Here is a 137248-nt window from a genome sequence, read left to right as displayed (position 1 = left end):
ACTACATAGACAACGCCTGTGTCAAAATGTTCGTCTTGGTCTTGTGAGAAAGGAACCAGGTGGCAAAGGGGTGGTGGAGGGTCGCGCACTTGATAGCATGGACAAACTACGCAGGTAGAGAATCATATTTAAAGGCACGGATCATGTGACACCATTAATTGATAGCGAGAGCGCTAATCGACCTGAACCCTAGTGACCGCCCGACCAGGGAACAGGGGAAGGTAAGGCGTTCTTAGCAGAGGGAGTGAGTAGTGTACACTACGATTAAGCCCGAGTGCAGAGATCGGTCATTTTTATTTTTTCTGTTTTTTCTGATCCACCCCGTAACTCTGACTAGGATGGCCCCACATGCACCAAACTTGGTCTGGTCACTCATACCAGTCCCCTCAACGTGCAGTAAGAATCATTTGATGCTGGGATCATTTATTTTCAGTTTTTTTGTCCGTCTACCTTTGTTCACAAAAAACGGCCAGGTATAATCTGTATCCCCTCTGTAACTGTTGCTATAAAAGAGCAGACATCTCCATATTATCTCAGGTTGTTCATTGTGACCAGAAGAACACATAAAATAACACAGGATGGCAGGACAGACCCTTTGCATGTTAGGGGAGGGGGTACACATTATATCAGGTGAAAAAACGGCCTGATATAATCTGTATCCCCTCTGTAACTTTTGCTAGAAAAGACTAGGAAGGTGCCACATGCATGGAAATTGATCTGGTTACTCATACTAGAATTGGAGTGGATTGGAAGCCTCACCACTTGATATGTTGGCCCCCAGGGGCCTAGCAATCAGGGAGGGTAACCTGGAATTGTGTTTTCTGTTTGTTTATGCACATTCACAGGTGACTTGATCACAAACACAATTCTAATGCATATACTTTATTAAGAATGAGAATACAGAGAAGAAACATTTCAAAAGTAATTGTACACAAGGAAATGGGCTGGGTTTATTACAGAAACGTATCAAATTTGACACTCAGTAAGACGTTGTGTCGAAGACTAAATCTGTTGCCATCCACTGACTTCATCTCCATCATCACACTACCAGCACCCACCCTACATCCAAATGTCCTGTATGACACAATTCAACTGTCCAGGTCTAAATAACAGACTAGAATATGAAGACACATAAATGTCATCAAACAGAGTTGTAAATTATTACTGGTGTGTTGTGTTTCCGTCATATTCTAGAAAACATCCAAGACTAAATCCAACATATTTTAGGAAAGAGAAAGAAGAGAAGAGAGGGGAAGAGAGGGGAGGAGAGGAGGAGAGGGGAGGAGAGGGGAAGAGAGGGGAGGAGAGGGGAGGAGGAGAGGGGAGGAGAGGGGAGGAGAGAACCATGTTTTCCAACAGCTTTTCCAACAAAATATAAAACAGTTTAACCAACTGACCTAAGTGAAAAAATAAAAAACCTGTCTGCCATAATCAATAAACTTGAACGAAGTTATAATTTGTAAGGAAATTATATCAGAAATGAAGAATAAAATCAATAGTACGCTATAATTGCAAATACATAAAATATATGAGATTCCAAAAATAATCACATTTAACAAGACCTAAACTTTGGTTTAAAGTTTAAAATTATCTTTACGTTAATCATATCAGTTTGAGCTACTAACGCAATAATTTGTACCAGAAATATATTTTAAATCAGTGACATCAAAGAAGAGTCAAATCAATTAGGAACATTACAGCGTAATCTTAGTTTGCAACATCTATATTATGCTTGTATCATTAACTGATTCAGGAGAAACTGAGCCCATCTTGCCAGGAAACACATGAAACTGATGCAGGAATCGGAGCATTTAAACCCGATAATGACGGTGGAGATAAGGACAGGTTAAACTGATCTTCGATTCTTCCATCCCCTCCAGGTCTGTTCACGGGGTGATGACATCACTGCCACATGTCACCGTTATCCCCATTCTCATGGAAACGGTGCAGGTGATCGGAGTACCTGGGAGACAGGGAGAGGTGAGAAAAGGAGAGAGAGGTGAGACAGGGAGAGAAGGGTGAGACCGGGAGAGAAAAATGAGACAGAGAGAGGGGTGAGACAAGGAGAGAGGGTGAGACAGGGATAAACAGGGAGAGAAGGGTGAGACAGGGAGAGGGGTGAGACAAGGAGAGATGGATGAGACAAAGAGAGGTAAAACAGGGAGAGAGGAGAAAGACAGGGGGGAAGGTCAGGACTGTCTTCATATCCTATGTGTGAGAGTTTGCAAGGAAGCATACCTCCCTACAAAGGCAAAATAGCCTTGTGCTGCCTTCGGGTCACAATGACCCGAAGGTTCACAACGACCCATCGTTGTGCTGCGACAACTTTACCCAATACAAAAACAAATAAAAAGCACTTTCTTTTAACCTTCGCGCTGAGGTGGGGTGAGGGGTTGTGACACAGCCCGACAGTTAAAGGAAAATGCTTCACTTTATTTTGGTATGAGGGTAAGTGGTCGCAACACGTGGGGGGGTCACAATGACTGAAGGGTCACAATGACCCGAAGATAACACAAGGGTTAACTCACCAGTGTAAAACTGAGAGAAAATATTTTTTTTTTAGTTTTACAGTTGTCCAGCCAAAAGTATTATAGGTAGGACACTGGAAATCTGGCAATTAGATGTTTTAGTAATCACATTTATCTACGTAAAAAAAAAATGTCCTCAAACTTGACTTTTGACCTTTATTTTGGAAGTTACTGAACTCTGCCTCTTAGTGATGAGCATTCCGGCTCTTTTTCGTGAGCCGGCTCGTTTGACTAAGCTCACTGAAAAGAGCCGGCTCTTTTGGCTCCCAAATTACTCTTTTAAAAATATTTGTTTTAACTATGACTTTGACTATGATAGGTGTGAAAACAATTCTAATTAAATTATTAAAGGAAAACATCACAATGTCTTTAAAATGCATTGATTTGTTATGGCTCTCCTCCGAGTTTCGACTACTCGTCTGACTGTGTGTGTGTGAGTTGGCTCGGCCCTCCCTCATGCAGTATAATTGGTTGACACTGCATGTATGATTGACAGGAACAGAATGTGAGGCTGATCAGACAGTCGAAACGAATGTGTGTGCAAAATAATAATGGGTCATAACTTTCATTTCATCGCTTGGTTGCTGATCACTATATGAAATAAGTAAAGGATCATAATAATTATAACATCATGGCACCATTAGGTTTAATATTATATAAACAAATATATTATGAAGAAAAGAAAAATTATAGACGTGCATAGGAAATTAATATTGTATAAGCTTATGTAACACATAAGCTTATACAGTGACTGTCACAAGACTCGTGTTTTTGATTGAATTTGATGAATGCCAGGGTAGAATACTCACGAACGACTCATGTTAGGGATTTTAAGTGTTGAACACCAGCGAGTAGGCTAATGTTCACACATCAAGCTGTGGATTTAACTTCTCAGGATTCTTGCAGTTGATTTTTTTTTTTACACTACAGAGTAGCGTAACTCAATTTGAATGTTCTTGAGTGCAGCAAAACAAAGGCAAAGAACCGTAACTGATGTTACTGGATTCTGCCTCGGCTTATCCTCCTCTCCCTCTCTCCCTCTGTCTGTCTCTCTCTCTGTCTGTCTCTCTCTCTCTGTCTGTCTCTCTCCGTCTCTCTCTCTCTCAGGGCTTTTGGAAGTTACGGTGAAGACAACCACCTATCTTCTCCAAAAAACATCAACATTAATTCAAGATATTTGTCCACATGATAAAGCAGACCTTAAATGATCCAAAAATGACAAACAAATGTTCTACCTAATTTAAGTTACGGTCTTTGCATGGTAGCATAGGGATATGCAAGTCAGTTTAGGAGAATAAGGGTTGCGGTTAGCTCCTACACCATACTCACTTCTTAGCACAGAAAGCATTGCAGTCTCGACCAATACTTTCACTCCAGGCAGTCTTGTACAGCACCTGATCACACACACACACTTTACAATCATGGAAACATTTGGTGAAAGATTTCAAGTTGTTTTTCACTTCTACTGACAGATGGCTTTATTGGGTAGGCACTGACCCCTCCAACAGGTCCTGACCCCCCAAAACCTTCCCCCACAGGCCCTGACCCCCCTAACCTCAGTTCCTATTGGTTGATCAAAGGTGAAAGGTCACATACCAGGAAGACCAGGCAGTGCAGGAAGAGGGTGTAGAAGAAGGCTATGGTTCTAGCCATCTTGTTAGACAGGATACCCCGACCCTGGAACACCAACACTAGGTTAGGAGCAATAACAACAGTGTGTGTGTGCATGTACATATATATGTGTATATATGTATGTGTGTATATTAGGGGTGTATCAGTATACAAAAGTATACAGAAGTCACGGTGCGGTAAGTACAGCGGTCTTGGAGACACGGTTCTATACGAGTTTGGTTCAAATGCTAGGTTTCCTTTCACATTACTTCCATGTCACTTTCTAAACGTTGTCAATCTGTTTACAAACATCTTGTCTATACAACTGTGAAACTATTACAATTTTCCATTTGGGACTTTTGAGCTGAAGTCCGATGAGTGACCCTGTTTTACATACATTCACTTAGATAATTTATGTATCACTAGTGCAAATTTAGCAGTGTTGAGTGATAAAACAGACACAGTAGTTGAATCAGCTTGTTTGAAAGTGTTTTCTTTATGGATGAAATGTTGGCTAGTTAACTAGCAGCAATACAATATAAAATGGGTACTTTAGTTTCAGTACAGATGCAGTGAGTTCTATTTCATGCGGTTTGAGGAAAAGAGACTGGCTCAGATAGCTAACCAACTTTGAATATTTTATGTATATTTTTTTTATAGGATAGGCTTAATTATAATTTAAACTGGGGGGCAGAAAATACAGCTGAGGGGACAAAGCCCCATCTGGCCCCGCGTGACGTGTAAGGGTGTGTAAGGGTGTGTATATTGTATGCGTGCGTGTGTACAGTATGAGTGTGTGTAAGTGTGTACAGTTTGAGTGTGTGTAAGGGTATGTATATTAAGAGTGTGTCTATATTGTATGTGTGCGTGTGTATATTATGAGTGTGTGCGTGTGTACAGTATGAGTATGTGTATATTGTATGAGTGTGTGTAGTGTATGAGTGAGTGTGGCGCTGGGCCTGCTCTATCTAGCTAGCTGGCAGCAACCATTTCTCAAACTCCCGGCAAAAAAATGTGGACGGATGAGGGAAGATTGAGTTTTCATTCATCTGATTAACCTCATAATCTGTGTCCATAGAAACGCCTGACTCAAGTGTGTTCTTCGTCTGACTGCATGCACCAAACAGTGACGTCCATACTGTGAATTTGCGGTATTTGCTACAAATACATGCACTGTTACACCCCTAGTGTGTGGATATGTGTACGTATATATATATTAGTGCCGTTAACGGCGTTAACGCAAACCCATTTTATCGCAAGATTAACGTTCTTTTTGGCCTATCAGATTCAAGACCCTGGTATTGACCTTCCGAGCAGTGAACGGGACTGCACCTGTCTACATCAAGTCTCTCCTGCAGCCTTACACCCCCACCCGTCACCTACGGTCTTCTTCAGACAACCGCCTGGTGGTCCCACCGCTCAAGACCGCCCGGTCCCAACACAAGCTCTTCTCCTGTCTGGCCCCCCAGTGGTGGAATCAACTCCCCACCTCCATCAGAGATACTGACTGTCTCTCCACCTTCAAGAAAAGGCTCAAGACGCACTTGTTCCGGGAGTACAACGGTACTTAGGAATGGTTCGCTTGACCCGATGTTAGTTTCCTCAAGGATCACAATGACTCTTGCTTAGAGACTTGTTGCTCTTGTGGTTAGTGGTAACTGTTTTAAATTTTTGTTCTCGCTGTGATATATTGTTTTTATTACTGTTGCTTGCTTTTTTCCACAGGTACACTTGCACTTATAGCGGTTCATGTTGTTTAATTGTAACTTGTTTAACTACATGCTCTTATGGTTCTTCCCTTTGGCACTTACTTTGGTTGTTCACAATGTGTGCTTCATGTTTTGGCTACTCGCGATGTTTTTTTCTATCTTGTTGTTATGATCAGTGACCTATGCACTTTGTAAAGCTCTCTCTTGGAAGTCGCTTTGGATAAAAGCGTCTGCTAAATGAATAAATGTAAATGTAGCAAATTTTTAGTTTTATTCCACATGCTGTTGCAACAACTAGTAATGTTAGAAAACCTACAACACCGGATCTAGCTAGACCGGAAACAAAACAACAAGCACGCCGCACACACTTGTTTGGGCTTGCGAGCCGGCCAGAGTAGTAGGCTAACGTTGCGTTTTGAGTGGATGGCGAGCGCGAGACACCAAAATGGATGCCAATAAGATTCTGAATGGAAAGTTTATTTTTAAAAAGTTGCCAAATTGTTCCATTGACAATACCAAAGTGATCTGTGTGTTTTGTCGTAGTGAACTGAGCTATCATCGCAGCATGTCCAATCTGAAATACCACTTGATGGCCAAGCACACAGCTGATGCGAATTCTCCGCCCCCTCGTCAAAGCCAGGCGACAATGGACAGAAGCACATGGATACCACAACTAAGAACAAACTTACTGCAGCCATAGCTAAATGGGTGGCTATTGCATGTAGGCCTGTTAACGTTGTGGAGGACGAAAAATAATGGGACAAAAAGAAATCAAGGGACATTTAGAATAGTTAAAAATGTGCGATTAATTGCGAGTTAACTAGGACATTAACGCGATTAATCGCGAATAAATATTTTAATCGTTTGACAGCACTAATATGTATATATATATATACAGTATATATATATATATATATGTATGTGTGTGTATATTTATGTATGTATATATATACCGGTATGTGTGTATATGTGTGTCTGTCTCACCAGGCTGAGCGTAGCTTTATCCCAGGGTTAGGGTATGTATGTATATACCAGTATGTGTGTATATGTGTGTCTGTCTCACCAGGCTGAGCGTAGCTTTATCCCAGGGGCTCAGACTCAGGTATCTGCGTTGGCGTTCCTGTGGACGTACTCACACACATCACACACACACACCCCAAATCATACACACACCTCAAACCCTAACGTCAAGGTTTCTATGGCAATCATCAATGTTTTCACTTGAGGGTGGGCAGGGCTACTTATGTCTCCTAAATAAGCAACTGACTACATAGACAATACTTACATTTAGAAAAATTGCAGATGGGATAGGCTACATTTACATTTAGTCATTCAGCAGAAGCTCTTATCCAGAGTCACTTACAGTAAGTACAGGGACAATCTAGGGCTACCTAAGTAAAACATATATATTTTGAGTGCGTGAGAATATAGTGTGTGTGTATGTGTATATAATGAGTGTGTGTACATGTGTGTGTGGTGTATGATTGTGAGTGTCTAGTATAAGTGTGTGTAGTGTATGAGCGTGTTGTATAAGTGTGTGTAGTGTATGAGTCTGTGTGTGTGTGTGTGTGTGTGTGTGTGTGGTGTTGCTGGGCGGTCCTCCTCACCCTCTTGCTGAAGGAGGTGAAGGGGTCTAGTCTCTCTTCATACTGGCTGGAGTAACGCAACACTGTGTCATCATTGCCACCACCCTGGAGAGAGGGGGGAAGAGAGACAGGGGAGGCAGAGACAGAGCGAAGGACAGAGAGACAGGGGTCCATGTTATAGCTTAGTGGTAGAGTATATGACTCCAGATCTAGAGGTCACAGGTTTGATTCCACCCCTGCTTGCGATGAAAGTGCCTGCTAAATTAAAACATTATTATTTTCATCCTGGTATTCTCAAAGCTTCAGGGTTTGTGTGACGACAAGAGAGCAAAGAAACAGGAGAGGAGGAGGAGGTAGAGAAAGGGAGGAGAGGAGGTAGAGAAAGGGAGGACAGGAGGTATAGAGAAAGGGAGGAGAGGAGGTAGAGAAAGGGAGGAGAGGAGGTATAGAGAAAGGGAGGAGAGGAGGTAGAGAGAGGGAGGAGAGGAGGTAGAGAAAGGGAGGAGAGGAGGTAGAGAGAAAGGGAGGAGAGAAGGTAGAGAAAGGGAGTAGAGGAGGTAGAGAAAGGGAGGAGAGGAGGTAGAGAAAGGGAGGAGAGGAGGTAGAGAGAAAGGGAGGAGAGGAGGTAGAGAGAAAGGGAGGAGAGGAGGAAGAGAGAAAGGGAGGAGACTCACCCTCCCCGGGTAGCCCTGCAGGAACTTGATCTTCTCATACAGCTTGATGTTGTCTGCTCTCATGCTGTCCAGCTCTGTCTGCAGGGCCAGCATGGTCTGCTGCATGGAACGACCCTCCTGGAGGGAGAGAGAGAGTTGTGTGTGTGTAAAAGAGAGAGGGAGTCATGTATGTGTGTAGTGTGTGTGTATGTGTGTAGTGTATGTGGGACTCACAGCCTCCAGCTCCTGGTTGCGTGTGCGGAACCTCTCCCTCTGGCTGGAGATGATGGAGAGCAGGGAGTCCATCTGGCCCTGACCTGGGGGTTAGGGTTATAGGGTTACTGCATACATTCATACTGGGTTAGGGTTACTGCATACATTCATACTGGGTTAGGGTTATAGGGTTACTGCATACATTCATACTGGGGGACCAAGCCTGCACCTGGGTTAGGGTTAGGGTTACTGCATACATTCATACTGGGGGACCAAGCCTGCACCTGGGGGTTAGGGTTAGGGTTACTGCATACATTCATACTGGGGGACCAAGCCTGCACCTGGGTTAGGGTTAGGGTTACTGCATACATTCATACTGGGGGACCAAGCCTGCACCTGGGTTAGGGTTAGGGTTACTGCATACATTCATACTGGGGGACCAAGCCTGCACCTGGGTTAGGGTTAGGGTTACTGCATACATTCATACTGGGGGACCAAGCCTGCACCTGGGGGTTAGGGTTAGGGTTACTGCATACATTCATACTGGGGGACCAAGCCTGCACCTGGGTTAGGGTTAGGGTTACTGCATACATTCATACTGGGGGACCAAGCCTGCACCTGGGTTAGGGTTACTGCATACATTCATACTGGGGGACCAAGCCTGCACCTGGGGGTTAGGGTTAGGGTTACTGCATACATTCATACTGGGGGACCAAGCCTGCACCTGGGTTAGGGTTAGGGTTACTGCATACATTCATACTGGGGGACCAAGCCTGCACCTGGGGGTTAGGGTTAGGGTTACTGCATACATTCATACTGGGGGACCAAGCCTGCACCTGGGTTAGGGTTAGGGTTACTGCATACATTCATACTGGGGGACCAAGCCTGCACCTGGGGGTTAGGGTTAGGGTTACTGCATACATTCATACTGGGGGACCAAGCCTGCACCTGGGGGTTAGGGTTAGGGTTACTGCATACATTCATACTGGGGGACCAAGCCTGCACCTGGGTTAGGGTTAGGGTTACTGCATACATTCATACTGGGGGACCAAGCCTGCACCTGGGTTAGGGTTAGGGTTACTGCATACATTCATACTGGGGGACCAAGCCTGCACCTGGGTTAGGGTTAGGGTTACTGCATACATTCATACTGGGGGACCAAGCCTGCACCTGGGTTAGGGTTAGGGTTACTGCATACATTCATACTGGGGGACCAAGCCTGCACCTGGGGGTTAGGGTTAGGGTTACTGCATACATTCATACTGGGGGACCAAGCCTGCACCTGGGGGTTAGGGTTAGGGTTACTGCATACATTCATACTGGGGGACCAAGCCTGCACCTGGGGGTTAGGGTTAGGGTTACTGCATACATTCATACTGGGGGACCAAGCCTGCACCTGGGGGGGGGGCACGGTTATATACTGTACACATACATTCTGTCTCTCTCTCATGCACACACACAACAGGACCCTCTCTCTCTCACAGACACGCAACAGGACACTCTCTCACACACACACAACAGGACCCTCTCTCTCTCACCTCTCACACACACGCAACAGGACCCTCTCTCACACACACACACAACAGGACCCTCTTTTTCTCTCTCTCTCACACACACACACAACAAGCCCTCTCTCTCACACACATACACACAACAGGACCCTCTCTCACACACACACCCGGTGTACCAGTGAAGGTGGCACTGGCCTCCTTGACAGGCTCTGGGATGGAGTAGCTGAGGTCGCAGCCCTCTGCGTCCGGCCGGGCGGAGGAGGCCAGGGATTGGATGGCCGGACGGACGGAGGAGGCCAGGGATTGGACGGTGCTCAGGTCCTGCTCCAGCTTCAGTATCAGCTGTTTCTGCTCCGCACCACAACACACTGCCGCCGAGAACTCCAGCTGCAGCTCTGCATAGCGGCCTGAGGACCACACACACACGCATGCAGATATACACAGAGATACACACACACACACATATATATAAACATACTGACATATCTACGCACACATGTATGCACATATACATGCATGAACACACACATGTACAGTCAAAATGAAACCACAGACAGCCAGGGCAACAGAAGCAGCAGTAGTGAAACATACCTTGTGTTGACAGCCAAGGGTCTATAGCTCCAGAACTATACCTAAAATGTGACCCTGTTACTATGAACACTTCACTGTGTTGATGTTAGACTTTACTGACTCACTATGGGATTCAGCCTTCTTCTGATTGACACCCACACCCTGCTACGGCCAATTAAAGAGCTACAGAGGTCATAGCTACATTTTTAACTATCAGATTAAAGTACACAGGAATAAAGAACATACTTCTAGTGTTTGTATAAAATAAATTTACTTCAATGATCACAACAAGGGTGCTAGTGAATGATTATGTAGAATCAATAATACCAATAACAAATCCATATTGTTTACACCTGTGATATTGCTTCTGAGAGTAGAGAGGAAGAGAGGAAAATTGCTAAATGAACATTATTATTACTAAGCAGACCCATGTCACAAAAAGCGTCTCAGCTTTCATGGGAGGGTTAAGAGCATGTGGGGCAACAGATAACTTCTACTTGCCGTCAGCATACAGCCACCCTGGGACTCCTAATCCCAACTACCCCATACAGCCACCCTGGGACTCCTAATCCCAACTACCCCATACAGCCGCCCTGGGACTCCTAATCCCAACTACCCCATACAGCCACCCTGGGACTCCTAATCCCAACTACCCCATACAGCCGCCCTGGGACTCCTAATCCCAACTACCCCATACAGCCGCCCTGGGACTCCTAATCCCAACTACCCCATACAGCCACCCTGGGACTCCTAATCCCAACTACCCCATACAGCCATCCTTCTCCGTAATTGGCTTTGTCTGCTACACATACAAACTGAAGTACAAGTGTGTGATGAGTGAAAACACTACCCTGCAAAGAACACACACACATGTAGTTACCCTCTCTCTCCATCCATCTCTCTCTCCTTCCATCTCTCTCTCCTTCCATCCATCTCCCTCTCTTCATCCATCTCTACCTCCATCTCCCTCTCTCTTCATCCATCTCTACCTCCATGTCCCTCTCTCTCCCTTGCTAGTGCAGTAACACTACCTCACAAAGAACACACAGACCAGTAAGGATGATGTAGGAGTGAATTGTTTGTGTGTGTGATCTGCATATCAGTGATTCTTGATGTATGTCCCTACAAACCCCTAATACCTTCATAACTCATTCAACATTACAAGGCAAGTCTTCATCTGGATAAGGTGCTGCTGGCTGTGTCTGTTAAAACACAGATGACGGTAACAGCAGAACAGACTCAGCTACTACGTGTGTTGACCCTGTCCAACAGTACATAGCGTCTATAATCTGATTCTTCTTAATGGAAACAGTAGTCTCAACTGTACATAGCATCTATAATCTGATTTAGCTTCATAGAAATAATAGTGTCAACAGTACATAGCGTCTATAATCTGATTAAGCTTCATAGAAAAATATGTATAGCTGAAAAAGTACTGAATCTTCCCACCCCCAACCCACAAAAATCAATCAAACGCAATGGATAATGTATCTGATGAGGGGTCAATGTCCTAGGTAGGTAATTGTTGGCATTGCTAGTTTATTGAATCCCCCTTAACCTGAAAATATTAAAGAAAAACAAGGACGGACTCAACGAGCTGAGGTGGATTCCCTCCAGAAGAGCAGGAAACCGTCTCCCGTGAAAACAGGAAACTGTCTCTTGTGAAAGCAGGAAACCGTCTCCCATGAAAGAAGGAAAATGTGTCCAGAAGAGCAGGAAACTGTCTCCCTCTTGAAAGCAGGAAACCGTCTCTTGTGAAAGCAGAAAACCGTATCCCGTGAGAGCAGGAAACTGTCTCCCGTGAAAGCAGGAAACCGTCTCCCGTGAAAGCAGGAAACCGTCTCTTTTGAAAGCAAGAAACTGTGTCCAGAAGAACAGGAAACCGTCTCCCGTGAGAGCAGGAAACCGTCTCCCGTAAAAGCCGAAAACCGTCTCCCGTGAAAGCAGGAAACTGTATCCAGAAGAGCAGGAAACCGTCTCCCTGACACTGCCGTGAAAGCAGGAAACCGTCTCCCGTGAAAGCAGGAAACCGTCTCCTGTGAAAGCAGGAAACTGTCTCCCTTGAGAGCAGGAAACCGTCTCCCGTGAGAGCAGGAAACAGTCTCCCGTGAGAGCAGGAAACCGTCTCCCTGACACTCCCGTGAAAGCAGGAAACTGTCTCCCGTGAAAGCAGGAAACCGTCTACCGTGAGAGCAGGAAACTGTCTCCCTCTTGAAAGCAGGAAACCGTCTCTTGTGAAAGCAGAAAACCGTATCCCGTGAGAGCAGGAAACTGTCTCCCGTGAAAGCAGGAAACCGTCTCCCGTGAAAGCAGGAAACCGTCTCTTTTGAAAGCAAGAAACTGTGTCCAGAAGAACAGGAAACCGTCTCCCGTGAGAGCAGGAAACCGTCTCCCGTAAAAGCCGAAAACCGTCTCCCGTGAAAGCAGGAAACTGTATCCAGAAGAGCAGGAAACCGTCTCCCTGACACTGCCGTGAAAGCAGGAAACCGTCTCCCGTGAAAGCAGGAAACCGTCTCCTGTGAAAGCAGGAAACTGTCTCCCTTGAGAGCAGGAAACCGTCTCCCGTGAGAGCAGGAAACAGTCTCCCGTGAGAGCAGGAAACCGTCTCCCTGACACTCCCGTGAAAGCAGGAAACTGTCTCCCGTGAAAGCAGGAAACCGTCTACCGTGAGAGCAGGAAACCGTCTCCCGTGAGAGCAGGAAACCGTCTCCCGTGAAAGCAGGAAACCGTCTACCGTGAGAGCAGGAAACCGTCTCCCGTGAGAGCAGGAAACCGTCTCCCGTGAGAGCAGGAAACCGTCTCCCGTGAGAGCAGGAAACCGTCTCCCGTGAAAGCAGGAAACTGTGTCCAGAAGAGCAGGAAACCGTCTCCCTGACACTCCCGTGAAAGCAGGAAACCGTCTCCCGTGAAAGCAGGAAACCGTCTCCCGTGAGAGCAGGAAACCGTCTCCCGTGAAAGCAGGAAAGCCATGTTCTCACTCCTTGACATTGTACAATTTCAAAATGGCCATGGACGTTTATTTCTGTCAGTAATTATACACAAAATTGAGAAAAGCTTTGTTTTTGAGTATGTACTGAAGCATGAGACGTGTTTTAAAACTCCTGAATTGGTGTAGGGGCACGAGGTGTGGATAGAAGCAGCTGTTCTGTGGGGCAGCATGGTGGGTTAGCCCTAACCCATGCTGGGGGGGCAGAGGCTGTGCTTGGTTTGAAACCACATTTGCCAGAGTTCCTAGGAAAAGAAGGGGCAGGGCTGTTCAGCCCCTGTCCTGGGGGAGCCTAAGGAAACTGTATTAAGTGCTTGGTTGTAGACATCTTGAACAAACGTATACGCTTTGCAATCTCTGTTCAGTGAATGATGTAGTGCTTTGAAACTGAGTTTTTACAGAGATGATGGTCAGACAGACCTGCCAGACCTGTTGATAACACAAAGATTAATGACTGTCATACTGTGATGCTTCACAGAATTCTTTACTAATCTCAATTTGGCAAAGATTATTCCCTTCTGGGCATGCGCGTCATCTGATTATCGTTAGTTTACAACCGTGAACTTTGACCCCATCTGACAGATGACATTGTGCCATCCAACTTCCTGTCATCCCATCTGGTTCATGTCCTCTGAAGGAATGGTTTAAGAGCACCAATGTCATCAATAGACACTCCTGCTTCTGTAACCATGCAGCAAACATCTCGCGAAACAATAAAAATGACTAACAGTAACTTAAGTAAACAAATAGAATGAAAACTAGGTTGTCTTGTAAATAGGGTTAGGGTCATTGCGCCATTACTGCTGGCAGTTTGTCAGTCTAAAACTTGGTTCTTTTCCTCAGGTAATACCCTCACACAAAAATTACTATCTCAAAAGATTAGATGTACAATGAAAAAATACAGCACCTATAAATAAGCAGAATAAAATTGTCACACACTATGCAATATATATAGGGATGAAACAATATATAGGGATGAAACAAAACTACAATAAGTCAGAATACTCAACATCGAAACCCTACTGATAACTGACAACCAATAATCCTACAGAGCACCCTTGTGCACTGGAGTACAACACAACTAGAAACCATCAATTCTTCCTCTTACACACACGCATACACACACACACACACTTAAAGCCCAGTCTTAAACCTATGACAGTGATGTTGACATCGCTGTGTATATTCAGTGAAATGTTCCTGATCTGGCCAGTAAAACTGGATTTGTTCTGTGAGAACATTTAGTCGTCACACACACACATACACCTGGTAGGTCCAACCATTGTTAAAGCTGTGATGCAGGTCATTACCAAACTACTATATAAGCTACATAGATTCAACATTTCATGTTTCAACAACACAACTTCTTTTTTTCTTTTTTTTACAGTAACTCCTCTTTTTAGGTCATATAAAAATCCCTTATTTCCCAAACTTGTACTCTTTAGAGTTAATAGACAATCTCTTAGTGGCAATCCCAACTGCAGTGTGTACACTGCAGTTGAAGGTGGGGTCTGGAGGGGGAGTTCAACAGAAAGTTACGCTGCCCATATGCTGCACACACACTCACACACACTTAGTAGAAATAAAGGCAAAGGGTTTGTAACAGTCACTCTACAGTGTGTGTGTTAGGGCCGGGGCTGAGGCCAGGTATATGGGTGAGGTTGGGGCTTTGGTGAGGATGGGGGTGAGGCTGGGGGTGAGGCTGGGGGTGTTGGTGTGGCTGGAGGAGAGGCTGGGGGTGAGGCTGGGGGTGTTGGTGAGGCTGGGGGTGAGGCTGGGGGTGAGGCTGGGGGTTAGGGTTAGGGAGGCAGTGACTTCCAGGACGGGCAAGTGCTTTTCTCAGTATAAAAAAATAATTAATTTCCTTGCATCTACTTTTGATCCTTCTATCTTCACCCCTCTCTCTGGGATAAGTTTGTGTAACAAAATGGCCGATGAGCTTCAGTTTGGCTGTCCCCCCTCTTTCTCTGTCCTGTCGGAGCAGAGAAGGAGAGTGGAGGTTGAGGGGTCGTAGGTCAGAGTTCACAAGGAGGCATCAAGCTTCAGAACTCCCACTCCGACGGCTCCTCCTTGCCGGCAGCCTTCTCCAGTCTATGGATGATGTTGTTGAGGTTGGCTGCTTTCTTCCTGCGCAGGTTGTTGTCCCGGGGGTTCTTGGCAGGGGCTGGGGAGACCCCACCGGGAGCTGAGGCCTCTGGGAAGCTGAAGAGCCCTCCTCCTCCTCCTCCCTGCCCAGACTGGCTGCTGCAGCCCCAGGTAGTGCAGTCTGTTGGGGCAGGGGAATAACCCGTGGCCCCTGCCTGGACCTCCCTGTCCTCCGGGGGCTTGTGAGGGCCGTGTGACTCGGTCATGTCCCTGCCTGGCCGGGACAACCGCAGGGAGCCCCCGCCCCCCCCCGCCGCCTGAATCTCCTCTATGAACAGCTCTCTCCTGATACGAGACCTGGAAGGACACAAACAGGAAGTAGGAATACTGGGAGGACACAAACAGGAAAAATGAGTACTGGGGAGGACACAAACAGGAAGAAGGAGTATTGGGGAGGACACAAACAGGAAGGAGGACTACTGGAGAGGACACAAACAGGAAGGAGGACTACTGGGGAATCATCTCACTATCATCTACTACTATCATCTCACACATACATTGAATAGTAATAATTCATTGTTTGTTGCAAAACATCCATGCACACAGAAACGAATCTTCCTTTTCAATATGACGGCTCACCTGTAGTTGTGGAACCAGTTAATAACGGTGCTGGTCTTGAGGCTGAGCTGGCCAGCCAGCTGCTCGATGGTCTTGGGGGAGGGGTAGGGCTTCTGCTGGTACGCCCTCTTCAGCACCTCCTTCTCCTCAGGGCCCAGAACCACCCGGACCTTTTTCTGCTGCTGCTGGGGGCTGTGTCTCTGCAGAGGCTCTGACCCCGCCAAGCCCTCCCCCGCCACGCCCTCCACCGCCACGCCCTCACTCAGAGAGCTGAGACGCCTCTTCATGTAGGCTGAACACACACACACACATAGGCAAAACAGGGTAAGGCGCAGATATAATTTACTTACTGAACAGATGCCTTTATAAAAGGGTGTATAGGTGTGTGTGTGGGAGTTGTGTGTGTGGGAGGTGTGTGGGTGTGTAGGCAAGTGTGTTTGAGGTTTGTGAAGTGTGTGTGTACCTTTCTTCTCCATGCGCTTCATATCAGCTAGCTTCTCTACGCAGTGCGCGTCCTGCAGCCAGAGCTGCATGCGGACAAATGGCTCGCGGCCCTTCAGGCTTAGCTTGTTCCAGGGTTTGGGCCGGGCCAGCAGGTCAGACACGGAGCCCTGCGTCAGGCCCAGCACACTCTCCCCAAACAGACGCTGGCCTGGGAGCACACAGGAACAAGGTAGACTGAGAAGGAGAGGAGGGAGAGTGAGGGGGACAGAGAAAGAGAGTGAAAGAGAGGAGGGAGAGAGAGAGTGAGGGGGAGAGAGACCCTCACCTAGGTTGTTGTCTGTGAGGACCTCCTTCACCCTCTTGGTGATGGCGTAGGTGTCCAGCTCTGGAGACATGGACACCGTCTCCTGGATGCTGTGGCCAGTGGAAGGGGCGGGGGGGAGCAGGGGCGTGCCGGGCTGGGAGCCCCGCCCAGAGGCATCCCCAGAAGGGGGCTCCAGGGAGGAGCTTGGGGGGACCAGGGGGTCTGACTCCTCTGCAGAGCTGAGGGGGGATTCTGAAGGGCTGCCGCTGGCTGAGGTCCTGGGACTGCCCTCTGGTGGACAGGGGAGGAATACAGGCAGGTTAGACATCACTTCATCCAGCAGAAGCCTTCATCCAAGGGGACGTACACAATATACAAAGCATATTGTCGGAGTATATATATTGTCTGAGTATATGCAATTGTCTGAATACTTCATCTGCTCTATAAAGTATACATTTAGTGTAGTTCTCTATAAAAAAACAGTGTGTGGGATATCCATTAAGATGTCATCTCACCTCCTGTAGACCTTCTAATCAATGTCCACCCATACTGTCATGGCTACCCTAAGCCTCTCTTCTCCTTCCTTCACTCTCTCTCCCTCCTTTCTCATTCCTCCTTCTCTCCAGCGCAGGGTTGCTCTGCTGTAGCAACAAGCTGGTAGAGAGCATCTATAAGGAGCTGTTACTAAAGGGTACCTCCTTAGATCTCTGGAGTCACACACACAACACACAAACACCACACACGTGTGTAACCTTGCTGGGTGTGTGTGTGTGTGTGTAACCTTGCTGGGTGTGTGTGTGTGTGTGTGTGTTACCTTGCTGGGTGTGTGTGTGTGTGTGTGTTACCTTGCTGGGTGTGTGTGTGTGTTACCTTGCTGGGTGTGTGTGTGTGTTACCTTGCTGGGTGTGTGTGTGTGTGTTACCTTGCTGGGTGTGTGTGTGTGTGTTACCTTGCTGGGTGTTTGTGTGTGTTACCTTGCTGGGTGTGTGTGTTACCTTTCTGTGTGTGTGTGTGTGTGTGTGTGTGTTACCTTGCTGGGTGTGTGTGTGTTACCTTGCTGGGTGTGTGTGTGTGTGTGTTACCTTGCTGGGTGTGTGTGTTACCATGCTGGGTCTGTGTCTGTGTGTTACCTTTCTGGGTATGTGTGTTGTGTCTGTGTTCTTCATTGAGCCACAGCTGCATGCGGAGGCCTCTCTGTTTGATCTTGTAGAGACACCTGGCTTCCTCACTCTGGAACACACACACACACACAGGTAATCAGCTCCAACACTCAACAACAACTACATATTCAGAATACAATTTAATGACTCACTACAGATGCACAAACAGAGATCATTCTAGTCACTATCTATCACATCTGTGACAGCACTGACGCTATTCTAGTCTACTGTACTACAGACTACATCCCATTGTGTGTGCATCGGTAGGATTCTATTTATTTCACTTTTCACAAACCATAACTTAATGTTTAGTTTTTAATAGTGATCATGTGCAGACCACAGTTGGGCTGGGCAATAAAACAATCCTGATATTTTCCACAATAAAATCTTCCACAATCACGATAACACATAGATTCAATGTATTTTTGTTAGTTTTTTTTCTCTACCTAAAAAAACACACACAGCTAGCTAACTCATACTACTGGAACACACACAGGTAGCTAGCTAACTCATACTACTGAAACACACACAGGTAGCTAGCTAACTCATACTACTGGAACACACACAGGTAGCTAGCTAACTCATACTACTGGAACACACACAGGTAGCTAGCTAACTCATACTACTGGACCACACACAGGTAGCTAGCTAACTCATACTACAGGAACATACACAGGTAGCTAGCTAACTCATACTACTGGAACACACAAAGGTAGCTACCTAACTCATACTACTGGAACACACAAAGGTAGCTAGCTAACTCATACTACTGGAACACACACAGGTAGCTACCTAACTCACACTACTGGAACACACAGCCAGCTGGTTAACCTCTATGTTCCTAAAGACTCGATAGTTGTTTTCTGACATTTAACAATGTCAAAGCTGGAGATTCCAGAAGAGCACCTGTGCTTATGGTGTTGTCAGGACTAGGCGATGTGTGAACATGGCTATAGCTGCAGCAGTGGCTAGCAAGCTAGCATGCTGGTGGTAGCCTAATTATTCATTTTCTTCTATTAATAATTAATAATATAAAAACCACAAAACAACTGCAATGCAATCGTGACCAAGACACACATCGTGACACCTTTCATGTGTGGTGTGACCAGATTTCAGTTTGTGAAAAAGAAGAGACTTCATCGCGTCGACGGGGACGGGATGCTGGTCGTGTATTGCATGCCGCACTATCTGATCAAAATGACAGTTCTCTCTACAGTCAGAGCTTGCGCAAGAAGGTGGAACGTAAGGGAGATACCCTTTGCAAAACTTGTAAGGGCGTAATAGTTTGTGAAAGACCCAGAGAAACACAAATATCCGACGAGGCAAAATCCCGGAAAATTTTGGAATCCCTGCCGGATGCATTTTTTAGGTCTCAAAAAGAGGACATGTCCGGGTAAAGAGGACGTCTTGTCACCCTATTCATGTGTATACGTAGGCTACTGACACAGATGGTGTTCGGGCATAAGGTGGGTATAATAGTGTCATGTGATGTCATAAGGATAATAATCGACATTGATAAAAAACTAAAAAGTGGCTATATGGCCCAGCCCTAGATTACAGGACTCAAGACAGAGAAGGACTGTCAGTCTATATACAGAAATAAGCTTAGCTAGACCTTCTGACCTCTCATGACCTCTAACCCAGGAAGTGAAACCCAGTGTCTTCACCTCTCTCGGGTCCTCCTGTGATTGTCTGTCATCTCCCCCTGGAGTTGTATCTGGGTGGGTGCTGTTCCACAACTGCTCCCTCCAGCAGTCTCCCCCTCGGACCTCACCTCCCCCGGCTGGACACTCCGCCCTGCCCCTGGCCCCGCCCCTGGCCTCACGCTTGGCGCTGGAGCTGAAGTCCAGGAGGGGGGAGGGGGGCCTCTTCAGAGAGAGCCCCAGGGGGGGGTTGGGGAGAGGTGAGGAGGGAGGGGGTCTAAAGAGGGGGTCCAGGGCTTGTTGAGACTCCATCTCTCTGCGAGCCTGTTCCAGGATGGTGTGGATCGCATTGTCTGACCCACCATCTCTTTTCAGAGCCCTGCCGGGGGAGGGGGGGAGGGACAGGTCTGCAGGAGGGAGAGGAACAACAGGTGGTCAGACACACACACAACTTCACCAGGTAGGAAACTCTCAAACTCAAGCTGAACAGACACAGATACACACACATGTGCACACCCTCTCTATCACACATGCTCTCTCCTCTGCCCCTGCAGCTCTCTCTGACACCCAGTCTCACCCATCCTCTGCCCCTGCAGCTCTCTCTGACACCCAGTCTCACCCATCCTCTGCCCCTGCAGCTCTCTCTGACACCCAGTCTCACCCATCCTCTGCCCCTGCAGCTCTCTCTGACACCCAGTCTCACCCATCCTCTGCCCCTGCAGCTATCTGACACCCAGTCTCACCCATCCCCTGCCCCTGCAGCTCTCTCTGACACCCAGTCTCACCCATCCCCTGCCCCTGCAGCTCTCTCTGACACCCAGTCTCACCCATCCTCTGCCCCTGCAGCTCTCTCTGACACCCAGTCTCACCCATCCTCTGCCCTTGCAGCTCTCTCTGACACCCAGTCTCACCCATCCTCTGCCCCTGCAGCTCTCTCTGACACCCAGTCTCACCCATCCTCTGCCCCTGCAGCTCCAGGATGAACTTGATGGCCTCGTCTGAGCTGTCTGCAGAGTTGCCATGTGAGCAGTTGCCATGTGAGCAGCCTAGAGAGAGGTCAAGGTCATCTTTAATTATCCCCGTGGGGCAATTTGTTCCACAGCCATCAGTAAATACAGTCATAATAAAACGAATCAACACACAAACAATTCATAAAAAAACATGATTATGTGATGCTAATCTGACACACCTGTCTGAGAAGAGGAACCAGAGGTGGATTTCTGCTTTGACACATCCTGAAACACTCTGCTGATGGTCTGCCCGGGGCCTTCTGTCAACAACAACATCCTCAGTAACAACAACAACATCCTCAGTAACAACAACAACATCCTCAGTAACAATAACAACATCCTCAGTAACAATAACAACATAATTAGTAGCAACAGTATGCTGATGTTACTACACTTCCTGGATCAGCACTACATTGAATATGTCTCACCTCTCAGTCTTCCCTGAATGCTCCTCAGAGCCAGGATGTTGTGCGTGTCGGACAGGAAGTGCCTCATCTTGTGAAAGGGCTCCTTCCCTCGCAGGGTGAGCTTGCTCCAGGGTTTGGGCCGAGCCAGGATTTCACTGACAGAGCCCTGAGACAGGCCCAGCACGTGGTGACCAAACACACGCTGGCCAACGTTGTGCTTGACCAGCAGCTCCTTCACCTGCCGCGCAATCTCCGCTGTCTCCAGGGCCTCTCCTTCAGAGACCCCCTCCGGCTGGCCAGCTGTCTCCAGGGCCTCTGCCTTAGAGACCCCCTCCAGCTGTCCAGCTGTCTCCAGGGCCTCTCCTTCAGAGATCCCCTCTGTCTGGCTAGCTGTCTCCAGGGCCTCTCCTTCAGAGACCCCCTCCGGCTGGCCAGCTGTCTCCAGGGCCTCTGCCTTAGAGACCCCCTCCAGCTGTCCAGCTGTCTCCAGGGCCTCTCCTTCAGAGATCCCCTCTGTCTGGCTAGCTGTCTCCAGGGCCTCTGCTTCAGAGACCCCCTCCAGCTGTCCAGCTGTCTCCAGGGCCTCTCCTTCAGAGATCCCCTCTGTCTGGCCAGCTGTCTCCAGGGCCTCTGCCTCAGACACCCCCTCCGGCTGGCCAGCTGTCTCCAGGGCCTCTGCCTCAGACACCCCCTCCGGCTGGCCGGGAGAGGGAGACTGGAGGCCAGAGTTTCTGTTAACGTCTGGGCTGGGGGGCGGATGGGGGCTGGCGGGCACGGGGGCTGAGGGGGGGGTGTAGAGAAGTGCCCCCCCAGAAAGACAGCACTCGTGGAGGGTGTTGGAGTAGAAGGTGTGGAGCAACTGGCGCTGTAAGTGGGGGCTGAGTGCCACTTTGCCCTCCCCCAGGGGGAACGGGGGGTAGACGTCTTGGCCGTTGCCCGTGGGGGCGAAGGCGTGTGTTCCGTTGGCGGTGTGGGGGTCTGGGGGGTCTATGACAGTGCGTGGCAAGGGGGTTAGGGGGGGAGGGGGGGGTGAGGAGGAGGGGGGGTTGGTAGGAAGGATTGGGGGGGGAGGTGGAGGGGAGGAGGAGTGGGGTATGGTAAGACCCGTCTCCTCCAGAGGGACAGGCACCTCTTTTTTGGCTTTTCGTCTCGCTGACCCTACAAGAAAGGTCAAACACAATGCATTATGGGGGAGTCAACAAAAAAAAAAGGGTTCCGAAGAGACAAAAAAGAGACAAAAAAGCGTCTTTTATCAAGTAGTTTTTTTTCTCTTTTTTCCAAAATGTCTATAACTCCTCCCCCTTGTGCACCCACCTCCCCCTAGCCCAGGGGCCATGCATTGCTCATTTGAACCTTTCTTGTAGGTGACACCTGGAAGGTGCCAGCCAGGGAAGGGAAGGCTGAGGTCTGGCACAGATAGTGCCATCTCTCCCAGACAGGGTGCAGTCTAGCCCTAGTTTGGCACAGTTTATCCCGGTAAAACCAGTTTAGCCTGGCTAGGACTCGTTTTGCCTCAGTTAGTTCCAGTTTAGCATGGGTTAGACCAGGCAGTGACAGGAAGTGATCCAGGAAGCCATCTTTAACGAGCACATCCTCCTTTGTTGTTGCAGGCGAGGGTTAGCATCATTCTGCTCCAGCAGGAGTGATCGTTTAGGAATATTTAATAGTCCAGGTTCATCCTCATAACAATGGTTGAATGTGTGGTTGTTTAGAGATTGCACAGCTATAACACTACAGCTAAACCAAGAGTACATAAACTAAACAAACTCTGAACCCGGGATGTTTCATTCAGAATATTCTCTAGAGCACACTGCTCACAGCGGGTCACATTACTACCACACTAACCCTAACCCTACCACTACATTAGACAACATACAGACAGAATGACAGTTTAGAACAGTGTGTCTGTGTGTGTATATGGGTGGCAGCTTATCATCCATCTCTCTCCCTAGTAAAAGCCACTCTATTAGCCCTCTATTTTCCTCCAAAGATTAGCTCTGGTTTTTGAAGCGGTCCCATTCAGGGTTGTTGGAACCTCGTTGCTATCTAGAGAACCAGCCTGAATTTCCACCAGTTTTGAGCGAAACCATTGTAATCAAGGACATGTCATAATTTGGCTGAGAGGTTAGGAAATCGGGCTAGTAATCTGAAGGTTGCCAGTTCGATTCCCGGCTGTGCAAAATGACGTTGTGTCCTTGGGCAAGGCACTTCACCCTACTTGCCTCGGGGGGAATGTCCCTGTACTTACTGTAAGTCGCTCTGGTTAAGAGCGTCTGCTAAATGACTAAATGTAAATGATTATTTGATTTTGCATTTGAGTGAACCAAGCTTTAGCCAACTCTTTGACTAGTTGGGTATCTTATGGGTAGCTTATTCTTTTTCATGCTACTTTCTTGTAGGGTATAAATAAACAGAATAGAAATATACTGGTATGAATTTGCCCTACAGTACGGACTTAGGCTATACCATCCTAACTGCGCTACAGCCTTCCGGAAATAAGATTCGTCTCAGCCCCATTCACACCAGGCATGGCAAAAAATTACCGGTATTGCACAGATGGAGGAGAGCCTTATTTTAGGACTTTATCGTTCGGTTTTCACATATGACAATACTGCAGATGTTTACAGACAAACGTCAAAAATGCAGCATGGAATAGTGTAACCATGCAAGCAAGGATGTCAGGTTGGTTAGAATTGTAAAATGTAGGCCAACAGAATTGAGTATTCAGCCATGTAATCATTTATTATAGCTAGCTTACTACAAATATTGAATATTGTTTTGATGTGATCCCATAAACGTACTGTTGAAAGCTACATAGTATTAGCTCTTCTTCCGTGGCAAAGACCCCACGGACTCCAAATCTGTCCGAGTACGGTATAATAGCCTCAGTGGTGCGGATTGCATTCTATTAAAACAAATGGACTTGAAATTTGAATGAGATATACCTTTCCCGTCCGTACTTCAAATTATACCGTGATATACATTTTAGGCCATACCGCCCAGCCCTACTTTCTAGCTTTCCCTGAAACTCAGGAATGACCAAATCAATACCAAGCATTGAGGAGGTGGCACCACAGGTCCAAAAGTGGTGGGGCAAAATATAGGAACCATCTGCACTGACTCGTTTTTTAACACAGTCTATGCTCGATAGCGTTAGCAGTAATGAGTTGTTGAGGGGGGGGGCGAGGTCGATGCTCTGACCCTGGGCCCGGGTTGGCTGTAGCTAGGAGATCACTGTGACTGACAGGTGCATCATTTGTTGCAGTCAGCGTTTGAAGTAATGCGTTATAGTCAACAGAGTAAACGGGCTGAAATTTGGAGAAGTATTTTATCGACTCAGCTCAAAACTCAGCTGAGTCGAAAGTGGTGGGGCGGGGCCCTACCACTTTGAAAAGGAGTGGGGCGGGGCCCTACCACTTTGAAAAGGAGTGGGGCGGGGCCCTACCACTTTGAAAAGGAGTGGGGCGGGGCCCTACCACTTTGAAAAGGAGTGGGGCAAATGCACGCCCGCCACACGTGTGCCGGCGGCTCTGAAGCACTGGGTTGTCAGTAAACCACTGCACACTCGTCATTCAGATTATTTTCACTTGACTTCCACTGCCCCTCTCTGATCTGTAGACAGGGTTAGAGTGATAGTTGTGATTTCCAACACTTACTGACAGATTTATCTCTACTGTCTCTTTTCCTGATAAGGCAACAGTACAGGAAAGGTCTGCACCATAGTCTGTGTTGGCGGGCTGTCAAGGTGAGGGTTTAAGGCAAGCCCAGTGATGTTGTCTACAGCCCCTCTCTGACCTGTAAAGCCCAGTGATGTTGTCTACAGCCCCTCTCTGACCTGTAAAGCCCAGTGATGTTGTCTACAGCCCCTCTCTGACCTGTAAAGCCCAATGATGTTGGCACAGTGCTCACCTCAGGGCAAGGTAAACCGGTAACCCTAAACCTGCTATTTTTTGGTTCCAGATGGGATTAAAAAATATATTTTTTTGTATTTTTTGCATTGATTTATTTATTGGTCGCAATGCTCCGAATGGTACAAGATTTGGTGCGCAAATCGGAATAGAAGGAATCTCTTCTAGTGACCACGATAACAGCCTCAAAAACACAATAACCCTTATTGCCCGTGTGCACAATCAGGTCGGATCCTGTACCTGCAGAACCCAAAACCTAGAATCAGCTCCAGTACCCATACCCAGAACCAGGTCCAGGTCCACGTCCAGTACCTGGTACAGGTCCGGTATCCAGTACCAGTACCCAGAACCAGTTCCAAGCACCAGAACCAGGTCCAGTAGCCGACTCACCGTTCAGCTCCGTGTTGGTGATGCGCAGGGAGGAGCTCTCTGACTGGAGGCTCCTGTTCCTTTCAAGCAACAACACCTCCAGAGGCTTGGAGTCCTGGGAGACAAGGACAGAGGGGAGAAGAGAAAGCAGGAAGAGATAAGAAAAAAGGAGACAGAATCATCTCCTCCCATGGCTTCTCCTACCACTGCTATGCTGACAACACGCAGCTGTACCTGTCGTTCCCCCCGACCGATCCGGGGATCTCAGCTAGGATTGAGGCCTGCCTCACAGACATCTCCGCCTGGATGACCGAGCACCACCTCCAGCTGAACCTCGCCAAAACAGAACTTCTCATAATCCCGGCTAAACCCTCCATTTCCCACAATCTCTCAATCACCCTGGGATCTGCGACGGTGACCCCTTCATCCTCTGCCAGGAACCTTGGGGTTACCATGGACGACGAGCTCTCACTCACGGCCCACATTGCTGCGGTCTCCCGGTCGTGTAGATTCACCCTCTACAACATCCGGAAGATCAGGAGATACCTGTCTGAGCACTCCACCCAGCTGCTAGTCCAAGCACTTGTCCTCTCCAAGTTGGACTATTGCAACTCGCTGCTCGCTGGTCTCCCAGCATGTGCAACCCGCCCTCTTCAGAGGATTCAGAACGCAGCGGCCCGCCTGGTCTACAATCTACCCAGACTCTCCCATGTTACCCCGCTCCTCATCTCTCTCCACTGGCTACCTATCATGGCCCGTATCAGATTCAAGACCCTGGTATTGACCTTCCGAGCAGTGAACGGGACTGCACCCGTCTACATCAAGTCTCTCCTGCAGCTTTACACCCCCACCCGTCACCTACGGTCTTCTTCAGACAACCGCCTGGTGGTCCCACCGCTCAAGACCGCCCGGTCCCAACACAAGCTCTTCTCCTGTCTGGCCCCCCAGTGGTGGAATCAACTCCCCACCTCCATCAGAGACACTGACTGTCTCTCCACCTTCAAGAAAAGGCTCAAGACGCACTTGTTCCGGGAGTACAACGGTACTTAGGAATGGTTTGCTTGACCCGATGTTAGTTCCCTCAAGGATCACAATGACTCTTGCTCAGAGACTTGTTGCTCTTGTGGTTAGTGGTAACTGATTTAAAATTGTTTGTACTCGCTGTGATATATTGTTTTTTATTATTGTTGCTTGTCTTTTTTTTTTCCACAGGTACACTTGCACTTATAGCATTTCATGTTGTTTAATTGTAACTTGTTTAACTACATGCTCTTATGGTTCTTCCCTTTGGCACTTACTTTGGTTGTTCACAATGTGTGCTTCATGTTTTAGCTACTCGCAATGTTTTGTGGCTATCTCGTTATGATCAGTGACCTATGCACTTTGTAAAGCTCTCTCTTGGAAGTCGCTTTGGATAAAAGCGTCTGCTAAATGAATAAATGTAAATGTAAGAGAGAGAGAGGAGAGGGAGGGGAAAAATACAGGGAGACGAAAGAAGGTGAGAGAAGAGAGAGAAGGAGAAGAGATAGATAGGAGTAACAGGGAGAAAAGAAAGATCAGAGGAAGAGGGAGAAGAGAGAGGGAGAAGGAAGAGGAGAAGGGAGAGGGAGAAGGAAGAGGGAGAAGAGAGATAGCAGGAAGAGGGAGAAGAGAGACATAAGAGGAAGAGAGAGGGATAAGGAAGAGGTAGAAGAGAGAGATGGGAGGAAGAGGGAGAAGAGAGATAGTAGGAAGAGGGAGAAGAGAGAGATGGGAGGAAGAGAGGGAGAAGAGAGAGATGGGAGGAAGAGAGGGAGAAGGAGATGGAGAAGAGAGATAGGAAGAAGAAGGAGAAGAGAGAGATAGGAGGAAGAGGGAGAAGAGAGAAATGGGAGGAAGAGAAAGAGAAGGAAAAGGAGAAGAGAGAGATGGGAGGAAGAGAGGGAGAAGGAGATGGAGAAGAGATAGTAGGAAGAGGGAGAAGAGAGAGATGGGAGGAAGAGAGGGAGAAGAGAGAGATGGGAGGAAGAGAGGGAGAAGGAGATGGAGAAGAGAGATAGGAAGAAGGAGAAGAGAGAGATAGGGGGAAGAGGGAGAAGAGAGAGATGGGAGGAAGAGAAAGAGAAGGAAAAGGAGAAGAGAGAGATGGGAGGAAGAGAAGGAGAAGGAAAAGGAGAAGAGAGAGATAGGAGGAAGAGGGAGAAGAGAGTGTAATGTCCAAGGTGTACAAGGCAGACAGGTGTAAAAGGAGGTGGAGAGATATGACAGTTTACCTGCTGAGAGCTGTCAGCAGGTCCAAACTCCATAGACTTGAGGATGCTGTGGATATCAACACAAACGTTTAATACCGACACTAGCAGCCAAGCAAACATTGACAACTGCTCAACAATCATACACACACACTCTTCACCTCAGCTCCTTCTTCACTTCCTCATAGTCAGCCTGCTCCTGCAGCTTCTCCTCCAGCTCCTGGGAGAGATGGAGAGATGGCGAGAGAGAGAGAGAAGGAGACAGAGAGAGAGATGGAGAGAGAGAGAAAGAGCGAGAGAAGGATAGAGCGAGAGAGAGATGGAGAGAGAGAGATGGCAAGAGAGAGATGGAGAGAGAGATGGAGAGAAATGAACAATTGTTGTTTTCATGCAGATAAAGCCCTTTGAACTGAACTGAGAGAGAGAGAAATGGAGAGATGGCAAGAGAGAGAGAGAGAGAGAGAGAGAGAGAGAGAGAGAGAGAGAGAGAGAGAGAGAGAGAGAGAGAGAGAGAGAGAGAAACTAGGAGATGGATACAGGAGAGATGGCACTGGTGTCCTGGTGTTTGTGTGTGTGTGTGTATATGACTGTGTATGTGTGTGCACGCCTTGTGGCAGGGTATAAGATGGGAATGTTTCATATTCCCTTCTCGGAAGTAACTTTAATGATAACACTTTAGTGGCACGGCGGCAATGCACATGGTGGTGACTGAAAGGGCAGTGGGACTACGCCCTGTGTCCTGATTGGGGCCCAGGTAATCATGGGGAGGGGTTTAGCCCTTCTGAACTCCAGGATGACAGAAAGGTGGTGGCATCAGTTTGTTTTGGAGGTGTAACCCTTGGTGCCGACCAGTTGTTTACTGGTTTTCTTTTCCCCTCTGCGGTTGTTTCCCCTCTGCTGCCTGTTCCCCTTTCCTTTGTGTGACGCCGTGCTTAATGTATATATTAAACTGATCGATTATACCAACCGCTAACGAGCTGTTCGCCAAATGGAGCGATGGCTTGAGCTGTCCCTGAGGCCGGGGTGGGAGTCTACCTGGCTGGGGTGAGTTTTCCTGCTTCTCCTTCCCAGTATCACCTGTCCATGCCCGCCGCTGGTAGCCATAGTATCGGTGACAGTCTAATGGTATCCCCCTAGACAACGAAGACCGTAACATGTGTCAGCCAACGAGGGATTCAGCTAAGCCTCGTTGGCTGATTAGGAAGCAACCCTGGATAAAGGCGGCCCTGCCCAAGACCAGGGAGAGGAAAGAAAGAGTAGAGGAAACACCATGTAGGTGAGCCCCAGCCACTGTCTGAGCCTGCTGTTCTCAGGCCTAGAGCCAACCCCAAACCTCGGTGTGCCGAGAAAGCCCTCATCGGAGGGAAGTTGTTGTTTTGATAGTGGTTTTTATGCAGTACGTTTTGGTTGAATAAATGCCCTTTCACGGGCTTACCTTTCAAGGGTCGTGTGTTCCCCTGAGTAGTGACAGGTCAAACCCTCCTTGGTTGCCACAGTGTTTGTGTATATGTGTGTATATGTGTTTGTGTATATATAAAAGTGTATGTTTGTATATATGAGTGTGTATATATGAATGTGTATAAGTGAGTGGGTACCCTGAGCGTGGTGGTCGTGCTGAGTAACTGGGTCTTCAGAGTAGTGATCTGAGAGACGGAGCTCTCTCTGAGCATGCTCAGGCTGGTCTGTAACTTCTGTAAATCCTCCAGAAGCTGGCCCACCTCCCTCTCCTTCGCGCCCAGCTCCGCCTGCAGGCTGCAGCCATCCACACCCTCCACACCCACCGCCTGGGGGAGAGGAGGGTGGGAGGGGTGCGGGGAGAGAAGGAGAGGGGAGTGGGGAGAGAAGGAGAGGGGAGGGAGCGGGAGAGAAGGAGAGGGGAGGGAGTGGGGAGAGAAGGAGAGGGGAGGGGAGCGGGGAGAGAAGGAGAGGGGAGGGGAGCGGGGAGAGAAGGAGAAGGGAGGGAGAGGGGAGAGGAGATGAAAGGAGTCCTAATCCTACTACTACACTCAATCTAAGTATGAAATCAAAGCTATCGATGGATCAGTGGACAGGTGATGATAAAGGGTTTGATAAAGGGTTGGTACCTTGTCCAGGTGGGCCTGGTTGTAGGAGGCCTGGAGGAGGACATGCTTGGTGGAGCTCAGCTGTTCTCTCAGAGCCTCCATCTCCCTCTGGGCTGCCTCTGCTCTCTGGGGGGGCACCAAATGTTAATCTGACCCTTCACATTAGCACATGAAACAGTAGTTATCTTCTGAGTAGGGATGGGGATCGATGCCCGGTTCTGTAAGGACCCGGTTCCAAATTTCTCAAAACCCGAAGATCAATAAGGTCCGAGCTTATCGATACCGCTATCGAGACTAGGTAATATAATGTAACTTATGTCTCGAGATAAGTCAGGTCATCAAATCACTGGTGCACAAACATACATCGATTGTCTAATAAAATTACTAAATTCAATTGAATGGCCTGCCAACCGCCTTTAAACTAAAAGAAGAAGAATTTAATTGGCTTACGCCCTTCTTCGCTACATTTCTCATTTTGTTACTAGCTACGATGGCTAAACGTACTAAGCGGTCAAAGGCTTGGCTACATTTTAACAAAGCCAAAGATAAGGATGAAGTGACGTGTAATATATGTTCGAAGATAATTTCTTGTAAGGAACACTGTTGCAATGAATAAGCACCAACGTTGTGCATCAGCTAAAGGTAAAATGCAGTACATTCCACTGTCTTCGAGAAGCAACGGTGCCAACTCCAGCTGCCGTTGCAGGACAACCCTCCTCCTCCCACGGTATGCATGGTGAGCGCAGTCAGCGCACCCCAACTTCGTAGCATCGTTGACAATAACAGACATCCCAACCTCATTTCCGGGAGGTGGCTAACCCTAACCCTAACCCACAGGCCTGCAGTGACAGGGATGCTAGTGGTGTTATCTTGCTAACCCACAGGCCTGCAGTGACAGGGATGCTAGTGGTGTTATCTTGCTAACCCACAGGCCTGCAGTGACAGGGATGCTAGTGGTGTTATCTTGCTAACCCACAGGCCTGCAGTGACAGGGATGCTAGTGGTGTTATCTTGCTAACCCACAGGCCTGCAGTGACAGGGATGCTAGTGGTGTTATCTTGCTAGCCCACAGGCCTGCAGTGACAGGGATGCTAGTGGTGTTATCTTGCTAACCCACAGGCCTGCAGTGACAGGGATGCTAGTGGTGTTATCTTGCTAACCCACAGGCCTGCAGTGACAGGGATGCTAGTGGTGTTATCTTGCTAACCCACAGGCCTGCAGTGACAGGGATGCTAGTGGTGTTATCTTGCTAACCCACAGGCCTGCAGTGACAGGGATGCTAGTGGTGTTATCTTGCTAACCCACAGGCCTGCAGTGACAGGGATGCTAGTGGTGTTATCTTGCTAACCCACAGGCCTGCAGTGACAGGGATGCTAGTGGTGTTATCTTGCTAACCCACAGGCCTGCAGTGACAGGGATGCTAGTGGTGTTATCTTGCTAACCCACAGGCCTGCAGTGACAGGGATGCTAGTGGTGTTATCTTGCTAACCCACAGGCCTGCAGTGACAGGGATGCTAGTGGTGTTATCTTACTAATCCACAGGCCTGCAGTGACCTACAAAGATAAGATCACGTCTGGGGGGTTAAATGTTTTTAAATTTGTATTTTTCAATTACAAAATGGGGAGGGGGGGTCTCACCTGATTGGCTCTCTCCAGGTCTGTCATCACCATCTCAATCTCATCGGCCCTGAGGAGGAATAGGAAGTGTTACCATGGGAACATCAGTTGCAAGCAAAGTGAAGCACGCAAATTCAAAGTGATCCTGGTAATCATCCTGGAGAGAGTCAGTGCTGCTCAGGTTACTCTCTGGGCCTCATCTACTAACGCTTTTGCGCCCATTTCAGGCGTATTTGTTTCGCAACGTGCGCGTAAAAGCATGGCGAGGTATGTACAAACATGCCGTACTGAGTTAAAAGCGCAGACTGCCTGTCGCGGGAACTGAAAATGTCAAATTGCGCTTTTTGGTGTCATGCATATGCATTCACGGAAGGGTCAAGGGGAAAGAGGGAGTTTCCCATAAAGAGATGGGAGGGGATGCGTAAAGTGCGCCTGATTATGTAATCCGCGGTATGTACAAAAACCGCCCTTGAAAGCGCGCCTCTATATTGTGTGGAAAATTCTGCGCCTCTTAAAAGCAGGTGTAAACCATAATGCGGGGTTCCTCGCATATGCCTCCTGGTGAAATGGCAGCAGTAATCCGAGCCAGACGCGACATAGGCCAAGGAGACGAGCTGCCGTTTCCCACAAGGATCACACTTTTTCAGTTGAGTGAACACAGAATCATTAGGCGTTACAGATTAAGGGCCCTATTTTAACGATCTGAAACGCAAGTATCAAAACGCAAAGCGCAAGTAACTTTGTTGGCGGGACCCCGGCTCGGTTGCAATTTTGCCGGCGGGATAAATGACTTTGCGCCTGGCGCAAATCTAAAATGGGTTGGTCCGAAGTAGCTACATTACTAATGGGTGTGGTTTGGGCGTAACGTGCAATAAACCAATCAGAGCGTCATCTCACATTCCCTTTAAGAGCAGCGCTTGTTCCATGGCGGATTGCTATTATAACGGCGGATTTGCCAGGCGCACGCCAGGAGCGGTTCACAGCCGAGGAGACCGACGTTCTAGTCAGGGCCGTAACAGATAGAGAAGTGACATTGTATGGGAAAGGCAGAGCAGTTTTCTCATTACACTAAATTGCCCGCTCATGTTGCTCATTCAAATTCAAATTCTTATTTTTATATATATTTAATATATATTTTAATTGTTTAGTTCTTAGAATTAGTTTAACTATTGTACTTTTTTACTTAATTTAAGACCCGTATATGTTTATTTTTTGCACCTTCCTGCCAGAGTATATTCCGTGTTTGTGTAACATAGGCTACATGGCGAATAAACCGAATTCTGATTGAGATTCTGATGGAGATGGGAGAAGAAACCCACCCAAATTAGCTTTGATTAAACAGGCGTGGGAGGAAATTGCCACAATTGTTACAAATCAAGGCTACATAGAGATTTCTCATGAAAATCTTTTTATAATAATTGAAGAAATGTAACACGCCATAAATCAAAACAATGTAACGTAGCTTCTCAGAAAGAAGACCCTGGCCTCGCCAGCAGTGTGCACGGACCAAGCTTGCGCCCTTAAAATAGCCTCTGAATAACGCGCCATTGACTTTAGACTACTTTTTTCCTGGTCAGTGGCGGAATTGTTTTTCTGAAACTGCAAAATAGCACCAGGGAACGTTTGCGCCGGAACATGCCTCCTTTTTTCACTGAACCGCCCCCGGGAATTTACCGACGTGCGTCTGTGGAGGGAAAGGTCTGCTTTGCGTCGAGTGCAAACTAGGAATGATACTTGCATCGTTGACAAAGTCAATTGCACTGGGTGCAAGATAGGGCCCCAAGCATCCATGCAATATTACAGTTTTTGTGTCAGTGTGGAATTCCGGCCATGTATAATATTTAAATTCGCTGTTACCTCATGAACAAGCACATCAACTTCGTTATCACTAAATCTTTGTTTTTGCTGTTTTGACTTTGGTGGCTGATCCATGATAGAAATAGAGAAGAAGGCCCATTCAATTGCACGTTTAAATGCTCGCAATGTACGGTATAGTGGGCGGAAAAAGGCGCTGATTACCCAAGAACTGCAGGGTTGGTAAATACGACGTAAGCTGAAGTATCACAGCGTGCTTTGTCTGTGGGTTGGCCATGGCGCTGATAACGCTACGTTTGCAAATGTACGTACATGAGGTCCCAGTATGGGGTCCAGGGCTGAGGTGTATGGGGCCCAGGGCTGAGGTGTATGGGGCCCAGGGCTGAGGTGTATGGGGCCCAGGGCTGAGGTGTATGGGGCCCAGGGCTAAGGTGTATGGGGCCCAGGGCTGAGGTGTATGGGGCCCAGGGCTGAGGTGTATGGGGCCCATGGCTGAGGTGTATGGGGCCCAGGGCTGAGGTGTATGGGGCCCAGGGCTGAGGTGTATGGGGCCCAGGGCTGAGGTGTATGGGGCCCAGGGCTGAGGTGTATGGGGCCCAGGGCTGAGGTGTATGGGGCCCAGGGCTGAGGTGTATGGGGCCCAGGGCTGAGGTGTATGGGGCCAAGGGCTGAGGTGTATGGGGCCCAGGGCTGAGGTGTATGGGGCCCAGGGCTGAGGTGTATGGGGCCCAGGGCTGAGGTGTATGGGGTCCAGGGCTGAGGTGTATGGGGCCCAGGGCTGAGGTGTATGGGGCCCAGGGCTGAGGTGTATGGGGCCCAGGGCTGAGGTGTATGGGGCCAAGGGCTGAGGTGTATGGGGCCCAGGGCTGAGGTGTATGGGGCCCAGGGCTGAGGTGTATGGGGCCCAGGGCTGAGGTGTATGGGGTCCAGGGCTGAGGTGTATGGGGCCCAGGGCTGAGGTGTATGGGGCCCAGGGCTGAGGTGTATGGGGCCAAGGGGTGAGCAGTGCCGGTCCTAGCACATTTGGTGCCCTAAGCAAGGTTTACCTAAATTAGAGCAGTGTGTGTGTGTGTGTGTGTGTGTGTGTGTGTATGTGTGTGTGTGTGTGTGTATGTCCAGACGTACTTAGCTGTGGACTCCTCATCATACTTGGTCTTCAGATCGAAGAGTTCTGCCTGAGTTGTTTCAAGTGCTGAAAACACCAGAGCATGCTGGGATGTTATATTGGGATACAGATGTTATACTGGGATACAGATGTCATACTATGCACTGGTTTAACATGACTAGTTTGTACTGGTCAAAATTTACTAGTGTGTACTGGTGTGTACTGGCGTGTACTGGCGTGTACTGGCGTGTACTGGCCTGTACTGGTGTGTACTGGCCTGTACTGGCGTGTACTGGCGTGTACTGGCGTGTACTGGCCTGTACTGGTGTGTACTGGCGTGTACTGGCCTGTACTGGCGTGTACTGGCGTGTACTGGCCTGTACTGGTGTGTACTGGCGTGTACTGGCCTGTACTGGTGTGTACTGGCCTGTACTGGCGTGTACTGGCGTGTACTGGCGTGTACTGGCGTGTACTGGCCTGTACTGGCCTGTACTGGCGTGTACTGGCCTGTACTGGCCTGTACTGGCGTGTACTGGCCTGTATTGGTGTGTAGTGGTGTGTACTGGCCTGTACTGGCCTGTACTGGCCTGTACTGGCCTGTACCAGTGTACCAGTGGTGGAATCAACTCCCCACCTCCATCAGAGACACTGACTGTCTCTCCACCTTCAAGAAAAGGCTCAAGACGCACTTGTTCCGGGAGTACAACGGTACTTAGGAATGGTTCGCTTGACCCGATGTTAGTTTCCTCAAGGATCACAATGACTCTTGCTTAGAGACTTGTTGCTCTTGTGGTTAGTGGTAACTGATTTAAATTTTTGTTCTCGCTGTGATATATTGTTTTTATTACTGTTGCTTGCTTTTTTCCACAGGTACACTTGCACTTATAGCAGTTCATGTTGTTTAATTGTAACTTGTTTAACTACATGCTCTTATGGTTCTTCCCTTTGGCACTTACTTTGGTTGTTCACAATGTGTGCTTCATGTTTTGGCTACTCGCGATGTTTTTTGGTTATCTTGTTGTTATGATCAGTGACCTATGCACTTTGTAAAGCTCTCTCTTGGAAGTCGCTTTGGATAAAAGTGTCTGCTAAATGAATAAATGTAAATGTACCGGCCTGTACTGGTTTACTGGTGTGTACTGGTGTGTACTGGTGTGTACTGGTGTGTACTGGTGTGTACTGGTGTGTACTGGTCTAACCTGTTTGGAGGATCTGGGTCTGGTGGTCAGCCTCCTCCAGTCTGGATGACATGGAGTCCTCATTCTCCTGCAACTTCCTGTAGGAGAAATGGGGGGGCGGGGGGAGGGAGAATAAAATAACTGATATACTGTATATTATGACACAATCCTTCATCAGATCAAATGTATTTGCAATGTCACAGAGGGCTTCACATACGCCCATAGAACTGCCCCTCAAACAACCTAAACCCTCAAGGACACAATCCTTCATGTTCCCTAGAAGTATTTCCAGTGAAGAGAACCAGACCAGACCTCTCCTTCTCGGCGTAGTCATGCAGGAGCTGCAGCTGGTTCTCCTCAGCCAGATTCTGGGCATGCGTCCTCACCGCCTGCTCATTATCACGTAGGCGCTCCTTCAGAGCCTTGATGGTCACCTCTACAGGGCGGGAGGAGAGAGGGGAGGAAGTGAGGTGGGGATGAGAGGGGAGGAGGGGAGAGGAGAGGAGGGGAGGGGATGAGAGGGGAGGAGAGGAGGGGAGGGGATGAGAGGAGGGGAGGGGATGAGAGGGGAGGAGAGGAGGGGAGGGGATGAGAGGGGAGGAGAGGAGGGGAGAGGAGGGGAGGGGATGAGAGGGGAGGAGAGGGGAGGAGGCGAGGAGAGGTAAGGTGAGGGGGGGGAGGGGAAGAGAGGGTAGGTGAGGGTGGGAGGGTAGAAGAGAAGGGAGTGTGTGTGTATGTGTTTGTATGTGCATGTGTGTGTGTGTGTATGTGCATGTGTGTGTATGTGTATGTATACTCGTGAGTGACAAAGGTGACATGACATGAAAACTTCACTTTAGGAGGTTATTTAACATTAATATGAGTTCCCCTAGCCTGCCTTTGGTCCCCCAGTGGCTAGAATTTTCGATAGATGTAAACCAAGCCCTGGGTGTTCTTCTCCGCCTTTGAGAAAATGAAGGCTCAATTGCTCTGTTTGAAAATCTCCTCCTTGTGACGTCACAAGGAGGAAGGTTACCTCCTCTCTCTGCTTTGCCCGCCCAGATAATCTGGCCCGCCCATAAGAAACTGAGCTACGACCGTGCAAGTGTTTTATCCTCGAGAGACATCATGGCTTGCAAACGAACGAAGCATTACATTTGCTCAGTTTGGATGTACAAAGGAAAACAAAAATCTTTCTACAGTTCCTTCATCCGAGCCTCTGAAGACCCAGTGTCTTAATTTTATTTTCTCTGGAAATGCGCCTACACAACTTCTGTTGTAGGCGCATTTGTTTTGTATGTCTGCGCCAAACACTTCAGCCACGACTGTTTCCTCAACTTGAGCTAATACAAAACTGGCCTTACTGAAATTAAATTCTGGATCAGTACTAACTGTCCTTCGTCCAGCTACTAACCTCGGACAAGTAAGTTAACTAACGCTATATCATTTTGTAGCTTTACTGTATATGGTTACCTAGCTTGTTACCCTTAGAATGTGGCTGTAACATTAGCTCTGCTCCGAGTTACTGTCGCTAATGTAAAGGTAGATAGCATCAAGTATGTGTGTGAATACACATGCTGTAACTTGAGTGTTGTACACTTCTTTGTTATTTGGATAACATTTCTGCTGTTGGTGTTATGGCGCGCGCGATATCCGCCTTTCCCCTCATTGAAATGACTGTGTGTACCTCTGCAAACCAGGGTTATCAGATGAGAATGGGCAAATTCGAGGCATCTTACAGCAACGGGGCTACAGCCATTGCGATACATCCATTGTAAACATTAGCGCATGGTGCCGCTCCTCCGCTCCTCATTAGCATTTAAAGCTACAGACACCAAAACAGCGCGTTCTGAGGAAAGCTCCTTGTGGGACTGCTAATAGTGGCTGTAATTCTGCACCAAGGCTGAATTTCGGGAAAGAGACTTCTGATACAGTATTATGGGACCACTAAGGCCTATATAAAAGCATCCAAAAACAGCATGTCATGTCACCTTTAAACTCCAGTCTCCCAGTCCAGTCCATAATCGATAGAGGAGAGTCTTTCGTCTTACCCTTCTGAGCTCTGCCCATCAAGGCTGCTTAATTCAACTTAAACATTTAAGATGAAGAGGATCAATGTCGTCCACTAAGAGAGTCAGACATGTGTATGTGTGTGCGTATATGTGTGGGTGTATATGCCTGTTTGTGTATATGCGTGTGTGTGTGTGTCTCACCCTGGTTCTTGACCTCAGTGAACTCTCTGTTGTAGTCCTCCAGGGTCTCCCTCAGCTTGCTGTTCTCCATCTCCACATCGTGCATCCTCTGCAGCTTCACCTGCAGCTGCACACACAGCTCCAACGCTGGGGTGGGGTCTACACACACACAGAGGAAGGAAGGAAGGAAGGAAGGAAGGAAGGAAGGAAGGAAGGAAGGAAGGAAGGAAGGAAGGAAGGAAGGAAGGAAGGAAGGAAGGAAGGAAGGAAGGAAGGAAGGAAAGAAAGAGAGAGAGAGAGAGAGAGGTAGTTAGAACATATCTACTGTGTTGTCAGCCACACATCTACACTCTCACACACACACACATCTACTCTCTCTCTCTCCCACACACCCCTACCTGGAACATCGATTAGTTTCTTATAGACGTTCAAGAAGGCAGTCTCTGCTTCTTTACTTCTTTTACTTAACGCATCAATCTGAGTAGAGGAGAGAGGAACAACAGAAGAATAAGCCTGTTTAACATGTCTAACTGTTCTCCTCCCTGGGGCCAGGCAACCTGGAACACAGGCCAGCACAGCCCTGTAGCACCACACACACACACACACACACACACAGGCCAGCACAGCCCTGTAGCACCACACACACACACACACACACACACAGGCCAGCACAGCCCTGTAGCACCACACACACACACACACACACACACAGGCCAGCACAGCCCTGTAGCACCACACACACACACACACACATACACAGGCCAGCACAGCCCTGTAGCACCACACACACACACACACACACACACACACACACACACAGGCCAGCACAGCCCTGTAGCACCACACACACACACACACACACACACACACAGGCCAGCACAGCCCTGTAGCACCACACACACACACACACACACACACACACAGGCCAGCACAGCCCTGTAGCACCACACACACACACACACACACACACAGGCCAGCACAGCCCTGTAGCACCACACACACACACAGGCCAGCACAGCCCTGTAGCACCACACACACACACACACACACACACACAGGCCAGCACAGCCCTGTAGCACCACACACACTCAGACACACACACACACTCAGACACACAAACACCTCCCCCTTCCCCAGGGAAACTCACCTCTCCTTGGAAACTCTTCAGTAGAGGAGCCACCTGTTTTCGTACATCCTGAAAATTAAGAGACTGAGTTAGACTGGGGGTGGAGTAGGGGGAAGTGAGGAAGAGGGGGAGGAGAGGAAGAGGGGGATGAGGGAGAGTAGGAGGAGGGAGAGTAGGAGGAGGAGAGGGGCAGAAGAAAATCAGCATGTGTCACAGGTAACCCCTAACCGTATCTGTCCAGGGTCCAAATCCCACCCGGGTTCCAGGCACTTGTCTAGGGCGGTAATGACCTCCTGACCTCTCTGAACCCTGCTCATTGTTACATCAGAGGTCAGCATGGTGGTTTGTCTAGACTAGCTCACTGACCCCTCCCCTTCTCCCTCTCTAACAAATGTTCTCTCTAGAAAGTGTTCACCAAACATGTCAACATACATTTTATACTGTCCCTTTCCCACTGTCCCTGTCCCTCTCTCTTTCTCTTTCTCTCTCCCTTTCTCTCTCTCTCTCTTCCTCCACCCCCCCCCCCCCTCTCTCTCTCTCTCTCTCTCTAACAAGCCTGTGATTAAGGATCTTTGTGGCGTCAGTGTGGACCCTGGTATGTTTTTGATATGTGGCCCCCTATCAGAAAAAGTGTGCGTGTGTGTGCGTGTGTGTGTGTGTGTGTGTGAGAGTGATAGGATTGTGAGTGAGTGAGTGTCTCACCTCGGGCGTGTTCTTCTTGAACTCGCGGCTCTGATCGATGAGTTTCTTTCTTGACTGCTCACTCTCATCCTGTCTGTTAGCAAGTTGTGTGGCGGTGGCATCCAGCTCTCTCTGCAAACACGCAACACACACACATGCAACACGTGTAGCACACACATAACACACACATACGTTAGGGGCTAAAATAGAGATACACCTATACATCATTAAAATAAATAACAGTAGACCAGGACAACGCCTTCCCACCCTCCTCCTCCACTCCTTTTCCTCCTCCACCTCCTCCTCCTTTCCTCTTCCTCCTCCTCTTCTCCCCCTCCCACCCCACCCCAAGTCTTTAATATAGCATGTTTTACTGTGTGTATTAATTGTTCTTTATGTGAGATTTTCCAGACACTGGGCCAAACACAGACAGTAGATATTTGGGACGGATAACATTGTGTCATGTCTTCAATGTCTGTTCTCCCCCTCTCCCTCCATCCAGACAATCCTCTCCAACTCTCATTCTACACTACCCCTGTATCTCCCTCTCTCCCTGCCCTTCGACTCTCGCTCATCAGAATCAGCTTTATTCGCCAAATAAGTTTGCACAAACAAGGAATTTACTATGGCAGGGATTTACTCCATACCCTCCTCTCTCTGGCTCTTCTCCCTTCCTTTCTCTTTCTACCTTCCTCCCTCCTCTCCCCGTGAGACTGCAGTACCCTGGAGAGTGTTTATCTAGGCCTAGATGCTTCCGGGCCAGTATGCTAAGTAGCATACTAATCCTTAAATGCACACACGCATACACACAGGTTTCTAATTGGAGGTAGACTGGCGTAGTTTGGGGTGGAACATTTACATTTAGTCATTTAGCAGACACTCTTATCCAGAGCGACTTACAGTAAGTACAGGGACATTCCCCCGAGGCAAGTAGGGTGAAGTGCCTTGCCCAAGGGCACAACGTCATGTTGCACGGCCGGGAATCAAACCGGCAACCTTCTGATTACTAGCCAAATTGCCTAACCGCTCAGCCACCACTCAGCCACCTGACTCACCTCAACGGAACAGCAGTGATGTGAGATCTCAGACTAGAGGGCCTTCTGCTATAATCAGTAACATACACAGTAGGGAGATGGAAGGAGAGAGAGAGAAGAGAGAGATCAAGGGAGAAGTGAGATGTAGGGAGATAGAAGAGGTGGAGGGAGAGAGAGAAGAGGGAGTCAGGTGGCTGAGCGGTGAGGGAGTCGGACTAGTAATCCGAAGGTCGCCAGTTCGATTCCCGGTCATGCCAACTGACGTTGTGTCCTTGGGCAAGGCACTTCACCCTACTTGCCTCGGGGGAATGTCCCTGTACTTACTGTAAGTCGCTCTGGATAAGAGCGTCTGCTAAATGACTAAATGTAAATGTAAATGTAAGAGAGAGGTGGAGGGAGAGAGAAGAGAGGTGGAGAAGAGAGAGGTGGAGGGAGCACACACACACACACACACACTACTGTAACCCTGCATACAGAACTGACACACACACACTACTGTAACCCTGCATACAGAACTGACACACACACACACACTACTGTAACCCTGCATACAGAACTGACACACACACACTACTGTAACCCTGAATACAGAACTGACACACACACTACTGTAACCCTGCATACAGAACTGACACACACACTACTGTAACCCTGCATACAGAACTGACACACACACTACTGTAACCCTGCATACAGAACTGACACACACACTACTGTAACCCTGCATACAGAACTGACACACACACACTACTGTAACCCTGCATACAGAACTGACACACACACTACTGTAACCCTGCATACAGAACTGACACACACACTACTGTAACCCTGCATACAGAACTGACACACACACACTACTGTAACCCTGAATACAGAACTGACACACACACTACTGTAACCCTGCATACAGAACTGACACACACACTACTGTAACCCTGCATACAGAACTGACACACACACACTACTGTAACCCTGCATACAGAACTGACACACACACACTACTGTAACCCTGCATACAGAACTGACACACACACACTACTGTAACCCTGAATACAGAACTGACACACACACTACTGTAACCCTGCATACAGAACTGACACACACACACTACTGTAACCCTGCATACAGAACTGACACACACACACTACTGTAACCCTGCATACAGAACTGACACACACACTACTGTAACCCTGCATACAGAACTGACACACACACACTACTGTAACCCTGCATACAGAACTGACACACACACACTACTGTAACCCTGCATACAGAACTGACACACACACACTACTGTAACCCTGCATACAGAACTGACACACACACACTACTGTAACCTGCATACAGAACTGACACACACACACACTACTGTAACCCTGCATACAGAACTCTCTCTCACACACAGGCACTTCACCCTACTTGCCTAGGGGGAATGTCCCCGTACTTACTGTAAGTCGCTCTGGATAAGAGTGTCTGCTAAATGACTAAAAGTAAATGTTCCACCCCAAACTACGCCAGTCTACCTCCAATTAGAAACCTGTGTGTATGCGTGTGCATTTAAGGATTAGTATGCTACTTAGCATACTGGCCCGGAAGTAGAAACATTCACAAAAGCGTGTCAAGTTAAAAACTAATTTTTCCATTGTAATGACACCTCTGTGTATTGCTAGCTAGCTAGCTTGTGTCATGCTAGCAGTTAGCTACTGTACTGGCAGTCTGACACTACCGACACAGCAAAACCGCACAGGAAAATGTAAAGGCTTGCTAGCTACTTTGTCTTTATTCTGTCAAGTTAATTACGGCACACACATTTTGTAAATCGGGTATTTAAACGTTTTCAGTTTGAGACTGCGAGTTGCCTGTGACGAGACAGCGCCTTCCCGCGACTTCAAGACTCAGAGGACCTGCTGTCGTGTCCGATCAATGCAAATCGAACAAAGAGCATCAATTTATGATCAGCGGGAGAGAGCCACTTTCACAAATGCGAGAGAACCTGTCCCGAAAAACCAACTTGGAAGTTAAAGGGGAACTTAAAGTTGGCGTGGAGAGTGAACAAATTATTGAAACGCTAAGAGCCACAGCAAGTACTTGGAAACAGACTGACCTGTAGTTGCTGTAAATCAAAGCGTTTCCAATATTGAGACATCGATCCTGCATTGGCGGCCATCTTGAGTCATATCGAGGTTGGAATGACGCGGAGGAATGAGACGCTGATGGCAATACAACGTGTGGGCTGGAGTCAGGGGAAAGGGAAATATAAAAAACCTGTAACGGAGCAGTAGCACAGTATGGGTGGTTATTGAACAGCAATGTGGAATGGACGTTTTCAATACGACTGTCACGGATCGGAGTTTATTGAACGTAAGATGGCAATTTTTCGAATAGGTAAAACGCGAAGTGGAGTTCTAGGCCAAATCCCAATTCTCTTACCCCTACCCCTTTCCCTTAGTTTAACCCCAGCCCCTGTCCCTCGAAACTGAGTGTTAAGGGCTAGGGGTGAAGACATACAGGACAGGGAGTCAGGTGGCTGAGCGGTTAAAGAATCGGGCTAGTAATCAGAAGGTCGCTGGTTCGATTCCCGGCCGTGCCAAATGACGTTGTGTCCTTGGGCAAGGCACTTCACCCTACTTGCCTCGGGGGAATGTCCCTGTAATTACTGTAAGTCGCTCTGGATAAGAGCGTCTGCTAAATGTAAATGTAATACCCCTAAGACATGAGACACCACTTGGTAGTGATGGGAAGTTCGGATCATTGTACTGACTCGATTCTTTGAATCTCGTTCATTCGAGTCATTAATGCAGCAGGAATGACCATTGTGATATTTTCCCTAAATCTTTGTATTGTTTTTGTATTGAAGTCAATGTAGCCAGAGGAGGATGGAGGCTAGCTGTCCTTATGTACCATAGTTCGATCACAGACAGTGCTGTTGAGTTACCATAGACCTTCAGTTCAATATTGTGTATTTTTATACATTTTCCTGTGACATTCATATATTTATTATTGTTTTATAAAAAATGTGTCACTTTTGAACGTATTGAACATTTCTTAAAATACTATGATAATCCAGTGTTGAACATCATGCAGGTATTAGAAATGGAAGCCTGGCCATGTGCAAGGAAAACTAGTGTCCAAGTCGAATTCTATATCATATAATAAGTCAGCTTTTCAGATGAATTATCAACATCACCAGGCTTGGTGGCAGTATTCATAAGAGTAGTGCTTTTCAGTATTTGTCCCAGTTCCAGTTCCATCAGGCGTCTATGATGCTTCATGCTTCACATATAGGCTTGGTCTCACCTGCAGAGTCTAACCAAACCAGCCTGGCAGCTCTCAGATGTTTGAAGAAGGCTTGTGGGGACGGAGAGTGTCAGTCACACTACTTGTGTGTTATGCTTGCAGTGGAAAAGTTCGGAGGATTTATTCTGTTTCTCTCTGTAGATGTGCTTGACCTGGCTGCATGGTGGGAGGGTGAGGGATGTGCTTGACCTGGCTGCATGGTGGGAGGGTGCTTGACCTGGCTGCATGGTGGGAGGGTGAGGGATGTGCTTGACCTGGCTGCATGGTGGGAGGGTGCTTGACCTGGCTGCATGGTGGGAGGGTGCTTGACCTGGCTGCATGGTGGGAGGGTGCTTGACCTGGCTGCATGGTGGGAGGGTGCTTGACCTGGCTGCATGGTGGGAGGGTGAGGGATGTGCTTGACCTGGCTGCATGGTGGGAGGGTGAGGGATGTGCTTGACCTGGCTGCATGGTGGGAGGGTGAGGGATGTGCTTGACCTGGCTGCATGGTGGGAGGGTGCTTGACCTGGCTGCATGGTGGGAGGGTGAGGGATGTGCTTGACCTGGCTGCATGGTGGGAGGGTGAGGGATGTGCTTGACCTGGCTGCATGGTGGGAGGGTGAGGGATGTGCTTGACCTGGCTGCATGGTGGGAGGGTGCTTGACCTGGCTGCATGGTGGGAGGGTGCTTGACCTGGCTGCATGGTGGGAGGGTGCTTGACCTGGCTGCATGGTGGGAGGGTGCTTGACCTGGCTGCATGGTGGGAGGGTGAGGGATGTGCTTGACCTGGCTGCATGGTGGGAGGGTGAGGGATGTGCTTGACCTGGCTGCATGGTGGGAGGGTGAGGGATGTGCTTGACCTGGCTGCATGGTGGGAGGGTGCTTGACCTGGCTGCATGGTGGGAGGGTGAGGGATGTGCTTGACCTGGCTGCATGGTGGGAGGGTGAGGGATGTGCTTGACCTGGCTGCATGGTGGGAGGGTGAGGGATGTGCTTGACCTGGCTGCATGGTGGGAGGGTGCTTGACCTGGCTGCATGGTGGGAGGGTGAGGGATGTGCTTGACCTGGCTGCATGGTGGGAGGGTGAGGGATGTGCTTGACCTGGCTGCATGGTGGGAGGGTGAGGGATGTGCTTGACCTGGCTGCATGGTGGGAGGGTGAGGGATGTGCTTGACCTGGCTGCATGGTGGGAGGGTGAGGGATGTGCTTGACCTGGCTGCATGGTGGGAGGGTGAGGGATGTGCTTGACCTGGCTGCATGGTGGGAGGGTGAGGGATGTGCTTGACCTGGCTGCATGGTGGGAGGGTGAGGGATGTGCTTGACCTGGCTGCATGGTGGGAGGGTGAGGGATGGGAGCCGGGGGGTGAGACTGTTCAACACAGATACCATTTTATTTCAGCAAGGGAAGTTTGAGGATTTGTCTGGAATATATTTCAGAATAAAAATATGATTAAGTTAAACGTATAGTAAATCTCCCTTAAGGAAAGCCATTATAAGTGTGACTTGTCGGCTATCAGAAGCTTCCACACCTCTGTGAGAGTCCCTGGAGGACAGGAATCACAGCAGAAGAATAAGTCCAGGTGACAAAACATGGATGGTCTCTTCCCTGTTTTATGCTGTGGGATGGGGTGCACAGTGAGATTTGTTGAACTTAAGATCAAATTCACTGTTAGTGAATCAAATGTCAAATAAATCAAAACATTGGCTTAGTATTTGTTTGAATGATAGTGTTTCTCGAGGTATGAAATAACATCTGCATTTGTTGGGCTTAATGTAGGCTACTCTCTAAATATGATTCCAGACTGCCACTATGCCACAATGTCTGAAGAGAAGGCTATTAGCACTGCAGCAAGAACAGCCAGCTTCTGTGTTTATGTCTTCTGGAAATGCCTCCTAAACCGACCAGTAACGGTCTGCCTCTCAAAGACCCGATTCATCCGTGAGCTGGAGGCGCCACGTCGCCGAACGGTGTGTGTGCATCCAACAATGAACAGAGATGTCGGTAAAACTGGAACCCAGGCCCGCGGTATGCTCCAGTCAAGGATCCGTTTCATACCACCTTCTAATCGCGCTTCAAAGAACGATGATAGTCGATACAAAATGAAAGAAGATCGATGAACGATGACGTTCATTCCTGTAACCGGAGAGCGTAAACACTCTCCTAGGCTCACAGGGGAGGATCGGAATGTCTGCTCTTGAAATCTGATCCACAGGCAGAGGAACTAGTTACAATTTCTCTTTCAAAGAGTGACACATCAAGCAGGAGAAGAGAATCATGCAGGAGTTTCTGGCATAGCGTGTGGGACTGGTTACAACTTCATGGAAGTCATGACCAGGTGGAGAACGCCAGGACGTTTTTCAGTTAATAGATTCAGCAAACCGCCCATTATTTACCGTCGTAAACAATGTCAAGTGTTTATATTGCGAACGTCTTGCTCCTTGATGTGTGTGTACGTCCTGGGAGGTGTTATATTCCTGCTGGGAGTTGGCCTGTGTGTGTTCAACCTGCGGAAAGCGTCAACGGGCAACGCCGGAGCCACTGCAATGCTAGTCATCTGGACTCACCCATTCGGACACATCCGCAAACTACCAGACTGCGAGGCGCGCTACGGCGTTAGCGGTTGCACGCTCACAGACGACAGGCACGCGTATCCAAGCGCAGATGCTGTCATCTTTCACCACCGGGAGATTTCGACCAACGTGAGCATGCTCCCATTAGACCCACGCCCACGTGACCAGAAATGGATCTGGATGAACTTCGAGTCTCCTTCTCACACTCGCAACCTGAAGCGGTTTGAAGGCATGTTCAATCTCACCATGAGCTACAGAGCAGACTCAGACATCTTCCTTCCCTACGGGTACCTGGTTTCTCGCCACAGCAGTCATGGACACCCCCTCCATGTCCCCTCCTCCCCCCACCCCAGGCCCTGCCTCCTCGCCTGGGTCATCAGTAACTGGGCGGAGTCTCAGGCTCGTGTGGCGTTCTACCGCCAGCTGAGCCGGTACGTCCGCGTGGACGTGTTTGGGAGTGCCGGCCTCGCCCTGCCTGGGCACAGCCTGGTGCGGACGGTGGCCCGCTACCAGTTCTACCTGGCGCTGGAGAACTCCCAGCACACCGACTACATCACAGAGAAGGTCTGGAACGCTCTGCGGGCCGGAGCCATCCCCATCGTACTCGGGCCGACGCGGGAGAACTATGAGCGATTCCTGCCGGCCGAATCCTTCATCCATGTAGACGACTTTGCCAGCGTGCACAGCCTCGCCCGGTACCTGAGGCTTCTTTGGCGGAGCCCCGCCCACCTGGAGCGTCACCTGAGCTGGAGGCGGAGCTACAGCATGCATCAGCCTGCGTTCTGGGCGGAGCATTTCTGCACGGTGTGCCACGCAGTGATGAAGGCCAGGGGCAGGACCAGCACTGTCGAGGGCCTGGCCAGGTGGTTCCAGTCCTGACCACCAACATCCTAGACAATGTGAATAAGTGCTACTGTATTTGCTCCTATACACAGTACTAAAATGTGTTTTAAAGGGAAGCTTTGTGAAGGTTCTGTATGGGAAGAAGGATTGATCTTGAGTGTGTGGGTGTGTGCTTTTTTTCTTCAAGCACGTGCTAAAGTAGTAGTGAACAGTTATCTCATTCTGCCCAGAAACAGATGATTTTTACATAAACTTCCTCTGGGAGTCGGTCTTCTGTTCCATCAGAGAGGTGAAGCTAATCCCTCTGAAATGTGTTTTCACCCTGGGTGGTGGTGACCTGGAGTACGAGTCGTTTTCACTTCCAGCAGAGCTACGGAAGAGTTGAGTCACCTGATGCACCTTCTCGCTTTCTTTGTCTTTTTTCTGTCTCTCCCTCCCTCTCTCTCTATCTCTCTCTCACACAAACACAAAAGGCTAAATATATTTTGTGGGGGACTTTTCATGTTCTAGGCATTAAAGCTTAGTGGAAATACTGCCTATAAAACAACAAGCCCCAAGACAGGCAGAGTTCCTCTCTCTCTCTCTCTGTTCCCCTCTCTTTCTCCCTCCCCTCTCTCTTCGTTCACATGGCAGCAGTAGTGGTAGTTATGGGTTGTCTTCCCCTCTCGTCTCACTCTGCCCCATGCCGCCCTCTCCGTCTCACTGATGGCTCCTGTGATTGCATCCATCCATCTTACTGTCAAAGGAGAAAAAAGAGAAAATCCCTCTCTCCGTGTCCCTGGCTCCAGTGTGTCCACCAAGCTAGACATGCTGAGTAGAGTCAACACAGGCTCACAGGCTCACTGGGGCTTGGTAGAAGCATGTGTTTGTGTATGTGTGTGTATGTGTCTGTGTGCGTATGTGTGTGTACATGTGTGTTTGTGTGTCATTGGTGCACTATGTTGACCACTCACGCTGCTCATTCTTATTCTTATTTTTGTATATATTTTATTTTATATTTAAATGTTGTATTCTTAGATTGTTTAGTTCTTATAAATAGTTAAACCTTTGTAATTTTACTTCGTATATGTTTAATTCGTATATGTTTAGTGTTTTGCACCTCCCTGCCACAGTAAATTCTGTGTTTGTATAACATACATGGCGAATAAACCGAATTCTGATTCAGGGGGAATCTGGAATGTGTGTGATCTTGCACAAACGTGCTGGAACTCTGTCCCTAGTGATGCAAGCTGAGCTGAGCTTCACATATCTGTTCACTGGAGAGGAAATGGATGAGAGGGAGTGAAAAAAGGTAGCAAGAGTTAAAAAGAGGGGGAGGAGAGGGGTGAGGGAGGGTAGAGGACAGAGAGAGAGGGAGGAGGGGGGTGAGGGAGGGAAGGGTAGAGGACAGAGAGAGAGAGGGAGGAGGGGGGTGAGGGAGGGAAGGGTGGAGGACAGAGAGAGGGAGGAGGGGGGTGAGGGAGGGAAGGGTGGAGGACAGAGAGAGGGAGGAGGGGGTGAGGGAGGGAAGGGTAGAGGACAGAGAGAGAGGGAGGAGAGGGGTGAGGGAGGGTAGAGGACAGAGAGAGAGAGGGAGGAGGGGGGTGAGGGAGGGAAGGGTGGAGGACAGAGAGAGGGAGGAGGGGGGTGAGGGAGGGAAGGGTGGAGGACAGAGAGAGGGAGGAGGGGGGTGAGGGAGGGAAGGGTGGAGGACAGAGAGAGGGAGGAGGGGGGTGAGGGAGGGAAGGGTGGAGGACAGAGAGAGGGAGGAGGGGGGTGAGGGAGGGAAGGGTGGAGGACAGAGAGAGGGAGGAGGGGGGTGAGGGAGGGAAGGGTAGAGGACAGAGAGAGAGGGAGGAGAGGGGTGAGGGAGGGTGGAGGACAGAGAGAGAGAGGGAGGAGGGGGGTGAGGGAGGGAAGGGTGGAGGACAGAGAGAGGGAGGAGGGGGGTGAGGGAGGGAAAGGTAGAGGACAGAGAGAGAGGGAGGAGGAGGGGGTGAGGGAGGGAAGGGTAGAAGTACTTACTGTAAGTCTCTATGTAAAATGTAAATGTAAACCCCAGGACAGCATCTCCACTCAAGCCTGGTGTCCTGGCTGTAGGCCACCTTGTAGGAGGGTCTGACCATGGTCCTGTAGCTGCCAGAGAGACAGTCAGTCCAAACATCTCCTCTCATCTCTACAGACATCTGCCAAGGTGAGCAGTTCCGCTCACTCTCTCTACCTCCCTACCTGATGAGCTTGTTGCTCAGGCATGGCCAGCGGCAGTCCTGCAGTCTCTGGACCTCGGTCCTGAAACAGTCTCTGGACCTCGGTCCTGAAACAGTCTCTGGACCTCGGTCCTGAAACAGTCTCTGGACCTCGGTCCTGAAACAGTCTCTGGACCTCGGTCCTGAAACAGTCTCTGGACCGTGGTCCTGAAACAGTCTCTGGACCGAGGTCGCAGTCCCATTGTGCACCTGGCAGGTTACCGTCCTGGAGACCGTGTACTGGGACCAGTTCCTGTCTGTAACCGTTTTAGGTTCAGAATAGGCTGTTGGTTTTAGAAACTCGAATATTTCTAGAAAATGCTGTGATAATAATCGAAGTGTACTCAAATAAATGTGATAATAATCTAAATGTAGCCTACTAAAATAAAGCATGTGAGCCCGTCATGTTGTTGCCCAGTTTAAAGCATGTGAAAGAGAGAAAGAGAGAGCTGGACTGAACTCAATCACTTGACATGACTCCCTTGTACCACAGAATAATCGGCTTCTGACGTTTAACCCCTCTGGGCGGATTGCAGTCAAATATCATCTGAATTAACGTGAGTGAAACTCACTCACTCTTCTAATTAAAGAAAAGTGTGCCGAAGTTTGCAGAATGAAAACGTTAAAAATAATTCTGAATGTAACTACCATAGCAGGGAATAACATTAACAAATCCAGGTCAAAACATGGACGTAGCGTTGCTCAAGTAAACAAAAACAACAATTAGATTTCACCAACTGTAAACACGAAAAGCTACTCAGAGTCTATCAGAGTGAGTTAATATTGATCTGGTTTGTATGGAGGATGTTTTTAGTGAGCGTGTGCTCATATCTCCCGTGTTGTGAAACAGCAGCGGTGTCCGTTTGGGTGAACTGTATGAACTACCTCTTTAACGACAACCTCGTTCATGCTTTTGCGCATGTGTGGTAGAAAGCAAACGTGTCTCAGTGGCAGGATGGAGGCGGACAGCCTACAGGGTCCCGGCAACATGGACGACAATGTCGATGGAGAAAATCCGTTTGAACCGTATTTCATTTATCTACGAAAAGAATTGGATAATCAAGACCCAATTCTTATCATCGGAATTATTGTTGCATTGGCAGTAATTGTCATCACATTTGGTAAGTTTCATAACAAACTAACTGGGTAGGTACAGTAGCAAGTTAGCTAGCAAACTCCGTCATGGCCTGCTCCGCCTCCGGGTTAATCCAGTCATCAGTACGATTACCTTGTGCACTGTTGATGTACCAAGTTGGCACTGTGCGCCGCAGATCTGTCGAGGAAAGGGATATTCGTGCGACACCTAAACCAACTACAACAGAAGATTTAATGACCACGTATTTCTCCGTGTCTTGCTTTTCAGTTTTCCTGAAATATTTTGTGAGCAGTAAAACTGTCCGAAGTTCCTTGTTGCTGGTGGGATTGTGCGATTCTGGAAAAACCCTCCTCTACAGCCGGGTGTGTTTATCAATCAGAAACCACTTAACACTTTACCGACTGAATGACACAACTGTATTCAACACGATATTATATCACATCACATTAGTCTATAAGGGTACTAACAGCCCCGGTGAGACTGTCTACTGCCCAAACAGCTGGTGATTTATCAACGAACCCTTTTCTAACCCTTTCTACCTCGAACCCAACAGCTGGTGTCGGGACAGTACAAGAGGACCCAGACCTCCATCACCGACAGCAGCGCGCCTTATAAAGCCAAAAACGACAAGGTAAGACGACAATTTTGGAATATTTTCAGGCTTTATTTGAGCATGTTTACTAACATCCCTTTCTGAAAATGCAGCACTTACACATGCACACACATCCCCTTTGTGTAATCTGTCATTGTTAAACTATTACAATATTATAGTAGTCATTTAGCAGACTTATTAAAAACAACCTGCAACCTCTTGTTCTGTAGTCAGATTATTCAAAGATCTATACCCAAAACCAATTGAACCCAATTCATCCGTAAACCCTATGAAGCATCAAACCGTATCGGTAAACCTTGTTAATCATCCTGTGTGCTTGCAAGGTTAGGGTAATCATGCTGTCTGCTTGCAGGGTTAGGGTAATCATGCTGTGTGCTTGCAGGGTTAGGGTAATCATGCTGTCTGCTTGCAGGGCAGCGTCTGGACACTGATCGACCTTCCGGGTCACGACAGCCTGAGGCCACAGTACCTGGAGAAGTTCAAGTCCTCCGCCAGGTGAGATCAGGTGACATGTCTTCCAGGTGAGATCATGTGACCACATGGGGACAGACATCAAGGCATGTTGTCTACTGACCTCAGAGAAAGAGGCAGAACACCTTCATTTAGCAGATGTACAAGGGGGGTATTTGAACCTGCAACCTCTTGATCTTCAGTCTAATGCTCAACAGCTGAGCTTCACCCAGTGATGTTGAAAGACTCTTTCTGCAGAGCGTTTGTGTTCGTGGTGGACAGTGCCATCTTCCAGAAGGAAGTGAGAGACGTGGCAGAGTTCCTTTACTTCCTGTTGACGGACAGCGTGGTGTCTCGGACTACCCCCAGCCTGGTGGTGGCCTGCAACAAGCAAGGTACATGTTCTACCACTGAGCTACACCCATCCCCATGTTCTACCACTGAGCTACACCCATCCCCATGCTCTACCACTGAGCTATACCCATCCCCATGCTCTACCACTGAACTATGGTTGCTATGGCTGCTATTGATTTCCTGTCTGTCTTCTCTCTAGATATCACCATGGCGAAGTCAGCCAAGCTGATCCAACAGCAGCTGGAGAAGGAGCTGTAAGTATGCTACAGTATAGTACACATACATTTACATTTAGTCATTTAGCAGACGCTCTTATCCAGTGCGACTTACAGTAAGTACGGGGACATTCCCCCAAAGCAAGTAAGGTGAAGTACCTTGCCCCAGGACACAACGTAATTTGCACGGCCGGGAATCGAACCAGCAACCTTCAGATTACTAGCCCGATTCCCTAACCACGTCAGCCACCTGCCTCCCAAATGCAGTACAGTACAGAAGAGTACACTACAGGACAGTACACATATAGTATAGTACACTGCAGCAGTCTACAGTACAGTAGTCTATAGTATTGTACAGAACAGTTTGTAAAGGTGTGACAGAAGGATGAACCCAGCCTGCTTGTTGTTTCCCTCAGGAACACTCTGAGGGTGACGCGCTCGGCGGCGCTCAGCGCCCAGGATGGCTCGCTGGCGGGTGGTGCAGTCTTCCTGGGGAGGAAGGGACGGGACTTTGAGTTCAGTCAGCTGCCCATGGGGGTGGAGTTTGTGGAGTGCAGCGCCCGTGGGGGGGGCGAGGAGGGGGGGGCCGACATTGATGGTCTGGAGAGGGTTCTGTCCAAGCTGTGAGCCCCTCAACACCACAGGGTCATGGACATGTGGCTGCTCTGATCCCAAGCTGTATTACCAACCAGAGAACAATAAACATTTCTGGTTTTTGACTGAATTTGTGACAATTGAGCATTTAAACAGTCTGCTCTGTGCCTTGTGGGTTACTTCAACAGGGATGGTGGCGTTGCTCTGATCTGCAGGATAAATTGGCATGTTTGAGTGGAACAATGAATGTATGGGTCTTAAGATGGCCTTGCTGTGTTTTCTGTTTGTAAATAAAATGATTGGCTTATAGCGGTATTTTACTGTATTCTGAATGGTGTCATCTTGATCAATATTAGATTGTATTAGTTTGTATATATCAGGAGGTGTGCAGGGCACAATCCTATTAAGACAGCAGAAAGCATCAGCACAGAGAAACTTTATTGAGACTTGCACCACGGAAATCCATGTCATGTTTTAGATGTGTGCGTATAAAATCAGTGCAACAGACTGAATGGAGAATATAGCTGATCGTATCATACACATCAGTCTGGCTAGCACACCCAAGGCACACAGAAATCTAAACACCAACTATCCATGCTACACTAACCTTGAAAATATAACTGAATTATTTGTCAGCCCACCTGGTCTGACATGGAGCCTCTCTAAGACTGCCCTCTATATAACACCCCTTACACACAGATATAGTACAGTCATGCGTGAGTACACACTTACTGGAGAACACCCCTCTTAGTGCTGATGGTTTAGTCTGTTCTGGCTACATGATACAATCAAGCAGAGAGCATAGTGAGAGGGTTGTTTGATCTGTTGTAGTTGTGCAGCCAGAGGTGGAGCTATAGGCCAGCCAGAGAGTAGACAGTGAGGCAGGGACTCTGGTCTGCGACCACCAGGCTGGGCTCCCCCCTGAGCAGGGCAGGGCAGATCCAGTTCACCTTGTCCCCGTGGCTGAAGCTGACCTTGGGCCCAGCCTTCTGCTCCTCTTCTTGGCCAGGTGAGGGCTCAATGCTACTACCAGGATCCCCCTCCTCACCCCCCCTCTCCCCTTCCTCGCCCTCCTCTCCCCCTCTCTTCTCCTCTCCCCCCCTCTGCCCTTTATCCAACAGGCGCTCAGTCTTTTCCTTCCGTCCTAGCTGGGCCTTAACCAAGGCCGTGGCTGAAGCCTGGGTCTGGAGTCTGACCTTCTCCCTGCCCTTGGCTTTCCTGCGGGGGGCTCCTGGCAGCCGTGTGTGGGCGTTGCCCTGCGGGGCCACCACAGGGTGCTGGCTGAGGTCCCAGAGTGCTACCAGGCCGTCATTGCCCCCGGTGACCAGCCAGTAGGGCTGTGGGAGGCAGTGTAGGAAGTGAGCCTGTGAGGCCCCCTGGCTGTGGGCCCTCAGCGCCCCCTGCTGTTCCAACTTGGAGCCGGCGCCGACCCGCAGCAGGTGCACCCTCCCATCCTCAGCAGCACACGCCAGCACGTTCCCACACGTCGCCACGGAGACACAGTGGGCCAGCGGGGGGTTGAGGAGCTGCCCCGCCCTCTGCTGATGCCCCTCCTCTTCCTCCACCCCTTCCTGCAGGCTGACAGTCCACAGGGGGCGTGTCTTCTGCAGGCTCCACAGCATCACCTGGGGGGACATGAACACAGGACTATGTATATATACTGGTAAATACATGTCCCCCTCCTCACCTGCATGCACAGGACTATGTATATATACTGGTAAATACATGTCCCCCTCCTCACCTGCATGCACAGGACTATGTATATATACTGGTAAATACATGTCCCCCTCCTCACCTGCATGTCCAGCCCAGCAGACACCAGGTTGTTGGGTCTGTGAGGGCGGAAGGCGATGGAGGAGCAGATGTTGGTGTGTCTCCTCAGCGTCCGGTTCAGCCTCCCCCCTGGCAGCTCCAGCACCCTCACTGCTCCCGTGTCGTCAGCCAAAGCCAGCAGGCCGCCGCTCTCGTCCAGCGCCAGCGCGTTGATCTCCTCCTCGCCGGCCCCCCGCAGCTCCTGGACCGCCCCCTTTAGGCTTCGGGGGTCCAGCACGCTCACCGTCTCCCCATGCGCTACGTACAGCAGGCCGGTGGGGGAGAACACGGCGCTGGTGACGTCTTCCTCCCTAGGGAGGCTCAGGCTGCCCACCACCAAGCCCTCCTGGCTCCACACCCTCACCGCCCCCCCCTCCGAGCCGGAGGCCAGCAGGCCGTGCGGCCCCGCTGCAGCCCCCACACACAGCACCGGCCCAGGTGGGGCTCCAGTCCACCGCCTGGACATCGACCTGAGAACGGGGAATCTATTAAGATGTTTAAAGCAGAACTTTCCTTTCATGGGAGCACAACGTGCATGTTAACTTGGAGCATTTAAAGCGGAAACATCCCGGCACGAGAGGAACCATACAACTAGCCAGGATAGCTGTTGTTAGCGACACCAGTTGCTAAAAACGGGCTAAATCGTATTTCACGCATAGGCCTACTAACAGCGTAGCAACGTGTCCACAGACAGCGGTTAGACAGTAGGACGCCCATTTTAAACACTCGAAAATTCCAATTACTAGTGGAACGGGCACCTAGAGTTAATAAAAATCATTTTTATTTAAAAAAATATATATGTATTGCAGAAAAGTGATCGTTTGGTTTGCATAGATGAAAGCGACCTAGCATCGGAGTCGGGACTTTTAATTTAAATAATCGTTTGTTGCAGCCCTAATGGTGACCCAAGAACGCAGACAGTACAGTTAACACTGCTGTTTTCTAAAACAAGTACCTCACTTTACATATTAAAATTGGCATGGTTTTCAAATCAGCCGTCAAGCAAAATAAAAAGTTCATCAATAGTTTGAAACTTGATACTGCAACTACTGTAGTGTAAGTAGGATTGACAACTTTCCGTATTAGGCGGAACGTCCCTTATATTGGGCCTAATTAATTTGTCTCATACGTGACCTCCCTTGTCCCGTTTCCAGATAGAACACCAACAGTGCTAATCAAGACACTTGAGAATGATCACCGATATACCTGGCATCATCCAATCACAAACGCAATCATGACAAATGGCTTAAAACAATTCACTGTATATTCACACAACCATACCCGCACTGCTGCAACAGGTCACCTTTTCATAGTGACACAGTTGGCAACCTATTAGGGGTCCCGTTAACGTCCATTCAAACTCCAACGTTCGGGGCCCCAATATCGTCAAACACTCGAGATAACGTTTTTACCATTAATTTTGTAACTCCGATAATGACACATCTTATATTGCCCCTGCGCCAAATTACAGCCTCCTACGTGAACATATCAATACAAACACACCCTTGCCTTACCCTTAGACAAATGTATCTAGCTAGTAACTGTTCGTTCCACTGAGCAATGATAAAGTTTAGCACTAATGTCTATTTAAAACTAAAGTACGATGAAATATCCTTCAGGCGTATAGTGTTAGACTTAACACTATAATAATTTTAATATACATTTTAGCTAGTTTGCAGTGCACTAGCTTGATTGCTAACGTCAGCTAGCTAGCAAGATGTGGCTTTTTTAATACATTTGATTTATCAATGATATCCTAACAGATAGCTACATAAGCTCACCAAATCGAAGTTTTAAACACAAATAGCAACCTTCGTGAAAAAATATTCTTGATACCTTTTAATTTTTGTTGACGCTGCTGCTCAACTCATGTGAGGCAGAGTCGCACATTAATGACGCCACGTAAGGTTGTTGATTGACAGGACTAACAGCCAGTAACCTAGGGACTGTGTCAGTATCAAACCAACTGCATAGCTACTAGTCTGGTATTTGTTTTAGACACAACGAATACAATGTTCAGTACATAAACAGATCAGATGGCTGAGCGATTAGGGAATCGGCTATTAATCTGAATTTGCTGCTTCGATTCGCAGTCGTGCCAAATGACGTCGTGTCCTTGGACAAGGCACTTCATCCTACTTGCTTCGGGGGAATGTCCCTGTACTCACTGTAAATCGCTCTGGATAAGAGCGTCTGCTGAATGTACATGTATGTGTACTATGCTGTAGCATACTTACAGCTCATACAAAATGTGTGTTGTAAAGTTATCAGACTGATCTGTCCTTTACTCATACCCTGACAGGCCAAAGACTAGCCAGCAGAAATGACTTGTTGTCTTCAACAACTAGAATAATTGGCAGAAGGGACTGTTTCTGCTCATTATGACAGTGACCTGCCTCATGCTCTCCCAGCTTGCTTTGGACAATGTAAGATATCAGTCTTTCTCTCTCGAACAATGACACACTGAATAGTAGCATTGTTTTCTGTTAGTTCATCCAGAGCAGCAGATCTGATGAGTCCCCATTTCTGGGTCAGTGAATACATAGAACAGAGGGCAAAGCAGCTCTCTCTCTCTCTCTCTCTCTCTCTCTCTCTCTCTCTCTCTCTCTCTCTCTCTCTCTCTCTCTCTCACACACACTCACACACCCACATACGTACACACTGACACACAGAACCCTGACCCAGCCAGTCCCTCTAACCACTTGATTGTGAGTACTTCATTGTTTCTTCATTCATAGTTCTCAAACTTGACTGCACAAAGCCAGTTCAGTTCATGTACATGCAGTTTTTAAACTGAACCGCATGTACATGTATTTTTTTTTAATGTTGTTTTTAAATGGTTACTGAACTGTATAGAGAATTATGTTAACACTTCTGTTTTTCATTGGAAGAATGTTTCAAAGTATATTAGAGGGTCAAATTCTGAGAGTAAAACCATTGGAAGGTTTTAGGAGGGAGTAGGAAAGTACTAGTCATGGTTTGGTTCCTGATCTTTAGTAGAGCCTCCAGGGAAGAATGCTGACTTATCTCAACATCCACACCCACACTCGCCACTCTCTCTGTACTTCCGTCAGCAGAAAGACTGGCTCACCAAACTAGACTCGTCTCTCACCAAACTAACTAACTAACTCCCCCTGTACACAAACACACAGGACTGGAGAACACTAAGACCCTTAGCTCTCTTTTTTCCGCTGCACTGAGCTGAGCTGCAGGTCGAGGACTTCCCCTCTTCTTTCTCTTTTACCTAAACACACACTAACCCTAATCATTATTCTATCCCATCCTATCTTATCACAGACACAAACGCTCTAACATTCCTTTCTATCCAATCACACACATATGATACGTTTTATTCCATCCTATCATACACACACGCATGATGAGGTCACCGTACTTCCCGGCTCGCTCAGTGCTGTTCCGTAAGGAGGAGAATGGCGTGACCTACCGTGTTCCTGCGCTGCTCTACCTCCCCTCTTCCTCCTCCTTCCTGGTGTTCTGCGAGGAGCGTCTGAGTCCCTCCGACTCCCAGGCACACCTGCTGGTCATGAGGAAAGGCACCTTCTACAGGAACTATGTAGAGGTCAGTACAGGAACTATGTAGAAGTCAGTACTGGACACCTACAGGAACTATGTAGAGGTCAGTACTTGACACCTTCTAAAGGAACATGTGAGCAAACGTCTCTCATCTTATCTCCCTTTCTCTCCCCCCAGTGGGAGGACATGCGTGTGTTGGGCTCAGCGCGACTGGAGGGGCACCGCTCCATGAACCCGTGTCCCGTGTACGACGAGTTTACTGGCACGCTCTTCCTGTTCTTCATTGCCGTACTCGGCCACACCTCGGAGGCCCACCAGCTGATCACCGGCAAGAACCTGACACGTCTCTGCTGCGTCTCCAGCAGCGACCATGGAGACACCTGGAGCCCCACCATTGACCTCACCGTCAGGGTCATAGGAGACACCATCACAGGTTAGCCTAGGAGACACCAGCACAGGTTAGCATAAGAGACACCAGCACAGGTTAGCCTAGAAGACACCAGCACAGGTTAGCATAGGAGACACCAGCACAGGTTAGCATAAGAGACACCAGCACAGGTTAGCCTAGAAGACACCAGCACAGGTTAGCATAAGAGACACCAGCACAGGTTAGCCTAGGAGACACCAGCACAGGTTAGCATAGGAGACACCAGCACAGGTTAGCATAGGAGACACCAGCACAGGTTAGCATAAGAGACACCAGCACAGGTTAGCCTAGGAGACACCAGCACAGGTTAGCATAAGAGACACCAGCACAGGTTAGCCTAGAAGACACCAGCACAGGTTAGCATAGGAGACACCAGCACAGGTTAGCATAAGAGACACCAGCACAGGTTAGCCTAGAAGACACCAGCACAGGTTAGCATAAGAGACACCAGCACAGGTTAGCCTAGGAGACACCAGCACAGGTTAGCATAGGAGACACCAGCACAGGTTAGCCTAGGAGACACCAGCACAGGTTAGCCTAGGAGACACCAGCACAGGTTAGCCTAGGAGACACCAGCACAGGTTAGCCTAGGAGACACCAGAACAGGTTAGCCTAGGAGACACCAGCACAGGTTAGGACTGGATAACTGTTCTGTTTGGCGCTCCTGCAATAGTGTATCTTTTTAACTTAATTCTGGCTGACTTCTTGATCCCTTATCTGTCTGGATAACTGTGTCTGGTCCTCAGACTGGGCCACCTTCGCCCTGGGCCCGGGTCACGGCATCCAGTTGAAGTCTGGCCGGCTGCTGGTCCCGGCCTACGCCTACCTCATCACCTGCAGGGAGTGCTTTGGCCAGGTGTGCCAGACCACGCCCCGGGCCTTCTGCTTCTACAGCGACACCCACGGCCGCACCTGGCGCTTCGGGGAGGCGGTGCCGGGGCCGGAGAGCGTGGAGTGCCAGGTGGTGTCTGTGGACGAGGAGGACGGCAGCAACGTTCTATACTGCAACTCCCGCAGCCCGCTGGGGTTCCGCGTGCAGGCGCTGAGCCGGGACGACGGAGCCACCTTCCAGGATGGCCAACTCGTCCGCAGGCTGGTGGAGCCTAGGAACGGTTGCCATGGCAGCGTGGTGGGGTTCCCTGCCCCCCTCCACCTCCACCCTTGCCCCACACGCTCCAGATACTGGACCTCCTGCAGGAACGGAGGAGCCCCAGAACCCTGCACTGCACCCCCCAGCCCTGACCCCAGCCCTGACCCCAGCCCCGACCCTGACCCCAGCCCTCAGACAGACCAGGCCCCCAGACCCAGCCCCGGCCCGGCCCCCAGCCCTCCCCAGAACTTCCTCACCCCCACATGGGTGGTGTACTCCCACCCCACCTGGCCCAATGCCCGGAGGGACTTGGGAGTGTACCTCAGCCCATTCCCCCGAGACCCAGACAGCTGGTCCGGTCCCTGGGTGATCTACGAGGGTCCCAGCGCCTACTCTGATCTGGCCTGGCTGCTGCTGCCCTCCTCTGGAGGCCCCGGCCCCTCGTCCTCTGGAGGCCCCTCCTCCTCTGGAGACCCCGTCCCCTCCTCCTCTGGAGGCCCCTCCTCCTCTGGGGGCCCCTCCCCCTCTGGGGGCCCCCCTGCTGTGGCCTTTGCCTGCCTGTTCGAGTGCGGAAGCTACACGGCGTATGATGAGATCTCTTTCAGCATCTTCACCCTCTACGAGCTGATAGATAACCTCCCCAGGAACGCCCCCTGGGACCACACACACACACGTCCAGGCCACCACACACACACCCCTCCACACACACGGCCGGCCCTCGGGACACTGAGACCAGCGTCCGGTCGTCGGAAGCTGTCTAACCTCTGCTCTGTGTCCTAGTCACATGTTGTTATGAGTCTCACAGCATCCTGTTAAAATCACATCTAGAAACACTGAATCATGTTCTAATATTCTAGATCTATTTGAAAACGGTTATTTGTGGCTACCTATGAGTCCATCCATGCCTTGATGTAGCTTGAACACTGAAGAGAAGTTTGATCATGTTATGGGGCTGAGAGGAGAGACAGACAGGCTGAGAGACAGGGTTGCTGTGATGAACAGGCACCATAATAAAAGAAAGAAATGTTGTGACCAGTCTCTTGCATCTATTTGATCTGATTATTACCACCTTTGACTGTTTTATTCACGCCACCTGTCACCAGTTGCATTCTGGGAAATCAAGTCATTAGTCAGCAACAACTACTTCATGAGTGCATCATGTCTGGCTAGGCTGACTGTGGTAGACTTTCTGAAGCCATGTTTGTTTAGATAAAGAGAAAACCAAGAGCTTTCCCAGCTGGGTCTGGACACCCTCTCAAAACCATCTCCTCCCTCCGTGTTGCGTAACCAACCCCAGGAGGGGTTCAGTCCCAGCCTGCATTCCTGTAGATGTCCTCCAACTCCTCGACATTCTGCTGTTCCTGTTCTCCAACCTCAAGCTTTGTTGTCCTGCTGTTCCTGTACAGAGGGGACTATGACAGGGAGAATGTTGGTGGTGCTGACTGCCCTGCTGACTGCCCCTCTGACGGCTGGGACGGGAGCTGAGCAGCTTCCCAGCAGCTCTTTGGAGCTCCACTCTGAGGTGAGCGAGTCTAGCGGCTGCAGGCGAGGGTTACCTACAGCGACGCTATCGTGGACACGCAGGGTTAGGGAGGAAAGAAATACGATGTAATGGAAAACAAAAGATAAATAAAAGGACAGTGAGACATCGGTAATTCTTAGATAATAGATCAATCTTAGTCTTTTTTTTTTTTACACATTTATTACATATGCTGTACATAGTACAAAACCAGTCTCTGGACACACCCCAGTCCAAGTTGTTGATCTTTTTAGTTGTCGTGACGCCTAGGCAGTGAGGAGGGATCAGAGGACTGAGGTCATAAACACACAAACGTACGTAACGTACTATTTGATTTCTCATCTCAGATTGTATTCCTGAAGTTTTTAGGATATTTTAATAAACAACCCAGCCCCAAAGTCTTAAAAACAAGCTGAGGAGCATCCCAGTATGAGTATGGAGGTAAACCATCTGCAAAGTTTGTTGACCGTGTGTGTGTCCTCCTTTTTCAGTTCAAAATATCTGTCTTGTACTTATCATAAACTAAAAACAAACTTGTGGGTGTGTCTACCAAGTAGGAGCAGTGCTGCATGTAGTTGTCCTGTGTGTGTGTGTGTCCTCCAGGCTCAGTTCTTCCACTTCCCCTTCTTGGCGGGCAGCTGTCCGGTGGCTTCCAGATGTTTGTTGATCAGCTGGTCCTGAGTGTCGGACATGCAGGGCTGGTACCTGCTGTAGTCCATGGTGTACTCTCCTTTACCCTGCACACACACACCAAACCTCTTAGTTCAGAAATGTATTGTATATATTTTTTTCTATGTATCGTACACTGGTGTACTGTAGTTTACTCCTTAATAGAGTGACATGGTTCTGAGTGTCGGTGCTGTAAGAGCGGCGCGGTGCAGAGCCTCACCTCTGTACAGGAGCGCAGCTCCGTGGCGTAACCAAACATGTCATTCAGAGGCACCTGGGAGGAGAAAAGGAGGGTTACAACATGCTGCTGGCAGGAAGTTGTAGGCTGGTGAACCGTGATTGGTCAGAGGCTTTGTTGATGCTTATTGATTGGGTGAATGACGTATGGGTTGACACTCACGTCAGCGTAGAGGGTGAAGTAGCCTTCTGCCCCATCCTGGCCCGTGATGACACCATGGCGACGGTTGACACCGGCGATGACGTTGCCCTGGAACTCGTTGGGCGCCACAATCTCGACAGACATGACAGGCTCCAGCACGGTCACACTGGCCTTCTCCATGGCTGCAGGGCAGCATGTAAACACAGCAGCATGTAAACACAGCAGCATGTAAACACATGATATACTGTGTGTGTGTGTGTGTGTGTGTGTGGGGGGGGGAAGCGTGAAGGGTTCTGATTGGTCCACACCCTACCCTGCTTGAGAGCGCCCTCCCCGGCACGGATAAAGGAAATCTCGTTGGAGTCAACCATGTGATGAGCTCCGTCCTCCAGGATGAACCTCACGCCCGAGATCTTGTGTCCCGTCAGAGGACCCTTCTCACACGCTTCTCTGAACCCCTGAGGGAGGAGGGGATGACAGGAGGGAAGGGATGAGAGGAAGGAGGAAGCGGGGGATGAGGGGAAGGAGGAAGTGGGGGATGAGAGGAATGAGGAAGCGGGGGATGAGAAGAGGAAGAGGAAAGAAACACCTACATAGTGAGTCCTATTAATGGGGACAGGTGTAGCTTGGTGGTATAAATGGGGATAGGTGTAGCTTGGTGGTATAAATGGGGATAGGTGTAGCTTGGTGGTATGAATGGGGATAGGTGTAGCTTGGTGGTATAAATGGGGACAGGTGTAGCTTGGTGGTATAAATGGGGACAGGTGTAGCTTGGTGGTATAAATGGGGACAGGTGTAGCTTGGTGGTATAAATGGGGACAGGTGTAGCTTGGTGGTATAAATGGGGACAGGTGTAGCTTGGTGGTATAAATGGGGACAGGTGTAGCTTGGTGGTATAAATGGGGATAGGTGTAGCTTGGTGGTAAAGCATTCGACTGCAGATCTGTCCTCACCCTCTCTACAGCTGGTACAAACTGCTTGGGGACGTTGGTTCCAATTGTCTGATCCTCAAACTCTAGTTTGGTGTTTTGATCTGGGTCCAGGGGCTCCAGGGCCCCAACCACCTTCCCGTACTGGCCAGAACCGCCCGACTGCTTCTTGTGTGTGAAGTCAAACCTGAGGATGGACACATGAAAACGTCAGTTGTTTTTGAACAAATATATTTTAATTTCATTCATTCAGTACAGTGGTTCTCAACCCTGATCTCAGGGACCCCTGCCCTGCATGTTTTAGATGTTTCCCTGCTCCAACACACCTGATTCAAATGAATGGGTTGGTATTTAGCTATGCAGAAGTCTGGTAACGACAATTTATTAGAATCAGGTGTTGGAACAGGTTGCAGGACAGGGGTCACTGAGCACCAGAGTTCAGAACCACTAATTTACCAGAGGCTTTTTTTTTCTTCAAAGAGACATACAATTACTGCTTGTAGAAAATGCAGCAGAAAATCCAAGTGCATAGTTCTAAAAGTCACCATGTCAGTCACCAAGTTTGGTGTAACAATAATTAATTAAATACATTAATACATACATTAATAACTACAGTATTAGTATTAACTAAAATATTAACCCTAGTCACCCAAACCACAAACACTACGACTGTAGTATCTTTTATCTTTCAGACCCTGTCACAGATGGTGTGTGCAAGAGACACGCAGTAGATGGTGTCTGTCTCTTTAAAAGGGGGCGGGCCAATCTGAACTCCTGACTTGAGAAGAAGCAGGAAGTAGTTTAACTCTCTCAAAGCTACAGCTGTCCCGGCATGTGTGACAGCTAGCCTCTCTCTCTCTTTCTCTCTTGGGGCAAACAGAGTGACGAGCATTCCTCTCCAGAACAGGCAAGAACACGGTCTCTCAGTTCTTCTGGTTCTCCTCATTTAGCTGCTTGGTTCTCCGGTCTCTCTCCCTTCTCTCCTCCATTTCTCTGCTGTCTTATCTTAAGGCAGGTCCCTCATCTCACCAGGTCAGAGTCCCTCTGAGCAGACTGCCTCTCTGCCCATCCCTGACGACTACCACTTCTGTTCATTCAGTTCTTATTGCTCTCTCCATCTCTCTCTTTCTCTCCCTGTTGCCAGGTAGACGTAGCCCAGCTGTTGGTGTTGGAGAAGACAGACGTTGTCATGGCTACAGGGAATTTGAACCCGAGTCATTACCCTGCCCAGCGGGCAGCCAAGGTGGTTCAGCACTACCTCATCACCCGCTACGGAACCCCCCACAGAGTCATCACGCTGGAGAGGGTTCACAAGGCCAGCGCTGAGGTGAGGGGGGGAGGGGATCTGAGGTGAGGGGGGAGGGGATCTGAGGTGAGGGGGGAGGGGATCTGAGGTGAGGGGGGAGGGGATCTGAGGTGAGGGGGAGGGGGATCTGAGGTGAGGGGGGGAGGGGGATCTGAGGTGAGGGGGGAGGGATCTGAGGTGAGGGGGGAGGGGATCTGAGGTGAGGGGGATCTGAGGTGAGGGGGGGAGGGGGATCTGAGGTGAGGGGGGGGGATCTGAGGTGAGGGGGGGGGGATCTGAGGTGAGGGGGGGGGGATCTGAGGTGAGGGGGGGGAATCTGAGGTGAGGGGGGAGGAGAGGGGGATCTGAGGTGAGGGGGGAGGAGAAGGGGATCTGAGGTGAGGGGGGAGGAGAGGGGGATCTGAGGTGAGGGGGGAGGGGGATCTGAGGTGAGGGGGGAGGGGGATCTGAGGTGAGGGGGGAGGGGAGGGGGATCTGAGGTGAGGGGGGAGGGGATCTGAGGTGAGGGGGGAGGGGGATCTGAGGTGAGGGGATCTGAAGTGAGGGGGGAGGGGATCTGAGGTGAGGGGGGAGGGGGATCTGAGGTGAGGGGTTCTGAGGTGAGGGGGGGAGGGGGATCTGAGGTGAGGGGGGGAGGGGGATCTGAGGTGGGGGGGGGAGGGGGATCTGAGGTGGGGGGGGGGATCTGAGGTGAGGAGGGAGGGGATCTGAGGTGAGGGGGGGAGGGGGATCTGAGGGGGGGAGGGGGATCTACCAATGAAATGTTTTTTCATTTCCTGGGTATCACGCACAATAAACGTAAGGTCTACAAAGCCACGGAGCAACGCAACAAGGGGAAAAAAACAAAAAACAAATAATCACAATTACATTTTACATTTATTCATTTAGCAGACGCTTTTATCCAAAGCGACTTCCAAGAGAGAGCTTTACAAAGTGGATAGGTCACTGATCATAACAACAAGATAAGATTACGTTTTGCATCCTTGATGAGAACTCTACTGTACTGGCTGTAGTCTGCTTTCATCTACTGTGTTAGGCTTGTTATCCTCTCTCCTTTCATTGAGTGAAGAATAAAAAGTTTTGAAAGGTTTAACAACTATTTAAAAAATAAAAGATTCTAAAAAATAACATGTTTTGAAATGATGATTTTTTTTTTGAAGAAATTTGTAAAAAAGTAGATCTCCTTCCTCTCCTTTCACTGAGTGAGGAAAAAGGTTTAAAGAAAAAAGAGATTTGAAAAGTTGAAATAATTTTTTAATATTTTACCATCTCTGCAGGTCGGAGGGCCATCCCTATTTACTCTCTATTGTATGCATCCATGACTATGGTTTCCATGTATATGGTATGATTACATCAGCTTACACATGTCCTGACAGGAAGTGGCAGAGCTGGGCAGGAAGTACCACCTGGAGCTCTCAGTCCAAGAGACAATCACCAACGTAAGACTGCTGTCCCCAACCTTCACCCTAACCCTAATCCTTCCATAACCTTCACCCTAACTCTACACACTTCTATAACCTTCATCCTTCCTTCCATAACCTTCACACGAACCCTCCCATAACCTTCACCCTAACCCTTCCATAACCTTCACCCTTCCACAGCCATCACCCTTCACCCTAACCCTTCCACAACCATCACCCTAACCCTTCCACAACCATCACCCTTCACCCTAACCCTTCCACAACCTTCACCCTAACCCTACTGTGGCTGAAAGCATCTTCTGGGAGCTGACCTGCTAGTGTGGGGTTGGGAGTCTTGTTATTCTAATGTGTTTGGTTACCAGGGTTACCAGGAACATGTTAACCTTCACTTGACTAGTCTGGAGTGGATGACACATCGTTCAGGGTTGTAAATGAGATGTAAACTCAGTGTTACCATGGAGATAAGCATGCGTTTGTGTATTTACGGTTACACAATCCCCCCCCCCCACACACACACACAGCGGACAGAGAGCGTCTCTGCGGAGGTGGTGTTCCCGGGAGGAGAAGGCAAGGCCGCCCCTCTGGTCCAGGCCACCTGTGACGGGCTGCTTCAAATTAACACCCAAGTTCTAGATGAGGCCTTCTACCAGAAGCACAGAGCCAGCAATATGCTGGTGTCAGCAGAAAACATACCAGGCATGTCTCTTTCACAAACGCACACACTCACTGAGTGGGGTATAGGTGTATCTCGGTGGTTAGAGCATCTGACTGCAGATCTGCCAAATAAACACTCTTACTACACAGACCTCATGGGAACATCGACCCTACCAGGCATGTTTTACACATTCCTCTCTGTGATGTGTGTGTTCTGTAACAGACAGCTACGGGTACGTGGACCCCAGCATGGAGGCGCTGTGGAACCTGGGGAAGGTGGTGTCCAGTGAGGTCATGCTGAGGGAGTCCAATGAGAGCACTCTGTACAACCTGGCCCAGGTGGCCAGTGTCACACAGCTGGTGAGGATATGTCTCTGTCTGTCTGACTGACTGACTGACTGACTCACTCACACACACACACACACACACACACACAGACTCACTCACTCACTCACTCACTCCCCCCTCCTTCCCTCTCACAGGAGACTGAGAACGCCCAGCTGAGGTTCCAGTATCAGGTTTTGCTGCATGAGATGGTTTCCCAGGTAACTAAACATTCCAGAGTAGTCATCATTAGCATTATGCTAACTCCAGGATCATGCTAACTGCAGCATCATGCTAACTCTTATGTGTCACCAACGCTATGCTGTCCTGCTCACAGGAGATTATAACCTGGAAGCTGCTGGTCAGCTGGTCACCAGCAGAGGGTGTCAGAGTGTTGGAGACAGAGTGGATCCCCAAGTGTGAACATTGTGTGACCCCTCCCAATCACTAGAAGTAGAGATTCCTCCCTCCATCACCTCCTATTCTTCACTACCTCACCTCCCTCACAACAATTATTTTCCTCCCACCTCCTCTCCCTCCTTCACCTCCTCTCCCCCCTGTCTCCCTTCCCCTAACCTTGTTTCCCTCCCATACCTCCAAATCACTGAGGTCTGTTCACAGTGCAATGTTTTTCAGCTGGGCGACACAGTTCTCATGTCTCCTGTGAGATGTAACTGGGATATAAATTCAGGCAGCATGTTTGACAGTTAGCTGTAGTCATGCTGAGTGATAAAATTACAGCATAAATGCAATGCCTGCTTTTGTTTGAAGCCTGAGACTACAATCAAAGCACTGTACAAAAAAATTTTTAACTGAAGATTGAATACAATTATATTAAAAAAAATATATGAATCTGGCTGAATGTGTTTTTCCCGGTGCGGGGTACTTACTGTACAGGGCTGAGTATGGACTCCCTGAAAGCCACCTTGGGTTTTCCCATCACACAGGGGCAGCTATACTCCCTCTCCATCCTCTGCAGACACACAGCAGGATCATGTGATGGATGCTCATTACTGACATCTTATCCACTGAGGCAGCAAGGTGAGATCTCTACTGGTACTGGTTCAGCTGTGTGTGTGTGTCTACCTGAGAGTAGATCTCTAAGTGCAGCTCTCCCATCCCTGAGATGACTGTCTCCTGGCTCTCAGGGTCGTACTGGACTCTGAAAGTGGGGTCTTCTCTGGTGAAGCGGTTGATGCCCTTGGAGAACTTGTCCATGTCGTTCTGCCAGAGTCAGAGAAGAGAGGCAGACAGATGGGTGGTGAGTCAGAGAAGAGAGGCAGACAGGTGGGTGGTGAGTCAGAAGAGAGGCGACAGGTGGGTGGTGAGTCAGAAGAGAGGCAGACAGGTGGGTGGTGAGTCAGAAGAGAGGCCGACAGGTGGGTGGTGAGTCAGAAGAGAGGCAGACAGGTGGGTGGTGAGTCAGAAGAGAGGCCGACAGGTGGGTGGTGAGTCAGAGAAGAGAGGCCGACAGGTGGGTGGTGAGTCAGAGAAGAGGCAGACAGGTGGGTGGTGAGTCAGAAGAGAGGCCGACAGGTGGGTGGTGAGTCAGAAGAGAGGCAGACAGATGGGTGGTGAGTCGGGGGGTAGATTCTGGGTTTGGTATGTATATCACGGCCTGTCTACAGCTGGTGTCATGCTAACCCCAATAACATAAATACATGCTGGTGTCATGCTAACCCTAATAACAAATACATGCTGGTGTCATTTTCAAATGCACATAAATACATAACATAAATGTTAGGGTTAGCCCCAGGTGTCATGTATAATACATAACACTATTTTCAGGCTTCTAACAGTGCTGACAAGAATACAAGATAAAACAATTTAAGCTATTGTATGTAAACAGTGTACAGTATGTAGCTGTTAAAAAACTGGCCAATATAAAATGAAATCATAACTATAAAAAGGCACTGTAAGATTGAGATAAGGTTAGTATTTATAAGGGTTAAGATGAGTATTTAAAAGGGTTAGTATCGTACCTTGTTGGAAGGCTTCATGGACATGGAGATCACTGCCTCGGGGACATGGATGGACTCCTGCAGGCCACACACAGTAAGAGCCATGTTACAATATCCAGGATATACTAACCACTCATTCATTTAGTAGATGCTTTTATCCAGGGCTAGATTGCAGTCTCCATTATGATACAGTTGGGTACAGTCTAGTGGGTAAAGAACTAGGCAGATTAAGAGGTTGCAGGGGCAGACGCTGTCACGTAAAGCGACACACAGCAACACACAGGGGGATCTGCATCTGCGACCTCTTGACGTGATTCAAATGAGAGTAGTGGAGGCGTGGTTCTGATGAGAGTAGTGGAGGCGTGGTTCTGATGAAAGTAGTGGAGGCGTGGTTCTGTGAGAGTAGTGGAGGCGTGGTTCTGTGAGAGTAGTGGAGGCGTGGTTCTGTGAGAGTAGTGGAGGCGTGGTTCTGTGAGAGTAGTGGAGGCGTGGTTCTGTCAGAGTAGTGGAGGCGTGGTTCTGTCAGAGTAGTGGAGGCGTGGTTCTGTGAGAGTAGTGGAGGCGTGGTTCTGTGAGAGTAGTGGAGGCGTGGTTCTGTGAGAGTAGTGGAGGCGTGGTTCTGTGAGAGTAGTGGAGGCGTGGTTCTGTGAGAGGGCCAACCCACCATGGACAGGCTGGCGCTGGTCCTGGAGGTGAAGGTGTCGCCGCTGGCACAGTCGATCCCAAACAGAGCACAGATGTCCCCTGCATGCGCCTCCTCCACGTCCTAGCACAGACACACACAAGTTACCCTTGGGGTAGGCCACAGTCAAATCAAACTTTATTTGTCCAGCCCTTTTCACAAAGGGTTAGGGTTTCACACGTGTCCCAGAGAGCTTCCCAGACGCCCACAGATCAGCTCCTGTGGCCTAAACCCTCAGTATATCAAGGTTGCATGCTTGCAACTCAAGTCAATTAGCTTTACTGATCCTGAAGGAAACTCAAGCATTGAGATATAACAAATCCAAGAAGGTTCATCCCCCCTCAGCAATGAAGCTACATCCTGTTTACTTTCTGTTTACACACTTCCTGGGTCTCACCTCCATCTGGTCGGCATGGAGACGAACCAGCCTCTGTACCCGGACCTTCTTGCCGGTACGAGTGTTGTAGATGTTCTCTGTCTTCCTTACACAGCCCTGGTACACACGCACGTAGGTCAGCTGGCCAAACCTGCCCGCCTACCAACAGAACACACTTATGTGATGTACAGTGATGTACACCCCACTGAGCTATACCCATCCCCACTAAGCTATACCCATCCCCTGCTCTACCACTGAGCTGTACCCATACTATCACCAGGTGAATATTGACCAGTTGATGACCAGGTGAATACTGACCAGATGAATATTGACCAGGTAAATGCTGACCAGGTAAATGCTGACCAGGTGAATATTGAACAAGTGAATACTGACCAGGTGAATATTGACCAGGTAAATGCTAACCAGGTAAATGCTGACCAGGGGAAGGTGGTGACAGTCTAGACTCGTACCTCCAGTTTGAAGGCCAGACCAACAAACGGCTGGGTAGCGTCTCTACTGGGGTCCATCAGGATCTTGCTGCTGTCGCCGGACTCCCTGATGGAGTGCAAGGTCAAGGGTCAGGTCATCAGGGGGGTGGGGCACCCTGACACTGATCAACAAACACTGAGTTTTTTGAACTACCTCCATTCAGCATAACCCTAACCATTCAGCAGTTGAACACAAATAGGACAGATAAAACAATGCTGATTAACCATCACATAACTACTGGACCCACAAGCCCCCCCCCACACCCCCCCGGCTACGTCACAGATCACAGGTCTCTGTCTGGATTGGCTCACGCTGGTTCCTGAACACAAAGTAGAACTCTGCACCCCTGACCCTGCTGTCTACAAACACCACCAAGGGAAGAGAGACTCACTCCTGGTTGAGGATAGCGTAGTTGTTGACCTCTGTGGGGTTGGGCATGTACTCCAGAACTGCGTTCAAGAGAGGCTGGACCCCCTTGTTCTTCAGGGCGCTGCCCACCAGAACCGGGCTGAAGAGACGCTGGATTGTGGCCCGCCGGATAGCAGCCTGCAGGGGGGGGGGGGGTGTTACAGGACGGTTTGACAGAGCCATCCATTTGAAGTTCATTACTATATTCCCGCATAGACACCCCTAATTGCTCAATGACAAGAGCTCGTACACATTTATACAAGCACACACACACACACATCGCACACCTTCAGGTCAGCGACAGTGGGGACCCTCTCCTCCAGGAACATCTCTCCCAGGACCTCGTCAGCATTAGCCACACACTCCACCAGCTCCTGCCTCCGCTCGGCTGCCTCCGCTCGAAACTCCCCAGGGACGTCGTCGACCCGGAGCTGCTGCCTGGGGGGGGGGGGGGGGGCTGAGGTTAATATGTATAAATGTTTATATGAGAGAGAGATGGAGAAGGGAAGAAAGAAAATCAGAGAGACAGTCAGAGAAAGGAGAGAGAGAAAGAAGAGAAAGTGAAGACCGACAGTCAGAGAGAGAAAGAGAGGGAGAGGAGAAAGAGAGAGATGAACGCTAGTCAGAGTGTCTCTGGTCCATAGCAGCAGCTTGTACCCAAAGGGCCCGTCGAAGTAGACGCTCCTCTCCTCCACCAGGTCGATGACACCCCTCAGCCGGCCCTCCAGGCCCATGGGAATGTTCAGGAACGCAGCGTTTTGGTTCAGCTTGGTCCTGATCCCACAGTAACAATAACAACGTGTTAATTTATTTTATGCTTACATCTAAAGCGATATAGGGAGGAAGATGTCACTTCTATCTGCAATGAAACACTGCTCATCCTACCCACAGAGCTATTCCCAGATACGGTGAATAATAGTTTTTCCTTTTACCGTTTAAGTTTCAAAATAAAAGGTAAAACACTTTCTCTCACATTTTATACAATTAAACTTTGAAACCTGTTTGAAGGGACCATACTGGGGCCAATAATTTAATCAGTTAAAGATCCGCTTTTCCACATTTTACCCTGGAGTTGACCCTTGACGTCACCTGAGCTGCTGCAAGGCCCGGCTGGGGTTGGAGCCTGTGCGGTCCAGCTTGTTGATGAAGGTGAGAAAGGGGACGTTGTAGCGCTTCATCTGCCTGTTCACGGTCATGGTCTGGCACTGCACGCCTCCCACCGCACACAGCACCAAAACTGCTCCGTCCAACACACGCAGCGCCCGCTCCACCTCAATGGTGAAGTCCACATGACCTGCAGGTGGGAGAGAGGGGGAGGGGAGAGAGAGGGGAGTGGAGGGGGGAGACAGAGGAAGGGAGAGAGAGAGGGAGATGAGAATAAATAAAGGGTACAGGTGTAATACAGTGGGAGAGCTTTTTACTGTAGATCTAGAGGTTGCAAGTTCAAATTCATCCTGTACTTCCCTTTGGACAAAAACATCTAATAATGAATACATTATTAATATTATCTTTCGGCTGGGTACGTCCACAAGATCACCAGACAGCTATACATTTTGGTGTTAGTCCACAGGCCCCCTCACTGCCTCGCTAGCTGTATCAGGTGTCTATGATGTTGATGTTGTGTTCCTTCCACATGGTGTAGGTAGCTGCTGACTGTACCCGCTAGCTGTACCTGGTGTGTCTATGATGTTGATGTTGTGTTCCTTCCACATGGTGTAGGTAGCTGCTGACTGGATGGTGATGCCCCGCTGACGTTCTAGCTCCATGGAGTCCATGGTGGCTCCGACTCCATCCTTCCCCTTAACCTGCACACAAAACAACAAGGCATTTATATGAATACTCAGATTCCCAAACTAACTGATTCAATGACTGACAAGAACAAGTTTATTAAAAAGGGCAAGACGGTTTACACGCAGTAAAAACGGATATCCATAGCTCACCTCGTGAATCTCTGCTATTCTGCCGGTGTAGTAAAGGACACGTTCGGTCAGGGTGGTCTTCCCCGAGTCGATGTGAGCGGATATACCGATGTTGCGAATCCTTTCGTTGGGGATGAGGCCGGAGGAGCATGATCGCCAACTATTCATCAACATCTGGTAAAGATAGTAATTATTAGAGACGTTTTAGGACATTACGCAACACATACAAATAGTAACGTTAGCTAGCTCGCTACCTGCAAAGTTACGTTCAGCAGCACGTTACAAAAACAATGTTAGGGTCTGTCTGCAGACTATTTATCTTACCTTCTTCAATGTGACGGTTGCCGGTTTCCGTAGATGTGTTTGACTTAAAGTCATGCCTGCTTTTAGAAGTCGCATTTTGCCGGTAAAGTGGTGGACTGGTTTGGCAACACAATTCCCCACTGGATGTCAGTCAACCCGTTGAAAGTCACGCCGACACCAGCGACTTAACCAGGAACACCAGAGCGGTACTTCCGGTATATGGCATCAAAACTTCCTGCTTCCCGGTTTGCCTTCAAATAAAAGTGCTAGGTAAAGCTCTAGTATATGCATTGAAAAAAAAAATGTCTGTACAAAAACATTGATGCAGAATGTTAAACACAATTGGGGGGGGAATACAAATTTGATCAAAATTATGAATTTTAAGCATATTAAGTAATATTAAGTATTTCGTTTGAAAAACTGCACGGAAGTACTTCCTTTCTTTCTGGCTACACATTGGTTCAAACAGCAGTCATCATACGCAAGAGGCGCTGGCTAGGAAACTGACGTTAGCCTGAAGTTAGTCACCCTCCCAGCTAGCAAGAGAGGCTGTAGTATAACATAACATTTCTAACAAGGGGAGGCGACAAATAAGGAAAACAAAGAAGTTGTTTCGTCCGTTTGAACATCTTGATTGTACTTCACCATCAAGTCAACTACGTGGACACAGACAATATAGAGTTTGAAAGGTATGAATAGTAGCTATATTAATCTAATGTTGCTGCAGATATTTTGTTATTAGTAGACTACAGTAGGTAACTGAAGTAGCTAGCCTAGCTAACTGAGCTCAGAATCTTTTGGTTTTGCGTGCGGCCTGTCTAAAGGAAGCTTGAGGGTTAGCACAGTTTTTCTGGTCAGCTAAAGCTAACAAGACTAGTAGTTAGCCTTAATGCACCTGCAAAAATACGAACTAATGTAGCCATCTGGTCGTTACGCTACGTTAGGTACTTGTTAACGAGTAGCACTAGAGCATAGCGAATTTACCGTTTGTTTGTTGTGTAGTCTAGTTAACATTCACTGTGTATAGGACACTAGTTAACTAGAAGTGAACTCAGTCCTGTTTGTGAAAATATTCTGTGGACACCGTCCATGTATCTAGATGCATGTTGGCAGTGTTCATTTATGAGTGGGCACAGACAGGGTGCGAATTACGCGGGGGGTTTGGGGGGTGTCTGACCCCCCTAATTAGGACTTGGACCCCCCCCCAAAAGAGATCAAAACCACAGGTCGGGGGGGGGGGGGGGTCGATACACGCTCTGGAGGAGAAGTTAACCCCCCCCCCCCCCCCGATTGTCATTGTATAAATCGCAATCTAGGCACAGATTGAAATACCAGCCAGCTAGTACTGGAGCCTAGCTAGCCCAGTCCGCCATCCTTGCTATGCTAGTGCAACCGCTACAGGCTAGCAGTGCTGTTTCACCACTGTTTAACGTTATGAAATTTGACGAAATTAGCTGGCAATTCATTTGCTGTGTTATGGATTTGCTCTATGCGTGGCATAGCTAGCCTAGCGGGCTAGATTACAAATATTGCTGTACTTTCTTGTATCTGGCAAAAACCGGATAACAGGGTTAGTTCATTTAGCCATAGTGCTAGCTATTAAGCTAGTAGTACATGATGTAGGCTAGCTCTTTACGTGACTGGCCAAGTGAGAACACTGTCAAGCTAGTTACCCACTTATTAATAGCAGCTCTAGGCTAGTTAAGTTAGCAATGCCAGTGGACGCAAGAGTTTATTTTAATTATGTTTTTGCGTTTGCTTGCCAAGTAACTTTGGCTTGCAAGCTTTCTCGCTACCATTTTGACTTGGCAATGATTGAGCTGGTAGCTAACATACTGGCCAGATTACATGAACTGCATGTCACGAGTTTAGCTAGCATACGCATTTCTCGTGTGACGACGTACGACCACAGTGGTGCTAGTACTGTACTAGTCTAGCTAGCTCTAACTCAACCGAAGCTGCCAGTCGTGCTGTACAGTAGTTGTTAGAGCTAGATATCTAGGCACTAGCCAGCTATGACAGCGGGCTGACCATCACTGGAGGACATTTTTGTGTAACGTAAGATAAAGCATAATATTAGTATTGCATCGTATAGTAATTTTTTAGTAAATTCACAAGCCGAGTTTCAATCCTGAATCTGTGTTGTCATGGCTACCTAATCATTGACATCGAGGGTTCCAAAGGGATCACGTTATATTAACAAGCTTCTTTAGCTCTCAGGCGGATTTGACCACCTGGGGAAGTTGATACATGTGGCTGATGACTAAGGGAAATTATTCAGCCTGTGTCGGAATTCTCCCTGAATACACACGAATATGGATGGGTGGCTCAGGCAGTGTGTCAGATAAAACCTTGAATATGGATTTACACGATGTGTGTGGGAGCAGGGAAACATCTCAAACATACAGGTCAGGGTTAGGGTTCAAACATACAGGACAGGGGGTCCTAAGGACCAGGATTGAACACCCCTGGTTTAAACTGATGGCTTTATGCTGGTTGAACCTCCCCTTATGTTTACTGGGGACCTGTGTTAAAGGCGTGTCTGGTGTAAAACGGCTGTCTGTTTGTGATACATTTACATTTAGTCATTTAGCAGACGCTCTTATCCAGAGCGACTTACAGTAAGTACAGGGACATTCCCCCCGAGGCAAGCAGGGTGAAGTGCCTTGCCCAAGGACACAACGTCAGTTGGCATGACCGGGAATCGAACTGGCAACCTTCGGATTACTAGCCCGATTCCCTCACCGCTCAGCCACCTGACTCCCCTACACTTGAGAGATAGACCGACCTGAGTTTGTTTAGGTAGGTTTGGCTGTGTGTGATTGTTTAGATGGGTTTGGCGGTGTGTGTGTGTTTGTTTAGGTAGGTTTGGCTGTGTGTGTTTGTTTAGATGGGTTTGGCGGTGTGTGTGTGTTTGTTTAGGTAGGTTTGGCTGTGTGTGTTTGTTTAGATGGGTTTGGCGGTGTGTGTGTTTGTGTGTAGGTTGGGCAGTGTGTGTCCAGGTGTGAAGCACTAGGTAAAGAATGCTCTGTGTGTCACAAAGATAGCACATAGCCCACACGTACTTTTGTAATCCAGTAACCCTAACCCATCACAGCTGATTATCAGTGAGCAGTCAGGAGCAATGTTGCCACAGTTACTTCGAAAAAGTAACTTGGTTATGTTACAGATTACTTGATTTTAAAAGTAACTTAGTTACTTTACAAGTTACTTGATTTTAAAAGTAACTAAGTTAGATTACAAGTTACTTTATTAGTTACATTCAGCAGCTGCCGACAACACCTCCGCCGCCTCAACATAAAAATAGGTGCGTTCGACTTCATGTAGCACCGGCGGCGCCGACAGCTGGCTGCAGCCTGCTGCCTTGAAGTTGAGAATGCCATTGGCTGCTTCAAGTCAGCCGGGCTGCAGGCGACTCCGGCGCTGCATGAAGTCGAACACACCTATTGACAACCGGCTCTATAAGTTTGACTGTGCAGTGCTGCGACTCCCAATGTTTCTTCAAATTTGACCTCGTGTTTTTGTAGCTTGATAGCACTTTGTCGCCACCAGCACAGAGTGTACAACGAACCTTGATATTTCCATCTTTAGCTGACATACTCAAAATAGTGATTGTATTTCCAACTCGAAAATGCGCATCTCTCTCTCTCCTGCTAGCTACATTGTTGTTTGTGTCGCTGAGAGGTAGGTCTATGTATATACACGAGACGTGACCCTTGTGCTGAAAACGTGACTTAATTGTCGCATAGGCTTAACTCCCAGACGCAAGAAGAAATCAAATATATATTTTACCATTAATGACAAAATAGTAACGCACAGTGACTTGGACAAGTAACTTTAATCTGGTTACTGGTTTGGAAATAGTTACGCGTTACTCTAATCTGACCACTTTTTTCAGTAACAAGTAATCTAACGCGTTACCGGCATCACTGGTCAGGAGTAACCGTGAAGCACTGGAGTACTTTAGGCCTCATGGACGTAGGTGTGGTTGTTAGATTTGTGCTATTGATTATCATCATCAACATTTGCGTCACCAGGAGATGCCTGATAACACTGGTGTTCAACGTGTCCATCAGCGGCACCAGTGTCATTCTGCCCTGACCTGTACTTTATGGAGTCTCAGTATTGGTATGATCTGTAATGTCACATTGTCTTGCTGTTTCGCCACAAAAATACAGAGAAAATCCCTCGAATTAGTTTAAAGATCCTGTAAAGTGAAATCGAAAATGAGTTTAAGTTCACCACACCACAGAAGAATGTATTATTAACTACCCATCCAAATTCAAATGAAAAAAAACAGACTAGTATGTTAAATTAGGCTTTGAAATCGTGAGAAAATCAGCAGTCTTCTCTGCTTGAGACTGGGGGGGGGGGGGGGGGGGTGTTACCTGAAGGAGCTGAAGCTCCGCCCCTCGCTGGAAGGCGCCACCTCAAGTAGGTTACCTACGACCCAGATAATAGACGCTACGTCAAGTCGAACAAAACAATATAGAATTAGAATGTATTTGTTCAATGAGTGAAACATACAGATGGATATAAATGAAATGTTCCCCTGAGCTGTACTACAGGAGTTAAAAAAATGGACACCAGAGACAGCAGACAGTGAGCTCTCCAACTACTTCTAGCATATTAGCTACCATTTCACCAAAATATCATCATTCTACACCGAGTAGCCTAATATAAAGTTAGCGGTTTGCACTAACTCATAGCAGAGATACCTCTGGATAATTATAACAAGCACACAGAACTGAGTGATGAACTGCTGGCGGCGGTGGATGGTCCAGGTGCGACCGGAGGAGGAACGGCCGGGAGGGCAATGCTCGGTACGGCTCCGCGCTGCAAGAGTAGCCATGTCTCCCTGAACCCCTTCCGTCTCTGGTCCATGTTAAAACTATCCGCCGTGAAATGGTCACTGCAGAGGCGGCTGTTGGAGTTTATCCGAAGCTTTCCATCAGCGTGGCTCTTCACAAAATCAATCCACATATTTTTCCTTTCCTCATCAATAGGGAAATTAAATAGCTTCTTGCTTCCAGGGAAGATGCAGTTGCGGGTGGAGGAAGACATCCTGAAGCTAGCTAGCTAGCTGTTGTAGGCTACAATAACAGTACAGCAGGAGGAGCCATTCAGTGATCTGACGTAGATCGGTCAAAGTGACGTAGATCGGTGATTTTTTGGCTCCGCCCATTAAGACCTGATCTGAAAACAGAAGAGAAACTGTTCTACGGTCTAGCTCCACATTTCAGTGCGACAAAGTTTTCGCGCTTTGCACATGCTTTCAGGAACTAATTTCACACGTATATAATGTACTGAGAAGCAAATCATGGAATTTGCTTTACAGCAATTTTGTTTTTTTTGTGCCCCACTCTGCCATTTTGGTTTCATTTTGTCAGGCCATCATTTAATGGAGAGGCAGTAAGCTAGACATGTTTTGGCTTTATATTTGAGCTGTTAATCCAACCAGCCTGCAGCCATGTGACCATGAGACCATCGACAGTGTGGAAGAAACCTTTTGCAAATTTTATCTACGGAAAAATACCACCAAGGGATTGCAATAACCTTTGTGATAAAGTTAGGAACCAAAGTGAGCAATCGAAGTGCGCGTCTTATCCAATCTAAGGTTCATGGAAATTTGGAATTGGTTCTAAAATGGAACCGGTTCTCGATACTCAACCCTAGCCTGTTAAACTTTGCATCACCAAATATTGTACCACAACATATTGTTCCACTCCTAGTATTAGTTGCAGATTGAATAACATGTCATAACGGCATAACATGTAATTACATGTCAACGTTCTCTCCCTCCTCGCCAAATGGACAGGTGGACCACTCACTGCATTGTTGCTCCTGGTAACCGGTAACCATGCCGTTCCCATTTGGCAAGTCCCACAAGTCACCGGCGGACATCGTGAAGAACCTCAAGGACAACATGGTGGTGCTGGAGAAACATGACCTCTCTGACAAGAAGGCTGAGAAGGTACCAAGCTTTATCCTTCTTCCTCCAACCCCTCTCTCTCTCCCTCCCTCTCTTTCTCTCTCTCCTCCTTTCCCTCTACTCCTCTCTCTCTACTCCTCCCACACATCCCCCTCTCCTCCTCTCTTACCTCCTCCCTCCGTCCCCTCTCTCCTTCTCCCTCTCTCCGGCCTCTCATAGTATGGTGAAAGTGTGGTTTCAGATGAGCTAATGTTTCTGCCCGTGTGTGTGGTTGCGTCCATGTGTACATGTATCTGTATGTGTGTTTGTATCTGTGTGTTTATCTATCTGTGCGTGTGTGTGCTAGGCCTCAGAGGAGGTGTCGAGGAGCCTGGTGCTGATGAAGGAGGTGCTGTACGGTACCAGCGACAAGGAGCCCCAGACGGAGGCTGTGGCCCAGCTGGCCCAGGAGCTGTACAACAGCGGTCTGCTCAGCTCCCTCATAGCACATCTGCAGCTCATAGACTTCGAGGTGTGTGGGAGGGGGTGAAGCGGAAACATTGAAGCATGACTTGTCTGTAAGTGGAGGACAGGATTGAAGTTCTCCTCAAAATTCAAAATACCTGACGCACGAGATTAAGCTGTTTTCACACATACTGGCAATTCGCTTCTTGCTCGTTGCCTCAAAAGTTCAATTCATTTGCGACTAATGTTTAAGCCAAGTTGCCCTCGTTATTTACACCTGATCGACTGTCGATGAGTGCCATAGACTGTAACAATAATGCACAGCATAACAACTGAAAAGTGAAGCCAAAACATCTATATCGCCCCCTGGTGGCTGACTGCAGTATAGGTCATAAGTACCGCCCCCTGCATGTTAAGGGATGGTACATGAGCCAAATTAAGAAAATGTCATTAGCCACCACCCGACTGCACAGACTCTGGCTCCACCACCCGACTGCACAGACTCTGGCTCCAGAGAGTGGGGGCACCACTGGGCCTTCCGTACTTGCAGGGCCTGTCACGTGACTTCCTTTGAAAATGCAATATTTTTTTTTTACATAATCAAATCCAAGTTATTGGACTTATAGGCCTACACCTACATGTTTTTACAAGCAGTGTCACAGAGGGTTTCACAGACTCCCACAGATCAGCACCTGTAGCCAGCCTAAACGGTAGACTACCCAGAACCATCGCACAGGTCGCAGGTTCAACTCCCTCTCTCTGCCCAGAACCATCGCACAGTCCCCAGGTCGCAGGTTCAACTCCCACTCTCTGTGTAGCTCTGGATAAAAGCTTCTGTTACATAAACTCATTGTTACGTGATTGGTCTAAGAAAGTTTTTCTCCTGTATGATGGAATTGTGGTGTTTCTCTCCTGTATGATGGTGTTGTGGTGTTTCTCTCCTGTGGTGTTTCTCTCCAGGGTAAGAAGGATGTGGCTCAGATCTTCAACAACATCCTGAGACGGCAGATCGGCACACGCACGCCCACGGTGGAGTACCTTTGCACCCAGCAGAACATCCTCTTCATGCTGCTGAAGGGGTGAGGGGTCACACATTTACATTTAGTCATTTAGCAGACGCTCTTATCCAGAGCGACTTACAGTAAGTACAGGGACATTCCCCCGAGGCAAGTAGGGTGAAGTGCTTTGCCCAAGTACACAACATCATTTTGGCATGGCCAGGAATCGAACTGGCAACCTTCAGATTACTAGCCCGACTCCCTAACCGCTCAGCCACCTGACGCCCCTCCACACACACTCTCCACACACACACACACTCTCCACACACACACACACACACACGTGTAATGTGGTGATGTTGTGCTCTCAGGTACGAGGCACCGGAGATCGCGCTGAACTGTGGCATCATGCTGAGGGAGTGCATCCGCCACGAGCCGCTGGCCAAGATCACGCTCTCCTCAGAGCAGTTCTACGACTTCTTCAGATACGTGGAGATGTCCACTTTTGACATCGCATCGGACGCTTTTGCCACTTTCAAAGTGAGTTTCTTTCAATAGGGGACGCAATGGGTGGGGATCCGTAAGAGAGGAGGAGACAGAGGGTGGAGGAATAGAGGAAAGTCAAGGACACAGGAGGGCAGGGAGGAGGGTGAGGAGATGGATTGCAGAGATTACGGGGAGGAGGGTGAGGAGGAGGAGGAGATGGATGGCAGAGATTAGGGGGAGGCGGAAGACAGGAGGAACTACTCTTGACAGAACTAGGATGAGACTAGTAAAAAATGAAGACGTTGTAGAGCACGGCTGTGTGTAACAGACGTTCCTGTTCTGTGTAGGATCTACTGACGAGACACAAACTCATGAGTGCAGAGTTCCTGGAGCAGCACTATGACCGGGTGAGTCAGACACGTACAAGTCTTCTTTTGATGATGTAACTGGACATGTGTGTTAAGCAACAACTGCAGTCACTTGAGGCCAAGCTATGTTTATTTGGGGGATTTTATATTTGATTTGGTAATTGAGGAATAATTACTCACCTTTGAGAAGCGGTAATATATGTGAGCTAGTGGTCTGACAACAAACTCACGCTCTGTGAGATTAGAACAAATGTACTGCTTCAACACGAGCAGCAGATGAATCCCCCCCTCCCTCTTGTCCTCTCTCTCCTTCTTGTCCTTCTCTCTCTCCCTCTTGTCCTTCTCCCTCTCTCTCTCTCTCCCTCTCTCTCCCTCTCCCTCTCCCTCTCCCTCTCTCTCTCTCTCTCTCTCCCTCTCCCTCTCCCTCTCCCTCTCCCTCTCCCTCTCCCTCTCTCTCCCTCTCCCTCTCCCTCTCCCTCTCCCTCTCCCTCTCCCTCTCCCTCTCTCTCCCTCTCCCTCTCCCTCTCCCTCTCTCTCTCTCTCTCCCTCTTGTCCTTCTCCCTCTCTCTCTCTCTCTCTCTCTCTCTCTCTCTCTCTCCCTCTCCCTCTCCCTCTCCCTCTCCCTCTCCCCCTCCCTCCCTCCCTCTCTCTCTCTCTCTCTCCCTCTTGTCCTTCTCCCTCTCTCTCTCTCTCTCTCTCTCTCTCTCTCTCGTCCTTCTCTCTCTCCCTCTTGTCCTTCTCTCTCCCTCTTGTCCTCTCTCTCTCCCTCTTGTCCTCTCTCTCCCTCTTGTCCTCTCTCTCTCCCTCTTGTCCCTCTCTCTCTCTCTCTCTTGTCCTTCTCTCTCTCTCTCTCTCTCTCTCTCGTCCTTCTCTCTCTCCCTCTTGTCCTTCTCTCTCTCCCTCTTGTCCTTCTCTCTCCCTCTTGTCCTCTCTCTCTCCCTCTTGTCCCTCTCTCTCTCTCTCTCTCTCTCCCTCTTGTCCTTCTCTCTCCCTCTTGTCCTTATCTCTCTCCCTCTTGTCCTTATCTCTCTCTCTCTCTCTCCCTCTTGTCCTCTCTCTCTCTCTCTCTCCCTCTTGTCCTTATCTCTCTCTCCCTCTCTCTCTCTCTCTCTCTCCCTCTTGTCCTTATCTCTCTATCCCTCTTGTCCTCTCTCCCTCTATCTTTCTCTTTTTATCCAGTTCTTCAGCGAATATGAGAAGTTGCTTCACTCTGAGAACTACGTCACTAAAAGGCAATCTCTGAAGGTAAGAAGGAGGAGGAGGCGTGCAGGGAGGAGGAGGAGGGGTCAGAGGGAGCTGCCAGCATTATCGCCATATGGTGGATGAAGTCGGAATGTTTTGAATATATTATTAATAGTGGTGGGCATAGATTAAAAAAATAATAATCTAGATTAATCTCACTGTAATCTTGGCATTAATCTAGATTAAAATGGCTCATTTGAATTCCGCCGAAGGCATTCAGAATATGTGTGCTACCCAAATAATGACTAAAAGTAAGTCTTTGAGAACGGGTTTCTCAAGCCAGGTGGCGCATTAGACCAAGAGCTCATCTCCTGTTTCCAAAATGCATCACAAACTGCTTGAGAAAGCTGTTCTACTATGATAATTGTTGATAAATTAATTAATAAATTATGTTCAATAAGATGTACTTGTGTTTATTAACTGTTTATTAGATTAGTTATCTTGGCCGATTGAGCTGTGCTGACGGGCTTGCCTCGGTTGCACTCAAACATCGTAGTTTGACGACGACTCTTCCCCTGCGCTACATCAGTGCTTGGCCCGGCATCTTCCGCATTAGCTAAAGGATGCTTTGCGTTTAGGTGGCATTTGAGACTGGAAGAACTCCGACAGTAAACTAATTCCGCATAGCACAAGGTGCAAACAACCTTAGTCTTGTCGAGGTTTCCATTGGGAAGCTTCTTAAAAATACATTTTCCCTGAAGCAAACCAGGCGGATTCATAGCTGCATCCATGTTAGCACGTCACGTTTGATGTGATAATTTCATACACAAGGCATACACACAGGTTCGAAGACTCGTTCTCGCCCCCTACAGTGCAATTCGGCTAGGTATACATCCGTGCTAAAATATCAAGGTGAAAGTCATCATAGCTTGCGTAGTATAGACCCAGCTCCAAACCCAACTTTGAGAATAGATTAACGGCGATATTTTTTTTATCGCCGATAAGAGTTGCATCGCGTTAACGCTGATAACGGCCCACCACTAATTATTAATGAGTTAATTTAGCAGATGCTTATATTAAAAGGGCAGGGGGGAGGGGGGGTTCAAACCTGCAACCTCCAAAGCTCTAACCCTGGGCTGCACCCACTGAAACGTGATCTCTCCTTTTAAGAACCTAGTAATCTTTGATGCTAAGTTAACATAATTCTTTCATCTCAGAAACATTGCAAGACCGCACCCCATGTTGTCTTTCTCTGTGATCAACACTTTCAGATTCTCCCAAATTGAATATTGAAATGCTTCACTTGTAGGAGTCTCTGAATCCACATTAAATAAATTGCAGTATGTGCAAAACTCTGCCGCTAGAATCTTGACCAGGGCAGGTGATCAGAGCACTCCTAGTTTGGAGACCCCACACTGGCTCCCAGTCAAGTTTTGTATAGATTTTAAAATTCTCATTCTGACCTACAAGGCTCTGCACGGTCTGGCCCATGTGCTCTTGTCTGAACTTCTAACCCCCTCCATTTCAAAATTATTATATATATATAATTATAATTATATTTTTTATGATTTTTTTTATTAAAATTGTTAATAATAAAATTTGATGTTCTTCCTTCATGTTTCAGTTGCTGGGAGAACTTCTCCTGGACCGACATAACTTCACCATCATGACGAAATACATCAGCAGACCAGACAACCTGAAGCTCATGATGAACCTGCTGAGAGACAAGAGCCGCAACATACAGTTTGAGGCGTTCCATGTCTTCAAGGTGACGTTGAGATCAGACTGGGTGTTAACATTTTTAAGATGTTGCATATTGTGAGGAAGGGCAGTGCAGGACACTATGTTGACAAGCCCTACCACTCATGAATACGATAAAGTACTTCACAATACTGACACTCACACTGAAGTAGATTCAGATAAGGCAAGTCCTTCAGCAACACTGTTGTTGTGCTAGCTAACCAAACATCCCAACACTGTTGTTGTGCTAGCTAATGTTGAAGAAAATCAGACGTCCGTAGAAGGTAGTAGAAAAAAGGAGTCGAAGGCAAAATATCTTTCAACAGCTCAAGGCAGCTTAATGGTTTATTTCGGCATGGCAGATGTGCATACACAAACACATACAGGAGAAGACCACCACATTTCCTTAGACATCTCATTATATAGACAGATATGAGGCACAATCCCCCTCCCTGCCTGATATAATGACATAACATTCTAGAAGGTTATGTCATTATACACCCAAAAATCAATTTCCCACAACACTAACCAAACATCCCAACACTGTTGTTGTGCTAGCTAACCAAACATCCCAACACTGTTGTTGTGCTAGCTAACCAAACATCCCAACACTGTTGTTGTGCTAGCTAACCAAACATCCCAACACTGTTGTTGTGCTAGCTAACCAAACATCCCAACACCCTCCTGCTCCCCCAGGTGTTCGTAGCCAACCCCAACAAGACCCAGCCCATCCTGGACATTCTCCTGAAGAACCAGAACAAGCTCATCGAGTTCCTCGGAAAGTTCCAGAACGACAGAACGGAGGACGAACAGTTCAATGATGAAAAGACGTACCTGGTCAAACAGATCAGAGACCTGAAGAGACCGGCACCCCTGAACGCCTGATGGGGGCGGGGCGGGGGGCGGGGGGGGACATCTCACCCATGAGCAGAAGACGTTTTAGTTGAAGGAACATTTGAGGAAACAAACTAAAACATTGTCCCTTGGATGGCCCCAGCCCCTCTGCTGTTACATCCACGTTTTCACTTTTAGTTTTCTTTCATTTTTAGCTGTCCAGTTTACTTTCAGCAAGACAGAACAAGACAAATTATATATGCTGTTGCTTTCTTGCACATTGATGAATGGAAGGTATCCCTCAAAAAAAACGACAAAAGTTAAACTACTTTGAACGATAGACAGAATCCTTTTGTGTTGTGAAAACTCTTACAGCATAAACTTATTGAAAGGAACTAGCATTGAGATGTGTCAGGTGTATGGTTGTACTGGTCCAGATGTATGACTGTATAAAGGGCTTGTTTAGGTGTATGACTGTATAAAGGGCTGGTTTAGATGTATGGCTGTATACAGGCCTGGTCCAGGTGTATGGCTGTACTCGTTCAGGTGTATAGCTGTATACAGGGCTGGTTTAGGTTATGGGTGTATACTGGCCTGGTCCAGGTGTATGGCTGTATACAGGCCTGGTCCAGGTGTATGGCTGTATACAGGCCTGGTCCAGGTGTATGGCTGTATACAGGCCTGGTCCAGATGTATGGCTGTATACAGGCCTGGTCCAGGTGTATGGCTGTATACAGGCCTGGTCCAGGTGTATGGCTGTACTCGTTCAGGTGTATAGCTGTATACAGGGCTGGTTTAGGTTATGGCTGTATACAGGCCTGGTCCAGGTGTATGGCTGTACTCGTTCAGGTGTATAGCTGTATACAGGGCTGGTTTAGGTTATGGGTGTATACTGGCCTGGTCCAGGTGTATGGCTGTATACAGGGCTGGTCCAGGTGTATGGCTGTATACAGGCCTGGTCCAGGTGTATGGCTGTATACAGGGCTGGTCCAGGTGTATGGCTGTATACAGGCCTGGTCCAGGTGTATGGCTGTTCTGGTCCAGTTAACCTCCAGACTGCAGGTCCAGTGCCAGCTCACACCCACCATTCATCGTGTCGAGCGATGGGAGAGTTTAGAGAGGGGCTGTTCCTGGAGCCTTGTAGCTCCTCTATGCTCTGTCAGAGGAGAACGGGGATACATATGGTCTGATTGGGTGCATTGTGTTCTGAGACAGGGTAAACATGTACATATGGCGTTTGTTTTGCTTTGTAGATTATTTTTGGTTTTGTTGTTGAACTTTTGACATTTGAATATATATGGATTACATTGAACATCAAATTTTGGGGTTAATCTAATCAATCTTATTTTTAGATTGATGGAAGGGGGATGAATTGATCAATGATCATTTGCGTTTCATTTTACTGATGAGAAACTTTTCTTTGTACATGACATCTAACCTTTAGGACATTAAAAAATAAGTTTTACAGTGGTGGAACGTCAAGCCGGTAGTCTATATCTGATATTAGCATTTTTTGTTCAGGTAGATTTGTGAATCTTCTACAAACTGCTAAAAGCATGTGATGGTCTTGTGTGGCAGGGGAGGGATGCAAACCCAGCAGGAAGCTGTGTGGCAGGGGAGGGATGCAAACCCAGCAGGAAGCTGTGTGGCAGGGGAGGGATGCAAACCCAGCAGGAAGCTGTGTGGCAGGGGAGGGATGCAAACCCAGCAGGAAGCTGTGTGGCAGGGGAGGGATGCAAACCCAGCAGGAAGCTGGCGTGTCTGCAGTGTGGGGATGCTCTGGTAGCTAGCTGGAGAACACACAGCTGTGTTGCGTGGCAACCAGGTAACTACAGGGGCCAGTGTGTCCTAAACTATCTACTTGGTACATTCATTGGTTCTTTCGTTTCCACTACCATTTCTCCTTAAATTTAAGCCTTTTTTAAAATTCCAGTACAAATATCAATGTGCTTGAACCATCGAGTTCTGACAAATCCGTAAATAAATAAGCTGTTAGCCATCAGCCTAACAAATAATAAACGGACCTACAATGCAAAAGGCCCACATTTCCTCACCGCAGTTAGAAATGGCATGTTGCTCGACCAGCTGCATGTTATACGCTTTAAAGGATGTTGTCCTGGAATCTTTTTAAAAGTTTTGATTTACGGCTGAAATTTTACTCCCACTCCAGCGCTGTCAGAAGTGTCAAAAAGACTTGGGCTCTACAGTCTGAAACTGAAATAAAGGAAAAAACATTTGGAACAAAGGAATCATGTTGTGAAACTGGTATTTGTTTATGGTCCATTAATCCTGCGCTTTACTATTCTGCACTCAATTTGTGTTAATCTGAACTATATAACAGACTACATAATACATAATATAAATGATCAGTTTACTATGGATCACAGCGGGATGTCGTATCCAACTATGGTTTCTGTCTGTCATGAACCGACTGTGCTACATCATGAGTCTGTAATTCTCATCCCCGACGACTTGTGTCAGTTACAGGCGCTTCACCCCCTCAGCATCCTGACGTGCATCCCTGCCAGCCACTAGCCGGCGTAATCGTGCTTGTCCCTTTAAGGGTGTAAAAAAACGACTTCCGTCTCACAGACAAAACATATCTAGGCTACAGTAACGGTGTCAAGAGATTAAAAACCTACCTGCTGTAGGTCTATCTCATCAACAACCATGGTGAAGATAACCTTCCAGTCTGTCGCGGGACAGAAAGTCGAAAAGGAGAATGACTGCGACAAGACCGACGTTCTGATCCCCCATCAGATGGTGAGTTGACACAAATATTTTGCCTTTAGAAAAATAAAAACACTACCCGTCGATGGTTTTTCAGTGGACAACTTCTAAACGATTTTTTTGTGTAACACAAACACACAAAATATAAAATGTCTGCGTTAGACACGACCTTTGGCTCTGAGCACCTTTATTTCCTCTATACCTGCAGAATAACGGCTTGAGCCGGATTATGTTAGACAGCATCCATCGCCATTTGGCCCGAAAGAAAACGAAGCTTTGCGTTGAGCTGCAAGGTCTTTGAATAAATATCGGCCTTCTGCCAAACGTCTCACAGACAACAATGAGAGCAGTTGAAATGTAAATGAGCACATCGTGAAAAGGAGCCTTGAACATGGATATGTCATTGTTTTGTAATACGGCATTAAGGGGTTCTCTGCCCTAAAAGGTGGAACAGATAGTAACGACCCCTACCAAGCGCAAATGTTTCAAAAATACAAATATATTGCGACATTCTGCCCCACTGCAAATAAAGATGCAGACAATGGGATACCCTGCAGTTGGCTACTTAGAAAGTTCGTAGAGCCAGGACTGACTGCTTATTACTTCCGAAGCTGAAGAAAACAAATTCCACCCCACTAGTTTAACCCAATCAAGATACTAAGTTTAGCGGTTGTTATCCGTTGTACAATAAGCTACACAACCTCTGCATTTTAAAGCGGGATTTATCTGACGCCAGATTTACATTTTTTCGAGATGGTGTGCGGGTCTGATTCTGCTGAAGAGGAAGGTCAGGGTTAGTGAGCACACTGATTCATATTCGGGTTTTTGGTTTTCATGGTATCGTGATAGAAAAACAGACTTGATTGTGTCAAACGTTGTCAGTGCAAGAACTCTTTTACCACTCTGCGGGGGGCCTCGAGAGATGGAGAGATAAAGAGAGGGAGAGACCGCCTCTGCTGCCAAACCAACAGTGAGTAGATCCTCACTAACAGTTGTAGCATGTGTTCACGTTGTAGATATAGAACCGGTTTTCGTGCTAGGATCACTTGCCGTCAAAACTATTCCTTATTCCATATTCTTTGCTCTGGAGGCACAGGTGAACGAAGCCTATAAGGAGCGTGACAGCCATGACCTCAGCGCTGTTGGACTTTGCAGGCCTGCTTCCACACAATACAAGCTTTTTTGTTTTCTATGAATCCAAGCTATTTTTCTGGCTTTGCAGGATATCAACGTCAGTTTTTTCTAATGTACCTGCCTAAAAATAGTCTTTGTAGCTTCATCAGAAACTGGTGTCATCACCGGACCTACCTGCATGAGACGTTCTATGCTACTACGGTACGTCCATTGCCAGTCTGCCAGCCCAGACTCAGAGGAACACGGCCAGATGGAGTGAGAAACTGGAGGCGTTCTGGGTGTGAAGTCTGGTGCTACTCTAGATAGTTTATTCCAGAGTCTTCCATCCCTACCGTTTCCAGTGCATTGTGGGAAATATATTTTCTGATAGAGGATGCCTTTTATGAGGAAATACCTTTTCTAGGATTATAGGATCTTCATCTTCTTACTGTTCACCGGAATCTTGAGTTCATTCAATATTGTGTGTGTGTGCACATGGTTTATCAGGGGACACTTTGCATATGTTTTGGTATGTATGAATAACACGTGTGGACGTGTGTGTATGTATCTCTCTGTGTGTTCTTCCAGGATGATGAGGATGTGGAGCTGCCAGTGCGCCCCAGAAGGTCTCCTCTGAACGGGCTGTGCTGCCTGACCTTCTTCCTGGTGGTGTTCATGTCCGGCCTGGTGCTGGCCTCCATCTACGTCTACCGCTGCTACTTCATACCGCATGTAAGGGGTGCAGGGGGTCAGGGGGTGTGTGGGGATTTAGCAGATGCATTCATCCACAGGAACATACGGGGGGAATTCAAACTGGCAATCTCTTGAGCTACTGTCTACATCTTCCCCAAAATGCTGCATGGAGTCTGCACTGCAAGTCCTGCATTGTCATTCTGACCCTAAATTAACTCCTGACTTGTTCTGACGTCCTCCTCCTTTATGCTGTGTGGAACCCAGAACCCAGAGGAGAACCTGTTCCACTGCCGGGTTATGTACGAGGACTCTGTGTATGCACCGCTGCACGGCCGGCAGGAGTTGGAGGAGCGCGTGGGGATCTTCCTGGAGGAGAACTATGAGCAGATCAGCGTGCCTCACTTCGGAGGCAGCGACCCTGCTGACATCATCCACGACTTCCACAGAGTGAGGAACAGCTTTCTGATGCAACCAGCTTCAGATACATAAATACATATATAAAGAATAATCTGATCTAGAGGTGGAAATCTTTTGGTACCTTTCGATTCGAATCAATTCTTGGGGTCACGAATCGATAAAAAAATCCAATCAAGATTTTTCATAAAACATTAAATTGAAAATAATGATAATAAAAATAACATTATTTTTAAGTTTATGAATCAAATGTGAATCGAATTGATTTTGCGATTTTTTTAAAATAAAACATTGAATTGAAAATAATAATAATAAAAATAACATTGCAAAAAAAACCGATTTTTTACATTTTTGAATCAAATGTGAATCGATTTTTTTTTTTCCCACCCCAAGTATTTATGTAACGGGCATGTTGAAGTGACGGACGGGGATTACAACATGAACTCACCGGGAGATGTATCTTTGCTGACCTGTAATATTGGAGATCACAGAACTGTTAATGTACTGTAACAATGGTTAATTTTAAATTTAATAATCTAGCAGATGCTTTTATCCAAAGTAACCTACAAATAGTGCATAGAAAGTACAGCCAGAAATCAAGGATCCCAAGTACATAGTTCTAACATAGTGATCCAAGATTGCGACACAGATTGGCGAATAAACTTGATTCTGATTCAACAATCAGCGTTGGACGGGAGGTTTAGTGACCTGTATCCCTGTCTGTGTCCAGGGTCTGACGGCCTACCATGACATCGCTCTGGATAAGTGCTACGTCATCGAGCTGAACATCAGCATCGTCATGCCCCCGCGCAACCTTTGGGAACTGCTGGTCAACGTCAAGGTGAGGCTGGTCTGGTCACAGTCAAGTCGAGGCTGGGCTGGTCACAGTCAAGTCGAGGCTGGGCTGGTCACAGTCAAGTCGAGGCTGGGCTGGTCACAGTCAAGTCGAGGCTGGGCTGGTCACAGTCAAGTCGAGGCTGGGCTGGTCACAGTCAAGTCGAGGCTGGGCTGGTCACAGTCAAGTCGAGGCTGGGCTGGTCACAGTCAAGTCGAGGCTGGGCTGGTCACAGTCAAGTCGAGGCTGGGCTGGTCACAGTCAAGTCGAGGCTGGGCTGGTCACAGTCAAGTCGAGGCTGGGCTGGTCACAGTCAAGTCGAGGCTGGGCTGGTCACAGTCAAGTCGAGGCTGGGCTGGTCACAGTCAAGTCGAGGCTGGGCTGGTCACAGTCAAGTCGAGGCTGGGCTGGTCACAGTCAAGTCGAGGCTGGGCTGGTCACAGTCAAGTCGAGGCTGGGCTGGTCACAGTCAAGTCGAGGCTGGGCTGGTCACAGTCAAGTCGAGGCTGGGCTGGTCACAGTCAAGTCGAGGCTGGTCACAGTCAAGTCGAGGCTGGGCTGGTCACAGTCAAGTCGAGGCTGGGCTGGTCACAGTCAAGTCGAGGCTGGTCACAGTCAAGTCGTGGCTGGTCGACGTCCAGGTGAGGCTGGGCTGGTCACAGTCAAGTTGAGGCTGGTCGAGGTGAGGTTGGCCTGGTCAAGGTGAGGCTGGTCAACGTCGAGGTGAGGCTGGTCAACGTCGAGGTGAGGCTGGTCAACGTCGAGGTGAGGCTGGTCAACGTCGAGGTGAGGCTGGTCAACGTCAAGGTGAGGCTGGTCAACGTCGAGGTGAGGCTGGTCAACGTCGAGGTGAGGCTGGGCTTGATGTTTAGCTGGAGGAACACTGGCTTTCTGTGTGTCTGTCTCTCCCTTAATCTCTCTGTCCCTCACTGTGTCTCACTGTAAAAAAAACAACAAAAAAACAAGTTAATGTTGAGCTGACAGCCCTTCCCTTCCATCTCTTTCCCCTGCTCTGTGTGTGTGTCGTGTGTGCACACAGAGGGGGACGTACCTGCCCCAGACCTACATCATCCAGGAGGAGATGGTGGTGACAGGAAAGGTGTACAACATGCGCCAGCTGGGACCTTTCATCTTCCGTCTGTGTAACGGCAAGGACACCTACCGCCTGACCCGCAGAGCCAGCCGGCGCCGTGAGTGGAGGGAAGGGGGTGGGGTGGGGTGGGGAGGGGGTAGTGTAGGGAGGGTTAGGGGAAGGTGGGGTAGAGAGGGAGAGTAACTTGAGTTTCTTTACTCCAGGCTGTTACTGAGTATTTGTTAGACTAGACTTCAAATATGTTCTCTCTAGAAAGTGTTTACCAAACATGTCATTTTATACATCTCTCTCTCTCTCTCTCTCTCTCTCTCTCTCTCTCTCTCTCTCTCTCTCTCTCTCTCTCACACACACAGGCATCAACAAGCGCGAGGCCAAGAAGTGCCATCACATCCGTCACTTTGAAAACACGTTTGTTGTTGAGACCGTTATCTGTGACTAAGTCTACCTTCTCAGTCAGCTCTAACTGTTTCAGCACCCAAAGCAGCCGTAGCACATTCTTGTGGATTTACTTTGAGTTATGTACCAGTTGCACTTTACTATTTAGTTTCCTCTTCTGATTCTTAAGTTAATGTATTCCAAATTGTGATGGTCTCATTGTGTTTCCCTCAGAATGTAGCAGCGTCATTCAACCAGTAATTAATTCTGTTACAAAGACTTTTTCCACTCAAGGGAATTGCATGATGCCCTCTGTTGTCAGGGGAGATGACAGTTTACACTTGTTGTCACGCTGACTGTTTTCCTTTCCTGCTCTTGAGAAGACTGTGCCCTGCCCCCCTCATGTAACAGTACCCAGTGGTAAGGCGTTGAGTTGACATCAGCTCTGATGTTCAACAGGGGCATTCCTCTTCTAGTTTTCTGTGTCACTCTCACTGCCTGATTTCCCCCCACCACCACCACAAGACTGCACTTGCTTCTACCTCTCCTCCTTTCCTCTTTATCTGTAAGCCTTGCTAGTCATGTGGACATATATAAAAGTGAACTAGATCAGTCTTTAGTCTAGCGGTCGTGTGGGTCTGTGTACTAGGGCTTGTTTGAGTACAGTAGACCCCAGACCCCCTGTAGATACCTGCTCCTCATCCCTAACCTGTGGACAACATATTTATTATACTAGATATTCTTTTTGTCCTGCTATTTTTGGCACTCAATGTTTCTGCAAACGCTTTCAAAATGTCCCTTCTTTATTCACCTTCTGCATGTAACTGCTGTTTAGACTACGTTCCTTTAGTCCGGAGTCAGAGACTGGACTGCAGTCATACATGCTGACTTGGAGCTCCTCCTATATAAGATGATTATATACCCTGGGTTGATCTGTATATTTTGTCTGCTGGTGAAGTCTATCTGTGAATAAAGTAGTTCAAATGGGGTTATGTTTGTCCTTTGAACTTTCCATCACAGCGGAACTTAGCGGGTAGTGACACAATAGGGTTAGGGTTAGTCACTTTAGTCATTTAGCAGACGCTCTTATCCACCCTTGCTTTGGTTTGCATCAGACAGTCTGGTTCAGCTGTGCGCTCAAGTTTCCTTCATAGGAAGACGTCAAGACTGAAGCACCTGGGGAAAGGGGGCTGTATCACGTGTAGTTGTTTGTTTTTAGCTCTCCAGGACATATCACGTCTAATTGTATTGCAGTCTTAAGAGTCCTTAACAGTACATTTTAGTGTTGTTTGACTTTGAATTCTCTACTTAATTCACATGTCACACATTCAAAGAAAATATACTTTATTATTAATAATCAAAGACTCCACATGCAAGGGGTAATTCAAAAGATACCAACTTCAGTGAATCTTAAAATCAACTTCAGTGCCTTGTGGCCTCCAGGGTCGAGGTGGTTCAGCATGCTGATGTCCGACTGTCATGGGATTTATCAAGAGGGATCTTGATGTCAGATGCGTCTTCTTCCAAAATCCATCAAGAGAAAAGTAGTGCAACAGAGGGTCCAGACAGCAGTTGATACTGGCAAGACGCACGGCTGCCACAGAGGGTCCAGACAGCAGTTGATACTGGCAAGACGCACGGCTGCAACAGAGGGTCCAGACAGCAGTTGATACTGGCAAGACGCACGGCTGCCACAGAGGGTCCAGACAGCAGTTGATACTGGCAAGACGCACGGCTGCCATCTTGGAATCGGTGTGCGTCTCGGGGAAGCAGACGAGGAACATCAGCAGGTTTGTAAGGAACAACACTCGCGTTCCTCTTGTTTACCTGCACCATGCTGGTGAGGTTCTTGCGCAACTTCAGAGAGACCATGGCTGTGGATACCACGTTTACCACCAACAACGTCAGCAACAACTCAGAAAACAGATTGTTAACCAGCCTGCTGTCCATCTGGCACTGTGAGAGATGGAAGCAGGTGGTGATGTTGCTCGTCTTCATCCTCGGGTGAAGAGGAAGCCCTCGGGGAGGCTGGTAGCCACAGTCAGCAGGCACACCAACACACAAGCCTTCCAGGAAGGATCCGGCGTCCGCAGGTGCCATGTCTGCAGAGGAAGACCAATGGCCAGCAGCCGGTCCAGGGTGATGAAGGTGATGAAGAGCACGCTGGAGCGGATATTGTTGCGGAACAGCATGGTGGCAGTGCAGCAGGTTTCCACACTGAAGGGCCAGGTCTTGGGGCATAGAGGAACACCCTGGCCGACAGCACCAGGAGCAAGTTGGACAGTGCCAGGTGGCACATGGAGACGGTGGAGGAGGAACTAAGGCCGTGACGACGCAGCAGCACCCAGAGGGACGGCGTTCAGCGGGAGACCGAACGCTATAACACCACTTTCTTCTAGGGACGCGCGAACTTTGTGGCGGGGAGAAACTGAGGTAACCACAGGAATTGAGGTTTACACATTTAGGAAGAATATCTACTGCAGTAACGTTCTGAGAATTCTGTCGTTTCAGTTGAAAAAACTTTCCATATGAAATGTCAGTTGATTTCAGTGATTATTTTAGACACAGGTGGCACAACTCAAGTCAGTTAAACCTTCTGGAATGTTTTGTAAATGTTAAAAAACGTCAAATAATAAGTCTTTGGGCAAAGCTGACAGTTGAATACCGTCCCAGTCTTTAGCCATTGTGACCCTGGAGCAGTGACTGTAGTTTTCAGTACTTTAGGCGAGATTATGCACTCCTCCATCGTTGACAGATACCTAGAAGTCAGGAGCAAGAAGCATCACTAGTTTTCCCCTCCCCACTCTGAGCAATGAGGTTCATGTCTCTTGGGACTTTGTTTAAAACCTTTTTCCTGTTGCCTGGGAGCAGGTTCTGTTTCCCTAGCCCCTCTACATTCCCTCTGGTGGACAGCCGGCGTCGCTCCAGCCGGGCTGAAAGCAGGTTCTCCTTCAGAATGAGGTAGTAGCAGATCCCGTCCGTCAGGCAGTTGACGCTGCTCACGCACGCGCTGATGTGCACCATGTCCCGCAATGGCGTGATGACGTCTTTGTCCGCCTGCCCGTGCTTGGCCAGGAAGTAGATGAGCGCCATCACGTGGTAGGGGATGAAGCACAGCAGGAAGGCCACCAAGTTGGTCAGAACCACCTTCACAGACTTGTTGTTTCTTAGTTTCTGGTCCAGCGGGTTCCTTCTGCGCAGGTTCCTCAGGATCTGCATCACACGCACAGAAAAGAACACCATGGCGCCGGTGCAGGCGGAAAACACGGCCTCCATGAGCACGATGATCCACAGCTTGTTCCAGGTTTTGTCTGAGAAACCCTGGAAGCAGTATGCGTTGCCATCCTTGCTGTGCAGGTCATAGACCGGAGCCGTGGCAGAGAACACAAGCACCCACAGCAGCAGGCTCACCAGCGCAGCCTTGCGCGGAGAGCGCAGGTGCTTGGACTCGAAGGGGAACTGCAGGGAGACGAAGCGGTCGGCCGAGATGCAGACGATGAGGATGATGCTGCCGTAGATGTTAACGAACACCAGGCTCTCCAGGAAGGTACAGAAGCCAGTCCCCAGCGCCCACAAGTGGTTGTAGGCGTACATCTTGAAGGGCAGGGAGAAGATGAGCAGGCTGTCGTTGATTACCAGGCTGGTGAGGTAGACCGTGGACTCTGTCCAGCGCTGGATCCTGAAGAGGAGGAGCCACAGGGCTGCCAGGTTGAGAGGAAGACCCACCACCAGTGTGGGGACATAGACCACCCACTGGATGTAGCAAACGGAGCTGTTGCAGTATGTCATCCCACTGCAGAGGAGGAACAAGAGTTATAAAGGTGACCACATCTCAGGTACCAGGCAGGGGTCAGCAATAATACTAATGTAGGTAAGAAGGGTTGTTTTTGACTCCCAGATTTTTCTTTGCACTATGCATTTCTGATTCAAGAGACAATTATTTATCATTTTATGGTGTTTGTGTGATCTCAATGGTGAAACACAGTAACACTTCTATTTACACTTTTATTTACATTAATTTAACCAACTTTTATCCAAAGCAACATGCACAGCACAAACAGTGCATAGAGAAAGTAGAGCAGGAAGTCATTTTAACAGTATTTCGGTGTTCAAAGTCAAGGAACGGTATTCATCAGGTACAGTGCAAAATAACCACATTTCAGCTAAGAGTTCACCTTTCTCTTTAGACCCAATCACTGATTGTCTGATTCAAGACATGGTGTTCAGAACACATCGTGCATCAGGACTGATAAACCCATCGACGGGTGGTGGGAGCTGGAACTGTCCCTGCCAGTGGTGGGAGCTGGAACTGTCCCTGCCAGTGGTGGGAGATGGAACTGTCCCTGCCAGTGGTGGGAGATGGAACTGTCCCTGCCAGTGGTGGGAGATGGAACTGTCCCTGCCAGTGGTGGGAGCTGGAACTGTCCCTGCCAGTGGTGGGAGACGGAACTGTCCCTGCCAGTGGTGGGAGCTGGAACTGTCCCTGCCAGTGGTGGGAGATGGAACTGTCCCTGTCAGTGGTGGGAGATGGAACTGTCCCTGCCAGTGGTGGGAGATGGAACTGTCCCTGCCAGTGGTGGGAGATGGAACTGTACCCTGCCAGTGGTGGGAGATGGAACTGTACCCTGCCAGTGGTGGGAGATGGAACTGTACCTGCCAGTGGTGGGAGATGGAACTGTCCCTGCCAGTGGTGGGAGATGGAACTGTCCCTGCCAGTGGTGGGAGATGGAACTGTCCCTGCCAGTGGTGGGAGATGGAACTGTCCCTGCCAGTGGTGGGAGATGGAACTGTACCCTGCCAGTGGTGGGAGATGGAACTGTCCCTGCCAGTGGTGGGAGATGGAACTGTCCCTGCCAGTGGTGGGAGATGGAACTGTCCCTGCCAGTGGTGGGAGATGGAACTGTACCCTGCCAGTGGTGGGAGATGGAACTGTACCCTGCCAGTGGTGGGAGATGGAACTGTCCCTGCCAGTGGTGGGAGCTGGAACTGTCCCTGCCAGTGGTGGGAGCTGGAACTGTCCCTGCCAGTGGTGGGAGATGGAACTGTACCCTGCCAGTGGTGGGAGATGGAACTGTACCCTGCCAGTGGTGGGAGATGGAACTGTACCCTGCCAGTGGTGGGAGATTTCAGCTTGTCGTAACATTAGTTGTCCCATCTGACACCCTGCCTGCCGGGTACCCATCTTCCTGCCATCTTCCTGCCATGCTCCTGCCATGCTCCTGCCATCTTCCTGCCATGCTCCTGCCATGCTCCTGCCATCTTCCTGCCATGCTCCTGCCATGCTCCTGCCATCTTCCTGCCATGCTCCTGCCATGCTCCTGCCATCTTCCTGCCATGCTCCTGCCATGCTCCTGCCATCTTCCTGCCATGCTCCTGCCATGCTCCTGCCATGCTCCTGCCATGCTCCTGCCATCTTCCTGCCATCTTCCTGCCATGCTCCTGCCATGCTCCTGCCATCTTCCTGCCATGCTCCTGGGGTGAGATTTGGTTCTAATGGCTGTGTCCTAAATATAAACTATTCATACACAGCTACACTTTACAGATATTAACTACTGTTGTGGGCTGTTTAAGTAAGGTTGCTTTCAAGGAGGGATGGAAGTCAGGTTTGTTTCTTTGAGTTCAAAAGCAAGTACTTTATTTTGTCTCGTCACAGATATAGGCAGTGAAAGCCCTGGAATAACGTGCATGGCCGAGAGTGCACAGAGTAATAGACAGGATATCGTTTTATACACTTTAGACAAAGCCCGCCCTTAGCTAAACATGGGCATAGAGAAAAAAACATCTGGCTCTGGCTATCTCTTCCTTTTCCTAATGTCAGAACTTCTGTCTGAAGTGCATCTTTCAGTCTAAAAGTCCTACATTAAACTGTGTTCTTTTTCATCTTAATGTCTCCTGATTAACCTGGTCAGTGACAGTTCATCTAAGGTAACCATTCAGTCCTTAGTCAGTCATAGTTCATCTAAGGTCAGTTATCAATTTAGCTAATAGTTTCATACAGTTTTCAAACACAACACTACCACGTAACTAGATAGTAACAACATAGTATGCAGTTACATAGCAGTTCATGTAACTAATGTAAACTGTTGCAAATAAACTGTGCTGTACTGACCTACCTAATCCTCCAGTACACCCACGTTAGAATCCGCCTTGGACTGGTACAGCAACACTCTAATAAGTAAACAAAATAACTAATATGGATGGATATATAATATCCTAAATACCATAAACTGTTTATGTGTTGTGATCCATTTAGCAGGCCTACTGTTTCTAAAAATGTTGAGCGAAGCCTTTGGAGTGTTGCGGAACAGAACAACAAGCCATTGTAATGAAATCTCATGAGAGTTAAACCCAGTTTAAAAAGTCCTACATTAAACTGTGTTCTTTTTCATCTTAATGTCTCCTGATTAACCTGGTCAGTGACAGTTCATCTAAGGTAACCATTCAGTCCTTAGTCAGTCACACGTGGCGTGTCTCCAGACACAGACGGTGCCTGTCAAAGGCCAGGAAGATCATCGGCCACCCCAACCACCCCAACCACGAACTAGCAAGCGGTACCGCAGCATTAGCTTCCGGACTAATCGACTACGAGACAGCTTCTATCTCCAGTCCATCAGGCTCCTGAAGAGATAACTACCCCCCCCCACACTTCCCTTCTGAAAGGACCGTTATTACCCCCCCACCTCCTTTCTGCACAGTACTGCACTTCCGAGCATAGACATTTGCACTTATTATAACCACCTTGCAACTGCCTGCCCTCACTTTCATTACATTGGTCAGTGAGTATTGTGTATAATATTGTTTTCTTAATTTGTTTTTTATTATTATCTTATATTTTATCTTTTATTGTTATTATTGTCCGCTACTATCTATTTGATTATTAAAAACTGCACTGTTGTAGGTATCTCAGCGGCAAAAAGCTTTTCATTGTACTTGTGTATTCTGTATATATGACAAACTTGAATTGAATTAAACGTGCTTAAATAATACTGTGCTTTTCTTTCTTTCAGTTTCAATCAGCATATTACTCCCGGTCGGTTAAATGTATTTAATCATATAAATCCCGGTTTGGAAGATGGATTTCAGATGCTTAAATTGCAAGACTTTCGATTTATAGTAACAATGTATATTTGGTGTCTTTGTTTTAAGTGGTGATTGTTATGTTTGTGCTTCTAATATTCGGCTAATCTAACGTTCTGACTGGATTGAATGACCTGTGTAGCCGTGTACAGTCCAATAGTGAGTAATTTACGTGAAATAGAAACGTGTGGCCCACATCCTTGAGGTTTGGTGTTGCGATTTAGATAACTGTAGACATTTAAGAAAATGCGGTTTCTTTTAAGAAAAATAAAACACTTACCAAAAATGTTAGTTAGATCCTCCGTTGCGAACTTCTTGGTTTGGAGTTTGTTAATATAACAGGGTACTAAATAGACTTATCGACTACAAAACGTGACGTGTCGAATAACGTGTTTTAATAATCTCCCCTGAATGGACTTTGTCAGCTGCGCGCACTCTATGTTACCACATTCTGAAGAAGCGGAACATGGCAGCATGCAGTCAAATTTAGTCATTTAGCAGATCATGTCACTCAGACTCGCTGTCGTGAGTTTGAGGATTCGGAGGAAGAAACGTGTTTTTGTTCTCATTTGAAACCAGATGTGTCTGCATGGTACTGCTTCCCACATCCAAACAACACGGGGTTTATCAGTGGGTGGCACGCGTAGGCAGTTTCGGCTGTCGCTTCACCTTGGTATGACCTACTTACTATCAATCCAACTTTAGAGTTTCCTTAACAACTCAAAAGCCTTATTCTTATTTATTCATTCCGTTGTAATTTCTACTTTTTATTTTAATTTTTTTATCGCGCCACTCTTCATACCAGGAATTTACAGTTTTTCTCGATTGGTTACACACATTTTCTGAATGCATACCTCATACTCTCAGAACTCTACACACAAATCAAAAAAACACACACACAATGGGCAAAACCCCTCACTTCTCCTGCAAAATTAAACTTAACATTCAAAACAATGTTATTTAATCTCAAAATGGTATTTTGTTTTCAAATGACAAACACAAACCATCATATGAATAGACATTTATAAGAACCATTTGAACACTAATATACTCAATGTAAAACACTATGATGAATGGAAAACACTTCTTCTTCATTCATCATAGTGAGTTAGGCCTTTTTTTGTTCAGTGTTACACTTACTACAGACAGTACATACATAAGTGTGTTGTAAAATATTTGAAAATGTTATTTTTATACTCAGAACACAGAAATACACGGTAACAAATATGTTTTACGTATTTTTCCCAGAAAAACAATGTACACAGTGTACATCCCAACCAACACAAAGTTGCACATACAGTGGTCTACATACAAAACAACAGAATCATTTACTGTATAGTGTATACAGTTACATTATTATTTTTCTTTGTATTTGCCGTAATGTTATGGCGTTATTTTCTAGGACCATGTTCATGATTTCAGTTTCCTGTTCAGGAGACAGAAGACATTCCCGACCACCTTGTGTTGGTAATCTTTCAGTTCTGCCAAACAAATAGTAAAATACTGTAAATACTGTGTAGGAATACAAAGTAGGAATACATTTTCCAAATACTTGAAAAATACTTTATTTTTACAGTCATACAGAACAGTCCACAGGCAATAGTGTACTACTGTACTCATTGAGTACTGTATTGATAGGCAGTAGGCCTACTTCAATTTTGTAGTGAGAGTAGATTTCTTACCTATTCTCATTTCGGAAAGTCCGGATGATGGATGCTACAGTGTACCTGCTCAAATTTGGCTGTACTCTTTGCCCAGCCTCCCTCATTGTTAGACCATGGTTGACCACATGGTCAACCAAAGCGGCTCGGATCTCATCAGAGATTATGGTCCTTGGCCTTCCTCATCCTCGTCCTCCCCGTCCTCCTCCTCTTACTCTCACTCCTCTGCCTCTGTCTCTGTTTCCAATGTTGGCATCCATTGCTCAAAAACAGAAGAGGTCACATGTTGCCCTTTTATGCTAAATCTCTGATTGCTAATTGTAAAACTGTGTGACAGGTGTTTGTCCATGCGATGAGTCAGTGTGCGTATTTGAATGGCAGTGCGTTCCTTGTGAAAACAAAAGATTTTCTTCATGAAAATTGTGCCAAATGCAGAGAATTGTGTGTAGTGTTTTGAAAAAAGTGTGTTTTAAAACTGCAATTTGAGTGTAAAGCAGGAATTGTGCTTGTAGTTTAGCAGAATTGGTTCATGGGGTTGGTGCATGAGTTACATGTTGTGGTCATTGTGTCTCAAGTACCAGTATTTGTGTGTAAACAATTGAGAAAAACTGTCAATGCTGACGTCATGACACAAACGAAACACGAGATGGCGCACTGTAATTGTTCAGGAAAATCCAGTGTTGTGTCTCTGATTAGATTTAATAGATTAGTACACACCTGATAATGTAGTTTGAACACGTTCTATACACGTATCAGCCACACATCACGCACACAAGAATGGTCATGTTGTCACAGGCAGTACCAGATGACGCCTGTAAATACTTAAGTAGAAATGTTGCCCGACCAGCTATGAAGCCAAGAGGTGAAGCTGACCATTACAGCTGCCTGTGTACGTTGACGAGACATTCCCTTTGTTTCTACAGTCAGCATGGACATCAACAACATAGTGATATTCATCGATCAGCCATAACATTATGACCACCTGCCTAATATTGTGTCGGACCCATTTTGCCGCCAAAACAGCCCTGACCTGTCAAGGCTTGACTCGGACTAACCTCTGAAGGTGTTACGGTTAGGACTATGACTAACCTCTGAAGGTGTTACGGTTAGGACTATGACTATGATTGGGAAGTCAGGTGGCTGAGCGATTAGGGAGTCGGGCTAGTAATCTGAAGGTTACCGGTTCGATTCTGGCTGTGCCAATGATGTTGTGTCCTTGGGCAAGGCACTTCACCCTACTTGCCTCAGGGGGAATGTCCCTGTACTTACTGTAAGTCGCTCTGGATAAGAGCGTCTGCTAAATGACTAAATGTAAATGTAAATGACTAACCTCTGAAGGTGTTAGGGTTAGGACTGGGACTAACCTCTGAAGGTGTTAGGGTTAGGGTTAGGACTGGGACTAACCTCTGAAGGTGTTAGGGTTAGGACTGGGACTAACCTCTGAAGGTGTGCTGTGGTATCGCATATTATCAGCAGATCCTCTAAGTGCTGCAAGTTACGGTTAGGGTTAGGGTTAACCCTAACCCTAACCCAAGTGGGTACAATGTACTTAAGTAGATTTATCTGGTATCAGTACTCCACAATTTTTTTACTCTTTGCTAAAACTCAAAAACAGGTAATAGCAAAGGCTACTTTTTATTTAATATGTCAGAGCCCATACTTCTTTACTTTAACTTGAGTGAAAAAGTGTAGTCAGTATTTCTACTTTTAAGTCTTTTTTCAAACATGAGTATCTATACTTATACTTGAGTGAAGGATGTGTATACTTTTGCCATTTCTGCTTTCATGCCTAATACATCCCACCCACTGACAGGTGACATGCCTAATACATCCCACCCACTTGACAGGTTCCATGATAACGAGGTAGTCAGTGTTGAATGAATGAAAAAATGTGTTCTGCACCAAGAGCTTAAAAACAGAGATACATTCAACACTGCAGACAGGACAGTACAGTGGACATAACAACATTTTCAAAAAGCACAGCGAGATTATAAATGCAAGAATAAAATAATACAAAAATACAACTGAAGGCATCGCAGGAATAACTTAAGAATGTCAGCAGCTCTAGTACAACGTAAAGTACCAGAAAGGATAAAAATATCTGATTTGATTGAGCAGCAGTTATTCACTTCACCTGTCAGTGGTCATAATGACCCCTAACCCTAATGACAGGGTGTATGAGGTCATAATAACCCTAACCCTAATGACAGGGTGTATGAGGTCATAATAACCCTTACCCTAATGACAGGGTGTATGAGGTCATAATGACCCTAACCCTAATGACAGGGTTTATGAGGTCATAATGACCCTAACACTAATGACAGGGTGTATGAGGTCATAATGACCCTAACCCTAACCTTAATGACAGGGTGTATGAGGTCATAATGACCCTAACCCTAATGACAGGGTGTATGAGGTAAAGTGTCAGTGGTCATAATATTCTGACTGATCGGTGTATAGTCGGTAAGGATTATAATAATATAACTGAATGAGAATGCTGGAGAAGATGGTCTGTAATGGGTTAGGGTTACAGAAGATGGTCTGTAATGGGTTAGGGTTAGGGTTACAGAAGATGGTCTGTAATGGGTTAGGGTTACAGAAGATGGTCTGTAATGGGTTAGGGTTACAGAAGATGGTCTGTAATGGGTTAGGGTTAGGGTTACAGAAGATGGTCTGTAATGGGTTAGGGTTACAGAAGATGGTCTGTAATGGGTTAGGGTTACAGAAGATGGTCTGTAATGGGTTAGGGTTACAGAAGATGGTCTGTAATGGGTTAGGGTTACAGAAGATGGTCTGTAATGCTTTCTTCCTGTTCCTTCGCTCTCTTCCTCGCTCTGTTCCTCTCTCTCTTCCTCTTCCTCGCTCTCTTCCTCTTCCTCGCTTTCTTCCTCGCTCTCTTCCTCTTCCTCGCTCTCTTCCTCACTCTCTTCCTGTTCCTCGCTCTCTTCCTCGCTCTCTTCCTCGCTCTCTTCCTCGCTCTCTTCCTGTTCCTCGCTCTCTTCCTCGCTCTCTTCCTGTTCCTCGCTCTCTTCCTGTTCCTCGCTCTCTTCCTGTTCCTCGCTCTCTTCCTCGCTCTCTTCCTGTTCCTCGCTCTCTTCCTGTTCCTCGCTCTCTTCCTCTTGCTCTCAGATTGCCTCTTCAGAGTCCAGCCCTCTAGGGGATGGATGTGAGTCCAGGCAGCTTGTTCCTGGAGTTTCAAGGTAATAATCAACCACCACTGGTAACTTGGTGTTATCAGCTGTGGGTGTGGAATTTGCACTATTTGTTCTGCCCCAACGACCTGGTTACTAGTCACTGTCAGCCTCTTTTCTGGTCTGTCAAATCCTCCTGAGACACAGAAACAAGCTTTTAAAAGAGCAGGGGGAGGAGCCTCACTAGGGCAGGCTGAGGCCTCCAAAGTGGCAAAAGCCAGAGTGAACTTTGAACCCGTCAGCTGACTGAAGAAGTTACGAGCTGCCATCAAAGTTGAGAGAAGGGAGGGAGAGAGCTTACGGTGCTATGGGTTGCAGGTCTGGATGAGGTGGTGAAGATGTGGAAGAGAAGGGTTTAGGATACTACGGCCAGGTGGCTGGTTTCTCTGGCACAGGTGAGTGGATGTTCTGGATTCCCTGACAAACAGGGGGCAGGGAACAGTACAGAGAAGCAAGTAGTTGATTCAGGCAGGTGAGACAAGTAGGTGATTCAGACAAGTTAGTAGGTGAGACAGGCAGGTGAAAGTAGGCAGGGCTCTGGAATGCCTTTCAGGTACAAAAACAGTAGAGGGTGGTGCATAGGGCGAGGAGGAAGGAACGGGGAGAGTAAAGGTGAAAGGGAGGGACTTAGAGAGCCCATGTAGGAGGGAGAGAAAGTAAAGAGGCAATGGCAAGAGAGAAGGTAAGAGCGCATTAAAGAGGGAGAGAGAGGGAGAGAGAAGGTGTCACATGAAACAGTAATTACATCTTAGGGAGGGAGGGAGGGCTGGCTCAACTGCTGTCTGGGTAACTAACAACACGCCTGTCTCCAGGGCAGGGGGAGGAGACAGAGAGGGGCAGAAAGGAAGGGGGGAGGAGAGAGGAGGGGAGAGAGAGCAGCCTGGACCCAGTCTGCCACTGCCCTCTGGAGTTTCTGAATCACTGACGTTTCAGTGAAGCTCTGAGGTGTTGTGTTGTCTCTGGATGCTACAGTTCACCAAGATGGAGTTCCTTCTGGATTCTGGATAGTCCTGACAGTCTCCCTTCACTCTGCCCTCCCCCCAGCCTCCAGCACCCAGCCTCCAGCCCCCAGCCTCCCGCCTGCAGAGTCCCTCTCGTGTGGATCCAACAGGGGATAGGGATAGGGGCTTGTTCGAATGGCGATGACTGCCCTGTTCAAGTGGTGGCCCAAGGCGCAGGAGCCGGCGGCGAAGTGTCCTGCTGCCACCCAGCCGGCACACAGCCGCGATGATGACGATGATGAAGATGACACCGGGAAGGAGTTCATCCGACGTAACTCCCGTTTCTACCGGTCCATGAGGAAGAAGAAATTAGCGTCCACAGAACAGAGCAACAGTAAGAATATATTCAGTTCACTATAAGACTATATTACATTCAGTTTGATTCCGGGTTTAAAAAAAAGTATTAAACGACTACACAGTTCGTTTGTGAGTCAGGTGGATCTTAGGGAATAGCAGCCAGCTTCACGTGATAAACCCCCATTCATTCCTTCATCATGTGTTTGCTTCTGTCAGAAAAGCGCTTGTGTTGTTGTGCTTCTGTCAGAAAAGCGCTTGTGTTGTTGTTGTTCTGTCAGAAAAGCGCTTGTGTTGTTATGGTTCTGTCAGAAAAGCGCTTGTGTTGTTGTGGTTCTGTCAGAGAAGCGCTTGTGTTGTTGTGGGAGAAACACAGGCTCCACCGGTCCTGGTAGAAACCTGAAAGACAGGTTCTGTAGCTGGCAGGATGAGAGGATGGCTGGATGAAAGCATGGATGGGGCCTGGGTTTCTAAATCTCCCAGCCCAGGAGAGATGGCTGGACGAATGATTAATAATAATGTGTTTGTTTAACAGATACTTTTATCCAAAGTAATCTACGGGGGATGGCTACATCCTAATCTTCAGTCTAATACTTTACCACTAAGCTATACCACCAGGCCAACCCCAGACATTTGCCTTCATAGTCCATTTGTCCCCCCGTCCATAGGGCGTCAGATGTTTGATGAAGGACTAAGATGTACTTTACCAAATGGTAAAGCTGCCCCTAAATATCAGTCATGGTTACAGTTTGCCAGGTAATTACTTCCCAAATTCGTGAGATGTTTAGTCAGGGTTAGGTAGTGTGATGAGGGTTAGGTAGTGTGATGAGGGTGATTGCTTCATGTCTGACTGGTCAGCTAGACAGGATCAGGCGCCCTAGTTAAACAAGACTATCAATAAAGAAACTGCCCATATAACCAACATGACCACTGTCATAAAATATACAAACACTTCCTCTAAGGTGCGCTAAGTTCATGTACGTCGTTTTTTTTTTTTTACAGTGTTTTAGACAGGAGGCTTTTGTAGAGGAATGAAAGAAGTTACATAACAAACAAGGATTTATGACCTGTGCCTGTGATCATCTTATCTCTGTGCTCTTTCGCACCTTATTGTAGTTGCACCAAAACCGTTGTCCAACTTATGACCTTTACAATTCAGAGACAGTTTCAGACTATCGTGATCCTCTTATCCAGATGACCAAATAGGGTGAACTGGCAGTGCAGAGAAAGATTTGTCCTTATGAAGAAAAGTATATTTTCCGACTGTAGCAAGTCCAAACTAGCAATTTCTTCTGTTTTGAAACAGAAGTGAATCCAACCATCTGTCTCCTTTTGACGTGCTCATTATCAGACTGCATGGGTAGGTGGAATATCTTTGTTTGTTTTAAACGTAAATATGAATAGCTTCTTTTGTCCAGGCAGTTACGTAAGATTGTATAAGTGTGGTGAGCGGTATCTCATCTCATTTTGGTAGCACAACTTTCAACTGGCCCTTTACAACATCCACTCACCCCTCACACCTCTCCCCTATACTGTGACGTTTTACACTTTGTAATATATTCTACCACTAACACTTAATACCTTTTAAATACATAGTAGTTCCTATGTACCTACAATGTTGTGACAAATTTTGGTATGAAGTGACATGGTAGTTCATGAAACCCTCATATAGTGTTGCTATGAAGTTACATGGTAGTTCATGAAACCCTCATGTAGTGTTGCTATGAAGTTACATGGTAGTTTATGACACCTTCATGTAGTGTTGCTATGAAGTTACATGGTAGTTCATGAAACCCTCATGTAGTGTTGCTATGAAGTAACATGGTAGTTGTTGCCAAATGGGTTTTCCCATTAGCTCCTAGCAACCAGTCCACATGGGTGTCGCAGTGTCACCTCATTAAGACAACCTTTGAGCACTAAATGGCTCCTAAATGTCTAACCAGATACAAGTGGCTAGAGTCCACAGTCAACAACTGATTAAGTTTAGCGTAATAGACTGACAAGTTTTAAATTGATAAGAAATATTGTGAATAAAAACTAAAGAGGGTACAATTTCTGGGGAAATTGTGGGGTGTGCTTGTGTCAGTTGCAGATAGGTCAGTCTTTTTACTGAAATTTTACAAGTGATATTTCTGTATATTTAATATAAAAATGCATACTTATTATTTATGAAGGTTGTATAGGTTGCACTGGGAAGAGGCCCCGGGGAAGACCCAGGACACGCTGGAGGGACTATGTCTCTCGGCTGGCCTGGGAACGCCTCGGGGTCCCCCAGGAAGAGCTGGTGGAAGTGGCCGGGGAGAGGGAAGTCTGGGCCTCCCTGCTTAGGTTGCTGTCCCTGCGACCCGACCCCCGGAAAAGCGGCAGATGATGGATGGATGGATGGAGGTTGCATAGATTTAAAAGAACATATTTGTTCCTGCTCATTTACTATTCGAAATATTAAGAGTGACGTGTAGAATTAAACGGATAAGAACGTCTGCTAAATGACTAAATGTAAACTGTTGTCTGGTCATTTCCCCTGCAAGAGGGAATGGTAATAGGCTGAAGCAGCTTCATACACTGACCCAAATTATAAACGCAACACTTTTAGTTTTTGCCCCCATTTTTCATGAGCTGAACTCAAAGATTTAAGACTTTTTTTATGTACACAAAAGGCCTATTTCTCTCAAATATTGTTCACAAATCTGTCTAAATCTGTGTTAGTGAGCACTTCTCCTTTGCCAAGATAATCCATCCACCTCACAGGTGTGTTACACAAACACAAGACCTGTAAGTGTGCATTACACACATTAAGACTGGAGGAGAGTGTTCACGTGTTCCTGGGTGTGGTAATCTACTGGAGCACACAGGCTGCCCCTAGCAACACATTCCTTTGTACAACTGGCTTTCAAAGTCATTACTGCCTGCCAGTCTGCCTCGTGTGCTGACTGAAGTTGTGTGTGAATGGGTGTATATTGTGTGAGAGTGTGTGTGTGTTTGAGAGAAAAATGATGATTCTTTCAACAATTGTTTTAATTTAACAAATTACCCCCCCCCCCTCACCCTTCCCTCCCCCTTTCACCCTCCCTCACCATGTCTCCCCCCCCTCACCCTTTGTCACCCTATTCACCCCCTTCCCCCCTCACACTCCCTCACACTCCTCACCTCACCCCCCCAACACACACAGCGTCTCCCAAGTCAGGGTCAGAATGCAGCAGCTCCAGTAGGGGCCGCTCCCACCTCAGCCCCCCAGCGTTGCAGAAACCTCCCAGCTCCCCCCTAGCCCGGCGGTAAGCCTGTGCACACACTCATACATATACACACACCCACACACACATATAAACACACACATACACACACACATAAATATATACACACACACATACAAATTCTCAGTAAAGTGGAAACAAACTAGTACCTGTAGCAGGTGTAGTCGTGCCGTTCATCAGTCACTTCCTCCTGATCTTCCCCTGTCTCAGGTCCTCTGACTTACAAACTTTTACTAACCTTTACAAACTGACACTTTAACCAGCTACACCACTGAAAAGCTCTTCAATGGTGCGAGTGGGTGGTGTTTATACTGGGGAGTGAGTTTATACAATTCAACTCGGCTACTTACATTTCTACTCTCCAACATGTTCGCACATAAGCATCATACATCCTCTTTCAGCCTCTATGGAGGTCAAGTACAAACAACAAATATACATTATGTACATATCATGAACTATTTCACTGAGCAAAACCCAGTGAAGACGCACAAGCAGATCTGAGTGTCACTGCCTCTCATGGCCACACTTCCTCCTCCTACCATCATCTCCTCTTCCTCCCACCCTTCCTCCTCCTTTTCTCCTCCCCCATCATCCTTTCCCTGTCGTGTTTCAGTTTACCAGCCTCTCCTAGAATACACCATTCCAACACCGCGTTGCCAAGCAACGGGGACCCCCGGAGCCCACGCTCTTCCTCCGACAAGGCCCCGGCCGAGGGAGAGAGGAGAGAAGGAGGAGGGGCCGGGGACCGAGGGAGGAGAGGAGGAGAGAGGACGGGAGGAGCTGCTTCCTCTGTCTCCAGCGATCAGTGTGGAGGCTCTCCTGCCGACACTGGACTGTTCTACCGGACGCACGCAGCTCACAGAAGAGACATGGAGAGCCTATCACAGCGCACCGCTACAGCATGCTCCCTAGGGGGGGCCGGAGGAGACACACAGAGCCCCCGAAGACCCAGCACAGAGGGGGCCAGCCTGGAAGGGGTGAAACTCAGGTAGGGAGAAGAGGGGAAGGGGATGGGGAGAGGGATAAGGGGGAGGAGGGGGCAGCTAGAGGACTGGGTACAGGTAGGGAGGGGAGGGCTGCTAGAGGACTGGGTACAGGTAGGGAGGGGAGGGGGGGAGGAGGGGGCTGCTAGAGGACTGGGTACAGGTAGGGAGGGGAGGGGGGGGGGAAGGAGGGGGCTGCTAGAGGACTGGGTACAGGTAGGGAGGGGAGGGGGGGAGGAGGGGGCTGCTAAAGGACTGGGTACAGGTAGGGAGGGGAGGGGGGGGGAAGGAAAGGAAAGGAGGTTGAAAAGAGGGGGAGGAGGGGGGAGAAGAAAAGGGAGGAGAAGGGAGAGGAGGAGAAGGAGTGGAGGAGGGGGAGAAATGAAGACGGGAGATGAGGAATAGTTAGAAAGCTGAAAGGTCCATTGTTGTCAATGCTTTCTCATAAGCTTTCCTGTGTTCATTTAAAATGGGAAATGTTACATTTAATTGTTATGACACAGTGTTATAAATTCGGTTGTCAGACAAACATGATGATTCGGTTTATTCTTGTGAGTGGCACACAGGTATGTCATAAATAACTAAACAAACATGTTTGAATAAGAGTGACTGCTGCTATGTGCTCATTATGTCATTATTCAGCCTAGTCTGAATTGCCTGTTCATATTCCTGTCGTCCCTCATGTTCACAGTTCTGCACTGCAGAATTTCTGTAACAAGTGTGACCTTGTGATGCGGTGTTGTACCAGAAGGGTGGAAATGCTTTTCAATTCCTTCTTGTCCTCTCCTTTGATGTTCTCATTGGTTGTGATTGCCTTTGGCAAGGCGCAACCTGTATTTTCTCTCATATATATAATTTATTATTATTATTTTCCCACCCTTCAAAAGTCATAAATGTTTTCACTACATAGACAATGTCGGTGTAAAAATGTTCGTCTTGGTCCTGATTGCATTGCTTGTATCTGCGCGAATGTTCTGTTTGACGGTTTAAGCATAATTTCAGTTATTGTGGATAAAAATAAGCTAACTAGCTAGCCACGGTCACTACCGGCACAATGTAAAAAACCCACACGCAATTACCTCTAGTAGAACATAAGTTCAGTAGCTCGCTAACGTTTGGGAGATAGCTAGGTACCTAAAATGCCAGAAATGCAGCTGCAGAAATGCCACAGGCAAAGGCCAGGGTGATAACATGTTGCTAGCTATGTTTCCAGGCTGTGATATCAACACAATGTATCTGCGATTCACACACATCGGTAGTCTAGTATTTAGTTTAGATGTAAAATGGGTTCAGGTCTGCATCTAGGAGCAAGACGGAGCGCAGCTGGGAGGGGGGGGGGTGATGTTTCGGATGTGTTGCATGAGAAATGGTTGAAATGCGTGAATTTCATGGCGAATACATGAGACTTAAGAGCCCTGCAGTTATAGTTAATGCTTAGTCAGCTTTGCTTTCCCTGTATTTGCTTTGTTGAGCTAGTATTGTGGTCAGACTGATACATTATTAAAGAAACTAACCATGAGAGGGGTATCTAATGATGATCATAAGTCCTGTAAAGCAATTGATGTCATTCAATATGTGAATGATTGTAGCGCAAGGTGGTTATTTCTACTTACAGCGCGGATAGCCGGTCACATGACCCCCTAGTCTTTGGACAGGGACGTTGTTACTGACACATAATGATCACTTCTAGTTAAGTGTTTTCCAGAAATACATTTCAAGCTTAATTATGTTTTTTTGGGGCATGTTTTCAGTTTGCAGATAGTACTGTTTGAATCGGGATTCCAGCTAAGATACTGCCAGTGACAACGTTGTTAGATATAGGTCAGGACCATTTTTACACAGGATTGCCCAATTTCTTTGTTTTGATGCAACTGTTTCAACTATGTGAGGTTGCAACATAGCCTATCACCATTCCCTCTAGCACTAAGGGAAATGACAACAGAACCCTGTACCATTCTACACCTCACTCTTAGTATTTTGAAATGTAAATGAGCAACAACAAATGTATATGCTTTTTTATAAATGCAATATTTATAAATAATAAGAGGTGCATACTTATTTAAAATATACAGAAATATCAGTTGTAAATGTTTTGTAAAAAAACAGACCCATTTGCAACCGACGCAAGCACACCTCACAATCTCTCCCAGAAAGTGTCTCTAGTTCTTTCTTCTTCTTTCAGAATATTGAACAACGGAGATGGCTCCTCTCAGATGAAGATCGAGTCCATCTGCCACACCCTGAACATCGTCAAAAACATAGGTGAGAAGAGAGGAGGAGATGTGGAGGTGAAGACAGAGTGGAGGTGGAGGAGAGGTGGAGGTGAAGACAGAGTGGAGGTGGAGGAGAGGTGGAGGTGAAGACAGAGTGGAGAGGTAGATGTGAAGACACAGAGTGGAGGTGGAGGTGAAGAGAGTTGGAGGAGAGGTGGAGGTGAAGACAGAGTGGAGAGGTGGAGGAGAGGTGGAAGTGAAGACACAGAGGGTTAAGGTTTAACTGTAACACCAGGCTCTGCTCGCTGGCTAAACCAGCTGCTCACTCTTCCTACACGCACTATTTTATGTAGTTTTTGATAAAAGCACCTGCTAAAATAAATCAAATATTAAACGTAACTGTTGTAGAAGAGGTGTGTTCAGACTAGGGTCCGTCTAAAGGATTCCTGTTGAACATGACGGAACAGGGACTCATATTTATGGAGTAACTGTAGAAAGTGTTCACCAACATGTCATTTTATACAGCTCTCTCTATTGTTCTGTCTTTCTCTCTTTCTATCTCCCTCTCTCTCTCAGCTATAGTCTCAGTAAGTCTCTCTCCCTATCTCTCTCTATCTCCCTCTCTATCTCAGCTCTAATCTCAGTAAGTCTCTCTTTCCCCTTGTAATGTTTCTCTCTCTGTATGTATTCTTCCTACTTCCTCGTCTCCTCGTGTCTGATTAACACCACTCTCTCTCTGCAATTCTTATGTAAGTGTTAGCTCGGACGCCCACCTTGGTGAGTTTCTGAATATGACGGTGGTTCTTATGCAACATGTTCAAAGTCACCCTAACCCTAAACCCTTCTGCAGCACACAAACAACACAGGATGTAAATACAGACATAAGCTGTGCAAACTCAGCCTATTTCCTCTGCAAGAAATCACCAGCTTCAGAAAAAATCTAGCTCACTTGAACCTGCCCCCTACCTACCCCTACCCGCCCCCACCTCCCTCTCTCTGCCCCCCACCCCCCTCCCTGCCCCCCGCCACCCTCCCTGCCCCCTCCTCCCTGCCCCCCCCCTCCCTGCCCCCCCTCCCTGCCCCCCCCCTCCCTGCCCCCTACCCTCCCTGTCCTCAGTTTTTCCCTTCCCTGACTCCATATACAGACACAAATCATTGATTGGCTTCAGCAGAATGCCAGCCATGCATGAGAGAAACGTTACAAGGGAACTGATTGTTCTTTGTACATGAAGTACATGAACACATAGTGTCCTTCCTCAGACGGAGCTGGTAGTGTTAGGGTTAGGGGAGAGGACCTCAGAGCTGGTAGTGTTAGGGTTAGGGGAGAGGACCTCAGAGCTGGTAGTGTTAGGGTTAGGGGAGAGGACCTCAGAGCTGGTAGTGTTAGGGTTAGGGGAGAGGACCTCAGAGCTGGTAGTGTTAGGGTTAGGGGAGAGGACCTCAGAGCTGGTAGTGTTAAGGTTAGGGGAGAGGACCTCAGAGCTGGTAGTGTTAGGGGAGAGGACCTCAGAGCTGGTAGTGTTAGGGTTAGGGGAGAGGACCTCAGAGCTGGTAGTGTTAGGGTTAGGGGAGAGGACCTCAGAGCTGGTAGTGTTAGGGTTAGGGGAGAGGACCTCAGAGCTGGTAGTGTTAGGGTTAGGGGAGAGGACCTCAGAGCTGGTAGTGTTAGGGTTAGGGGAGAGGAGCTCAGAGCTGGTAGTGTTAGGGTTAGGGGAGAGGACCTCAGAGCTGGTAGTGTTAGGGTTAGGGGAGAGGACCTCAGAGCTGGTAGTGTTAGGGTTAGGGGAGAGGAGCTCAGAGCTGGTAGTGTTAGGGTTAGGGGAGAGGACCTCAGAGCTGGTAGTGTTAGGGTTAGGGGAGAGGAGCTCAGAGCTGGTAGTGGGCAGGGAGAGGAAGCCATGTTCTGCATTCATGATTGATATGACTGCATGATCCCTTGTGTACTTTGCTTTGGATAAAAGCATCTTCCAAATGAATATGTTATCAGTCGAGGCCTTTTATTAATAAAATATTCAGTGTGACATAAGTTATATTTGTACATTACTTTGGATAAAAGCGACTACGGGTGAGAAAAATGTACATTATCATTATTATTATCTATTATGATTGTTGTTATTATTATTACTGTTATCATTCTTATTGTTGTTAGCATTATTGTTGTTAATACTATTATTATTATTATTATTATTATTGTTGTTATTATTATTATTTTGATTGCTATTGTTGTTGTCGCTATTATTCTCATCCCTCCAGCTTTCCTGTACCAGGAGTACCGGGACACGTCCAAGCAGCAAGAGATCGAGCAGCGTCGGCAGCGTGACGGGCTAACGTCTGCCGGCCCGGGGGGACTTGGGGGGGGCGGGGGGGCTACCTCGCCCCCGGCCCTGCAGTTGCAGCTGAGGAACAACACTCGCTCCCTCAGCCTGTGGCAGAACCTAGAGGCCGTGCAGCACAGCGGGCTGCTGGAGCTGCTGCCCCAGAGGGAGATCATTATCCAGGAGGTGAGGGCGAAGGCTGAAGGTCGTACCAGGGGGAGGGAGGTGAGGGCGAAGGCTGAAGGTCGTACCAGGGGGAGGGAGGTGAGGGCGAAGGCTGAAGGTCGTACCAGGGGGAGGGAGGTGAGGGCGAAGGCTGAAGGTCGTACCAGGGGGAGGGAGGTGAGGGCGAAGGCTGAAGGTCGTACCAGGGGGAGGGAGGTGAGGGCGAAGGCTGAAGGTCGTACCAGGGGGAGGGAGGTGAGGGCGAAGGCTGAAGGTCGTACCAGGGGGAGGGAGGTGAGGGCGAAGGCTGAAGGTCGTACCAGGGGGAGGGAGGTGAGGGCGAAGGCTGAAGGTCGTACCAGGGGGAGGGCGGGGGGTCAAGGGGGGAAAGAGAGGGCCAGGTAGGTCATGTAGACAGATCATGATATGGAATGGAAACTTTAGTCGGCTGGTTTTAGTGAGTGTACCCAGTGAATGTGGTATGGATGTACTTTATAATCTATATTTTGGTGACATATTTCTGGTCCTGTCTCCCAGGCCATGTTTGAGCTGGTGACGTCGGAGGCGTCCTACTACAAGAGCCTGGAGGTCCTGGAGACTCACTTCCTGCGGAACCCAGGGCTGGTCAACACTCTCAGCCAATCAGACATGCACTTCCTCTTTTCAAATATTGAAGAGGTGATGAAAGCCAGTGAAAGGTAAAACAATTATTCATTCTGTGGTTGCTTTGTTATTTGGTATAATTAGGCCCTAGCTGTAGATATGTCGAATACTGTATTTTAGAAATAGAATCGAAAATTGCTTTTTATGTCAAGACGGCTTAGATCAGTGAACCATTAACCAGTTAACACCATCAATAATTATGGTGACAATACTGTTTAACAAGCCATTGATGCAACCTTCGTTTTGCTGTCCCTGTCTGATGATGTCACATTCTGCCAGGTTCCTGATGGACCTGGAGAACCGCATTGAGCAGTCGATCCAGATCTCCGACGTGTGTGACATCGTCTGCCTCCACGCCAGGGAGCACTTCCACGTGTTCATCGCCTACGTCATCAACCAGGTCTACCAGGAGAAGAACTACCGACGCATCCTGTGGGTGAAACACTGTCTCTTACTGATGATGTCAGCTCTGTCATCTCTTATGGTTCATGGTGGTGGGGCTTTGAGCATATGGTTTGTCAGGCAAAGCCATTTTGAAATCAGCAATTTTACAAACCTTAACACAAATTTATGTTTTTTCATGGTCAAGCCCACCAATTCTACTAACCACAGCTGTTACATGCCATATCTGGTTAACGGCTGACAACACAGACGTGACATGATATAGAACCAGACTAAAGCAATACAGCATATTTATATTTCTGGGCCTAGTTTTACCACTGTAGAGTCAGACTGACAGCATTCCGGCTGTCTGTGTGCGGAAAAGGACAGTCCACTGACAGACTTGTGTGACTGGCTGCTATGAGAACAATACAACCACACCCCTCTGCTATAATAACATGCCGCTCAGTCATGTGTTCATAAGAGCAAAGGTGTGTTTGAGAAAACACAGAGTATTCTATGTCTTTGTGTGAGTGTGTGTGTTGCTGTGTCTGTGGTCTTGATGGTAAACAGGGCCAGCGTCTCTCCTCCTCTCACCCTGACGTCCTCTCATGGAGAATGTGTGTGTGAGTGTGTGTGTGTGAGTACGCGTGCATGTGAGTGTGTGTGTATGTAGGAAAGAGACACAGTGTGTAAGTCGGGAGCAGTAGTGACCATAACATCCAAATCTCAGTGAGATCATGAGACTTTAACGGGGAAACGTAGAGATCTCCCTGTCTGACAGGATGGCAGGTTCTAATGTAACGTAGAGATATCCCTGTCTGACAGGATGGCAGGTTCTAACGTAACGTAGAGATCTGACAGGATGGCAGGTTCTAACGTAATGTAGAGATCTGACAGGATGGCAGGTTCTAACGTAACGTAGAGATATGACAGGATGGCAGGTTCTAATGTAACGTAGAGATCTCCCTGTCTGACAGGATGTCAGGTTCTAACGTAACGTAGAGATCTGACAGGATGGCAGGTTCTAACGTAACGTAGAGATCTCCCTGTCTGGCAGGATGGCAGGTTCTGTTGTTATTGTCAGTCTGTGATTTATGACAATCCTCTGACAGATGTACTGTCCATCTTGACGCCAGGCAAGTGAGCAAAACTTTCAGAACCTGAGGGACTCTTAAGAGGTTTCTGCTGCAGTCATACCAGAGCAGATTACCTTCAAGCTGCAGCTCTGGGGAACAAACAAAGGCTATTGTTACGCTCTCCCCCTGGCCTCTATGCAAAACACTCTTATAAAATGTACAAATGGACAACAGGATCAGGGTCCCCTGGTGGTTGGCTGACTGAACTGCCAGGAGAGGGTGACGCATAAACAGGTTGTGGTGGATGTTGGGTCAGACAAACAAAGCCTCATGGTTTGAATGCTGATGTTTGATCCAACCTGTTATGAGAGTTAACTTTTCTGATTAGAATCTAACAGTCCTCTAAAGTCAGATAGAAAAGTTAGCTATACTTAATTGACTAAATCTGTTGAACTGTTTTTGAAGGTGATTGTTGGTGTAAACTGACCTGAGACGACTTGTTGTGAGGCACACTGACACAAGCTACCAGGGGGGTATTCCAGGTAGCAGATTTAGTGAAAACTTTGAGTTGTTTAACCCTGAAAAGAGGCTTACTCCGAGGTTTCCGTTCGAGAAAGAGAGGTAACGAAACCTTTTGGTAAGTTTCCATGGTAACTTACTCCGTGAAACTAACCTGCTCGCTAGAAGGTTTTCCATGCCAAACTCTGCGTTTTTAGCTATCCCCTCCCTCTTTCTGAGCCTGATAGCGTTGGCAGACTAGGGATATCCTTTCCTGGTTCAGCCAACCGATCTCGAACAAAATTTAATTCGCTTAGTTATACGCCGGGAGAGGATTTTAAAACTGCGATTCGATGTGCTTTAGTTCCCTGATGAATACCTAGGTTAACGTTACCGTTTCCCGTCACAATCTATAATGTATTTTAGAAACATTGTCAGCCCTTAGGCCAACATCGCTAATGTTACTCGCTGTGGACGTGCACTCAGAACTGACCAAATGCTTTTTGGCCCTGAAATAAAGACAAATAATTGAAATTGTATTTTGTCTTCTTCATTGCCTACAAATAGAAATCTAACAATGAGAATGTTTATTGGCTATTGTTCCTATAATTTACATGATTCACCTGTGACCATGTACCATCCTGTAACTGGTGTTTCAGCAAATCTATTTCAACATTGTAGGGGGTCAATATTGGCCAAACAACTGAAACTAATTCCCCTATGGTTTGAAGGAAGATGGGAAACTGAACAGTGTATTAACATTAACCAAATAATGCCAATACCAATGGAATTACAGTTATTCGACTCTATGGGTTAAATCAGAGCAAGAATGGTCAAAGTAAGGTTAAATAATATAATAATTTAATCATATTGCAAATGAATGAAATCAATGAAGGTTAACTCTTACCTACTCTACCATGATTATTGTAAACTAGAGATAGAAAGCAAGAGGTGAGGAAGAAGGAGTAGGACAAGCCAGAGCTGAGGAGAAGGTCTCAGGAGATCAAGAATCCACAGATGCTTCACAATTCCTTTTATACCCAAAACAACCAATAACACCACAATCTTGACCCTTACTTATCAACATGACTAGCAATGCCACAGTAAGTTACACAATGATGTGTGAGAGCCATCAAGTTGAGACTCCATCCAGTAACTCCAGATTTTACCATATGAGAGGTGGGGGCAGGTTGATAGCCTTACAAGATCAGCCTTTATTCTTCTGCCCTAAGTACACCATCTCTTGGTCAAAATAGAAATTCAGCAAATTCAACAATTAATATTGATATAGATTATTAATTAACATCACCTGTTACATGCATCCTCCTGTAACTGGTGTTCCAGTAAATCTTTTTCAAGATTATCCTTTATTCTTCTACCCTAAGTAGGCCTACACCATCTCTTGGTCAGTTTTTGGCAATTTTTCATGAGGTGCAATTTGTACAACTCATTTACTTGTAACTGGGAATACATGGGATTGCATTACATTTCACAGTTCCACATGCAGAATTCACCTGCCATTAAATGAACATATCACTGTATACTGCATCCATGCTCTGTTCAACAGGATCAGAATGTGCAAATCGTTTTTTATATTCATTATTCTCATAATGTCAGTGTAACTGACAATTCCACACAAGCCTGTAAATAAAAGTACATGGGGAGAGAACTACCAGTAGCTACCATACATAATTCTCTGCATCCATTTTCTGCGGCAGCAGTCAATGTCTCTTCGTCATCTTAATCATCATCGTCATCATCCTTTGATGAAAATATTAAGCAAATTACCAGAACTGCATTTTTCCATCTACATAATATAGTCAATATAGCCAAAATACAAAAATTCCTGTATTTTGTAGCAATTCAATGAGGGGATCCCTCATTGAATTGCTCCTCCCAAGGTTTCTTCAATTTTTTCTCCTGCAGTGAGTTTTTCTGGGAGTTTTTCCTTGTCTTCCTTGAGGGTTTAGGTTGGTTGAGGGGCAGTTCTATGGGCGTATGTGAACCCCTCGACATGCTTGCGTGTAAAAAGGGCTATACAAATACATTTTGATTTGATTTGAAAAGCATTCTGTTGGGGGAAACTGAAAGTTGAAATAGGCACCAATTGATATTTACTTTGTATCATGTCGATATATGATTAAAACCAAGGTGACTTTGAGGCTATACAATCACAAGCGTATAGCTTAAGCAAAATATGTCTTACCTGTTTGTAGTATGTTTTTATATTTAATATAACATTGAACATGCCATTTTATTAAGTCTCCCACTTTTTCTTCTGTAATATTAACGGTATGGACTGGCTATTACATCAAATGTATGCATTGACTTGGCAGTTTGTCTCCCACGCCAATTGTATACGCTGCTACAGCCGTGTTGCTTTTTTTCCGTAATATGTGCTCAGATTGAACACGAAATAAAACTTATATCTGAAGTGTGGTGAAGTAGGACAGGGTTTTTTGTTGCTGGGTGCCTTGGTTGATCCCAGTATCGGAACTCCATTGATGTTGGCTTTTAATACTTCTCATGCGCGCGCTTAACTCAGAGTTGACGTACTCCGAGTTGAGTTAACAAATTCAAATCAGCTTTTCTGGAACCGAGTTTTCAGAGTTTCCAATTTTAAAGTAACTCAACTCAGAGTTCAGGGTTAGGCTCAGAGTTTGTTAAACCCGCTACCTGGAATACCCCCCAGGTCACACCTAAATAATAATATTAAGAAAATAAACTCTGGCTTTTATACGACCTTCTAGACATCCAGAATCTTAGTGGAAATCAAGCTGGCCCTGTGTAGAGACTACTCAACTGTGGTCTGTGATTGTAGAGACTATTCAACTGTGGTCTATGTTTGTAGAGACTATTTAACTGTGGTCTGTGTTTGTAGAGACTATTAAACTGTGGTGTGTTTGTAGTACATCTGTTTTCTGATAACAAATTTACCATTTACATTTTGTTATTGTTAGTAGAAGTGTTTTTTAATCCAAAGTGACGTACAAATAGCGCAACAACATTTACTGTGTTTATTCACTGCTAACCTTCCGACAATCTTCACATGGTTTAACGTGTGGGCCCAGACAGGGAAACCAGGCGTTCCGTGAGACCATGGCTGTGCTGGAGAACCACTCCCGGGTCCGAGGCCTGTCCTTCACCTCCTTCCTCATCCTCCCCTTCCAGAGGATCACCCGGCTCAAAATGCTGGTTCAGGTCAGTTAGTCAAACAGGAGCTGGTGGTTCAGGTCAGTGAGTCGAAATAGCCGCTCTGTACTTCCAGCATAGGAAGGGATGTATATAAATTAGATGTGTTATGACACGTTTGCTGTAATTGTCTGAATCCCAAATTGCTGAGAGGAACAGCACAGTTCTCGGGTGATTCTGGTGAATCACCGGCATGGGTTGAAAGTTGTGACGGTGCAGTGAATATGTTTTTCCAGCCAATCGTTGGGTGACGGCTTCTGTGTTGCTTCATAGAACATCCTGAAGAAAGCAGAGGAGAGCTCAGAGAGGGAGGCCAGCGCCATCAAGGCTCACCAGCTGCTGGAGCAGGTAACCCTGGCCCTCATCCTAGCCCTCATCCTCATCCTAGCCCTCATCCTAGCCCTCATCCTAGCCCTCATCCTCATCCTAGCCCTCATTCTAGCCCTCATCCTCATCCTAGCCCTCCTCATCCTCACCCCGGTAGTTTAACCCCAACCCTCATGCCTGGGAGCATTCAGGGTGTGGTCGCTCACAAATGATCAACAACACAGTTGGTTCTGACAATGGCTGTCACACCTGTCTCTGACTCCCATGGAATGATACCGGATAGAAACCATCACCTGGCTCTACTCAATGGAATGTTGTTTCTAACTCGTATAGATCATTGTGGGGTTTGGTTTTGAAACCTGGAACTGCTTAAGATTCTTTGTTATTATTTTTGACAAAACTCTACATTAAGGTTACATTAACTACCATGTAACTGTATGGCAACACTTTACATTAAGGCAATATTAACCGCGATTGTAACCACACACACAGCATAACTTTATATAAAGGTTACATTACTTACAAACGTGTCAGAAGGCCCAGTGTGGGGAGGGGTGTGAGGGGTGTGAGGATGATGTGAAGGGTCAGTTGAAGGTTGTGTTAACAAAATGAGATCAATATTAGCCTCCACTTACCTCTGGAAAGCCCAACCTCTCCCATACCAAGTTTCACTTATGTAAAATATTATAAGACGCACTTGTTCCGGGAGTACAACGGTACTTAGGAATGGTTTGCTGGACCCCATGTTAGGTTCCTCAAGGATCACAATGACTCTTGCTTAGAGCCTTGCTGCTCTTGTTGGTTGTGGTAACTGATTTAAATAGTTAAAATATTTTTTTACTGTTGCTTGCTTTTCTACAGGTACACTTGCACTTATAAAGATTAATGTTGTTTAATTGTAACTTGTTTAACTACATGCTCTTGTGGTTCTTCCCTTTGGCACTAATTTTGGTTGTTCACCATATGTGCTTCATGTTTTGGCTACCCGCAATGTTTTTTGGGGCTATCTTGTTGTTATCAGTGACCTATGCTCTTTGTAAAGCTCTCTCTTGGAAGTCGCTTTGGATAAAAGCATCTGCTATCTGCTAATTGAATAAATGTAAATGTAATGTAATAACGCTATACCCTTGTTACCATATGTATTGCTATGTAGTTAGTTAAGTGTCTTATTGCTTTATTTAATTTTAAGGATACAAAAATAACTACAACATTCATTACAATCCTTATTTGAAGATTGTCTAGAGTGTCTACAGATAGTTATTTAACATGGCAGGTGTTGCCCCTGTGTCAGTACAGGGTCTTATGATGCAGAACTGTGTTCTGTAATGCTGTTTCTGCCCCTGTGTCAGTACTGGGCTGTTTCTGCCCCTGTGTCAGTACTGGGCTGTTTTTGCCCCTGTGTCAGTACTGGGCTGTTCCTGTGTCTCTCAGATCGTGAAGGAGTGTAACGAGGGGGTGAGGAAGATGAGTCGCACCGAGGAACTCATCAGCATCGAGAAAACACTGGAGTTCAAATCCAAGGTACTATAAAACACTAAGTGTTTTATTCATCAAATAGTCAGTGACGATTAAATGCTTAAGACAAGACTATGGTCAACAAGGTAGCAGCAATTAAAGAAATAAGCAAAATAAAACAGAAATAAGCAAAAATAGAACTGCAAGCAGCGATGCAGGTTCCTCTTCAAAATGGCAAAATATTAGAAAAATGTACATTGTAGAAGGTCAATAGATGGACAACAAGAGAGCTAAATGTATTCATGCTTGGCAAACAACAACAGGCTGCATGGAGATTCAAACTCAAGAGCATGTGGTTGCTAGTCAGCCTCTCTATCCTCTCTGCTACACATCAACTGTTTAGTTTCTATGAATAGAAAGGGAAGACTATTAGCTTTGGTCAGCTTTGGGACAAAGTTTAAACAGCTGTAATTCAGTCATATTTTGACATATCATATTGAAATTGTGCATGGTACTTCAGAAGGATGTCATCTGGAAGCCTATAAGGTTTGAAAGATCATCAGTCAAAAGGACATTTGTATTATTGACACATAGACAATGTGGACAGCCATATTGTCTTGTATAAATTTTTGCTAAATATTGCTTTGAAAGAAATGTATCGTACACATCTACAACAAATGTAGGTTTTCTATACACATGATGCAAGAAATCCGATGGTCTGTTTAGATGAAGCGGGATCTTATCTACAGAGCAGAAAGTTAAAAAAGAGCCAGACCCATATTTTTACTTACCAAGTTGAAATTGTGCAAGGTACTCCAGAGGGATGTCATATTGAAGCCAATTTGGTTTGGAAAACCATCAGTCAAAATTATATTTGATTTATTGACACAAAGATATTGAGGCAATGTGGACATTTACATAAATACACCCCTTTCAGCCATTTTGCATTGCATTCCTTATTCCTTTGCAAACTTTAAAAATACATGTATTCTACACATGTATATCAAGACATATATGAAGACAATTGGACTTACAGGTCGTGAGAAGAAGATTTTTGTGGGTTTACCCAAATTTTCACTGTACAGCAAAATATATTATGGCGGACCTTATGGGTCCTTGAGGATTTTTTGTTCCCCATGATAAATAATGCATTCAGGCATTTTGGACTAATAGGGCGCCTGGGAATTCATGTAGACTTTGGGTGTGGCATATAGCGCCACCTATGGGCGTACGTGGGCCATTAGTGGTCTGGGAGTAGTGATTGACCTGTTGTATCATTGAGCCAAATTTGAAAAGATGTGGCCAAGGACTTTTTGAGCGATTTAATTGAAATAAATTATTATAGGAATACTAACAAAAACAATAGGTTTCCTCCTACTGGAGGAATCCTAATAAAACAGAAATACGTGACAGTGTGACGTGCAGGGAGTTCATACCAGGATGGGGTGGCAGGGTAACATTCTCTTCTCAGTCACACAGAGAGTTCTGAGCACATAGAGTAGAACTGCATCCACCCTGACTAAAGTCAGTTGACCAAAACATTACCGGTACTAAGAACAAACCTTTCGGAAGAAATCATTGGGCAGTAAATATGTCTTTGGTGTGTAAACAGCTGTAGTATCAGGGTTCTCAAACTTCTATATATCAAATTCAAGAGCATCTCAGTGTCTCAAAATCCCAGGACTGGACAGACACACTTAACACACATGCACAGACTCGCACACAGACATCTTTCAAAATTATGATCACATTTGAAACAGCAGAATCGAAACCTTCTCTAATTCATTCATTCATTCGCTCATGTATAAAGCGTCTCAATGAAAGAACAGAATCACGAGAAGCTCCTTTATTTTTGCAAAATATTGAACTGAAACTTGACCTTTTCACAACAATAGTGACAAACAGTATAATAATGTCTTCTGTACCTTGGCTGTGGGCTGGAGTGAAACATTCAGTGTTCTGTATCAGTAGGACAGTGTTCTTTCTACCTACCTGTCAAACACGTCATCCTATCAGGGATTTTTAAAACAGACAAAAGTTCCAGTGAATTTCCGGAAGATCGGTCTGAAAGGAGGGCGCTTACTCACAGTGAGTTTGCTGAAAACATAACCCTGTGTTTCCTGGCAACGCTTTCTAAATGTTGCTTCAGTGCTTTTCTAATTGTCGTCTTCCTTATTTGCATTAATACCAGTATTGTGGTGTGGTCCCTGTTTTGTCTCAGGTTTTGAAAGCTAGTTGGTTGCCTTTTTTTGCAATGTAAACCTGAAGCAAAAATACCCCTTAGTCTCCTTGAGTAGGGCCACACATCTAAACAATCGACAAGAAACAAAACATTCTAATGTTTCTGGGTAATTTTAAAGATATAAACATAATGTACTGCTTTGTTGTTGACTTGATTGATCAAAAGGTAAACTCAAAGTCTCCATGCAATTTAATATTTAACCAGCTTAGAATTTCAAAATAACTCTGAATACCCTGTTTTTTATTTTCAAATTCACACAATTCCAAGAGCACTGTGAACTGTGTCCAGTTGCACATCTGATCAAGTTTGTATTCATCCTTTGACCTCCTCAGTCCGTGCCTGTCATCTCCCACTCTCGTTGGCTGCTGAAGAAAGGCGAGGTTCAGCAGATGACCGGACCCAAGAGCACTAGGACCATGCGGAGCCGCAAGCTGTACCAGCCCCTGTACCTCTTCCTGTTCAACAATCTGCTGCTCGTCACCAAGCGCAGCTCCAGGTCAGCACCACAGTCCATCCCACAATGCACTGCAACCACAAGAAGTCCCCCCACGACCATAGACAAGATGACAGAATGATCAAAGACTGGAAGTTCAAGACTTCTGTGTAAAACAACACAGTCTCTGGTTTGTGACTTTGTATCACAGACCTTTGTCAAGATGCTAATGTTGGTTATATGTGTGGGGGTGTGGCTGTCTGATGTGTGTGTATGGTGTGTTTCCCATGGTAGTGGGGACAGGTTCCAGGTGCTGGACTCCTGTCCGCGGGCCATGCTGAGGACGGAGGACCTGGAGGACCAGGGACAGCTGCTGGCCAGTGTCTTCACCCTCAAGCTGCTGGAGAACCAGGAAGACCGGCAGGTCAGCTACATGCTCAAGACCAGCAGCATGTAAGCTCTCGCCTTCTGGCTTCAGAACCAACACCTAAAACTAACAACTGAGTTAACAACTGCAGAACCAGTTCTTGTAACCAATGTGTTGATCTCTGCCATGATGTTGCTGCTGGCAGGAGCGACAAGCTGCGCTGGATCTGTGCTCTCACTCCTAACAGACGCACACGCTTCACATCCACCAACACCCACCAGGCTGGTGAGCTCATCCCGCTCTGATGATACACACACACGTTCATAATGTCAGTGCTGAACCTTGGAGAACTCCGTCTAACCTACAGGCCTTCCCTCTGGTCCTCTCAGACTCTCCCCAGGTGCAGTGTATTCAGTCTTACTTGTCCCAGGAGCCTGACGAGCTCTCTATAGAGATGGCGGATGTCCTTAACATCCTGGAGAGGACGGTCGATGGTAAGAGAGGAGAGCTGCTTCATCTCATGAGCAGGATCTCTGACACTCAACAGATTTTATTCTCTTTGTTGGTCCTTTTTCATAGCACACACTCCTCTTGTCCTTCATACACTCTCCTCCCTCTCTACCTCTCCTTCCCCTCCCTCCTCCCCCCAGGCTGGATGATGGGAGAGCGGCTCCACGATGGTGAGCGGGGCTGGTTCCCCAGCCGTGTGGTGGAGGAGATCCAGAACCAGGAGGTGCGAGCCCAGAACCTGCGCGAGTGCCAGCGGATCCACCAGGCTCAGGGGGGCTCCAGTGGGGCCTCCAGGGGGGGCTCCAGGGGGGGCAGGCGCACTCCCAAAGTCTCCAACTTCTTTGGTACTTGGACAGACCAGCCGGAAGACGAGCAGTGAACCTCCAGGACCAGGAAGCCAGGGTGGTTGTGTGGAAGGCAGGGATGTGGTTTGATTCAGGGATTGCACCAACAAATGTATTGTGCATCTGATTTTGTGCTTTATGCCGTGCTGGGCTTGCTGGTTCGGAGCACTTACAAACCTGCATGCTTCATATAAACTTCCTCTGAAATGTTCTGGGACTGAATTATACTGCGACCCAGACCCAGGCTGGTGATAATCTACGCATGAGAGAACCAGCCTGTTTGCATGGAGAGCATGTGAATGTACTGTAACCAGCCTGTTCTCATGGCTCGGTAAGGGTTAGCCTTCACCCTGTAACCACACCTCCTGCATGGGTGTCTACTAGTCTAGTACTTCTGAAGCGCATCATAAGAGAAGCAAATCGCCCTCAACAATGACTTGACAAATCCACCCTTTTGTAAAGAGAGACTTGTCTGTACAGAATGAACAAAAGTAAAAAGCTAAATATAAGCCACCCAGTCAAGAATGGAAATGAACCATGAATGTATCAAGAATCTGTATATAATGAACGTATAATTACGAAAGAAGGAAGGTGCTAACTTTTGCTCGAGGGTAGAATTAAGAATTTCAGGACTTTCACACATGTATTTTGGAGTTCGTGCTTGCTAACACACACAAATGTGCAATAATCCTGCTGGACCACTCCTTCACCAAAACAAAAGCATGTGGAACACCCGAACAGAATGTGCCAGAACACCAACCAAACCGGCACATGATACGTGTGTGTGTTGTGTTTAAGTTATGTACATGTTTATATTGTCAACCTTAACAATGTTTAATGAAGAAATAATAATTACAGAATTACTGTCTCATTTCATTTTGTAAGATGTAATTGTAATTTATTGTTTATAAAAAAAAAATTTTGAAATGAATGACTGTTGTTGTAACTGGGTTCAGACTGGTTTGACAGGTAGCTAACTTTAAGCACAGTTTTCCCAGCAATTGTGTTGATCTTGGAACATCTGTGTGAAAATCAAATAAACAGTGAGAAAGACAACTGAACTCTTCCTGTCCATGACCCGAGGGAGTTTATCATGCAGGATTAATACACACTATTGTTTACCATGCAGGATTAGTACACACTATTTTACAAGTTTCTGATTGATTCCACAACAGATGATTCAGGTGGATGGGGCTTTAAGGACCGGTCAACAGTGACCAGAGAACCATCGCTCTAAACTTCTACCTCCCCCTCATGTACAAATACACTAGCACTCTCCCTAGTGTACAAATACACCAGCACTCTCCCTAGTGTACAAATACACCAGGGGCCTGTTCCATAAAGGCCGCTCAAATAAGTTGGACTTAAAGTCCCAAACCAGACTTGAATTAGCTTAACAAGTCAAGCGGGGCTAAAGCGGTTCCATAAAGGCCCATTTCAGCTCACGCAGTCCTACTAATTCAAGTCAGATTTAAGTAGTCAAGCTAATTGCACGTGCACCCTATTCTTAAGCAGCCCGAGAGGTAACACATGGATCATACAATCCACCACGGCAAAAGCAATGCACACGGCCACGTGACTTCTTCCAGAAAGAACGTTCCCTTTAAGCCCTGTAGCCTACTATGACAGCTCCCTCATCCACCGCTTCATCAAACTTTTTAACATGGTTGTGTCGGGAAAATGGAGGATATAGATGTAGCCTATGGATTTAGGTTTGTTTTGCAATTGTAGACTGTTAACAACTATATAGCTATGATAATTATACTCTGATAATTTAGATTGAGATAGGCCTATGCCTGATGCCTAAACATTTGAAATCACAAACTACTGTAGGCTAGCCATAGGCTACGTTTAACGTGGTGTGTATCAAATCATTGTTCATCATCGTTTAATGCATTAGGCTAAATGTTGTAGCCTATGTAGGCTATTTAAGTTGATTTTCTATCAATTTTGAACATATTGAACTGATGAGAATAAGAAAATGAGAATATCCATGGTAAATCATCGTTTTCCCGTTGGGTCAGTGTTACAGGAAGGTATGGTTAAGCACCAAGTCACGCTAAGCCTGACAGTCAGCCTGCCCCGGACCAGACTAGTTTCGCAGCCTAAGTTGCCATAGTAACCGAGTTCGAACTACGTTGAGCTTGCTTTATGGAACCGAATGAACTAGAAATGAGTCCGACTAACTGACATAAGCCTGGCTTATTCGGTAAACTCGCTTTATGGAACAGGCCTCAGCACTCTCCCTAGTGTACAAATACACCAGCACTCTCCCTAGTGTACAAATACACCAGCACTCTCCCTAGTGTACAAATACACCAGCACTCCCCCTAGTGTACAAGCAGAATTATTGCATCAGGTCAAGTAGCCTACTTTGTGAATACCACCAAAAAACATCTCTGATGTTATCTCATAAAATAAATATCTCAGAAACACAGAATATAAAAGTCTACAACAAAAAAAGTATCTGAAATCCAAACCTCTATAGTGACCCCCATGCAGAATGGATCACTTCCCAACTGGCCTAGCTGTGACATACTGTCCCCAGCGGGCTCAAACACTGCCCTGCCATTCGCTGTCTATTTTAGCGACTGATCAAAATAGCACTCAGTCTCAGTCCCTCTCTTCACAGTTCTGTTCAGCAGACAGGGTTTGGGTGTTGGTGTCTGGGCATGTGAGAGAGTGTGTGTGTTTCAGCTAGTGAGTGTGACAGCTGTTGGGAGGTGCTTTTAGAGGGTTGTGTTGGGGTGAAGTGCGTGCAAGGGGCCAAGATGTCTGGTGAAGAGGGCAGCTCTGACCGAGGCTTCAGCAGCACGATGGACAGGTGATGCATGGGGCTGGAGTTAGGGTTAGGGTTAGGTGATACATGGGCTGGGGTTAGGGTTAGGGTTAGGTGATGCATGGGCTGGGGTTAGGGTTAGGGTTAGGTGATACAGGGGCTGGGGTTAGGGTTAGGGTTAGCGTTAGGTGATACAAGGGCTGGAGTTAGAGTTAGGGTTAGGTGATACAAGGGCTGGGGTTAGGGTTAGCGTTAGGTGATACAAGGGCTGGAGTTAGGGTTAGGTGATACAGGGGCTGGAGTTAGGGTTAGGGCTAGCGTTAGGTGATGCAGGGGCTGGAGTTAGGGTTAGGGCTAGCGTTAGGTGATGCAGGGGCTGGAGTTAGGGTTAGGGCTAGCGTTAGGTGATACAGGGGCTGGAGTTAGGGTTATGTGATACAGGGGCTGGAGTTAGGGTTAGGGCTAGCGTTAGGTGATACAGGGGCTGGAGTTAGGGTTAGGGCTAGCGTTAGGTGATGCATGGGCTGGAGTTAGGGTTAGGGCTAGCGTTAGGGTTGCTGGGGGATAACATCTGAGAGGGATGTCAACAGCAGCACAGGCTCTGTGACTGGACAAGACTGATTGTGATAGTCTGAACCCTCCAGACTGGAGCGGAGGCTTGACAACATCAGCTGTCGTTTCGAGGAGATGGACGAGGCGGGGAGTCTCCTGCTGGAGCGACTGCAGCGCCACAGACAGGCCCAGCAGGACCAGAGACAGGCCCAGCAGGACCAGAGACAGGCCCAGCAGGACCAGACACAGGCCCAGCAGGACCATGCGTGGGCAGCACTCATACGGGACAGGTGAGCTGGTTTGGGGAGTTTTTTGCTTAATCTTTGAAGGTTTAGGTCGGTTACAGGCTGTGGGCATCTGTGAAGCTGTCTGTGACATTGCTGTCAGAAAGGACTGAAGGAAATAACATTTGATTTGTGGAAAGGTTAGTGTTACTTTTAATGTTATTGATCGCTGTCCTGTGCACCAAGCCTGTCTCCAGATGAGGTACGCCTTCTCTTCAGCTACGTGTCCGACACACTGCTCCGCTGCCACAGCCGAGTCCAGGAGCGGGTACCAGACTTGGCCCCCGGCCTGCCCACCACGGCCGCCATCCTGCGCCGAAGACTGAAGAACCGGCGTGTGGATGTTGCCTGGCGAGCCACCCTAGGCGAACTGGGCCTGGTGGAGGCAGATGCCAAAGCACTCTGTGGCTTTTTTGTGACACAGGGGTTTCAGTGTGAGTACGAGAGGGTGGGGAGGACTCCAGGCCAGCAGGGGGCGGTGGAGACCATGATTAGGAGGTGTGTGGGGAACCAAGTGCTGAGAGACAGCTTGCTGAGGGCTGTGCAGGTGGTGGAGAAAGGCCAAGCAGGGGTGATCAAGACAGCAGGATCTGGAAAGCAGACGCCATCTATTTTAGAGCTGATCAAACAGGCAGAAGGAAGACCGTAGTAACTGATGCATTTTGAAATGATTGTGGAGAACCGTGCTTAAACATGAAGTAAACTGTGGTAAATGTGCGTGTAATATAAAATATCAGTCAAATAAAATCAATACGTCACGTTTAAAACGACTGTTTTCACATATAAAAAGCACAGTTTGACAGCAGGTGAACATGGCCGGTTAGCTCAGTTGGTTAGAGCGTGGTGCTAATAACGCCAAGGTCGCGGGTTCGATCCCCGTACTGGCCAATAGTTTTACGCTGAATCAGTAACATTTTAGCTCAGTTTAACGATGCAACTCAAACCTGTTGTTAGGTTACCGTACCGCAGCATTTACAACTAAATCATACATACAATCTTTCAACATAAAAACTCAATAACAACGCTATACCTTAATTGTACCGTCTTGGACGTTACCCACAAAAGCCTCAACTTCATCACACGATTTAAAAGAGCGGGCTCGTCCGGGATTTGAACCCGGGACCTCTCGCACCCAAAGCGAGAATCATACCCCTAGACCAACGAGCCACCTTAGAGATATGGAATTCTAAAGAATCATACTTTTAAATTATGTTCACGAGATGCTCTGTTTCTCATTGCACAGGGTTTTGTACTTAACGATTCAACGTTTCATGGGGTAAATTATTGTTTGTGAAAAGCCATAGAAGAAAGATCATTTAAATTACCACCAAAACTGTGAGCGGTTGAGATCAGTAGATGGCACTAGTTGCACGCTTCCAACCGAGTTTCCAGCCTAGCGTAAACGTGCGCCAAGTTGCGTTGAAACTTCTTGGAAAAGTAACAATCTGAAGCAAACTTAGGGCTTTATTCACCAAGTAAGTTCACACAAACAAGGAATTTACTGTGGCAGGAAGGTGCATACGATTAACATATTTTAACATATCTTAAACAAAAACATTAGGGGGGGGGGGGGGGCGTCTGGTCACCCTAATTTATTGCCTGCTCTTTCTCGGTTGTTTAGAATACATTTGCCGAGCCCGGTTGAAAACTATAGCAATTAACTACAGAAACTACAGATTGCGCACAGGTTGGTAGGTTGACAGACAGGTAGCCCGGCGTCCAATCATTAGTCTCGGAACGGTCTTGATGATTTGTCGCCTTTATTAAAGTCACGCGACGCCCACAGATGTCGGATTGATTTCATATTACCGTCAAACCTTAATATGTGCTGGTTGCTATCAAGATGTGAGGTTTACTTTGGCAAATATGACAAAAAGTGCTTCTCAACAACTGTCTACACACCATCTTGAACTTTAAATAATAAACTTTGTACATTAGATTGAGCCACTCTTTTTTCTGATAACGTAATCGGACCTCGTGGCGCAACGGTAGCGCGTCTGACTCCAGATCAGAAGGTTGCGTGTTCAAATCACGTCGGGGTCAATGGTTTTGACTGATTCTCAACATCAAATCTACCTTTGTTGGTCGAGCCCTTTTTTCAAGCAATGTCACAGACGTCTTCACGCATATGGTTTAATTATATGCCAGCCAACCTAAACCCTCAAGGAAGACTAACCATCAAGACACATTGGCTTCTGCTTTCCCATCAACATCATTGTTCCGTGTGGTTGCTTTACCTGCATAGGCTATTATTTAGTAATTGTACAGTTTTAACATTGGAAAGTGTGTATTTAACAAGACGTTTAAAAAATGTTGCTGTCCTGTTACAGCAATATGACATGATAAAAGTAGGGCTCGTCCGGGATTTGAACCCGGGACCTCTCGCACCCTAAGCGAGAATCATACCCCTAGACCAACGAGCCATGTTGATTTACCCCGAAATTTCATTTTCAAGAATTGTCGTCGTACTCAATGATTCATGAGGAGTGAAATGGTTTTAATGAGGCATTATATTAATTGATTTAATACTTCTATGACTTGTGTTCTTGTTAAATACACGCTGTGTATGCAACCCACTCGATTTTCCAAATCCGAAATTGTAAGCTATGCGTTTTTCAGTAAAGCCCATCGTTCACGGAGGGTGTTATTTCATTGGGTGTGCTCACGCCTTCGGCGAGCACAACCGTTGTTCTCTCTCATATATATTTAGTATTATTTTCCCACCTCACTACATGTTCGTCTTGGTCCCGATTGAGTTGCTGTACTCGCGTGAACGTTCCGTTTGACGGTTTAGGCTTGAATTAAGTTTTTGTGGCAAAAAGTGCCTTGTGTGGCCAAAGGGAACTCAGTGCTAGCCTAACGTCACAACTGTGATGTTTTTGGATAAATTCAATAGGCTAATTCAGGAGTCAGGTGGCTGAGCGGCGACGAGAACAATGTACCCACTGCCATTAACAAGCTGGCGTCAGGTGATCAAGTGTACAGGCTAGCATGGCGGCTATCATCGGACATGTCGAAGCATTTGACGAAGCGAGAGAACAATGGTCCACTGTAGAACGATTTGAGCATATTGTGCAAGCGAATGACATCAAGGATGAAAAAAGATTAGCAGTGTTTCTCATTGTCATGGGGGCACCGACATACAGACTGTTACGCAGCCTCCTTGCATCAACTACATTTGGGATTATGGATTATAATGGAATGGTAGGCACATTGTAAACACATTTTACTCAAAGCCCATTGTGATCGCGAGAGAGATTTCGGTTCCATAAACGTAACCAAGCAGAGGGTGAACGTATCATATCGCTCAATACGTGGCTGTGTTGAAGAGACAAGCGGAGCACAGTGAGTTGGGAGATAATTTGAATGACGCGCTGAGGGACATAATTGTGTGAGGTTTGAGTAGCGAGTCGATACAAAGGAAATTGTTGACAGAAATGGCTCTCACGTACCAAAAGGCTGTGGACAGGGGCGTTGTTAGACCCTTTTTACTGGGGCACGTGCACCAGTAAAATCTAAAGTTTGAGTTTTAACAATTGACTTTATTAGTCAGTGCATTCATTTAGATTGATAATCGTATCCCAATCAATGCTTGTAAAATCAAAGCAGTTTAACCAAGGCCGTAATCACAATATATATTGTGGGGGACACATCCCACCCCCAATATTCAAATCTGCTCAAAATGTCCCTCCCAATATATTGATATAAAAATATAATATGTATATATGGGGGGAGGGGGGGGGGCAGGAATATAAATTCCTGCATTATTATAATGCGTTCATCTTCCGGGTATGAGTCTTTGGATATTTTTTTACGTGACCTGCATAGGCTCAGAAGAGGAAACAGAAAGGATTTGTTTACCTCATTCACTTTCGAGTGACTAGGTTTAGTAAGACGTGAATCATACTAATGATTTGTTCAAAATGAACAAATCGTTCACGAACGACACATCATTAGTTAGCACACGTCAGAAACGACGCGTTTGCAACGACGCTTAGATACGCCGTTCTAGTAAAACAGACAGTCACAGCGATATCAGCGAGCTCTCAGCATTAGTACCGTCGCTGAAAGTTGAGGCAACATGCGACTATCGATACTTTTCTGGGATGAGCTTGAGCTAACCACCATCTAAATGAATGAATTTGGCAAATGTTAAACATATAGCAGCACCCACGCCACACTTTATGTAAACAAGATTACTGAACAACATTTATAACAATAACTTAAGTAAAACAGATGTCAAATAGAACAAGGGGAATGTGTTGCTCTCAGGTGGAGGCTGGATAAAAGGAGCACATATTGGGACAATGGATCCTGGCTCTGGCTAAATCTACAATTGTCCACTACAGATGTACTATCCACAACCTGGATGAGTAACTAGTATAAATGACTGTGATTGGTTGGTTGACAAAAAGTGACATTGACAAGCTGTCATTGTTCAAGACGTTATGAAAAGTTTAACACGTTTCAACAAAAGGCACCTGATATAGCTAAATGATCAGCTAACCAAACCCAAAGCTTTCTTATCTCATCCCTATTTTGTTCTGTCTCTGTTATTGTTTAACGAGCTGCTTAAGCAGCCCACAGAGCCATGCTCCCGTTGCTTCTCGAAGACAGTCGAATGTACTGCATTTTACCTTTAGCTGATACCCAACGTCGCTTCATCCTTATCTTTGGCTTTATTCAAATGTAGCCAAGCCAGTGTTTCTCCTACCATTATATTAGGGGGGCACCCCGCCCCCCCCTGGAAGGTCAAGTTAATATTATTATAATTTTTTTTATCTTAAAAAAAAAAATATATATATATGCCCGATCACAAAATAAGTCATTTAAGGTTACCTTGTGGTGACCTTATTGATCTTCGGGGTTTGAGAAATTTGGAACCGGGTCCTTACAGAACCGGGTATCGATCCCCATCCCAACTCACAAGCCCTACTTACCCGGTGTCATGGAGCCGACCAGGTAAATAGTTATTTAGCACTAGCGTTGCTACCTGCATATACCTACAGCAACCAATGGAATAATTCCCCAGAAATTGTACCCTCTCTAGTTTACCTTTGATTGAGCAGCTAGTTGTCCAAAGCACCGGGTCTACCAACGATTGGAGTAGATACTATAGATCAGTGGTTGTCAACTGTTCTAACCTCCAGATGTTTTCTGATTGGCCTTTGACGCTGTATAACTCCAGACAACTATCATCTCAGTATGTCTGCGCCTCGTCCATTAATTGTACATAGCGGGACAAGTTATCCCTTACTTCTCAGCGTGAGAAATGGCTGAAATGCGGGACTTGAGAGCCCTGATAATTTCATAAATAATTTCATATATTTCAATCATTTCCTAGAATGCGGGCGGCACTGTGTGAGCCTACGCACTTTTCAAAATTAAAGCGCACCATTGGAAGTTCAGTAACTTATCAAAATAAAAGTTAAACTTTTTGAGGGAGCTGAAGCATACGTCCGCGACCCTCTCCACACAAACTCGCAACCCACTTTTGGGTCTTGACCCACTAGTTGAGAAACATGGTTATAGACAACCCATATAGTGAGCAGCACTTCAAGTTTCCGTTTGGCTACCTAGTCGAGATATGAACGAACTATTGCTTCTTAGACTACAGTTCAATTGAAATGCCTGTATTTCCAGCAAAGTTTTCAGCCAGTTTTCCCAAAATAAATGTAAACTTATTTACGTTTTTTGGGGCATATTGTCAGTAATCAGATGGTGTTTGAATCCCAATCCCAGCTAAAATACTGCCAGACACCCTGAGTGGCTACTCTGTTTGAACCAGCTTGTTTCAAAGGGCTTTCTTTATTACAGTTTTTTACAATCGCTATGACACTTTTTTCAATACCTTTAACAAGTTTCCTAAACTCTTAACACAGTTAGCACAACATCCGTCTGTGTAGGCTATACAATTAACAAATTTCTTGTTGCTTTGACACAAAATGCATAGAGTAAACACAAATTTAAATTGTTTGAACTTCTTTTCTCAACCAAGACCAAAACAATCGATTTTTAGGGACTAATTTACCAATGCTTTCACATTATGTCAGAACAGATAACATCATGCTAAATGTAAATGTAAATGTTTAAAACCTAACTTATTGGCTAAAGTCAAAGTGAACAGCTGTTCATATTGTGAATTGAAATACAAATAAATCCCCTGTATTTTATTCTATTGCTACTGAAAAAAAGCTGGTTGAAGTAATGCAAATACTGTAAATCACAGCTGATTCCCAACTAGGAAACACTCAGATGTTGAGGTTCTTTCAATCACATGACCATATGGTACATATAAAGAGGACCTCTTTGGACTGATCTTGTGCGGAAAAAGAACAATATAGAGCAACACAAAGAAAGTAGGAATACAGTTACTATGCCTGCACGAGGGAGAGGGAGACAATTACCAGGACAAGAGAGAGGAAGACAAGTACCAGGACAAGGAAGAGGAAGACAATACCAGGACAAGGGAGAGGAAGACAAGTACCAGGACAAGGAAGAGGAAGACAATACCAGGACAAGGGAGAGGAGTGGGGCAAGGGAGAGGGAGACAAGTACCAGGACAAGGGAGAGGAAGACAAGTACCAGGACAAGGGAGAGGAAAACAAGTACCAGGACAAGGGAGAGGAGTGGGGCAAGGGAGAGGAGTTAGAATGTGTGGTGGCGCTCAGAGAAGGGCCAGAGCTAGGGTAATACTGTAAATGGAAGCTATAGTGCATATTTCTTGCAAATGAAGCCTTTACTGCAGCAATTATGTTTCTGTCTTCTTTTTTTCAATACAGTAACCGTACATTCTATAAAGCTTCTCTGAGATGGGTCATTCATTTTTTGTTCTGAATTTCTGCATCAAAAGAAACAAAATTCATGCATTTACAAAACCCAACAAAACACATACCTGCAAAAATGAATGCGGTTTCTGTAATTTCATCTGAGGTTAGTGTTTTTTATGACATTGTGCTATGATTGACTAAATGTTCCTGTGAAAAGAGAACGTGTGTTAGTGTTTGGTAGACATGGTGTCATGTTTAGTGTATTTTTGTGTTATGACAATTAGTGTTTGAGTTTAGTTTACAATGTGTGACTTTGAGCATGAAATTAACAGTTTTGCCAATTGTGTGTGGTAGGTGTGTTGGTGCGTTAAGAGTTTAGAAAACGTGTTAAAGGTATTGAAAAAACTGTCATAGCGATTGTAAAAAACTGTAATGAAATGCAATATGAGTACTAGTAAATGCTTTACAATATCAGTAGAAGGGGAATATTACGTCACAATATAGTTTATGACCATTTTTACACAGGAGTGACCTTATTTTCATCGCCTAGTTGTACCCTCTCTGGTTTACTGAAATTAAGAATTTCCATGGCTGCCACACTCAGTAAAGCCAGGAACATCCAGTCTCAGCATCAGTTCCTCTGCTGAACGACAGGGGACAGTGTGGCACAACAGAAACAACTTTTGAAGCAGAAAAAACATGTCCGTCTCATAGAACATGTTTAGAAAATATCCTTTATTACTTATAATGTACACTGTACAATCCATTGTAATATTATGATACAACAAGATTTCGCTTCCTAAAATCTCACGTCCGACAACAAGTTATTTCCTCAGTCTCTCGTTTTTAAACTTTCATATGTTTTTACCCTTTCAATTTTTAGAATCCGTTTGAATCCAACAGTGATTCAGTATACATATACCAAAAGATGACTATAAAACGTGTGTTATCACATTCTTCTATCTCAGCTTTATAATCAACACTACAGGGATCTCTCCTCATGGCAGTGTCTCACTCATTTAACCCTCGTGCTGCCTTCGGGTCACATGACCCAAATGTTCATAACGAACCATCGTTGTATTTACCCAATTTTACCCAATACAAAAACAGATAAAAATAATTTTCTTTTAACCTTCGCAATGTGGGGGGTCTGAGACAGCCCAACGGTTCACTTTGTTTTTGTATGCGGTAAAGTTGTCGCAATACGATGGT

General features: G+C 47.1%; 14 protein-coding genes and 4 non-coding genes across 29 annotated transcripts; 10 read left to right on the top strand and 8 right to left on the bottom strand.

Annotated features, from left to right (window-relative positions):
* Positions 1 to 866: 866 nt before the first annotated feature.
* cux1b (cut-like homeobox 1b) lies at positions 867 to 42521 on the bottom strand. Of its 2 annotated transcripts, none has more exons than XM_067245750.1 (22): positions 42438 to 42521; positions 39321 to 39431; positions 38640 to 38687; positions 37891 to 37969; positions 37514 to 37651; positions 35634 to 35757; positions 35343 to 35419; positions 34164 to 34230; positions 31245 to 31293; positions 29628 to 29732; positions 29139 to 29327; positions 27705 to 27763; positions 27568 to 27613; positions 25337 to 25430; positions 9979 to 10218; positions 8322 to 8404; positions 8109 to 8225; positions 7456 to 7539; positions 6912 to 6968; positions 4125 to 4205; positions 3858 to 3922; positions 867 to 1963 (listed from the first exon to the last, which is right to left on the bottom strand). In XM_067245750.1, exons 1-22 carry the CDS (start codon positions 42498 to 42500, stop codon positions 1903 to 1905), a joined length of 2037 nt encoding a protein of 678 aa, XP_067101851.1. In that variant the 5' UTR covers positions 42501 to 42521; the 3' UTR covers positions 867 to 1902. The 2 variants fall into 2 exon arrangements, with proteins under 2 accessions (XP_067101851.1, XP_067101850.1); XM_067245749.1 differs by having other exon boundaries at positions 9988 to 10218; positions 42438 to 42505.
* Positions 15163 to 22374, bottom strand: LOC136951928 (homeobox protein cut-like 1). The gene is made up of 10 exons (XM_067246589.1): positions 22353 to 22374; positions 21060 to 22025; positions 20811 to 20891; positions 20575 to 20667; positions 19646 to 20028; positions 17949 to 18048; positions 16840 to 17109; positions 16534 to 16722; positions 16092 to 16362; positions 15163 to 15809 (listed from the first exon to the last, which is right to left on the bottom strand). Exons 1-10 carry the CDS (start codon positions 22372 to 22374, stop codon positions 15410 to 15412), a joined length of 2775 nt encoding a protein of 924 aa, XP_067102690.1. The 3' UTR covers positions 15163 to 15409.
* A 3407-nt stretch (positions 42522 to 45928) lies between the features above and the next one.
* On the top strand, positions 45929 to 47068 carry LOC136952124 (alpha-(1,3)-fucosyltransferase 4-like). Its single transcript, XM_067246814.1, has one exon. The coding sequence runs from the start codon at positions 45929 to 45931 to the stop codon at positions 47057 to 47059; it is 1131 nt and encodes a 376-aa protein (XP_067102915.1). The 3' UTR covers positions 47060 to 47068.
* A 3087-nt stretch (positions 47069 to 50155) lies between these two features.
* Positions 50156 to 52885, top strand: srprb (SRP receptor subunit beta). Its single transcript, XM_067246457.1, has 7 exons — positions 50156 to 50369; positions 50612 to 50706; positions 50898 to 50975; positions 51370 to 51452; positions 51666 to 51802; positions 51961 to 52015; positions 52393 to 52885. The coding sequence occupies exons 1-7, from the start codon at positions 50156 to 50158 to the stop codon at positions 52601 to 52603; spliced, it is 873 nt and encodes a 290-aa protein (XP_067102558.1). The 3' UTR covers positions 52604 to 52885.
* Positions 52886 to 52989: 104 nt separating this feature from the next.
* wdr53 (WD repeat domain 53) lies at positions 52990 to 56281 on the bottom strand. 5 transcript variants are annotated; one of them, XR_010877791.1, is made up of 3 exons: positions 54366 to 56047; positions 53222 to 54195; positions 52990 to 53190 (listed from the first exon to the last, which is right to left on the bottom strand). XR_010877791.1 is itself a non-coding variant. In XM_067246454.1 (3 exons), the coding sequence occupies exons 2-3, from the start codon at positions 54846 to 54848 to the stop codon at positions 53422 to 53424; spliced, it is 1257 nt and encodes a 418-aa protein (XP_067102555.1). In that variant the 5' UTR covers positions 54849 to 54852; positions 56219 to 56281; the 3' UTR covers positions 52990 to 53421. The 5 variants fall into 5 exon arrangements, 4 of the variants coding, with proteins under 4 accessions (XP_067102555.1, XP_067102556.1, XP_067102557.1 ...); XM_067246454.1 differs by adding an exon at positions 56219 to 56281 and having other exon boundaries at positions 52990 to 54195; positions 54366 to 54852; XM_067246455.1 differs by adding an exon at positions 56219 to 56269 and having other exon boundaries at positions 52990 to 54195; positions 54366 to 54867.
* A 1399-nt stretch (positions 56282 to 57680) lies between these two features.
* Positions 57681 to 60416, top strand: neu4 (sialidase 4). Its single transcript, XM_067246504.1, has 3 exons — positions 57681 to 57962; positions 58094 to 58349; positions 59090 to 60416. The coding sequence occupies exons 1-3, from the start codon at positions 57759 to 57761 to the stop codon at positions 60211 to 60213; spliced, it is 1584 nt and encodes a 527-aa protein (XP_067102605.1). The 5' UTR covers positions 57681 to 57758; the 3' UTR covers positions 60214 to 60416.
* Positions 60417 to 60773: 357 nt separating this feature from the next.
* On the top strand, positions 60774 to 67486 carry lxn (latexin). 4 transcript variants are annotated; one of them, XM_067246509.1, is made up of 7 exons: positions 60774 to 60955; positions 64074 to 64256; positions 65612 to 65674; positions 66178 to 66352; positions 66534 to 66670; positions 66793 to 66855; positions 66972 to 67486. In XM_067246509.1, exons 1-7 carry the CDS (start codon positions 60848 to 60850, stop codon positions 67083 to 67085), a joined length of 843 nt encoding a protein of 280 aa, XP_067102610.1. In that variant the 5' UTR covers positions 60774 to 60847; the 3' UTR covers positions 67086 to 67486. The 4 variants fall into 4 exon arrangements, with proteins under 4 accessions (XP_067102610.1, XP_067102611.1, XP_067102612.1 ...); XM_067246510.1 differs by having other exon boundaries at positions 60817 to 60955; positions 66178 to 66356; positions 66538 to 66670; XM_067246511.1 differs by lacking the exon at positions 60774 to 60955 and adding an exon at positions 63691 to 63836.
* On the bottom strand, positions 61135 to 72953 carry gfm1 (G elongation factor, mitochondrial 1). Of its 2 annotated transcripts, none has more exons than XM_067246506.1 (18): positions 72794 to 72953; positions 72491 to 72643; positions 72223 to 72355; positions 71640 to 71844; positions 71208 to 71324; positions 70838 to 70988; positions 70534 to 70688; positions 70124 to 70208; positions 69675 to 69812; positions 69260 to 69361; positions 68617 to 68673; positions 67721 to 67858; positions 67525 to 67607; positions 62954 to 63116; positions 62314 to 62458; positions 62022 to 62182; positions 61842 to 61895; positions 61135 to 61689 (listed from the first exon to the last, which is right to left on the bottom strand). In XM_067246506.1, the coding sequence occupies exons 1-18, from the start codon at positions 72866 to 72868 to the stop codon at positions 61558 to 61560; spliced, it is 2247 nt and encodes a 748-aa protein (XP_067102607.1). In that variant the 5' UTR covers positions 72869 to 72953; the 3' UTR covers positions 61135 to 61557. The 2 variants fall into 2 exon arrangements, with proteins under 2 accessions (XP_067102607.1, XP_067102608.1); XM_067246507.1 differs by having other exon boundaries at positions 69675 to 69770.
* A 336-nt stretch (positions 72954 to 73289) lies between these two features.
* cab39 (calcium binding protein 39) lies at positions 73290 to 87005 on the top strand. Of its 3 annotated transcripts, none has more exons than XM_067245775.1 (10): positions 73290 to 73461; positions 78591 to 78746; positions 79051 to 79215; positions 80109 to 80227; positions 80518 to 80686; positions 80980 to 81039; positions 82180 to 82245; positions 83807 to 83950; positions 84619 to 85388; positions 85779 to 87005. In XM_067245775.1, exons 2-9 carry the CDS (start codon positions 78633 to 78635, stop codon positions 84805 to 84807), a joined length of 1026 nt encoding a protein of 341 aa, XP_067101876.1. In that variant the 5' UTR covers positions 73290 to 73461; positions 78591 to 78632; the 3' UTR covers positions 84808 to 85388; positions 85779 to 87005. The 3 variants fall into 3 exon arrangements, with proteins under 3 accessions (XP_067101876.1, XP_067101875.1, XP_067101877.1); XM_067245774.1 differs by having other exon boundaries at positions 84619 to 85417; XM_067245776.1 differs by lacking the exon at positions 85779 to 87005 and having other exon boundaries at positions 84619 to 85302; positions 85360 to 85407.
* Positions 87006 to 87127: 122 nt separating this feature from the next.
* Positions 87128 to 92997, top strand: itm2ca (integral membrane protein 2Ca). The gene is made up of 6 exons (XM_067245779.1): positions 87128 to 87519; positions 89188 to 89331; positions 89557 to 89739; positions 90437 to 90547; positions 91581 to 91731; positions 91988 to 92997. Exons 1-6 carry the CDS (start codon positions 87427 to 87429, stop codon positions 92071 to 92073), a joined length of 768 nt encoding a protein of 255 aa, XP_067101880.1. The 5' UTR covers positions 87128 to 87426; the 3' UTR covers positions 92074 to 92997.
* Positions 92998 to 93872: 875 nt separating this feature from the next.
* On the bottom strand, positions 93873 to 94693 carry lpar5b (lysophosphatidic acid receptor 5b). Its single transcript, XM_067245719.1, is given in 4 exon segments — positions 93873 to 94245; positions 94248 to 94354; positions 94356 to 94437; positions 94675 to 94693. Coding segments are annotated over 4 exon segments (450 nt in total). The 3' UTR covers positions 93873 to 94003.
* Positions 94241 to 99651, bottom strand: gpr55a (G protein-coupled receptor 55a). The gene is made up of 2 exons (XM_067245778.1): positions 99367 to 99651; positions 94241 to 95802 (listed from the first exon to the last, which is right to left on the bottom strand). The coding sequence occupies exon 2, from the start codon at positions 95796 to 95798 to the stop codon at positions 94776 to 94778; it is 1023 nt and encodes a 340-aa protein (XP_067101879.1). The 5' UTR covers positions 95799 to 95802; positions 99367 to 99651; the 3' UTR covers positions 94241 to 94775.
* Positions 99652 to 104729: 5078 nt separating this feature from the next.
* ngef (neuronal guanine nucleotide exchange factor) lies at positions 104730 to 126582 on the top strand. Its single transcript, XM_067245921.1, has 15 exons — positions 104730 to 105273; positions 108403 to 108505; positions 109098 to 109472; positions 111650 to 111729; positions 113934 to 114181; positions 114698 to 114858; positions 115103 to 115255; positions 119853 to 119982; positions 120247 to 120321; positions 121732 to 121821; positions 124330 to 124493; positions 124725 to 124883; positions 125003 to 125082; positions 125187 to 125291; positions 125448 to 126582. The coding sequence occupies exons 1-15, from the start codon at positions 105075 to 105077 to the stop codon at positions 125684 to 125686; spliced, it is 2361 nt and encodes a 786-aa protein (XP_067102022.1). The 5' UTR covers positions 104730 to 105074; the 3' UTR covers positions 125687 to 126582.
* Positions 126583 to 128300: 1718 nt separating this feature from the next.
* Positions 128301 to 130033, top strand: LOC136951492 (single-pass membrane and coiled-coil domain-containing protein 1-like). The gene is made up of 3 exons (XM_067245920.1): positions 128301 to 128475; positions 129075 to 129272; positions 129453 to 130033. The coding sequence occupies exons 1-3, from the start codon at positions 128423 to 128425 to the stop codon at positions 129913 to 129915; spliced, it is 714 nt and encodes a 237-aa protein (XP_067102021.1). The 5' UTR covers positions 128301 to 128422; the 3' UTR covers positions 129916 to 130033.
* Positions 130034 to 130080: 47 nt separating this feature from the next.
* On the top strand, positions 130081 to 130154 carry trnai-aau (transfer RNA isoleucine (anticodon AAU)). The gene has a single exon. It is a non-coding gene; the product is annotated as a tRNA-Ile (tRNA).
* A 207-nt stretch (positions 130155 to 130361) lies between these two features.
* On the bottom strand, positions 130362 to 130433 carry trnap-ugg (transfer RNA proline (anticodon UGG)). The gene has a single exon. It is a non-coding gene; the product is annotated as a tRNA-Pro (tRNA).
* Positions 130434 to 131237: 804 nt separating this feature from the next.
* trnaw-cca (transfer RNA tryptophan (anticodon CCA)) lies at positions 131238 to 131309 on the top strand. The gene has a single exon. It is a non-coding gene; the product is annotated as a tRNA-Trp (tRNA).
* A 308-nt stretch (positions 131310 to 131617) lies between these two features.
* Positions 131618 to 131689, bottom strand: trnap-agg (transfer RNA proline (anticodon AGG)). Its single transcript has one exon. It is a non-coding gene; the product is annotated as a tRNA-Pro (tRNA).
* Between the last annotated feature and the right edge of the window lie 5559 nt (positions 131690 to 137248).

This window comes from Osmerus mordax, chromosome 11 (genome assembly GCF_038355195.1).
Source record: "Osmerus mordax isolate fOsmMor3 chromosome 11, fOsmMor3.pri, whole genome shotgun sequence".
NCBI classification, from domain to species: domain Eukaryota; kingdom Metazoa; phylum Chordata; class Actinopteri; order Osmeriformes; family Osmeridae; genus Osmerus; species Osmerus mordax.
Note: the sequence above shows the minus strand (reverse complement) of the source record. Positions and strands in the feature narration are given on the sequence as shown.

Excerpts from the sequence above, each read along its gene's own strand:
- LOC136951928 (XM_067246589.1), bottom strand. The coding sequence starts at position 22,374 with ATGGCCCCTGGGCTAGGGGGAG. Across the intron at positions 22,026-22,352 it reads GGCCCCTGGGCTAGGGGGAG|ACCCCCCAGACCCCCACACC; the intron begins GTGGGTGCACAA and ends GCACTGTCATAG. Across the intron at positions 20,892-21,059 it reads CATTCAGGGAAGACTGAGAG|AAGGCCCCGGGCAGACCATC; the intron begins GTGAGACATATT and ends TGTTGTTGACAG.
- cux1b (XM_067245750.1), bottom strand. The coding sequence starts at position 42,500 with ATGGCCGCCAATGCAGGATCGATGTCTCAATATTGGAAACGCTTTGAT. Across the intron at positions 29,733-31,244 it reads ACCTGGAGAGAGCCAATCAG|AGAGCAGAGGCAGCCCAGAG; the intron begins GTGAGACCCCCC and ends GTGCCCCCCCAG. Across the intron at positions 1,964-3,857 it reads AATGCTTTCTGTGCTAAGAA|GTACTCCGATCACCTGCACC; the intron begins GTGAGTATGGTG and ends CCTGTCTCCCAG.
- LOC136952124 (XM_067246814.1), top strand. The coding sequence starts at position 45,929 with ATGGAAGTCATGACCAGGTGGAGAACGCCAGGACGTTTTTCAGTTAAT.
- srprb (XM_067246457.1), top strand. The coding sequence starts at position 50,156 with ATGCTTTTGCGCATGTGTGGTAGAAAGCAAACGTGTCTCAGTGGCAGG. Across the intron at positions 50,370-50,611 it reads AGTAATTGTCATCACATTTG|TTTTCCTGAAATATTTTGTG; the intron begins GTAAGTTTCATA and ends CTTGCTTTTCAG. Across the intron at positions 50,976-51,369 it reads ATAAAGCCAAAAACGACAAG|GGCAGCGTCTGGACACTGAT; the intron begins GTAAGACGACAA and ends GTCTGCTTGCAG.
- wdr53 (XM_067246453.1), bottom strand. The coding sequence starts at position 54,902 with ATGAAAGGAAAGTTCTGCTTTAAACATCTTAATAGATTCCCCGTTCTC. Across the intron at positions 54,196-54,365 it reads CTGCTGGGCTGGACATGCAG|GTGATGCTGTGGAGCCTGCA; the intron begins GTGAGGAGGGGG and ends ATGTCCCCCCAG.
- neu4 (XM_067246504.1), top strand. The coding sequence starts at position 57,759 with ATGATGAGGTCACCGTACTTCCCGGCTCGCTCAGTGCTGTTCCGTAAG. Across the intron at positions 57,963-58,093 it reads TCTACAGGAACTATGTAGAG|TGGGAGGACATGCGTGTGTT; the intron begins GTCAGTACAGGA and ends CTCTCCCCCCAG. Across the intron at positions 58,350-59,089 it reads CATAGGAGACACCATCACAG|ACTGGGCCACCTTCGCCCTG; the intron begins GTTAGCCTAGGA and ends TCTGGTCCTCAG.
- lxn (XM_067246509.1), top strand. The coding sequence starts at position 60,848 with ATGACAGGGAGAATGTTGGTGGTGCTGACTGCCCTGCTGACTGCCCCT. Across the intron at positions 64,257-65,611 it reads TTCACAAGGCCAGCGCTGAG|GAAGTGGCAGAGCTGGGCAG; the intron begins GTGAGGGGGGGA and ends ATGTCCTGACAG. Across the intron at positions 66,671-66,792 it reads TGGCCAGTGTCACACAGCTG|GAGACTGAGAACGCCCAGCT; the intron begins GTGAGGATATGT and ends TCCCTCTCACAG.
- gfm1 (XM_067246506.1), bottom strand. The coding sequence starts at position 72,868 with ATGCGACTTCTAAAAGCAGGCATGACTTTAAGTCAAACACATCTACGG. Across the intron at positions 70,689-70,837 it reads CCACTGTCGCTGACCTGAAG|GCTGCTATCCGGCGGGCCAC; the intron begins GTGTGCGATGTG and ends CCCCCCCTGCAG. Across the intron at positions 61,896-62,021 it reads ACTTCACCCTCTACGCTGAC|GTGCCTCTGAATGACATGTT; the intron begins GTGAGTGTCAAC and ends TTCTCCTCCCAG.
- cab39 (XM_067245775.1), top strand. The coding sequence starts at position 78,633 with ATGCCGTTCCCATTTGGCAAGTCCCACAAGTCACCGGCGGACATCGTG. Across the intron at positions 81,040-82,179 it reads TGGAGCAGCACTATGACCGG|TTCTTCAGCGAATATGAGAA; the intron begins GTGAGTCAGACA and ends CTTTTTATCCAG. Across the intron at positions 82,246-83,806 it reads CTAAAAGGCAATCTCTGAAG|TTGCTGGGAGAACTTCTCCT; the intron begins GTAAGAAGGAGG and ends TTCATGTTTCAG.
- itm2ca (XM_067245779.1), top strand. The coding sequence starts at position 87,427 with ATGGTGAAGATAACCTTCCAGTCTGTCGCGGGACAGAAAGTCGAAAAG. Across the intron at positions 87,520-89,187 it reads TTCTGATCCCCCATCAGATG|GATGATGAGGATGTGGAGCT; the intron begins GTGAGTTGACAC and ends GTGTTCTTCCAG. Across the intron at positions 90,548-91,580 it reads AACTGCTGGTCAACGTCAAG|AGGGGGACGTACCTGCCCCA; the intron begins GTGAGGCTGGTC and ends GTGTGCACACAG.
- gpr55a (XM_067245778.1), bottom strand. The coding sequence starts at position 95,798 with ATGACATACTGCAACAGCTCCGTTTGCTACATCCAGTGGGTGGTCTAT.
- ngef (XM_067245921.1), top strand. The coding sequence starts at position 105,075 with ATGGCGATGACTGCCCTGTTCAAGTGGTGGCCCAAGGCGCAGGAGCCG. Across the intron at positions 115,256-119,852 it reads AAGAACTACCGACGCATCCT|ACAGGGAAACCAGGCGTTCC; the intron begins GTGGGTGAAACA and ends GTGTGGGCCCAG. Across the intron at positions 121,822-124,329 it reads CACTGGAGTTCAAATCCAAG|TCCGTGCCTGTCATCTCCCA; the intron begins GTACTATAAAAC and ends TGACCTCCTCAG.
- LOC136951492 (XM_067245920.1), top strand. The coding sequence starts at position 128,423 with ATGTCTGGTGAAGAGGGCAGCTCTGACCGAGGCTTCAGCAGCACGATG. Across the intron at positions 128,476-129,074 it reads TTCAGCAGCACGATGGACAG|ACTGGAGCGGAGGCTTGACA; the intron begins GTGATGCATGGG and ends TGAACCCTCCAG. Across the intron at positions 129,273-129,452 it reads GCAGCACTCATACGGGACAG|CCTGTCTCCAGATGAGGTAC; the intron begins GTGAGCTGGTTT and ends CTGTGCACCAAG.